Source organism: Brachionichthys hirsutus, chromosome 9, assembly GCF_040956055.1.
Source record: "Brachionichthys hirsutus isolate HB-005 chromosome 9, CSIRO-AGI_Bhir_v1, whole genome shotgun sequence".
NCBI lineage: Eukaryota > Metazoa > Chordata > Actinopteri > Lophiiformes > Brachionichthyidae > Brachionichthys > Brachionichthys hirsutus.
In genome coordinates, this window is record NC_090905.1 from 12,129,425 (window position 1) to 12,241,259 (window position 111,835).

General features: G+C 45.0%; 6 protein-coding genes and 1 pseudogene across 6 annotated transcripts; 5 read left to right on the forward strand and 2 right to left on the reverse strand.

Moving 5' to 3' along the window:
• The first annotated feature begins 2,208 nt into the window (after window positions 1-2,208).
• atp10a (ATPase phospholipid transporting 10A) lies at window positions 2,209-23,768 on the forward strand. Its single transcript, XM_068743590.1, has 21 exons — window positions 2,209-2,633; window positions 5,050-5,254; window positions 5,479-5,564; window positions 6,765-6,871; window positions 6,951-7,082; window positions 7,221-7,351; window positions 8,082-8,334; window positions 8,416-8,633; window positions 8,715-8,909; window positions 10,564-11,122; window positions 14,319-14,422; window positions 14,834-14,960; window positions 15,305-15,489; window positions 16,068-16,419; window positions 18,058-18,134; window positions 19,004-19,129; window positions 19,228-19,428; window positions 21,038-21,118; window positions 21,200-21,304; window positions 22,813-22,997; window positions 23,165-23,768. Exons 1-21 carry the CDS (start codon window positions 2,209-2,211, stop codon window positions 23,766-23,768), a joined length of 4,458 nt encoding a protein of 1,485 aa, XP_068599691.1.
• A 3,484-nt stretch (window positions 23,769-27,252) lies between these two features.
• On the forward strand, window positions 27,253-33,317 carry ube3a (ubiquitin protein ligase E3A). The gene is made up of 11 exons (XM_068743238.1): window positions 27,253-27,471; window positions 28,251-28,335; window positions 28,576-28,877; window positions 28,961-30,147; window positions 30,229-30,373; window positions 30,636-30,841; window positions 31,372-31,536; window positions 31,659-31,814; window positions 31,903-31,976; window positions 32,115-32,258; window positions 32,418-33,317. Coding segments are annotated over exons 2-11 (2,502 nt in total). The 5' UTR covers window positions 27,253-27,471; window positions 28,251-28,333; the 3' UTR covers window positions 32,539-33,317.
• A 755-nt stretch (window positions 33,318-34,072) lies between these two features.
• On the reverse strand, window positions 34,073-38,229 carry cnga3a (cyclic nucleotide gated channel subunit alpha 3a). The gene is given in 6 exon segments (XM_068743235.1): window positions 34,073-35,469; window positions 35,543-35,649; window positions 35,734-35,835; window positions 35,926-36,060; window positions 36,215-36,277; window positions 37,599-38,229. Coding segments are annotated over 6 exon segments (1,959 nt in total). The 5' UTR covers window positions 37,754-38,229.
• Window positions 38,230-44,365: 6,136 nt separating this feature from the next.
• On the forward strand, window positions 44,366-68,455 carry tmem131 (transmembrane protein 131). Its single transcript, XM_068743185.1, has 41 exons — window positions 44,366-44,660; window positions 46,899-46,960; window positions 47,081-47,121; window positions 49,179-49,247; window positions 50,741-50,861; window positions 53,574-53,690; window positions 53,761-53,883; window positions 53,970-54,050; window positions 54,135-54,285; window positions 54,380-54,436; window positions 54,511-54,572; window positions 54,656-54,764; window positions 55,599-55,707; window positions 55,813-55,966; window positions 56,040-56,210; window positions 56,804-56,914; window positions 57,078-57,212; window positions 59,334-59,438; window positions 59,520-59,606; window positions 59,734-59,886; window positions 59,969-60,044; window positions 60,161-60,275; window positions 60,399-60,537; window positions 60,622-60,731; window positions 60,813-60,885; window positions 61,025-61,176; window positions 61,259-61,401; window positions 62,586-62,772; window positions 63,626-63,811; window positions 63,891-64,046; window positions 64,650-65,089; window positions 65,166-65,350; window positions 65,886-66,019; window positions 66,107-66,225; window positions 66,299-66,451; window positions 66,540-66,690; window positions 66,793-66,908; window positions 66,977-67,058; window positions 67,158-67,261; window positions 67,348-67,499; window positions 67,585-68,455. Exons 1-41 carry the CDS (start codon window positions 44,489-44,491, stop codon window positions 67,849-67,851), a joined length of 5,430 nt encoding a protein of 1,809 aa, XP_068599286.1. The 5' UTR covers window positions 44,366-44,488; the 3' UTR covers window positions 67,852-68,455.
• A 664-nt stretch (window positions 68,456-69,119) lies between these two features.
• LOC137899554 (nucleoside diphosphate kinase homolog 7-like) lies at window positions 69,120-79,734 on the forward strand (annotated as a pseudogene).
• Window positions 79,735-80,180: 446 nt separating this feature from the next.
• Window positions 80,181-87,555, reverse strand: atp1b1a (ATPase Na+/K+ transporting subunit beta 1a). The gene is made up of 6 exons (XM_068743041.1): window positions 87,339-87,555; window positions 83,981-84,109; window positions 82,680-82,835; window positions 82,276-82,460; window positions 81,651-81,734; window positions 80,181-81,533 (listed from the first exon to the last, which is right to left on the reverse strand). The coding sequence occupies exons 1-6, from the start codon at window positions 87,430-87,432 to the stop codon at window positions 81,279-81,281; spliced, it is 903 nt and encodes a 300-aa protein (XP_068599142.1). The 5' UTR covers window positions 87,433-87,555; the 3' UTR covers window positions 80,181-81,278.
• A 10,077-nt stretch (window positions 87,556-97,632) lies between these two features.
• dpt (dermatopontin) lies at window positions 97,633-100,955 on the forward strand. The gene is made up of 4 exons (XM_068743804.1): window positions 97,633-97,940; window positions 99,743-99,868; window positions 100,263-100,370; window positions 100,667-100,955. The coding sequence occupies exons 1-4, from the start codon at window positions 97,666-97,668 to the stop codon at window positions 100,731-100,733; spliced, it is 576 nt and encodes a 191-aa protein (XP_068599905.1). The 5' UTR covers window positions 97,633-97,665; the 3' UTR covers window positions 100,734-100,955.
• Window positions 100,956-111,835: the final 10,880 nt, after the last annotated feature.

The following is a 111,835-nucleotide window of genomic DNA, read 5'->3' on the forward strand; positions in this document are numbered from 1 at the left end:
TTAAACTATTTTTATAGCTATAACTATATGATAGTCAGTGACCCAAGACAGATACCATGAAGCGGATAAACGCATTCAAAGCAGGTTCAGCACCAATAAAATGTGGTGGATGGTCTGTTGGATCCAGTCAGAGGAAAATAAAAACTGCATATAGAGTAGAAACTACTCCTAAAACCTTTATATAATTACTTGATTATACTTTTTCCAATTGATATGACCTTTGTGTGAAGAGAATATTTTTGAGTGAAGGATGCTGGACACCTAAAACCATTGCACAAAAAGTACAGGACGCTTTCATTTTAAGAGGCACAACAACCCCGCCGCTCGCTCTCTTTTTTCTTCTTTTTTTTTTTTTAACTGATTGCTCCGTACAATAGCTGACATTCGAAGCCAGTCGGCCTGCTGTGGTCGTTCATCATGGTGAAATTGAATTGTTGTCCATGCCAAGATACCAACAGTGTACAATCAGCCATTAGTATTTTAACTCAACAGTTGGATGCTCCTGGGGCAAAACGCAGCAGGCTGCCCTGGAATAGGCCTTTGATTTATCTCTAGCGGGGAGCCTGCCAGCTAAACGGCCAGTCAGTCTCTGGAGATGCTAATAAATGAGAGCTCGAAGGCACACACTCATTCAATGTAGGGACCAAGATGAACCCACTTGTTCTTTATGAATGGCAGGTTTTTCTATGACTCTAGGACTCAGTGCGTCATTATGTAAATGATAGCATTTAAAATCCATGCAGCGAGCTAAAAGTCCTTCTTCGTAGGGTTGCTCTTGGGATAGAATCGGAATGCAATATTTTACAGTACACATTTGTATTTGATTTACTATTTTTTTATAATTTGATGAAACTATTACATAATCATATTTAAGGCATTTTGTAGTCAGTGTTGTTTTGTTTGACTTGACTCTAATATAGTGACTACAGTCCACTTGTCAACTATGGTATACCTCCGAGATGGTCTTTGTGAATACTGCGTTCACCAGTATTTGGCCCACTAGGTGGCAGGAAAAACACAAACACGTTACAGGTACGGTACACAGCCACTGCTGCAGCAAGGGCACTTCTTTGGCTAACATTAGGGTGAACTTTAGGACTACCATGCTGTAACTGGGTAATAAAGGCAATGCCGAAATTAAATGAGCTGCATTTCATTCATTGTTAGATTGTAACCTATAAACTCGGTTTTAGTGCATGTTTTTGTGTCAAATAGGGCAAAAGTTTATACAATTGTGTGTTGTTCTAATTATTTTGGGACGTCTGGTCATTATCAATTAGTTGGCTGCTTCAGAACCGACTGCACATAGAATTACATGTGCAATATTTTATTTTCAGAGGTCGACCGGTAGATGAGTTCAAGGACAACATTTATTTTGCTTTGTCTATTTATTTGCCTCGTTAGGGAACTGTTCAATAGTTTTCATTTACGGTAGTCCTGCTAAAAAAATCAAAGGAACCGATAGAGGCAGGTGTAAACAAAACCTCCTTGCTGCGCGTAATGAAACTAAAGTCCATCGACAAAATCTGTTTGGAAATGTACACTCAAATAATGTCTTCAATATCTATGAAGAACATATCCTGCCTGTTATAGTATATAACCTAAATTGAATTTTAAACTATCTCTCTTGCACTCAGCTTTACTTGAGCGTCTGCTAAAATAATACATTTTATAATATTCCCACTTGTCATAACTATTTGTCTCGTGAAATTGTTTTACTTGTGGAAAAACTAAATTTGTGTCGATATTTAGTTTCCTGCTGAGACACGAAGACTCCAATAACACCGCGTGGCACGCAAAAAAAAACAAAAAACCACAGGTTGGATGGAGGAGGGGCCTGCGGGTCAAGTTTCCAGAGGAGGGCGACCCCTGACACGCTGAGGAACACCCTCTTTGCGCGCATGCGCTGATCTACATACAGGAGCCGACTGATGGGCCGCTGCGCGCGCCACTCCCTGTGATTTATAGATCACCCGTCGAGCTAAGTTATGCTTCCTGCTATCGCAGCATCCTTCCAGCGGGGAGGGGGGGAGACGCTAAACACGCAAAAGTTTTCCTCTGACGCGCGGAAAGAGGAGCCGACATGGATGAAAAGGAGCCGTTTGTGTGAATGAACGGAAAGGCTAAGGGACACTCGGTAGAGAATGATAACTTAGCTACCGGCTGCGTGTTGTTGTGTCTGTGGGGAGGAAAGTTTGTCGACTGGCCATGGAGCGGGAGCGTGACGACCCCGGGATGGCCAAAGCGTCTCAAGTCAAACGGCAAAGGAAGAAGAAAACGAAGGAGGGCAAAACCAGGACTGTCCACGCAAACATCCTGCACGACCACGCCAAAGGGGAGGACAACCCAAATCGGAACTATGCCAACAACAAGATTAGGACCACCAAATACACGCTGCTGTCTTTCCTGCCAAAGAATCTTTTTGAACAGTTTCACAGATTTGCTAATGTTTACTTTGTCTTCATCGCGCTGCTGAATTTTGTCCCGGTTGTCAACGCGTTTCAGCCGGAACTCGCTCTGGCTCCCGTCGTTTTCATTTTATCCGTCACTGCCATCAAAGACCTCTGGGAGGACTACAGGAGACACCGGTCGGATAAAGAGATCAATCACATGGACTGTCTGGCCTACAGCAGGTACGTTCATCTGCATGGCGGGGGGGTCATCCTCACAAACACACACACATTCTACACACACGAGATGAAGGGCAGGTCCAGACTGGAGTCATCCGTGCTGGGATCCAGCTGTGAGGGGGGAGGGGGGGGGGGCTCCTGGCATCTCAGGAGTTAAATCTGACCATCACGAGGGAGGGGTCCAGAACACCTCCAGCCTGCTACCCCCACCTGTGTCTCAAATATGTGTCCTCTAACAAAGCAGACGTGGCTCTAAAGGTCAACATTTGTTACCTGACAGCCTGTTGCGTGTGTGTGTGTGCGTGCGTGTGCGTGTGTGTGTGTGTACCTGATGAAAAGCAGCACTGTTGTCCACGTACAGCGCATAATTCATGGCCGTCAAAAGGCTCAGTGTTTTAGTGGCTCCACAGTTTGAGTCTCTGCCAAAGTTGCATGTAATTTAATTTTATTCAGTTGGAGCAATATTGTGCAAAAACATGCTTTTCATCAACTTGAAAGATCCTTCCTGTTTGTCTGTCAGTAGAAGACATGCCAGAGGTTGCAGGACATGGTCTTATCATAAATACCACAATTTTGTGATTTAACAGTCCTGCTAAAAAAAATCAAAGGAACTGATAGAGGCAGGCGTAAACAAAACCTCCTCGATATTTAGTTTCCTCCTGCGAGACACCAGGACTCCAATAACAAGGGGACTGGCAGCTTTTCATCGGGTGTAGGTGTGAAATGGTCGCTTGTCTTCCTGCGTTGGCCCCGTGATGACCTGGCGACTTGTCCTGACTGTATCCCGCCTCTCAGCCTGCATCTGCTGGGCTCGGCTCCACCGTGCGGACCCTGTAGGACGAAGCAGACGAGGAAAACGAGGAAAACGATGCATGGATGTTTAGCTATCTGGATCTTATTCCCTGACATAAAAGTCCTTGGGTGGGCGGGGCTAATCAGCCTGTCTAACCATACATCTTTTTAGCCTTCATGCAAACGGTTCTGCTTGGGCCCGTCTACTTTCTGCAGTTACCTGGTGGTAAGCAGGCGCTGGACTGCCAGCGCACGGCAGAAATAACCGATCTTCACCAGGCGCAGTCCACGTTCCATCGTGTGTTGCTTCCATGCAACATTTCTGGTGGATTTCATGTTGTTTTACGAGAACAAAATGAGAAAGTATTTTTAACACGGGACACAAGGACCACAGTGAATTTCCTCTGTTCAGGGCTGCTGCGCTTGTTTTAACATTGAAGTGTTAGCAGTAGCCGCGACCCTCCAGACAAAGATTCCCAGTGAGTACAGAAAGCTCTGCAGGGTATTTACAACAGACGCACTATTCATGAGGGACATCAGGCAGTCGGGGACAAAATCCAAATAGTCTGAGCCATTAGGGTCATGTGCTCCCCCCCCCCCCCCAAAAAAAAATAAATAATTACATGTCATTTCTGGGAATTTTGCTTTGCAAAATAGTGAGCTCAACCCTTTCTGAGGCTGGAGAGAAATGGTTTAAAGCAGGGCTTCATCAGCAGGGAGAACGGTGGTCAAAGGATGCGTCGTCAGCAAAACGCTGAAGCAGTAATCGCCGATTGTAATTTAGTGTAGCAAATTAATAGTTATGATGGCGACGACCTTAAATGAAATCTCAGAGCTGAAATTTCCTCCCGCCCAAATAAGCAGCAGACCGGTTACCAGGAGTAAATATCCTGTTACAGCAACAGCAGGCTCTGTGGCGTTTTACTACAGGTGGAACTGCATTACTTTAGAACTGCAGCCTAGTTATCTGTCACAAAGCTGCCTTTGATGTCTCCAAACGGTCCAGAACCTGAAGATGAAGTTTGTCCTCAAGTGTGAGGAAGGAACTGAGTCCCCCGTCTGCTCTCCTTGATGAAATAATCATTTAGTTCTGAATATAGAGCTGCTCAAAGACTAATATTTGAAGTGTCACTCTGCTCAGAAAGAAAACGGTAAGTTTCTGATTACAGCGTAGGACGAGTTAACAACTGCGGCGTGATCAGCCGGCGGCGGTACCGGTTGGTACATTCCCTCGTTCACAGATCTTTGTTTCATGAGATTTGTTTTTAGGTCCCTTATCTAACAGTTCTGAGCTCCAGCTTCGCTTTGACTCCTCTTCATCCTCTATCGGACAATGCTTTGTTGTTGTTTGAACATTTTCATTTCATTCTTGACTTTAAAGCGTGATGATATGCATCATTCAGCATATTAACGCCCGGGAATATTAGATTTAAATCCTGTGATCAATAATGACATGGATCATCCCCCATCCCCCCCCCATCCATCCAGATCTGTTTGATCCAACAAAGATTCCGACGTCTGTGAGGAACACCTCTGGATGCGTTGCGCCAGCCCAAAAACCGTAACGAATAAGCCGTTTGTCCTACTTGCTGAATTTGAATCGTTTGTCCTCTGACCGTTCTGGCAGACCGGAGAGACGCTATGTGGAGAAGTATTGGAAGGAGGTGCGCGTTGGCGACTTCATCAAGCTGCGATGCAACGAGATCCTCCCTGCCGACGTTCTGCTGCTGAGCTCCAGCGACCCCGACCGCCTGTGCCACATCGAGACCGCCACCCTGGACGGAGAGACCAACCTCAAGCAGCGGCAGGTCGTCCGCAGCTTCTTGGAGCTGGTGAGACGATCACGATCTATTCATAAAGGCTTGGTGGTTTTTGATTAGAACCTTGGGGGGGGGGACAATAGTGATAGAAAGGCTGATGTGGACGCGTTCCGCTGTGGGCTGAACTTACCGACGGCTCTTTTTGCATGAGTTTTACGTGAAGTGGCTACCTGTGTATATATATATATTTTTTGGCCGCCGCCTGGCTAATCCGCTGTTTGTTTGTCTGATTGCAGGATTGCGACTTTGATCCTTTAAAGTACAACAGCGTGGTTGAATGCGAGAAGCCCAACAATGACCTGAACAGGTTCCGAGGGTACATGTGAGTACGCTTTACGAAACTTCAAACCCCCGGATGCTCACGTTTTTTTAAGCTTTCATTTTCATTTCGCCGTAAATCGAATGATAAATCGTCGTCAGTCCTCAAATTAAAAATGAAACGAAACTGGTTGGTTGACAAATCATCAATTTCAACGGCGTGCACTCTCTTCTTAGTTGAGATTCCATTTAGTGTTTTCGAGAAGCGGTTACAGGACGTCTTCATCTTTTAGCAGGGCGCGTGTCGGGATGTATCTGCTTCCTTATTACCAGAATAAAGTGAAATTCCAGTTGCTCTTTGGAGTTTAGCTTCTCGGGCTTGAATGAGAGCCCGTTTAATAGGCTTGCTAGTCTGACTTGTTTCCAGCCTGCAAGCTAAGCTAAGAGGCTGTTGACCGTAGCTTCGTGTTCACCAGACTTCGGAGCGATGTCGAGCTTCATTCTACTCCCTGACGAGAAAGCAAACAAGCAGATATCCCAGAATGTGGCGCGACTCCTTTGTGTTTTGCCGTGGTTATCGGAGGGATGCAGAGTGTTTTTCCACGCTATTGTCGGCGGTTTGAGAGTCTTGGACCTGTGCCCGGCGTGTCTCCTCACGCGGCATGTTGAATAGGGGCAGAAGACGACGCCCGCACAGTCAAGTGTCGGGCTGACCTGCCCTCAGAGGGAGACCGGATGCTGCAGGTATTCAGTTGCCAGGCTACGGTGGAGCACACGGCTCAGCGGGGGGGGGGGGGGGGGGGGGTTGTTTTATTACGGTATAGCCGGTGCACACAGTCAAAGCTCACCTCACTCATCTGTCTCTGAGTGTTATCAGTCGTCCGAGCTCTGAGCGAGGATGAGCTGTGTGAGAGACGCCGCTGCCGCTGCTCGGGGACTATATCTTATTTTTAATCTTTTAACGGCAGCGACGTGTCTGTCGGCCTTCTGCTGGGGGGCCAGAGGATGGATATTCCTGTCGGTAACATACCGACTGTTGAGTGACTGTAATGAAGAGGGTTAAAAGCTGCCACTAGCTAACGGCCGTGGGCCTGCGTGGTTCTTGGGTTGAGCCTGACATTAACAGCGCAGCTTTTCATCTCATTTAATACAAATTGCCATGCATCTCATTAAAAAGCCTGTATTACTTGTACAGCGTTGTACGTTGTTAATATTTTTGAATGAGTAGTGTTTTGCAGTATTTGTGCTTCTCTTAACCTGACAGAATCCATCGCAGCGGTAGAAGAGACGCGCTTTACAAAGAGAACCTGCTGCTGAGGGGCTGCACCGTCCGCAACACGGAGGACGCCGTGGGAATAGTCATTTACGCAGGTCATTCCCCCGAGACGTCCTCGTTCTCCATCTCCACTGACCGGCTGCCGCTAAACGGGCTGTTTGCTTTTCTCCCTAGGTCACGAGACCAAAGCTATGCTAAACAACAACGGGCCGCGCTACAAGCGCAGCAAACTGGAGCGGCAGATGAACGCGGATGTGTTCTGGTGTGTCGTCATCCTGCTGCTCATGTGTCTGTTCGCTGCTGTCGGTGCGTAGTCGACGGCTAACTTCTGGTTTTCTTTAGAATGGTGTAAATTCAAGAGAGTCTCCCTTTAGATTTGTTTTACTGCGCTTGTTATTTATTGCCTCTCCAGTGTGCGTTGACCTTGTGGTGTTGCTGTTCCAGGTCACGGCTTGTGGATGTTTCAGTACGGCGACAGGAGGCCCGTGTTTGACGTTCTTAGTCCGGAGGGGACCGACTTATCACCCATCATGTCCGCTATCTATCTCTTCCTTACTCTGATCATCGTCTTTCAGGTACAGAACAGAAAGAGGCGTATAGAACTAAAGGCAGCAATAAAGATAGAGACAACACACAGTAGTACGGCGTCTGAAATGTTTTCAGCCAGTGTGCACAAACATAGCTGGAGATATTTTACCCCCCCCCAGGTAGGTGTGTGTGTGTGTGGCCTCTAGATTGTAAGCGTTGAGGAAATATCTGCTTCACACTGCAAAATAATCTTTAATACAGGATCAGAATGAGAAAAAAAAACACCAACTCACCCCTGATTTTTTTTTTCTTTCTTTACTTGCATGTAAAAATGTCGATTGACATGTCACGCTGTCCTTTGTGTCACGTTGCAACCTGTTCCCCTGATAGCAGCTGGGTTTGAAATGAATGCCAAGTCAGCAAAGATAACAGTTTGCGCATATTAAACGAGTAGTTTCCCTGTGAGTTTGGAGACCTACCGGTATTTCCAGACATCGCCTCAAACGTTTAAAAACAGGGAGAGGCTGAACCTCCTTCAAAGTTATGACTCATTTCTCTATTCTCTGCTACTGTCAAGGAATTTTTTACTTGGAATGCCGCACTTGGGATCAAACCAGTCAAGAGAGAAGTCACACGATTCTCTTCATTCTCACTGCCATGTCTTTCAACCATTTAAACGGCCTATATGTTTCTTTTATCCATTCATCTCAAGGATCTCCGTCTTTGTCATTGAGCAGAGTTGGCTGCTCGTTTCTAACAGTATCTGTCCTCTCCCAGGTGCTGATTCCCATCTCCCTGTTTGTGTCGATTGAGATTGTCAAGATCTGCCAGGTGTACTTCATCCATCAGGACGCGGAGCTCTACGACGAGGAGACGGACTCTCACCTGCAGTGCCGAGCTCTCAACATTACAGAGGATCTCGGTCAGATGCAGTACATCTTCTCTGACAAGACGGGCACGCTGACTGAGAACAAGATGGTGTTTCGCCGCTGCACTGTAGCAGGGGTGGAGTACTCCCATGATGCCAATGGTGAGACACACACGCATTCCCTTACAAAAAAAAATGGATAGCTAGGATTTACTCTCAATGGTATGTGTGCACGTAATCCAGCCAGAAGACTTGCCATGTACCAAGAGATGGACTCTGAGGAAGACGAGTGTGCATCTCATGGCGGGACCTTGCCCAGGCGAGACAGTGTCGCCAGCCACCAGAGCGCTCGGGTGGTGCTGCGCTCCCAGAGCACAAAGTCCCACCGCAGGACGGGCAGCAGGGCGGAGGCCAAGAGAGCCAGCATCCTGTCTAAGCACACTGCCTTCAGCAGCCCCATGGTCAGTCCGACTCGCCCGCACAAACGCTTCCGACTTCGTTCTGCGAGACGATAAACTGATAAACCCTCGTCTGCCCCGCAGGAGAAAGACATCACCCCTGATCCCCAGCTCCTGGACAAAGTCAATGAATGCTGCAGTCAGATGGACTTCATGCGCTTCCACAGCCAGCCCGTGTCCCAGCTGCCCTCTGACCTCGCTGACATCATCGATTTCTTTGTCGCTCTCACCATCTGCAACACGGTGGTGGTGTCCTCCCCCAACCAGCCCAGGCAGAAGGTATAAGTCAGCGCGGCAAAGTCTTTCCACTCGCACCCTTAAAGTCACCGAGGCGAATCGTAGCGTCTCAACTAAGATGGAAATAGCAAACAGTTGCTGTCAGTGAACGCGTTCAGCTGGAGGCGCTGCCGGGTTGGCGTGGACGTGGCCTTAATAGAGATGATGGTACTTTGTAGGATTGTTTACAGCGACGAACATACAGACAGAAGGAGACATTCTTATCTTGGAAACGTACACGACCCGTATAGTGGCGAATGCTTTCCATCCAAGTAGTTAAATAATGAAAGCATCAATGGAGGCGTTCTCTTCCGTGCCACATTTATTTGTTTTCCTCGTTTTTGTTCTTTGTACAAAAAAAAAAAAAAAGTCCAAATACATTTAAAAAGTCTTCAGAGCCTTCTCTGAATTGCTGCCTTTGTCTTTGTTGTGTGTGTGTGTGTGGTCCTGTCTTGGTTGTGTATCCGTGTTTTGTTTTTGTGGGGGCCTGGGTGTGGCCGTCCTGTTCCAAGGTGATATCCTTTCCTCGCCACAAACTGCCCCCCCCCCCCCGATGGCCTGCCAGGCAGAGGGGCAAACATTTCAGACTAGGCGTCACAAAGTGAAACACTATTTACGTGCGGCGGTTCTGTTTGGAGGTTATCTGTCAAGATAAATGCAAATCTGCACAGGAGGGACCAGCTTTGACACAATCTACATCTCTCTGTTTTTATTATTGGTGTGTCTTTGCCCTGAGGAACAATGTAATTGTTGTGTTTTATTATGCTGCCCTTGCGACCGACTGACTCAAATCTATGCATGAGAACTCCTCGCCACCACGGCTCCTCGGCATGAGTCAGTCTGTCCTATTGTGTTGCACCATCTTAGCGTAAATGATTTGGCATTGAGCTGTTTCCATCAGAGCTGAGGTTGACAACTGGAGCTAAGCCCGGTTTGACAGAAGCATCTCACAGCACAGGTGATGAAAAAAAAACTCAACAAAACTGAAGTACATTAACCCGAACTACAAGCAAATTAACTAAGCAAGTTTTGGTTTTGCGTTGTTTGAACTGTTTCTGCTTCTTCTTGTCAACTTCCAGACTGCAGAAGCTACCATGATGGCTGCTGCAGTCTGATGGAGATCACTTGATTTAAAAAAACAACAACACATTTTTAAAATGCAATGGCCTCTGGCCTCTGCTATTGACATTATATTTACTATTGGCAGAGTTCCATTGAATTGTGTTGATCTGCAAATCACAGAGCAAATAATTCAATCAAGTTAATTCAATGAGCAGGATGCAGCTGTGGGCAGTCGGAGAGCTGCGTTAGTAACAACGAAGACAAATATCGTTTTCTGATTGCTTTATGTCAGCGATAGTAACACAAGCATGCCCACATCTTCACACGCCTGCAGGGCGGTACCACATTATTAGATTTTTTTTTTTCTTATACATAGCACAAATTCTTCAGGGCAGTCTGACCTCACACCCTCTGCTTTTTTTATTGGCTGGGGCCCAATAATAAAACGCAAGCCTGCTATGCAAATGCCAAAAAACAGAAACATCCCCAGCACAGCAAAATGGCCAGACCCGCCCCCCGGTAGCATTTGAAATCATCTGAATACCTTCAGTAATCATGATTCTCATCCGAATGACACCTTATCTCACCTGACTAGGTACGGATGAGATTTGAGCTGAAGTCGCCGGTGAAAACCATCGAGGACTTCATCAAGCGTTTCACCCCCAGCCGGCTGACCTCGGGCTCCAACAGCAGCAGCTCCTCCAGCCTCGTCACTAACCGCTCCTCCAACAAGGGGTGCTCCAGCGTGCTGTCCTCCCCCTCTGCAGAGAGCACCCTCACCAAACTGGATGAGGAGTGCCCTCCCAGAGGCCTGCAGCAAGCGTTCAATCCCATCCCTCCCTCCTACGACGGGAAGGCCTGTAAGCTGGAGGAGGGCGAGCTACGCTACGAGGCGGAGTCGCCCGACGAAGCCGCGCTGGTCTACGCAGCGAGGGCCTACAAATGCTCCCTCGTTGGACGCCTGCCCGACCAGGTGACCGTTGAGCTGCCGCACCTGGGGAAGTTGAGCTTTGAGTTGCTGCACACGCTGGGCTTCGATTCCACCAGGAAGCGCATGTCTGTGGTGGTCAGACACCCCCTGACGGACCAGATCACCGTGTACACTAAAGGAGCCGACTCCGTCGTCATGGACCTCGTCAAGCCCCCCGATCCAGGTAGGAACGCTCCTCTGCTCTTCCACTGCGTGTGTCGTGATGAGCTGTGCTGCTGCCGTTGCTGCGATTGACTTGCATGGCGTGATGTCCTAGCGGCACATTAGCTCAGCCGGTTGAGTGAGCACAAATATTTTTCTTTTGGTCAGCTGCAGATGTTGGATTGTTTTCAGCTTCAGTCGCTGTGTGTGGACTGACATCCACGCACGGGGAGGAGCTCCCGGTCTGGGCAGAGTGCCGATAACCGATACGCTAACGTGCTACATAAGAGCCGGTGTGTTGTATTTCTGCAAAGCTCCACGCTGCTTGATTGGTTCCTGAAAAAAAAAGCACCTGCATGTGTGCTTTTGTCTTGTGATCTTAAAGCCCTGTTCCACACTTCAGGTCTTTAACATCCTAATGGCAAAAGTGCACCAGGTTGTTAGTATTCCAGGCACACAAAGAGCCACACGGGCACTTTTCACTAATGCTTTGTACACAGCTCACCAGACATCTGTCCAGGGGTGCTTAGCAAGAACTGCTTCAGCTCACAGTCTGGGGCTTGGCATGGTTCATCGTGTCGCGCCATAAATAACAATCGCATTTATTATTCAAAGATATTCTGTTTAAAACTGTAGAAAAAAATAGAAATGTAGAAAATCAAGAACAAATATTATTATTATTTTTTAAATTCATCTAAATTTGAAACGAAACTATTTTATATTGACTCTGCATTCTGGTTGAGAATCATTGGTTAAAGTTCCAGCTGTGTTAAAACTCCCAAAACAGAAGAGCTTTAAAAGCAGTGGTTTCATTGGTTTGTTCGTAGTGAACAAATGCATTGTGAAGAAGGAGCCCGTCGTTCTACGCTCGAGCGATCTCTGTGTGCCAAGGACTAATATCAGGCCGTTGGGGAACATCTGTGGCTCGGACTTGTTGGGACAAGTCAGCCTTGCCTGTGGCTTCCAACTTTAATGGGGCTTTTGCCAGGTCATCACTGTAGCCGTGTGGTTCTCAGTTGATTTGAAGGTTAAATTGAAAAAAATTAACGAGCTTGGAGAGGCGCGACAGAATTCGCCAAAGGAAGAAAGCTCATCTCATAGCAAATGAGTGCAGGATGGGGCTCAGCGCCTTATCTAACATCGAACGTTTAGCCTCTAGTTCACGAAATGTTGCTCATGTTGATTAGATCAATTTAATGCGGCAACATTTGTGCGCTTGTGATCTGTCCCTGAGCAGTTCAACTTTCAAGCAAAGTTAGACCGGCACGGTTGATGCCAGCAAAAAAACCTACTAAGCCAGCAGAGAGTTTGTAGCTAAAAAGGACGCCACGTCTTTCATTTGGATGAATTTTGGCTACAGTGAAGATGATGCTGGAAGAGTTTAGGTAACACGACGACTTGGTGCAATCATTACACTGTAATGTGATTATACTGTAATGATTACTGTATAATCACACCCCAGATAGACAGAAACCGAACCTTTTGTTTCTAAACGTCCCCCACAGTAACCATGACGACTCTCGCATGGTCGGCGATGATTCAAGAAGAAATGATCAACGCCATTGCATTTTATATCAAAGTGATTTTAAACATCTCCTAAAAGCGCTGTGCCAATGCAAAAATGCCCCCCCCCCCCTCCTCGCCCCCGTCAGTGGTGCCCAACAAGTGTGAGATGTTGCAGGAAAAAGTAGCTGCTGACGTGAATTATTTCGGATTCATAAAGACAAATTATTTTAGTAGTATCCGGTTTGACTTCCTATTTCTGCCGGCGTCCCGCCATTAGAACTCTGAACTACAATGTGACTTACCGGACTTTCAAGGCGGCTCGAGCCGCCGCCTTTGCATTTATCGCCGGGGCTGTGCTGACTGTTCATCGATGGAATGCCCTCCATGGAGAACGCTCTGGAAAGTCGTGACCGTGGCAGACGTAGTTATAAAATGTCGAGCAGCCCTCACTGGAGGAGAGAGACTCCGTCAGGACAGTTGTCCTCCTCTGTGTGTCTCACTTCAGACGCTTTAATGACCTGCAGGGTGTGTCTTCCCTGAGACAACTCACTACTTTGTTTCACTATTGGGAAAAGCCAGCCAGTTACAGAGCCATGAGTTTGGCTTCCTCATAACACGGCCCTGCATAATGGCTCCATTCAGGCGACCGGGGAGGGGTTCAGTGTCTAATAACAGGACTCGTGGAGGTGGACCAGAGACCATAGGAGCTGTGTTGCTAGGTAACGCCAGTCCTGCTGTAGGATGCTGTCGGATGCTGTCGGATTTCCTCCCAAATCAAAATTTAATTTATTAATCCAGATTTTTTTTTTCCCGTTTTCATTTATGGCAAATATCCTCCAAAGTTTTCTGGACGAAACAAAATTATATAATTAGCAACAAGGAAGAGGCCGCGACTACCGCAGCACCAACAGAAAAACAGCAGCGTGATGAAGGAGGAGAGTGAACAAGAGGAACAAAAACAAGCGCAAGAACAACACTGTAAAAAAAACAAATGCTGCTGCAGTTTAACCGGGCCTCCCGCTGTTCATGTACGAGGCTCGCTGCTGCTCAGCGGTGTTCTTCAGAAGGGAAAACTCCCTGCCGGACTTTTCTCACAACACACAGAGACACAAGGTGTTTCTGTCAACAGAAAAGCTCTCCTATTTTGTCTTTGAATTCTTCATATTATCAATGGCTTTGTGTCAATTTTTCCTTTTCAGTAAAAAATAGTTTTGCGTGGCGGCCTGCCTGCCAAGCTGTCGTGTTATTTGCGAGATTGCATGGCTGCTGATCAAAGTGCAGACTGTCGGGAGACCGCTGAAAGCCAATCTGTTTGTGCACAGTCCCTGTGCCAAAGGGACGGTCGTTACACCGCACCAGAGAGACGCTTTAGCAAGACGTCCTCGTTCCAAACATCGAAAACAACCCGCTATATTTCACCTTGTTAAATGATCACTTTAATCCATTCAAACTGACTGTTTTCATGGAAACATTATTATACTCCAGATCCAGCTTGATGGGGAAATATGAATATGCTCAAATATACTGAGGCATTGGTATGCATGCTAAATTATCCATGTATGCTGATATGTGATTAATTTAGGTGTGAGGACAGATGGCTTTCATGTGGCTCTCAGAGGAAGCTTCTGGAGCCAAATTGCTAAACCATTCGAGTAATCTCCCTGCTTGGTGCTGCACTCCTTGAATTGGCTTGAATTATGTTGTGATTTTAGGAAGCTCCAAGGGGAAACGACAGAAAAAGATTTTCAACCGGACCCAAAACTACCTGAACCTGTACGCTGTCGACGGCCTTCGCACGCTGTGCATCGCAAAAAAGGTATTTGGAGTCGCCTGACGAAGTGCTGAACAAATGTCTCCTGTCCTGTAATTGCTTCAGAGGTTGGCGATGATATGTCTCCGAGGCTTTTTGGCAGGTTGTGCGTGGACCCGGCACAAATCATCGCATGGCCCCGGCTCTTCCAAAGCAATGTTTTTTCCATGACTCAACTTCAATCTGTGCCACTTTCCCAGACTGCTTAATTTATGCTCTACAAGCCGGGCTCTTTATGTCTCTGCTTGTGTCAAGTGATGTGATTAAACACCTCAAGGCCTCGCATGGATCTTCTTGTGCCCTGTAGGCAAAGGAGTGACTCCACACTTAAAGTTGTCTCAGTTTTTAATCTGAAGCAGTCTGTGTGTTCAGGTGTGTATTGTATGCCGACCGCATGTGCTTGTGCGCCTGTGTCAGATTCTAAGCGAGGAGCAGTATGCCTGCTGGCTGCAGCACCACTTGCAGGCGGAGACGGCCATCCAGGGAAGAGAGGAGCTGCTGTTTGACTCGGCCCTGCGACTGGAGACGAACCTCCAGCTTCTGGGTAATCGCTTCATTGATTTACAATGTAATCACACATTTACCTAATTGGGAATAGACCAGTATATTTGGGCAGCACGGTGGTGCAGTGGGTTGCGCTGTGCATGGATCGTGTGGCCCCGCGATGAGCTGGCGTCTCGTCCGGGGTGTGCTGGGATAGGCTCCAACAGACCCGTGTCCCTCCCGCAAGGTGGATAAATGGCTGCAGACATGATGACTGAGGTCATTTCGTCCACAAGATATGGATGGATGGACACCAGTATTTGTTATAACGTATTTGTATACTTAAATTTGCATGCAGTGTTGATGCAGGAGTTGTGTTTCACCTTCACATTTCTTCATCCATAGGAGCAACGGGCATCGAGGACCGGCTACAGGACGGCGTGCCTGAGACGATCGCTTCCCTCCGGAGCGCCGGCCTGCAGGTATGGGTGCTGACGGGCGACAAACAGGAGACTGCCGTCAATATCGCGTATGCCTGCAAGCTGCTGGACCCTGAGGAGGAGATCCTGACTCTAAATGCTGATTCTCAGGTGAGCTGAATCACAAAAAGACAGATCTGCTTCAATGAGGAGGCAAAAATGAAACTGACGACTGCTCCGCATGTTCAGAACTGCTTCAACCTGTAAAGACGGTCAATCCATTTAGTCCACCATTTTAGTCAAGATTAAAATATCTCCCAGAGTCTGGGACAGATCGCCGTGTTCTCATTGGGCCAATGCTTTGGTTTATTATTTAAAGCTGGGTGCTAATTAGCATCTGAAAGCTTTTTATACCGGCGTGGGTGTAAAGTAAAATAAACTCACTTCATTCTGCTATCAAATGATAGTTAATATATAAATATAATAAAAAATATACTTTTATTTAGCATATTCTGATAAATAAATTGGTTTGATTGAGCTTTGGATCTAACACCAATGAAATGTAGGACCTTTAACACGTTTTCTCCGCTGACAGCACCGGGGTTGTTACGAGTAGCGATTGTGCGGTTATTCGAGGACCATCGGGGTTTGATTCTGCACTGATGAAGCAGCTCAGACGGGTTGATATTAAACAACTTTAGTGACCTGATCCTGAATTCCAGCCCATTCTGTGCCTGTCTCTGAACCAGGAGGCGTGTGCATTGTTGCTGGAGGAGAGTTTACACTACATCCAAGCCAAATTCCTCTGCAGCTCTACAGATCCGGCCACCAAGGCTTTCCACAGTAGCTTTGCATCCTTTGAGATCTATCACGCCTCGTCCCCGTCCTCCTCTCACACCTCTTCCTTCATAGTCCACCGGCTGGGCCTGGTAATTGATGGGCGGACTCTGGCCTATGCCCTGGATAAGAGTTTGGAGGATAAATTTCTGTCTGTGGCTCGGAGCTGCCGCTCAGTGCTGTGCTGCCGCTCCACCCCGCTGCAGAAGAGCATGGTGGTGAAGCTGGTGCGGAACAAGCTTAAAGTCATGACTCTCGCTATCGGTAAGTAAACGCTCTGGATTTACACTGTCGCAAGGTCGTGAGCAGTCGTAGCATCTGGAGAGATTAAAATAAACCAGGGCCCATTCTCCTTTCTGGTGATATCAGAAAACCGCCGGGGCCGCTTGGTTGGTTGCTCGGCTGGAAAAGCAAACGGTACCTTTTCATGTTCCCCACCCGGGTTTATCCCGGTCCTGGGATCAGGCCGACCACTTCCTGGTCACAGAGTGTACTCCTTGTACTGGCTGGTCTGGCTGGTGTGGCAGAAACATGCACAAAAAGCAGCTGATGATTTCCTGCGGTATTTCTCTGCCAAAAACCGGTTATTACTCACAGAGACAAACAAATTCCTCAAAGTCTTCAAGCGCGAGGATCATTTGGGTTCAGCGATCAGCTGCTTTCCATCATGTCCTCGCATGACTTCTTCTGCACCCTTGCTGTGACCAGAACAATGTTATTTAAAGGCATAATGACATAATGGTGGGACAAGAGGATGACTTATGAGTCTCTTTTCTCCTTGTTTACCATTTATTTGTTCCTGCTTTTCCCCCGGGGATCCCATTTTAGCCAGCCAAGCGCTTTTCTGTCATTGCAATGTTAGCTGTAATGACGAAAACGCTGCATCTCCTCAAACTCTTTCTATTTTATGTCTCTGTGGGGGCAGCAGATTAGAGGAGATTACTGATCAATGTTTTACCACTTATTCAAGAGTCTTATTATACAAACGGGATCGGCGGCTCCGCGTTCTGTAGTCTGTATGTAAATTACATTTACTAACTTTACCCGAGATTTCACTTTGTCATCGTTTTCTTTCTTTTGCAGCAACAGAAATTACAATCAGCAAAGAAAAGCTGCGTCCATTAGATGTTTTTCTAGGCTGCCTTGTACACTTTGTGTTTAGTTTGAACCAGATAATGATGATGCCCATTAATAATGAACGGATTATTACATTTGTCAATGTTGATTAAAACAAAACCGATCACCAGCTAATCATTAATTGATGATATAACTTGTGATTTTCTCTTTTATTCGAGAGCACGTATCTTTATCTGTCCTACTGTTGTAGAGATAAAGTGATAATTCAGAGATTTGAAGATGCAGTACAACCTTATAATTGTCAGTTTCTTCTATTAATAAAACAAACACTAGTTGGTGAACATAATAATGAGATGCAGACCAATAGCGAACTCCAAAGTGTAGCTGCCCCAATTTATGCAGAAAAGACAAACTTCAAAAAAATATTTAAAACAAATTATTATAATTTAATTTTCCCTGTGAATGTATTTTCCTTAAACTTTTTTCATGTGTAGTTCAGTTGTCAATATCCATAGCCCCCCCCCCACCTCATCTTTCAACGCATGCACCTGCGACAACCCTTTAGCATCCTGCTAACCTTGTTAGCATCCTAGCTATTCAGGTGCTAAACACCTTGGGTTACAAACCTTTTTATTTCTTACACAGTTTTGAACTGACAACACAGAGATCGGCAGCATTGTGGGTCTGAAGATGTGAGACTGATTAATTAAAACACATATAGCGGATATAACAGCAGGTTCCACCCACATGCATAACGGTACAACTCAGAAAAGATACTTTGGATTGCAGGTTGCTCTATATTCTCTCTCGTCACATTTACCTCAGGTGATGGGGCCAATGACGTCAGCATGATCCAGGTTGCGGATGTTGGCGTGGGCATCTCAGGACAGGAGGGCATGCAGGTACGGAGAAATGACAAGTGGAGGGACTGATGAAGGAGAGAGGTGGTCAAGGGGTGAATAAAAAAAGAGGTTGTTAAAAAGGGGTTGGGGGGGGGGGGGGGGGGCTGTGGGATGGAAGATACGGGGAGGAGGGAAGACACTGGCGTTCTTTAGAATAGCTGATGGGTTTTCATCGGTGCATGTTTTAGCCTACATGATGCTGATCAGGAAGCGTTCCCAGAAAGGTGATCTTCACAGCAATGATGGATGTTCCATATTAGCTTCCATAGGAGCCCTCGGAGGCTGCTGCTGTGGAGCACATCTGTCGGAGTCTCGGTATCCTCTGCTTAAATGGGCAGAGATTAATCACCGCTAATCAAATGAACTTCTAATGAGGCAGCGATCACTCCCCGGATTCCTTGCAGTGCTGGTGAACACACTCACGCACTCGGAGCAGCACACGCCGCGCTGTGATTCACGCACCTTTCTCCTACCGGTCGTTACGAGGCACAGCCGAAGCTAAATTGCTGCTCAATGAGGCACCTGCTGTTATTTATCTTCTAGAGAAATGGTGTTGCTGGGTGAGAGTTGTCTAAAAGGATTAGCAGTGGCTCTTTGTTGTTGTTTTTTTAATGCAAGTTATAATCCCAGCTAGTCTGCAGGGAGTGTTCTGTGTTAGATGTTGATGGGTGAGACTGGCGGCTTCCCACTGCTGTAACGAATCCCTAAAGGGGAACAGTTTGTTGCTTTGGAAGGATTATTTCCACTGAAGAGTCATTAAGAAGAGGCAGGCAGGAGTAGCAGGCCCAGACGTCTGTTACACTTACCTCCTGATGGCTGCTCTAGTTGCGTGTTGATGCTGGAGGCTGATTGTTGGTTGCTGTTTGCAGGCGGTGATGGCGAGTGACTTTGCTCTGCCACGTTTCCAGTATCTCCAGAAGCTGTTGCTGGTCCACGGGCACTGGTGCTACTCCCGACTGGCTAACATGATTCTCTATTTCTTCTACAAAAATGCTGTAAGCTGCACCCGTTTTTATCGATCTGCACCGATTCAAATGTTTACTGTAACGTAGCCTTCTCATTGGTTCGTCCCTTCTATCATTTGTTCCCACAGATGTTTGTCGCGCTGATCTTCTGGTATCAGTTCTACTGTGGATTCTCAGGTTCGGCCATGGTTGACCAGTGGTATCTTATCTTCTTTAACCTGATGTTCGCCGCTTTCCCACAACTCATCACTGGCACTCTGGACAAAGACGTGTCAGCAGAGATGCTCCAACAGCTACCTGAGCTCTACGGGAACGGCCAGAACTCTGAGGTCAGCTCTACTTGTCTGTTTATTCCTCTTGTGGTTCAAGAAGGTTGTGGAGAAAAGGAAGCTCTTCCAGTATCATACTTTATTCTAGATGAAAACTGGCATCCAAAACATGCACGTCCTGACAGTGAATAACAGTCGACACCGTTGGGGGAATGTGTTTTGTGTTTAAATAGCTGTCACTATTATAGATGCCCTGAAATGAATTGTATCTATTCATATTTTAAATGTTTGAGGTAAACACAACTGTAGGGCCAAATGATAGCGCTGAGATATCCGTGCTAATGGCTGTAATTCACACTGACGGGCATCGACAGCAGCTTGATGGATGCAATGTGTTTAATTGATGTTCTACAGAGGATTGAGCACCATGCAGCAACATCATGAGGTTAAGCTGTCTGAAATTGGTGCAGATGATTAAGTCGCCCTCTGGATGAGTTGAAGTAACCAAAGATCTCTTAGCTGTCCATGCACCACCATCACGAGGGAACAATTTCAATCGGTCTGGTTTGGTTCATCATTAAATACCCACTAAACCAGTAACATTCACCTCATCCTCGGATGCGTTTTGAGGTTTTGGGCTCATTAGCAACTATTAGCATGCTAAAATATCATACTGCTGCATCTTATTAATGGATTCATTGCCACTGACTCACTTCCTGTCAGCCCCTCGTATGATGTAACGGAACACATCACAGTGGGGGAGTGGGATAAGTGAGTGGAGAAGGAATAGACTGACGAGCTAAAGACGCTTTTTGCACATCTATCTCGTCACATGGTAATCAGTTTATTGCTCTTTGTTTGTTAGCTGCTCCATAGTTTGAACTCGTATAAGCCCTTTCATTATAACTGGGGCTGTGATTTGCCATGATCTTATGATACCTCACAAAATGGTAACGTTTCAATAGTGATTAAAAGGAGGAATAACATCACACATTTTGTGTGATCAATACAACTGAACCAGTAAAGTATTTTTTTTGCATAACTACGTTTCATCTTGGGTAATGGACACCCATTCACCTGCTCCTGCAGCCCCTCCGTGGTCGGGCTCACTGCTCGCTTCAGTTTGTCTTGGAGAAACGGACATGTGTGGACGTAACCATTGGGTTAGCTTTAGCATTTTTAGCATGATTGTTGTTGAATGATCCAAACGCAGTGGTTGGAGATGGATCCATGCAGATCAGTCACATTTCCAGTTAACTGAAATAACTTGGACCAAGCCTTTAAATCTTGATGTGCATACGTTTTATAAAACTGAAACGTAGCTAGACTTTTATGGGTTCAGTATTTTTGTGAGAGTAAATTACGTTGATGAATCCAGTCTTTGATCTTTAACCGAACGGAGAAAGCCTTCCTTAAATTTACTTCCTTTGTTTGTCTCTGATGAATTCTTTGAGGCTTTCATTTAACAAATGGTGACATATTTCTTTCACCAAACTTCACACATATATATATCTTCTGTACAGAGCAGATACTTTGTGAATTTTAAGTTTTATTTATTAGTTTGAAGGTTTTTCTGCATTAACACGTGTCAGTCTCTGGTGCTTTAAGTCCATATTTGTCTCCACAGCCACATTGATGAAGCTCATGACTGTAAATTGGTGTCTTGCAGGAATATAAGCCATATATGTTCTGGATGAACATGATTGATGCCTTCTACCAGAGTCTTATCTGCTTCTTCATTCCATACTTTGTGAGTCTCCTCTTAACTCTCGTCTTCACTCCGCCATTCCGCGTTGCTGCTATTTACTGTCTGTTCTCCTCTTCTCTCCAGGCCTACGCCGACTCTGACGTGGATCTGTTTACATGGGCGACGCCCATCACCACCATCGCCTTATTCACCATACTGGTGCACCTGGGCATCGAGACCAAAACCTGGGTGAGAGAGCCTCTGCACGGGGTCTCGGTTAATGAGATCACTGGTTTAACTATCCATCAGCATCAGAGGCTTTATTCTGTCTGCAGCGGGAGCCAGTAGATATCAGCCCACATCCACCTCAGGCTGCTATGGCACGCCAACATACCTGTTTAACATACCCCCCCCCCCAATGTTCCTTCCCTGTCTTTGCTTCATTCTCAGGTCTCCATGCATGGTTTTGGTAAACAACCCAGCCGTCTTTGTCGAGAACCATTTTAGTTTTATGATCCTGCATTGAATCAAAGTCTTTTTCATTATATTGAGGCCATAAAATTAGCCTGACTCATTTTCTACATGAAGAATGTCCCGTTCACTAACTCCCTTCCAGGACATGTTGGCCCTCCCGTGCAGAGCGTATTCATAGTCAGCAGAATTGACCGAAGGTAAAAATTTTGAAATTCGCAGGAGGCGGAGCTTTCATTCTCCGGCTGCTGAGGATCCTAAATGACGCATGAATGTGAACAGTGGTGGAAGTCAATTAGAGGTATCGGTCCACGACCAAGAGAGCATGTCCCATCCCGTAAATATATTGTGTGTGTTTTATTTGTTTATTAACTTTATATATGTACCTGCTTCAAGGAAAAATCTGTTTCTATAAGATTTAGGTTTTAATGTTAGCTTTGGCCATCAGACTTGAGAATTCAGCAAATCTGAATGCAGTTTGGCCAGAGCAAGTTAAGGCATTAAACATGAGAGGTGCATCAATCAATTAATTTATCTTAACAAGCACAGTCAAATGAATGCGTTATGTGAAGAACCAAAATCAGTCTTGCAGCTTCTTGTTTTTTTTTTGGCCAGCAGCTTTACTGTAATCCCTATCGCATCATTTGCATCATTTGACATCTCTGATAATACTGTTCTCTTCACCGAGCTGCTAGTAAACATAGTTAGCAACTAGCTGTCAAATATTTAGCAGCTAAAGAGCCGTTTATGGTTGATAAGGACCCAAACTCACCATAATAGTCTAGAAACATGGGAAAAGTGAGTCTTCCTAGCTTTACTCGTGCTAATGTTTGTCACTTCCTGGTGCACAGGCGGTGCCTCTACTACCCTGCATTAATTATTCCGTCTTCCTAGCACACTACTGGCCTCCGTCAACACGTTGCCATCTCTATCCTTAACCACTCCAACATGCTAAACATCCTTCCAATCTCTGATCTATACGTTCATTAAAAAGGAGGTTGTGATGATTTCTGTCATCAGTCTGACCTGAATTTAGTATCAGTCTCTAGTTTATTGTATCCATTGTATACAAGATTGTATATTGCTATATATTATTATTGCAGTAGAATTTTCAGTTTTCCACTGTACATTATATACTGTATCGCTAATGTTGCTGACTTTATTAAGGTAAATTTGTGCTGTTTCAATCTTTAAATCTAAAAGTGTGAGACCTTTTTTTTCTGTTTCTTAATAGTCTCACCAACAGAGAAAATAAATAACGTGTCGGTACTTCTCCTTCCTTGCAGACCTGGATGAACTGGCTGTCGATCACCTTCAGTGTCGTCCTATTCTTCTCAGTGGCTCTGTGCTACAACGCTTCCTGTCCCGCCTGCTACACCTCCAACCCCTACTGGACCATGCAAAGACTTCTGCAGGACCCCCTCTTCTACGCGCTCTGCGTCATCACGCCTGTCACTGCCCTGCTGCCGAGGTAAACTGTGTGTGCTTAACAGGATACACAACCCCATTTATCAGACATTTATGGCCCATTCCAGGAATCATATCGGCACCAGATGCCTTTCATGTTCACCCAGTAAGCCCTGGCATTCATCTCTGGGGATAGCGTGTCCTGATGTTTGGTTCTGTTTTACTTCCCAGATATTTCTACAGGGCGTGTCAAGGAACACTTTTTCCCAGCCCAGTCCAGGTTGGAAGACAGTTGGACAAACTCCCCCCTGAAACGCGCAGGAACATCCTCAGCCTCAGCAGGGTCAAGGCGGGGTCACCACTCTGCACCACGCCTCCCTTCCTGTCCCTCACTAAGCCCTCCCCTGAAGCTTGCAAAAATAAAGACGAGGGGAGTTTCCCAAAGACACTGCAGGAGCCTGTTTCACATGCAGATGAAGAGAGACGCGATCCGCGGCCCTCAGGCCCATCGCTCCTCTACTCGTTCGTTTCTACAGATACGGACACGCTTCCGTACACCAAAGATGCGCCCCAGCAATCATGGGAGCTCGGGCTACCTTCCGCCAAAGACTCCGAGTGCATTTACGAGACATTAGAGGTGTCGGACCTGAGCCGGCCCGGCTGGATCACCTCCACGCCTCTGCATTCACAGACAGACAGCGTCCAGCTGAACCTGCCCCCCGACGGAGACCCCCAGTGCGTCAGATACACAAGGACCTCAGAGGAAAGACTCCAGTCTGACCAGCGTGTTCTCCCAGCAGAGAACTCGGCGCAGTCGCTGCACACCATCTTGTGATGTCTGCGCCTCAAGTATATCACACAGACTCCAATTTGCACGATAGTTTCTTTAAATCATAACTTCTTTTGTATTTTTCAAGGAAATTTGTTTTATAAGAGATGCAAATAGGTACTTTATATTTTGGATGTTTAACATTTGTGCATTCTAGGAGATGGAATAACTGGAATAACTTCCAATAATTGTTTTTCCTAATTCTGGGAAGTCGTTGTTTCACCAAGCTCAGTACTTGACGGGGTTACAGAGTCCAGACATTCCACTGGTGTTTTCTTTCTGTTCAGTGTTTCAGCCTCACCTGTGGCGAGTCAGCCATCGGCATTCAACTTCGCAATGCAGTTGACGACGACCAACACATCACGCCCACACACACCGACACTCAACAGCACACACACACCCCGACGCTAAACAACACACACTTTATTTATCCCAAGGGGCGATTCAGTTTAAGCCGAGGGGGGAGCGGGAGCGGAGCCGAGGATTCGGCAGCTCCCCCAGCAGCCCGCCGGCATGTCCGACTCACTGCCGCATCGCAAGCCAATACCACCTATGCAGTTCATCAAGGAAGGGGAGAAACCACCACCACCACCTAGGAAGATCAAGAGGTGCCTCTTGCAGACTGCACCATCATGGGAGATGAGGGTGGACTCGGGGAGGAAGCTGCAGTTTCCCCAGGTTGTCCAAACCCCCCTCAGGCCTGATGTGGTCACATGGTCTGAGGAGGCAAGAGAGATCATCTTGATAGAACTGACGGTCCCGTGGGAGGATGGATGTAGCGAGGCCTCAGAGAGGAAGGCCTCTAAATATCAGGACCTGGTCCAGCAGTGTCGGGACAAAGGCTGGCAGGCCTGGCTATTCCCAGTAGAAGTCGGGTGCAGGGGCTTCCAGGCACAGTCTGTCTGGAAGATGCTCACAGCTCTGGGGATCATAGGAAGGGAGAGGAGGAAGGCTATCCGTAGGTTGGAGGAGGCAGCAGAAAGAACCTCTTGTTGGCTCTGGAGTAGGAGGGAGGAGTTTAGCTGGGGACCAGGAGAGGATGGCTGGTGATTGGCCATCACTGCCGGACCCACTAACTGGAGGGCGTTGTGGTTCAGGGTCGAAACGCCCAATGGTGGTTAGATGCCACCTGATGATATCTTCTCCTGGTTGTCAGCTACAGTCACTGCACAAGTGACTGAGAAAAAAGGGAGCAAGTGGATGTTTTTCAGTAGATAAATAGACATTTGCACTTTGGATGCCTTCTGTTGGAATCGCCATCGGTTATTGTTTGACTGGCGGCGCGTCTCAAGCTCAGCCACAGCGTGAAAAGGGGAGTCATCCCCTCTGTCGGGAAAAGGCCTTACAATGTGCAACCTTTGGATAAGTGCATTGCTGATGAGATATTGTCTCTCGCTGGAGGAGGTAATGTAAGCATCCCTCTTGCACGATCACACAAAGCCTTCCTGTTCTCTTGTGTAACTTCCCCACAAGCTTAAATAAAACCACAGGGCCACCCACTGGATACGCAACACAAAGACATACGTGGTGAGATGGCTGCTGGGTTGTGGGTTCTCTCTCGCTATTGTTTTTATGACATAAAGAATGGCCACTGTATAATCTTGTTTAAGTTTAGGTTTAAGCCCATCACAGTTATTACATGATCCCCTGAAGGACATGAAAGCACAAGGCATAGGTTTACCTGCAGGGCATTGCTGCAGGGTCACCAGCCAGGAGCTCTTACCCTGACACAATGCGATGATGGAGGAAAGTTTGGGGAAAATCCCAAACCGCTGCAGCTGATCCTAGGAAACTTGACATCCCCATGCCTGGATCTGGACCCCCAACTTTTTTTCTCCATTCATCACAGTGACCGCCAGAGGAAAGAATCTGTCCCTGCGTCACGTGTTTTTAGTTGACAGGGCTCTGTAACGCCGACCAGAGGGGAGGAGTTTGAAGAGGTTGTAGGCCAGGATGTGTGAGATCTGCAGATATGCTAGCTGCATGATTCCTGACCCTGGGCCGGTGCTGGAAGGTCAGCATGGATGATCCTCTCTGCATACCTGACACTCAGCTTTGTGTAACTTGTCTGGATCAGCCACGTGTGGTATTGGTGGACGCTCTCTAAGCCGCTCCATCTCTGGTCTGCATCGAAGGTGTCTGCCTGCACTTATTCTGATATGAGATAATAGTTGAATTATCATTTGGAAGCATCGACTGTTTTTCTACCGGCATAAATTATCGGAAAAATCAAATACCTCTGCACCGCTGTGGACATGCTGTGATTATAAGCAAAATGAAAACGAGGAGCCCAAATAGCTTGGAGGAGGCGGGGGCATCAATATCTGAAACGACATTGGGTCTAGTGGTGTGGCTGATCTATCTTGTTTGGTGAAAATGATTATTACATGACAAATGCTCATAATGGTGCAGGAGGGAAATCTCAGATCACCAAAATGACTAGGATGAATCCTCTGAGGAATATGATAGTTGCAGAATTCAGAATTGTTTAAATATCAGGCAATTGATTAGCAGTGTTGTGACCAGAGCCCCCCCCCCCTGAAGGGATGGCTTTAATACTAGAATAAGGAACATCCCAGAGGGCCGTAATACTGTGAAAAATGCATGAGGAACATATCGGGATTGGAAATTCCTTGGTTTTGCCTCATGAATATTTCAGTCCCTTTCAGCTGAAGTGTTATAAATCTCCTGAGTTGATGAGCTCATATTAAGAGCCTGGGGTTAGCGGGCTGAGAGGTATTCATCTATCCGACTGATCACAGGAGACGTGTCTTGATTTCCAGAGTGATCTCTGTCTCGGTTCGTCTGTAAACCCATTCCTGTAAGCGCTGCTATAATAATCCTCCTCTCACTACACGTTTCCTACACGCAACCTTCAGTGTCTTCCGCTCAACTCTGTTCACATTCTTGATGTACCGGCGTTAAAATGGAGGTTATTTGATATGTTCCAGGGATGAGTGTTGTGACAATCTCAATTTTAGACACTCTTAGACCCCGTGAAATTTCTGGAAGGGAGCTGAGTTTTACAAACACAGGATATGGTGTTATTACCCAAAGTGCACTGGACTCTGCACGGCAGGGTCCAGTGCACTTTTACTGTTTCCTCAATCGAATAAAACAAAATAAAATAACTTCTGACAAAAGTGTCCCCAAACTGAATGTTCGATTATTTGTGTCGTTACAGTGACCCCTAGGCTTGGCATGAGGTACTGCAAGCGTGATGACCTTTTGATGACCTTTTAGTTCAGTGCATTACTAAAAAATAATGTTAGTGGTTTCGTAAAACTTGCGAAACAAGATATATTCCATTAAATGATATAACATGACTGAATTACGGACTTTAAATAAACCAAACAGTTAGATTGATAAAACAGCGTTTTTGGGTGGTGTTTGTGATCTGTTTATACATCCGGGTTACTCCGGAGGGCGGGGCGGGTGTTTGACCGCCTCGCGGTGCATGCCGGGATACCTCTGTTGTTGTTTACAGATGGCGGTGGAGGGTCGTTTACTGTGACTTACAAAACAAATGTTTGCCCCTCACTGGGCTTTCTGAACCGCGCCGAGGCTCCGTGTCGTTACCGAAGCGGGAGCTCTTTCGACCGGACGGACTGCTGTCGTTAAAAGCTGCAGCTCTCCGGTTACCGGAGGACGTTTCTATTATTTCGCAGCGTCACTGACAGACTGGATCGAGTCCCTGTTTAAATCACAGGTTAGTGCTTGAAGCTGATCCAGGCGAATCAGTTCATGCTGCGTTCCTCGCCTTAGTTTGTTTGTCTTTTTGATAGTCATCTTGATATAATCTGTTTATTTTTAGTAAAACACCATGAATTGCTTCATAAGCCATGCTGCGTGACGTCACCAGTCAGCTGTCAGGTTGTTGCCAAACCACGGTGGTGAAATGTCTCCGTGCCTGCTTGTTATTGAACCAGGTGGCCATATTGTGTGTCTCGGATGGGAACTGATTAATGTTAATGTGAATGTTTTCTGCAGCGTTTTGAAGCGTCTCCTCCCAATTAAGAGCAGAGTTTCATGTATGATGAGTTTAGAGTCATTTCTACATCACTTGTATTTTACCGGTCGCTGATCAATCATGTTGTTAATTATTTTCACATTTGTAACCATCGCGCAGCTGAAGAACAGCACGAGCGGCTCTCTCTTGTTTACGCACGTTGTTTACGTGACGTCATTGTTTATAAGGGGGAGACACTGGCGTGATTTTAATCTTATATATTATATATAATTTGAGTTACAAATAATTTGAGTGAAATCATCCCTAGTTTAACTTACGTCAACATTTAACGTATTTAGAGATCGTGATGCAGCAGCAATCTTTGAATAAAGACCTAAACCTAAAAAAATAAGCGCAGACGCTTATTTCTATAAAGCAAATAATTGGGTTTAGAGGAATGACATCAGATGATAACGTAACCGGATGGAAGACATTATCAGATACCTGAAGGAGTTAACGGTTTTATTCATGTTTTCCAGCGTTGGGGTCGTAGGTCACTGGTTAACATTTCTTTCAGAGGACTGTAAATCGGGCCTGCAGGAGAGTGCCTGAATCCAGCTGAATGTGAGTCGCCTAAACCATTCGAGTAGCAGCTGAGCTGATATACATGCAGTCATCTATTAATATGTGTAAGCGTTGCATCATCATCATCAGTCTGTGTCTTTCAACACAAGAATCCCAGTACCGGTACATTTTCTGATTCATTGAAATGCTTTCCTTCGGTATCATCCTAAATTTGACATTCATTATAGCTGATCATGTTGGAATTATAAGTCTGACTTCCTGTTCAAATGTCTCACGCAGGAACAAAGCAGCTGCAAAGCATCTCATTGAGCGCTACTTCCGGCAGTTAACCGAAGGCTGTGGAAATGGCGACTGCGCCAATGAGTTCTGCGCATCGCGTCGTGACTTTCAACCTTTGGATAACAATTCAGCAGCCGCCAAAGCACTTGAGCTGTTTAAGATCAATGCCAAACTCTGCAATCTTCACCCCTCCGAGAAAGAGTCTGACAACCCCCCCTCAGAAGCCAGCACCAATGAAAACGCTCGTCTGGACAGCACAATGAGTCATGTGGACCCGTTTCCCCTCAAAGAGGACTTCTCGGGTATTGTAAAACTGACTCTTCGCTGGCTTTGAGATCCGCCTTCTCCGTGTTCACTCACTTTTTCTCTTCCTGTTTTGCTGCAGATGTTCATTACCTCACCGAGAACACCGCATGTATGATCCTGAGTTTCTGTGAGGAGGAAGGGGATTACTCTGCTCTTGTCCGTACCATCGGCAGGATTTTCTCGAATGTCGATGCCTTGATGCAGAGCTTCAGGAAGGATGAACCCGGCTCTACTGAAAACCTTGACTCTTTTAAACCGCCAGATGTGCCCCAGCAGAGTGCGCAGGGCGCTTCCGCTTCGTCTCGCTCATCAAACGAGGGTCTTAATAAAATGCCTGACCCTTGTGAGGTCACAGTTGACGTCTCCGCTGTGAGGAGGGTCTACGACAAAATTCTGTCCATCAGTCAGGTAGAAGCAGCTCTTGTGAATGCGCTCATTTATCTCACTCCAAATATGGAACTGGACCTGGAATACCTTGATGTGTATGAGACGAACCCAAATTACCTGAATATCTTCATCATTGTGATGGAGAACAGAAACCTTCACAGCCCGGAGTACCTGGAAGTCGCATTGCCGCAGTTTTGCAAGGCGATGAGCAAACTGCCGGTGAGTGCTCTCGCCAGGCTGTCAAAGCTGTGGTCCATGTATGATCTCCCACACATCCGCCGCGTGATGGAGACCTTCCAGCAGCTCATCACTTTCACAGTTGTCAGCAATGAATATGACGGTGAAAATCTGGTGAACGACGACGAGACTGTTGTGGCTGCGACCCAGTGTTTGAAAGTTGTCTTCTACGCAAGCATCCAGGGTGGGAATGTGGACGTGGAGCACAACGAGGAGGACGAGGAGGACGTGGAGTCGGACGGGCTCACCCTGCATGAGCTGCTGGGTGAGGAGCGGCTCTATAAGAAGGGTCCCCAGGTCGATGCCCTAGAGAAAGACCTGGGTGTCAGATCGATAGATAGCATAAAGCCCCTCATCCCCTTTGAGGAGTTCATAAACGAGTCTCTGAACGAAGTGTTGGAGATGGACAAGGACTTCACCTTCTTCAAGGTCAATGCTGAAACCAAGTTTTCTTTCCAGAGCTGCCCCTTCATTCTCAGTGCCGTCACTAAGAACCAAGGACTGTATTATGACAACAGGATCAGGATGTACAGTGAGCGACGGCTCACAGCCTTCTACAGCATGGCCCAGGGTCAGGAACCCAACCCTTACCTCAAGGTCAAAGTCCGCAGGGATCACATCATCGACGACGCCCTCGTGCGAGTGGGTTACAGGCGTGTTTGCTGCTCATGGTGTGTTTGGCCCTGTGGTGTTTTGCCTTTGGATTAACCTCCTGTGTTGCAGCTGGAGATGATCTCCATGGAGCACCCGTCCGATCTGAAGAAGCAGCTGTTCGTCGAGTTTGAGGGGGAACAAGGTGTCGACGAGGGAGGCGTTTCAAAGGAATTCTTTCAGTTGGTCTTGGAGGAGATTTTCAATCCAGACATAGGTGAGGCTTGGAATGACGACTCTATCCTGTCCATGTTGGCTTTCCATACGTCCATGTTACAGCGCATATTAAGGGAATACATTTTTGAAATGCACGTTTGCTCTCTTGACAAGGGGTAGATGAGAGAATTGATACTAATCTTGCGTAGCTAAGCCTCTCCAGGGATGTATTGAATGTATGAGGCAGTGATGCTTAACTGTTGCTTGATCTATTCCTCTTTCTTTGTGCATGCTTCTCTCCTTCTGTTTGATTCTCTGAACAGGAATGTTCACCTATGATGACGAGACGAAGCTCTTTTGGTTTAACTCCTCCTCACTAGAGAATGAAGCACAGTACACTCTGGTTGGACTGGTCCTGGGTCTGGCCATTTACAACAACTGCATCCTGGATGTGCATTTCCCCATGGTTGTCTACAGGAAGTTGTTGGGCAAGGAAGGAACCTACTTGGACCTGTCGGACTCGCATCCAGTACAGTAAACTTCTGCAAAGCTAACAGACAGCGAAGGCGATAAATCGGTGCTGGATTTAGATCTTTGTTTTACAGATGCCTTCCTCTGCTGCAGATGTGTCTGTAATAAACCGTACGACATTCTCAAGGATAATTTGCAGCATTGTATAGTTTTCAGCGTTTCTGGAATGAGTTGCTCGACACAGGGAAGCTTGGCTCTAGTCTTCATATGATTTTTCCAGACAACTAGTTAAAGACTCGGTCAGGAAAATGACGAGGGAAAAAGGTTTTTGTTGCTCAACTGAAACTTAATATATCTATTTCTTCAAGTAGATTTAAACAAAATAAACTTTCAGAAAGACTTGTAACTTTTTAAAAGCAGGTGAGTTATATTACTTTTGAACAGAGGCAGGCTAGCTGTTTTGAGCCTGTATGCTAAGCTGACTGCCATCTGGGTTCAGATTTATGGGCTTCAATCTTCTAAATTAAATCTATTTCCCAAATATCCCAAAACATGACTAACAGCAGTTGTTTGCTGTTTTGCCTGCAGGCCCTCTACCAGAGTCTGAAGGGGTTGCTTGAGCATTCTGGCAATGTGGAGGAGGACATGATGCTTACCTTCCAGATATCACACAAAGACCTTTTTGGAAGCCCCGTTTTACACGAATTAAAAGAGCAGGGCGATCAGATCCCTGTTACCAAGGAGAATAGACAGGTGAAATGACAAAGAATTCTTCAATTTCGCGTTTCCTAGAAGTCTGTTGGGTCATTTTTCTGTAATCCTGCAAACTTTGCTGTACATGTAACAGTCGTTTTTACTTTTGTGGTTATTCGCAGGAGTTTGTGTACCTATATACTGAGTACATACTGAACAAGAGTGTGGAGAGGCAGTTCAAAGCCTTCAAAAAAGGCTTCCTCATAGTCACAAATGAGTCCCCACTGAAGTATTTGTTCAGACCTGAGGAAGTGGAGCTGCTTATCTGTGGAAGCAGGGTGAGGAAGTAAACCTTGATTTCCATTTGTGTTGTTTTATTGTCGCCTGTGTTTACGACTTAAAGAGAACTCTGCTTGGCTTTCACAGAAACTCGACTTTGACGCACTCGAAAAGACAACTGAATACGACGGAGGTTATAACAGAGACAGTCAAATCATCAAGTAAGTCTGATTTTTCTCCGAATGGAAAACGCATCAACGAGGCCAATTCCAAAATAGGCTTCAACCAACATTTTACAGCGCAAGAATCGCTTGATTTTTACGAGTGAGATCTTCGCTCTCCTTTATTTCTGCACGCAGGGATTTCTGGGAAACGATTCACTCTTTTGGAGAGGAGCAGAAAAGGCTGTTCCTTCAGTTTACCACAGGCACAGACAGAGCACCGGTCGGCGGGCTCGGCAAATTGAAAATGATCATTGCAAAGAATGGCTCCGACACAGACAGGTACAGAACAGTGCTGAAGGAGCCAGCATACCTGAGATGTAGCTGTACCAGCTATTACGTTTCCTTGCTCGTCAAACAAAATCCCAACAATCTGTTGATGCGTGATGCGCCGGTTTCATCCAGCCCAGCATCCCTCTCATACTTCACCCTGTGTTTCAGGCTGCCAACGTCTCACACCTGCTTTAACGCACTGCTGCTCCCTGAATACTCCTCCAAGGAAAAACTGAGGGAAAGACTCCTCAAGGCCATCACCTATGCCAAAGGATTTGGAATGCTGTGAGAGATCCACAGAGAGAGTTTCTGACTGAATTTTAAGTAAATGAGGGAGTATCACAAAATCTGCTGCAATAACTCGGTGCCTAACACTTCACTCTGAGGCCAGAGCTCCTCTGAGCTGCGGCCATTTACAAATCAGTAGATTTCCCAAAGAATTTAACATTGGACTTGCACTGTTTATGCTTGTGTGTTTAGTTTCTGGACAATCATTTGAAACTGTGAAAGTGCACTTTATTGAAAGCAGCACACGCATTATATTTAAGGACTTGCTTTGGATTTTTTTTGTGTGTGTTTTATTTTTCATGGTGTAACAGTATTCAGTCCTCAGGCTCTCTTCCTACAACTGAGTGGAATAAGATTATGGTGCTCCTTTGTTGTGATTGTATTTGTCGCACACCGAAGCCTTTTGAAATACCGAGCTAGCCTCCCTGACACACTGTTTAAATGTCTTTCTGTCAGAGCGAGAACAAATTTAAGCTTATTTATTCCTGTGTTGTGCCTGTTGCATACATAAAATAAGCCTGAGCAGATGCAGTGTGGTTTGAAACGTACTGGCTGACTAGTCACTATGAAGTGTTACGCTTTCCGTTAGGTTGTTTGCCTTTTTTGTTTTGTTTCTTGGATTGCACATTTCCAAGAGCTCCTGCCACATGTTTGATGCTGATTTAAAGAAAAGGTTTATTTGGCCACATATCTCAGGTATATAGAGAATGCGCAGATAATGTGAAGCAAATGGAAAGTGATTGTTATGCAAAGCAAATAAAAGTACAAAAAAATCCAGAACATTTCTCATTGAAATTAAATGAATTTCCACTTAAAACACATGATCAAGTTTAAAGCCAAACAAATAACATGTTTACTATCAATTCATAACATAGCTAGTGAGTCAGCGATCAAACCAAGAGAGCCCTGAAAGTTTTTTGCTCACTCTCGTCTGATTTAGAGTTCACAGCGTTGCTGCTAGGGTTAGAGTTTGGCCTGCGCATAAAGCATGAAGCTAAAAGTCACAACCAGACAGCAATGAAACTGCAGCTACCTATATATACACAGTTATATATACACTGCATATATAGTATGTATATTTGCAGAAACAGCCCGCAAAATGAAATACTAGCTGTTTAGTTAAACGAACATTTTGATGTTTATTCACTTAACATTGCGGTTCTGATCGTGTGTGCTGATAGTAACTTATGAACAGAACTGCCTTTGGGCTTTTTTCTCTACACTCATACATCAAACGGATTACATTTGCATCATATTTTAAATATAAAGGAATATCAACACTGATTAGGAAAAGAACCATTCCCATTATTCTAAGGCTCGGAGAAGCCATTTATTTGCATGCGCGCGGGCTTCTCATGGAAATACTCAAGTCATTTCATGCAACTGGATGCCAGACACTGCAAACAGTTTGACACATGACAATAATAAAAGTACAAATTGATATAAACATGGGTTTTTAAGAAGCGTCATCTACAACATTAAATAGAAATCCCTTCCCTTCTGTTTCTGTTGGGTCCTTTCGTCATCTACTCTCATCACTGCACTTTTTTGTCTTTGTCAGCCACCACCTCTGACAGGTCCTCCGGCGTTATGGATTTCGCTTTGCTCTCCATCTCGGTGACCCTTTGCTTCATCCTTATCTGGCCGGAGGTTACCTCTGCCATCAACTTTGCGAACTTTGTCTGCATGGCGTCCAAGTTGGTCTGCAGCTTAACGATTTTCTCCTCCAAGTCTTTGGGGTCGGCGCCAGCGTTGGCGATCGCCTCATCGATCAGGTTGTCTTTCATCAAGATGGATTTCCCCTTCTCCTCCAGAGCTTTCTTAGCATCTGGATACTCAGTGAGAGCTTCCACCAAGTCATCCTTGGACAGGGCAAAAAGATCCGAGTAGCCCACGCTTCTGATGTTGGCTGTTCTCCTGTTGCCCGCTTTACTACCCTTGATTCCCAAGATACTGATTTCCCCAAAGTAGGCGCCATCACTGAGCACGACAAACTGGGTGACGCCGTCGTCAGCCACCACAGCTAGCTTCCCTTCCTTGATGATGTACATCTCCCGGCCAATATCCCCCTTCTTACAGATGTAATCGCCAGGACTGAACACTTGTGGCTGCAGCTTCAGCACCAATTCAATCAGCAGACCAGCTTCGCAATCTTGGAAAATACGCACTTTTTTCAGCGTGTCCAAATGTACATTAATGGCGATCTCCGCCCTGAGCTTGTCTGGGAGGTTCTTCAAAACTTCCTTCTCATCGCAGGTCTTCTTCTCAGTCCACAAGTAGTCAAACCACTTGATGACCCGGGCCTCCAGGTCTTTGGTGACCTTTCGAAACTGCATGTACTGCTTTATGGAGTCGATCTTTGCTTGGAACTCTGCGCGAGAGGCGTTCATGTTGGAGATCATGGCACCGACATTGCCGACAATACTGGCAAAGATAAGCACACCGGTGAGGAAGTCGGAAATGACAAAGAGGAATTCAACGTCCCTGACTGGCGGCGGCGTCTCTCCGATGGTGGTGAGGGTCAGCGTGGACCAGTACAAGGAGTAGATGTACATCCTGGCCAGGCGGCCGTACTCCGGGTGGCTGATGTTGGGATAAACCCAGGTGTCACTGCCAAAACCAATGGTCTTTGAAATGGAAAAGAACATGCAAGCGTTCCAGTGGATAATAACAAGGATATAGAGCACGAGGTTGCTGATCCGAAACATGTTCGGGAAGCTGGTTCTGGTTTCAGTTCGCTCAAAGAACTCAAAGAGCCTTGGGATTTTGCAAAGGCGATTGAATCTGAATTCCGGGTTGTTGAATCCGAATTTCAGGAACAGCAGATCAGTGGGTATCATTGCCACCATGTCGTATTTGAACTGGGGTGTCGTTCTGTACTTATCCCTCAGTTTCTTGGAATCCTTCACCAGCAGGCCTTGCTCCAGATAACCTGAAGACAAACATGGAAGTCAAAGGCAAATCCAAAACTAAAAGACAAATAGATTCTGTACTAAAAGTCCAACCTGTCCTTGACCTGACAAAGCTGTCCATGTAGTAGATGGCATCGGCGGTGTAGTCCAGGACTATCCAGAGTTTTGTATATGTGTTCTGGAGTTCATTAAAACAGGCTCTGGAAGAAAAACACAATTGTATTTTTTTAAAATATATATATATTGAACATGCTGTAGAGTGAATTCTGAAGAACAAACAATACCTCGTTACAATCATCATCAGGTTATAAAACACCGGGCCTGAGATGATGGACAGCCACCTGTAGTACTGGTCTGTCGCTGGATCCATGATCCAGATGTCTTTCCTAAAAACAACAACAACAGCATAGCTTGATGCACGAAGCAACGCCGACGACTCCTGTGTTGCTGCTCTCTATGACTCATGATATACTTACGGAGGTTCCCCTTTCTTTTTCTCATCTTTCTTATCATCCTTTTTCTCATCCTTCTTATCATCCTTTTTCTCATCTTTCTTCTCGTCCTTTTTCTCATCCTCCTTTTTCACATCTTTTGTGACCTCCTCTTTTTTGCTATGGACAGTGGGTAGTATTTCATATAGTTTCCAGTGCTTTTATAAAGAACAGAGATGGTCTAGGGGGGGCTCTCAGAGGGCTCCTAGACTACATGAACGGGGTCTCTGGGGGGGGGGGGGTAGCTATGCTACACTGTCCACATGATAGACACTGTTCCACTTACTTGTCTGTGTTGTTGCAGTTATTCATGTTGTAAGCAGCTAGCGGCCACTTACTAACAAGAGTTGAGAAAGAAAGGACAGCAGTTTTGCAAAGTGATCCTGCAGAATGTTTGACAGGAAAGTTCTTCAAAGTGAACATTGTCCAAGTCTCCACCCGCTGTTGTTGCCTCGGCCGAGTAGGACATGTCTTTGACAGCGTTTTCCATTTGTCTGTCTGGAAGCAGTATTACGGAAAAACTGCTGGATGCATCTTGGTCTAATTTAGATCCCATTAAATTTTGCGAGCGATCCGGATAAAAGAAAATCTGGATGTTTACATTTACTTATAATGGAGGCTTTTAAAAAAATCACATCTTGTAATATATGCATTCAATTCACTCACCAAAAATCACAATCATAATGAACTATCATGCAAAATGTCTCCTGGATCTGATCCAGAATGAAGTTTGGAAAAAATATTTAATTGTAACATTGAAAACTGCATTTATGGATTCAAAATTCTGTTACAAATACACATCAACTCTGATTCACTTTTACTTTTCATGGTTGGTGTATAAAGATACCAAGAACAATCTAGAACCTTTTGATGATAATGTAGATCACCATGAGGACGGTGTAAATCTATTTATGAGGGGAATGAGCTGCTTAGCGGAGGCGGCAGAGGAGTGCTTTTGTAATTTATATCTTGTTACATTCTAAATAAACATTTTCTTAACAGTCTTCTCTCGTCCCACAAAATATTTTTGATGACTTCTCTTGAAGTTGGTTGTGGTCCCATAAAAATATCCAGTGAAATATTTTATGGGGTCATGAACTGGAAGACATTTGACTTGGTTAGTAGAGTAATAATCACATCATGTGTTCACACTAAAGCTAGTAAAAAATAATAAGAAAAAAATAGATACCAAATATTGAGTTTTGCTTTTCTTTTTTTGTCATTATTCATCTGCTGTGATCTATCAATGATTCAGTCACACATCAGAGACCTGATTCAAGTCGTTGTCTTAGAGGGTCATGAGCTCAGCGCATCACAGGCCTGCGCCAAGGGAAAGCTAATCACCTTCAAGCTTAAAGCCAGAGCCCTGTAATCGCAAGCTGAGATTACTGGATATGTAATCACCAAACACCAACGTGGCCTGGAGCTGCATCTCAATTTCAAACCACACCGACTTGCACGGCCTTGCGGATACAAATCCCTAAGAAGTAAAGACTTTTCTATCGAGATCCAGGCATTACTGCCTGATAAAATCTAAAAACAACAACACGAGATGGGGAGTTTTTCACCATCTCCATTCATCTTTCAAGGACTCACGCATGGATTCTTTTTTTTTTTTAGTGGCCGTCAGCGTCACTGCTACGAGGGCCAGTCCTTACTTTCTGTCACGGCTTGTGTCATCGTGACCCAGAGGCTGGGCGCCGCTCCCTCGGTGGGCGATATCTTTGAGATCAGGGCCTCTGAAGCGCTCGAGGAAAGAGTCGTTGCTCTGTGTCTCGGGGTTGGCTCGGTGATGCCTCCAGTTCCTCAGCATGTAGAAGAAGTAAGACAGCCTGGGAGGCAAAGAGGAACAAAGTGACCCCGGGCTAGACTATCAGCCATTGATCAGATGACAGAATTAGTAAATACCAAAGGTGGAAAAGGTATTTAAAGTAAAAAAAATAAAAATAAAAAATTGCATTACAGTATTATATTTTAGAATTCTTCAGCGTCTGTGTGTTAGCGCTGATGTCGGATTCGTTATTATATGATGTAAGGTGAAGTCGTTTTAATGCCACTGGTTCTCAACATAATGTGACAGAATTAAAGGGAGAGAAATATTTCAGTATTCTGATTCATTGTTTAGATATTTGACTGAATATTATCTTTTTGTGAAACATTGGAAATTGAATCTCTTTGAACCTCAAGTGGAGTTATTTAAATGAATCAACTTACGACGCTTGACTTACTTTCCACCACTGGTAAATACCCACTTAGAACTTAAAAGTATTACTGCACATGTTTACCTGGCCATAGCCCCGGAACCTGTAAATAGGTCTCTGTGAGACAACGTTCTCTCTGAGAGGGAAGGAGAGCGAGTCCTGCAAGACGGCAGGTGTAAAAATGAGAACGAAGATAAGTAAATGTCACCAGGTCAGTTTAAAGTGACTCGTTTCAGACTGACCAAGGTTCAAAGTTCGGTTCTCAGGTGGTTAAATCGCTGAACACACCCTCAAACGTTCCCAGAACCCCAACATTTTAGTGTAGCATCAATCTGACAAATTGCATGGTGATGTCAAACCTGCTGTCTCCATTTTCAATGACAGCCAGCTCCTCATCGGGTGTGCTGCTGCTGCTGGTGGACAGTCGTGGTCTGGCTGAAACGGAGCTCTCGCTGCACATTGCTGCCATGGCGTTTCTGGCTCTGCTGGCCTGAAGCACAAATGCACAGAGAATAACCTGCCGGGAGGCTCGTGCAGCTCGACGTAACATTTTACAAGGCAGAAATCCAAGCAGCTTCTTTTCGGTGTTTGAGAGTAGCACCTAAAAATACCTCCTTATTATGGCCTTAACACTAAACAGGATCAGTGGCCTCCCTCGCTGAATGAGCCGCTGTTTTGTTTTATATAACTAAGCTATGGCTTACAGGTAGACTGCAGTCGCGCTGTTCAGCGGTGCATTACAACTTAAGTCTATTAGGGCACCTTTTAAAGAACAGGGACGAGCACCCAGGACAGAGACGCTCAGTCAAAACAGCCGGGCAGTTATATTCTCCATAAAAGTTTCTCACCTGCATTTAAAAAATAAAAATGTCAAATTTTGCTGCAGTTTTTGAGAATATTTCTACCCATTTGCAATTCTAAAAATAAACAGTGTAAAATCTTCCTCAAATTGTTTTTGTTTTTTTTAGCCTGTTGGTGATCTATGTGGAACACCTGTGGTTGTAACAAGTGCATCTACACCTGTAGATTAGTGCTAATACCAGGGAGTTAACCAACCCCCCCCACCAAATTAAATCACTCTGTCAATCACCAAGAAGGCGAGTGATGAAGGGTGGATGAGAGGTGCAGCCATCGGCGGGTCTAGACACTATATGAGTCTAAAGGTGCATATTTATCATGGACTACTGCTATATATTCGATTTATTTTTAAGGTTGACCAACACTTTTCTGCTTTCAGACATGGCAACCACAAAAAATAAAAAAGATGATGATCTCTGATTATTGCGGAAAAAAGAAAAAGTAAGCAGAGTTTATTCACAGTATTCATTTCTTATGAGCTATAAACTCATTTTCTAAAGGTCTGTGTTTTAATGATAAAAAGGATCAATCTAATGCGTCCTCTCGTGCTCATCATCGCAGGATTAGTTTCGTTTACTAGCGGGCCGAACAGTCCGAACCGGACCTTACCTGCGGCAGAGGTGACGCACGCAGCTCACCTGGAATGAAGCCGCCTTCACGCCGACTTTTGAAAACCGACCAAACAATCAGTTCGCCGCTGCTCGCTTCGGTTTAATCCCATTTTCCAAAAAGGAAATGTCGGGAATTTAATCCAGAGGAATATTCCCGTCCGAACTCAGCGTCAACAGAAGCATCGACGCGTCTCGGGCTGTCCGTGAAGGCAGCGGCGCTGCAGGATGAGGAGGAGAGGCTGACAGATCCCAGATCAGATGAGGGAGGAGACCTGAGCAGTGTGGTACCAACCATCACTGACACAGAGTGACCCGAGCAGCCTGCTTCAAGTTATTATCATGTTTCACATGTAATAAGAGTGAATGAAAAGAAGTACAACTACTGAAGTACTGTGATATTCTAATGGATTTGTACTGTGCTTTCATACCATACACCACGTACAGGTACTGTAGGCCTCCTTGCAGCATGTAATCTACCAGCAGTCAGTAATATTGATATTATATAACACAAAGTGTTTTCATTACAACATAAAAGATCATTTAAAAAAGCTCAAATTCAGTCAGACACAAGAGGAGATGCTAAATAATAAATTTTGTTTTGATCAGGTGAGGCTTTATTGAGATCTTCTAAAAAACGGTCCGTTAAAAAAAAAAGTTTTGGCGTCACTTTCGATTGTGATTTTAAATTTGGTAAGCAAATTGGTTCTGTGGTCAAAGGTGCATCTTTCAGCTCCGGGTGCGAGCCAGAGTAAAGCTCTATCTGTCGCCCAAAGATCCAGAGAGAGAGAGAGAGGTCTTCAGGTCGGTTGCTGTTGGATCAGGCTCCAAACCAAAAGGAACCGAGCTGCCCCTAAATTATGGAACAGCGTTCCCATAAATATTAGATCTGTCCGGACTCCTAGGATGTTTAAATCGTTACTGAAAACTCAACTCTTCTCACTGTCTTATAAATAAGTTGAGCTGCATATTATTTTTATGTCGACTGTCGTAGGCTTTTTTTTTGTACATTTTTGTTTTGTTTTATGCTTTTATACTGCAATGGTTTATGTACTATGTGCTTTAATATTGTACTTTCTATTTTATAGCTATACTTCTTTGTTTGGGCAATTTTTTAAATTGTACAGCACTTTGCAATAATACGTGCTTTATGAATACATTTGACCTTGACCTTGCCCTTGTTCATGTTGTTTGCAAGTCAGCCATTTCATAAAAAGTCATTTTGCTGTTTTCAGTTGAAAAGTCCTCTGGCATTGCATTATTTCTTCTGTCATCATACGGCCATTGCACCGACCTTTACCTCCACGCCTCCACCACATCAACTAAAGCATAAGGTAAGAAGAGACTCCACGGAGCCTCACCGCTAATCTCAGATTAGCCTTGAGAGCCTCTTTCAGACGCCTAATGCCCCTCATGGATGCCGCCTTCAAGATGTTTAGCAACCATGAGCAGTCAGGCTGCTCTAAATTGACATAGCATGTATATTCACTCACTGATACGTTTAATTTAAATATAAATACTGCTGCTGTTGAGTCTGTGTGTGTGTGTGTGTGGCTTGGCTCTGGATGGGATCCTTATTGTAGGCTTGTCCTCACTTAGAATAGTCTTAAGCCAATCCATTTATAGAGTCTGTGGATACCAGCCACCACCAAATATGACATCCTTCTTGCGTATATTTTAACCATCGTTTCTGAACTGTGACTTTAAGTTCAATATGACAGGACTTGTTTTTTTTTTTGCATCCTTTTAAATAGGAGTGTTTGATCCTTGTTCAAACCAACTGTCACAGACGGCATTAAATGCATTTTCACCTGTTTGTTTTCATATTGTCATTTTTCGATTGGATTTTTTTGCAGTGCGTAGGCAGATTGCAGCGCAGCGGTCGACCAATCAGTCTAAGTGGCCAAAGCGCCGCTGTGAGTCCTCTTGTGCTGATTAGTTGTACCCTCTTCATCAGATGATGAGGATGAGTGTTTGTCCTTTGCCATGGTTTTATATGATTTATCCTCTGCCAAACACACACACGCTTTGTTATTCAAGGGCACTCAAGGGCAGATCCGTGCACAACATGCCAGACGCGGCCCTCATGGCGCGTGGGCGGATGACCCCTCTGTGGAGCGTGCTGACTTCATATTCATTCAGGGGTATCTGTGCAACGCTGACAGTGAGGCGGTGACCTGAGTGACACAAGACAACAACAACACAAACAACAACACAAACAACCACTCACACCTAGCGATCAATGGTCAGGGAGCCTGCACGGATACGCGGAGGCCTCTGCTCCTCAGGTGGATTTGAACCTTGAACCTTTTTGCGATAACACAACGGCGTGCCACGCGGTACACAATCACACAATCACACAATCACACGTCTCTACTGTAGAAAACACGAGGAAATCAGAAGGCTCAAAAAAGTGACAAAGAATAAACCATCTTCATGACGAACCGTCTTCTTCACTGGCTGGTAGGAGAACAGATATTTAAACTTTGGTTTTGTTAGCATAGTGGGAGTGAGAGAGGATCATTGTGAGTCTCACTTGTCCAGTGAAACTGACACGGCTGTTGACTCACGGGATTAGACAAACCACTGTGTGTCTTCAGCAACTCTGTGAGGGTGTGACGTTAAAGGTTCTGTGCTGCACACCAGCCAGACTAGAAGCCTGTTGGATGAGAGGAAGATGAGAATAGATGAGGAAGAATTCCGGCTGCTTCAGATTCAACCTTCAAGGATTACCACGATGTGATGACTGAGAGTCTACATCAATGATATATGAAATGCTTTATACTCCCATCCAGAATCAGAATCAGAATCAGAATCACATTGCTATTATCGGGTGCTGTATATAGAATATTCAGAGAGAGAAAAATGCATTTATTCTATTTTGGAATGAGGCTGTAACAAAACAAAATGCGTATAAAGTGAAGTGCTGTCTACATTCCAGATGCACTGTACAGTATCTGGAATGCACTGCACTGTAAGATAATGACAGGGCGACAATCTGCGTCGCTGACGAACCAGAAGCGCTCCTTGGCAAAGAAGTTGTCAGTTAGCTCTGACCTGAAAGAGTCAGACGACAACACCCAGATCCCTTTCAAAGATATTATGCAATCAGAACACTCTGTCAGCATTCCGTCTGCTCCTGCAGCATTCCGACTGCTCCTTCTGCAGCATCTGTCACAGAGGTGATTAAATTATGATGTATGAACATGTATCTCTTTACTCATGGCAGCCAACAGGATGCTTCCATGAGCGCAAACATTCTTTTACACGCCATAAAATGACCTGCGCCATCTCATTCAGACAAAGTCAACAAATGGTTTGCCCCTGAGTGGAAGCCGTCTGACGGGGCTCCTACTCCTCAGCCCCCTAACATCTGGTGCTTTCCATCCACTAGGCCTTGGAGAAAATAGTATGTGTTTTCCAGCCCATATTAAGTCCCACTCTACATGCCAGCTCCTTCAGAGATATATTTTGTTGTTAGGGTTCAAAACATCAAGGCAGGACCACATGATAGGAGATGAAGGACTGTCATTGATATTGCATTTCAAGGGTGCACAAATCTGATACAGTGGACAAAGTCCTCAGTGAGCCGATTGTAGTTTCCTGCCAAAACTTCCTTGAAAACATAATCATAGTAATGCCGCTGATAAGTATTCAACATCAGCAACTATGTTTAAAGATTGGGGAAGTAAAATTTTGTCATGCCTGAGAAGGGCAGGTCTAAAACTGACTGGAAGTTTAATCGTCCAATCACCAACAGCCAAGTGTAACTTTTTTTTTTTATTGAACCAATGAAAATACAAACTTTCAATGAGGATAACAAATCTAGAAAAAAAATACAGATAACGTGGGGATAACTAAATATAAGGAACAAATAAAAACGTACATTCAAATACTGTACATTATTTAAAGAATTATGTATTTTAAAATGTGCATATAGGAGCAGAGGTGCAGCGAAAGATTATTTAAATTCAAAGAATAAATAATGAGCAAAGTTCTGATTTACTTCTATAGCAGTTTTGTTTTTTTCTTATTTTTCAAGGCAAAATTCTTTGGTAAATCCAGAAAAGGAGGGCTTATTATTTTGCACAATGAATATGATATTTACCCAATAATAATATTATGTTTATGATATCTGAAACAGATGAGGCCCAATTATCCAAAATTTAATTAATAATAATTTATAATATAATAATTAATAGTAAAAAAATAATATGATGCAATTCAAAATATGGAACATCATTAATTCTTAGTGAAATCGATTTTGTTTTATGTCTGACCAAAAAACAGTGCGATGCAGGGCATAAGAAAAATAAATGTTCTAACGTGCCAGAAAGTGGTTTGACTCGGTTTTAGTTAATTGTCTTTGTAGGTGATTATGTTAATTAAAATTCCTTGATGCAGTGAAATGTCACTATCTTCATTTAATAAATTAACTTTCATTTACATAAAGGAATTGGTGGCTCATTAAGTTATATAAAACGATATAATTGGAATGGGTGGACATGCCTAGCATCTAAAACTAGAGGAGGTATGATACATTAGACGAAGTTATTAAATTTAATCCTGCATTAAAATGGAAAATATTCAGATAATAAGCACCTAAAACGTCCTTTTTCAGATTACCCCTTGAGAGATCCCCCTCCGATGCAGCAGAGAGCAGCACACGTCATCACGCTAAACCCCGACGCGACGCTTATGAAGAAGAAGAAGAAGAAGAAGTAGACGAAGGAGAAGAAGAAGAAGGGGGGAAAGAAGAAGAAGAGAGAAAAAAGAAGCGAGGCCGATGTCTTGATCTTTAGTTAGCTTCTGTCAGGTGGCGCTGGAGTTGTTTTTTCTCCAAGGATATGATTGACAGAGTCAGCGGAGGTCTCCACGGGCATGCCCCCCGAGCCGCTCGCTTGTTATCGTAACAGGAAGACCTGCAGCATGGCGAGTCGCGAAAGAGCCCAAAGTTCTCGCCCCTGCCACACAGGAACAAGATCTCCGTGTGTTGGATTGTTGAGGATATTATTTATTGCTTTTATTCACACGACGCGGGCCAATCATCAAGGTTTGTGAACTTTAGCTGTAGCTAGCGCTAACTTCCGTAGATGTTGCCTTTGCGGGCTAACTTTATCACTGCTAATCTGCTATCTTGCTAAAAAATACTTCTAAGTGTTTATTCGTGGTTTCCGTTAGGAAAAGCAGAGTGATAATGAGTTCAAAGATCGAGTCAGTTCAGCATTAAAGTGGTACCTTCGGGTGGCTAACCCATATGTAGCCTTTAAGGTCACGGGGAACAGTGGCCGGTATTTATATTAGCTTAAATCAGTAACTGCATGGGCTTTGCGTACTGGAGGTAAGGGGTGCGTTGGATTACCTTCCTATCCCCGGTACCCCGGATTACCTTCCTATCCCCGGTACCCCAGTGACGTAATTTCCTCATAGAATAAATATTGAAGTCTTTCAGGTGACTGTAAACGTGGCTGCTAGTTTTGCTTTTGGGATCCAGCAGTTCTGGTGTCATTTGCCAAAAGTCCAGCCACATGTTGTTTCTCCCGGTTCGTGTTGGGCCACAGTGTGGCTCATTCGGCCAGTCCAACTCCGGGGAAAGGTGTGCCGAGTCTGGGGCCGTTTCGTTTCTTTCGCTTTCGTTGCTTCCACACACAACCACAGTATTTGTGCTTGTGTGTTAAAGTTGTGTTGCCGCCTTCGCACAGACCCATGCCAGGGGGGGGGAACGTGAAGTCGTATTTAAAAGGAGGACTCTTTAAATCTCTAACATCTTAAACCTAAACAAAGTCTTAAGCAAACTTCAGTTTGGAATTCGCTAAGAAACCAGTTTCTTTGCCCTCAGTTTCTATTTGCTTTGGACAAACTGAGCACAAGTGAGTTTATTTAGTGAGGAAGGAATTATATATATATTTGTTTCTCATTTATTGAAGTTTCACTATAAATGTATTTTATTTAGTCACTGATTGAAAGTTGTTTCTTTCCTCTCTATTCTGGTAAATAATTCACTCTTCTACCAGAACCTCATCACTTTAGCTGTGTGTAGTCTCGGGAGTGAAAACGACCTGGATCTGTGTTGTTTTTTAAATCCCAAACCTACATTGTATTCATCAGAAGATTGACAAATGCTGTTTGTCTATTCGTGCCAGCATAATAACAGGCTCCCATGTCGTATTCGTGGTGGACAGGAGTATCAAATAGTTTTATCATTGATCCTCCTAAATAAGCATCAGTAGTATCAGAATATCTTCATGCAAATATTGCTTCCATTTTATTCTTTTTGAAATGAGAAATTATCAATTTGGTATTGAAAATCTATATTATAGGTTATGATTAACAATTAGTAAAATAATAGACGCTAAGCAGTGATTGAAATTGCTTTCATGTTCTTAAATGTGCGTCAGTTACAGACTCGGTCGGTGGCGCATGCCTTCAAAGTTGTTTCGTGATCTGTCAAAAAAATACAAAGATGGAAAGAGGTGCGGCGCTCATGACCTCAAGCTCCTCCCCCTGGATAGAGCTTGAGGTAGATAGATAGTATTGCAAACTTTTTCTTTTTCTTTCACTATACTTTATATAATGATTCCTGAGAGAAGAGGGAAAATACCAAATTTATTAGCGTGAAAGAATATTAAATTCTTTGTTAACTACATCTTGGCCTTCCTGGGGTGCATAAACTGAAGGCTGAGAACTTCAAATGATGCACCGTGGTGTATCGGTGTCACTAAAAGGTTACTGGTATTATACCTTTGCAGATACTGAGGCCTCGTGGTGAACATGAACTGTGAGGGCAGATCTCGCAGCACCGGCTGTGGGAGTGTGGTGGTGTCGAGTGAAAGCATAATAAATGCTGACTATTCATTTGAATTTCAGACTTTGACTCGCTGCCCTGTTAACAAACAAGGAATAAATGAATAAATTAAGAAGGTATACTGCATTATATAGGTGGCACGGTGGTGCAGTGGTCAGCACTGTTGCCCCACGTTAACAAGGTCCCGGCTTCGATTCCACTTGGGGCCTTTCTGTGCAGAATTTGTATGTTCTCCCCGTGTCCTTGTGGGTTCTCTCCGGGTTCTCTCCGGGTTCTCCAGCTCCAGAAACATGCAATTTAGGTCAATTGGTTGCATTTGAGTGTGTGCATGAGTGTGTGTCTGTTTTTCCCCACTGCGATGGAAGTGGCGACTTGTCCAGGATGTACCCCTCTTCTGGAATTGAGTTGGTTTTTCAAATTTGGAATCAGGTGGCTTTTTAATCGCCGTCAAAGTACTGCTAATTTTTGTTGTTGTCATTTTTACAGCGTTCATTCAGTCAGACACAATTCTAGAAGTTTTACATTTTGACGAGGGAAGACTTTTACAGGTAAGTGCTACAATTATTTTGCTCCTAAACGTTTACATCGGAGGTCCACTGTCATTCGCAAGAGATAACTCGTAAATAAATCCGATAACGTGTAAATGTCAACTTGTGTTTCTTTTCCAGGCGGAATCCGATATCGATTTTAGTTTATACCATCATCAGAGGTAAGCTTCTGTTTTTCGCCTCTGATCGTGAACTGAATTTCCACGCCAGCATAAAAACACGACAGACAAAACAGGATCTACCATTATGTGGTTTTGACGAGGATAACGTGACGCCGTGCATATTTTAATTATTGCCTTTTGGCAGAATAACGGCGTGAAGCCACACTAACCTGTTTTTCCAGATGGACAAAATAAATGTATTTAGTTTTGAGGGAAATTGTCGAACAGGATTCGTAATGAGAGTGGATGTAAATGTGCATTTTAGCGAACGCTTGCGTCTCAAAATTAGTAAATGCAAATGTACGGCGGAGCTGGATTTGCGCTTCACTGACGCCATTATCTCTACTCTAAAGAGTTTTCCGGTTGTATTACTCTCGTCCCAGCCGAATTGTAAGAGCAAGAAGGTGATCACGTCTGTGTGTTTAGTGACGTGCTGAAGCCTGCGTTCTCAAGGTCGTCGGGTCTGAAAGCTCTGCTCGCCGCATCGCACCAGATACCGATGCTGCGTGCCACGCCCCTGTCGGGGCGGTGTTACGTTACTGTTTTGTTGAGCGTAAACGAAGACAGGCGGTGTAGAGGACGGCCTTCGCTGCGCCGCCGTTTCACAATCTGGCTGTCAAAAGGGCTTTTGTCACCTGGAGTTCCACCCGACCCGACCGCAGTGTGCCTCCTCCTGGCCACGGCTACGCGGAATAGTCGCGTCAGGTGTCTGTCGACAAACCGTTTAAGGAGCCCCGTAGAGTGCTTGTGTGACATTCTAGAGGAGGCTATTTAACACGTAGAACTACTCCAGCGAGTAAACGCGGTCTGTCGGGCAGGAAATGTGATGCGTTGTGACTCTGACACTCCTCTTTACCTTTACATTGTTCGTACTGTACGTGTTTGTTGCAGTCTGGGTGCAGTTTACAGCTAAATGCACTCCCATCAGGTTCTGGGGGATATTCTGCCGCTCCGGTTTTCTCTTCTGTGTGTATTTGTAGTTCTTGATCAGCATTTTAAATGCCTCGTTTAACGCACCCTCCTCGCGGATGGCCCAGCTCGGGACACGTGCAGATCTTCGGTCCCAAAATGCACTGCCCTCCCCACGAAAGGCTCTCCCAGCTACTCCAATTACAGACTGACATTCAACACATTAGCTCCGCAGGGCTGAGCGAAAGGCCACGCAGGATTCACGGCCGGGGGCCCATCTGAATCCTTCATCCTCCAAGAATTTTCAGTGGTTGTTAAATGAATGAGAGATGCGAGGACTAGGCTGTAGGTGACGGATTATCGAGGAGGAACACGGATTGTCGGGACTCTGCATGGATTACCGCGTACCTCAGGATGGAAATCTATCCCGTCTCGGGCACCTCGGTTATCGGAGCTCAGCGCTGCAGACGCTGTCTGCTCCTGTTTGTGAAGGCTTAGTGGAAATTAATCTCACAAATACTAAAAAAAAAGTTGTCTGAGTAACAGTGATCACAGAGTGAACGTGGGATCAAGTCCCAAAATGTCACTTCTCCAACGATGGAGGAAGGGAATGAATGGATGAGTGCAGAAATGACATTGGGGCCTTCTGCCATTTCAGTCATTGCATGGCTCAAAAGCGGAGTCATGTGTCCGACAGCCATCTCTTTGTAACGGCGTTATTCAGGCTCTCACCTCCACAGAGGAAGAGCCGTGACTCTTTTTGGGGACGGCCTTGTCTATTGTTAAGATACACCTTTTGTTAAACAGGTTTGGCGAGCTCCGCCGCCGCCGCGACAGGCGCTCCAAATGTCGAGAAGTCGCTTGGTGTGAGAGAGGAGACGGGAAGAGCTAGCGTGCTTTTGCGTTATCTGCTCCACTTCGTATTTAAATCCAATGGCTTTTTACGGAGGTCTTATGGGATGGAAAAAGTGTGCAGCTGATGGGAGTGGTCCCGTGGCCATTTTAATGCAGTATTAGGAAGGCCTGGATGCAGACGTGGAGTCTCTGTTTGTGTGTTAAACTCCTCGTGTGTTTCAAACGCACACAAACATGGATACTCTTTTTCCCGTGCTGCTGCTGCTGCTCTCACATCTTCCTGTCTCTTGTAGCCCGACACCGCAACATGGGAACTGCCGAACAATGCGGTTTGAACCGCCCATGTTGGACTTTCATGAACAGTAAGTGTTGGATTCTGTTTTCATATAATCTGCGTTTTATGTTTAGTTTAGTTTAGTTTTTGCCGTTGTTTGTTTGTCCGTCCGTCTGTTAGCGAGATAACTCAAAATGTTCTGAACAGATCTTGATGAAATTCTCAGGAAATGTTGAGAGTGTTACCAGGAACACATGATTACATTTTTGTGATGATCCAGAAGAGATTCTGGATCACTTTGAAATTGTCGGTAACACTGCAGTCAATGGAGCTTCAAAATTTGTTCCTCAATATCTCAGTTGATTATTGACCAATGTTTATGAAATTTGACACAATCGTGGGGGGGTGGGGGGGGGCCTTATCTCACCACCGAATTTCATCCTGGTCTGATCCAGATTGACGTTGGGAAGAAATATTAGATTTAACATTGAAAAATCCATTTACGGATTCAAAAATCAGTGAAAAACACACCAGCTCTGATTCACTTTTACTTTTCATGGTTGGTGTATAAAGATGCCAAGAACAATTTAGAACCTTTTGATGATGATCCAGATCACTAAGTGGATGATGTAACTCCGATTAGGAGGGGAATGAGCTGCTTGGTGGAGGTCTGTGTTCTTCGAGTGCTTTTCTAGTGAGGTATACGTGCGTTCCTTTTCTACTCTGGAAACCTGTTGGGGAGGTTCTCATCACTATGTCCTCTAGCGCTCTATCTCGTATCGGGTAAAGCCTCGCCGTTCCTCTGTGGCGACCTCAGTCTGTCAAGGAAGAATGCCTCACTACGGCATTCTTAACCTCTCGTTCCACTAGCCGAGCCTCTCTTGGCACGGTTTCTTACTTAACATCACATTCTTCTGTGAGAGTCGGTTCACACCCATGTTGTGAGGCAGATCTTCAAGTGTACCTGTGTGGGTGAGTGAGGAAATAAGGAGGTAGCTCTGAGACGGGGAGGCGTACCACGACAGCAACGGCGAAGTGCGACCCGGTCTGGCTGTCCACCTCGAAGCAATCCATTTATCAGCTGAGAATGCTTCAAGGAGCCTGGATGTAGTTCAACGCAGTGAATATTGAATACATATTACGCTTCTATAATAGCGCATGGAGCTTATTTTGACCCTCCCATCTTTCAAATTTCTCTCTCCAGGTTATTTTCGTATTGTAATAAAATTAGCGACGCCACGGGTTGACTGGGAGATAGGGAAATCAATATGTTTTATGGTATGTTTTGCACGTTACAATGCAGTAATGCAAAGTGCATTATGTGCTGTGACGGGGTTAATAATGCTGTACACATAAAGCCGTTTGGCTCTTTGCAGTGTATTCATATTTCAGTGATGATCCGGAGGCGGGTCATCGATCATCTCGGAGAAGTTAACCGATTAGTGGACCGAAGGCCATCGCTGCTGCTTCTTCATCCATGCTTTTCATGATGCTCTAGTTTTCTCTATTTAAATCTAAATTAAGTTGCAGCCTTGTTTGCTTTCATGTCATTGTTTGCTTGCTCCTTGTCTTCCTCTACAGGCCCGTCGGAATGCCAAAAATGGAGAAAGTTTATTTACACAATCCTAGCTCAGAACAAATTAGTTTGATATCCATATCAGCAACGACGGCACATTTTCACGCATCCTTCTTCCAGAATAGGGTAAGTCCACGTCTCCTTACAAATGTGACGCTTCTGTCGTCACAGCAGGTCTGATACTTGTGTTGTAAGACCAATAAGGACAAGAGACATCTAGTCATTTACATGTTTTTATGTTGTTGATTGTCACGATGATGAGCCATTCTTGAACGTTAATCTGTGAGACAGTGCAGTGATGTAAACATAAACATACTGTAAACAACAAAGTAAGCAGCGATATAGTCACGTTAAGGCTTCCACTGTGTATAAATGGCCTTTACTTTGTTTGCAAATACTGAAAGTGTACCGGTACTCTAATCTCACGGGACTCGGCCGACTAAAATAACTGGGTCCTCGGTTAGAACGACAAACACACCGACGGCAGCGACGGCTCTGTTGATCCCATGTGATCTTCAGTCATGTCTTGTTTCATGCCAGATTTTGCCCCTTTTGCGACACAGTTAGCTGTATGCTGTCCCAAATTAAGGATGTCATGTGATCTGGCACCGCACCTATCAGAGCTGTCCACCCGATCGGCCTCGCGTGGCACATGGACCCAAGGACACAGTCAGAGCCGAAGTTAGTTTAATTTGCACTTGCAAAAAAGACGAGACTTTTGCGGAGGGTTTGGCCGGCCTCTCTCTCTGCAGTCGCCATGTCAAAGTGTCCTGGAGCCTTTTGCTACAGAGTTGGGAGTGTCTTCTTCCAAATCCTTCTCAGGAATGGGGCCGATGCAGTTAAAAGTCTACCCACTATAAAGTATATCTATGCTTATTATGACCTTGAAATGCCTCATACTTTCTTCTTTGTACTGCAGTAATTCTTTCCGCAAACACCAATTGGGTCACGACATGCAAACAGTGTGTTGTTAACCAAATGAGTGTTGCGTGTGTGGGTGTGCCTCTGTGCGCTGAAGGAGAATAACATCACCACATGTTTTGACTTCATCTGTTGTATTAAAGAGCTACTTTTTTTTTTTTTTTTCCAGGAGTAAATTTTTACAAGATGATCCGATCAAGCTTTTAGGGCATCGGCAGTAAAACCTGGAATAGTTCCGACTCCGGAGGTTCTGGCGCACAATGACACTCATTTGGAAAAGCTTTCTGTGGTTTCAGAGTTAACTCTCTGCCATGGGATATGTTTGCGTAGCAGCTTTTTTGCTTTTAGGCTTCTGACACGTCTCCATAGAGATCCAATTCACCTCCATTAAAAGCTGCCAGGAGAATGTTGCGTTTTGTCCGTTGCGTATTTCCTTGTTCTTTGCTTTGTCCTAAGGATTATTCTTTGTTTTAAAGGCTGCATATAGTTAGAGATTGCATTCCCCAGATATTTCTGATGTGGCCACAAGTTCCAACGGCACATGTGTTTTTCATCAGAGCTGAAGTGCATTTTTTTTTTTTTTTGTCTTGCTGCTTTGTAGCGGTGTTGTTGTTGTAGCTCCGTTTTCAGTCTGCTGATTTTTGAAAACCCAGTAGTGGCACCTTTTAGAGCTGTGATGCTGTGATTCCTTAGATGGTTTAATAATATACGGTAATCTAAATGATGATCATTTTAATCCTTGGAATAAAACATAAATGGTTCATCGTTTGTTCACGCAAAGCGAGTTTGTTGCTGGGTGGCATCTTTTCAAACAAAGGATAGAAATAGAATTATGAAATAATTTTTTGCAAAAGTTTCTTTTGCCTAATATGGTTGAAGGCAAGTTTAAGATCCAGCTGCATGAAATGCTGGGACAGAGCCTTAGGGGAAGTGGCACGTCTGAGACCTGCTGCACTGTGAGCAAGTAAGCGGCCATAAAGCTGCTAAAGCTAAAGCTACTCTTGAATATTTACAATGTTGCTTTGAGGTCAAATTCTTGGATTGAATTTAAATCTGCGTTTAAAAATCATTTCGTTTCCCAACTCAAATATTTCTGATCGTTGTTCTCTGTCCAGCGAGGAGTTCATAAAAAAAAGAAGCTCAGCTTAAGTTAACTTGCCAAGGCAGTAAATCATAGAGCGCTTTGTTGTAAACGTGCCAAACCACATTTTCTGACATCTCTATCATTAAAAAAAGAATAGGGCTAGCTCTAACACAAAAGAGGTTTGCGTGGTATTGTATAAGAATTTAATGTCATTCATACGGTTGAAAGTCATGTCATATTTTTTAAATCTTATTTTTACTGATAGCAGGTGAATATAAATTTGTATTATAGACATCAGAAGCCAAATATCCTGAAACTATTGAAGTTTATTGTTCATTGCTGGAAATAATTTCCCGAATGAATACTGAGTATTCTCAGTACGCTTCGTCTTCTCTGAATCTTCCTCCAAACCTTTATCTGGACAGTAATGACCTTTTCCCACTGAAGTGTTTCTAAATTCCTCTGCCCTTCTACTCCCTGCGGTCAGCAGACATTGAACATTCTGTAGCGACGGAGACGATGCAAGAGAATCCTGTACATTCTCTAACAATAGGGCACGTTCTGGCCTTTCTCCGTCTGTACTGGATACTTTAACCTGATTTAGTAGAATCTGGAAACAAAAGATTCAACATTTATTGAAAACCAAGGTCACCACTGGAAGAAAAAAGCAACAGTTAGCGTGTAGCTGTAGCAACAAACCCTGAAGGCCAGGAGTTCTGGGGAGTGAGTTAATAGTCCGTGTGTTTGGAGCGCAGTATTAAAATGCACTGCGTCATCATCATCATCATCATCATCATCATGACGATGTTTCTCTTCATCTGTTCTCCCAACAGATAATCCCACCAGGAGGGAACACGTCGTTTGACGCCGTGTTTCTTGCTCGGGTCGTTGGAAATGTAGAAAACACTTTATTTATTAATACATCGCATCATGGAGTGTTCACATACCAGGTAGAGACGGAGAGCAACTAGCCGTCGGCGCAGGAAGACGCGTGGCTAATTGTGCGTCTCTGTCCCGAAGGTGTTTGGCGTTGGTATCCCCAACCCTTACAGACTGCGGCCCTTCATCGGGGCTCGAGTCCCAGTGAACAGCAGCTTCTCGCCGCTAATACACATCCACAACCCGTACAGCGAACCCCTGCAGGTGATGGAGTGGAACATCTACTGGTTCTATTTTCATTTGGGGTTTTTATGGATGCGGGGCGTGTACGTCTTCTGTTCTTACTCCAGGTTGTTGAGATGTACTCGAGTGGCGGCGATCTCCATCTAGAGCTTCCCACGGGTCAACAAGGAGCTACCGGAAAATTATGGGTTAGTTAGTTGGTCTCGTTTTTTTTGTTACCGCGTTGAGTCTGACCTCCAGGCGGGGTCGCTCCCGCTGCCGTCTTCCTGCAGGAGATTCCTCCGTTTGAGACCAAGGGGGTGATGAGAGCCAGCTTCTCCTCGAGAGACGTGGACAACCACACGGCCTTCATCAGAATAAAAACCAACGCGCCCAATGAGGACAAGTTCATCATCCTCCCTGTAGAGGTGGAGGTCACGTCAGGTGCACCACGTAACCCGGGGAATACATTGATGCTGATGGCGTGTCCTTTTTGCCCTGTCAGGTCAATATTTTTCTGCTTCCCCCCCCCCCTCAGCTCCTGGTATATACTCCTCCACAGAGATGCTTGACTTTGGTACACTGCGGTCACAAGGTATGAAACCCCACTGAAGAAGCACCGTCTTCCTCTCACTTTCCCTCTTTGCTCACTCTGCCGCCGCCTTCCAGATCGTCCCAAACTGCTGAATCTGCACCTTTTAAATTCAGGATCAAAAGACGTCCCAATCACAGTGGGTGCCCTCGACAGTCATTTAAAATCCTCCCATGCCTGTCTGAATGCATTTTGTGAGATAAGCCGTCATTTGCTTTGCAGAGCGTGCGTACAACACCGTCCAATGAAGCGGTGACGGTAGACTTCAAAGCCGTGACGCTCAAGGCTGGAGAGAACAGATATACCAGAGTAGCAAGTATAAGTTTTGATGGCAAGTAATGTTTTTTTTATATATATATGTGACACTTGTTCTGTTGACGTTTACTCTCAAAGTAGATGAAAGTAAAGGAAACCTATTTAGCAGCGATCGTGCGTTGAAGGCTTTTTCCGCCGACGTTCATTGCGTCCTCTCTGCTGGTAGTCGTAGTGGCGTCTGCGTAGAGTGACTTCTTGCATAACATGTCAGTCTGTGCTTTGTTTACGATGAAAAAACACGCCAGCGTCAATCATTTACCTTTTTAGATGGCTGTTCATCCCGAGCGTAAGGAGCTCCGAGCTCTTGCCTTTCTCCTCAATTTGAAGATATTTATGATTGTTGTTTTAGCTCCTTTTATTTAGCTGCTAACTGCTACGAGCTACGATAATCTCTCAGCTGTGGGTGAAAACATCGTGGCCTGACTTCTGACCTCACAGGCTCACTGTTAGAATAGAAACCTTGTTTCAGCGCTGGTATATTTCATCTGCTACCTTTGTCATTTTTAAACACAACCAAGGTGCATCACCTTGTGTACATTTATAATATACATATCTTGTTTTTATTAGTAATGGTCTGAAAATTTTTCATGCAGGTTCTCAGTTATCCAAGTCGAGGTAAATCTCAAAGAGCAAACATGAAGAATCGCCTGGAATTATTTGAGTTTGCTCTCTGTGGTCTGAAAGTTGTTAAACTTTAGGCGATTTCAATCCAAATCCTTCCTCTATAAAAAATCTGTGAATAATTTCAGACTCAGCATTTTCATTTTATCATGGCACACTTTCCTCTTGCGGAGCGTTGCATCCTTTTACGCTCTTCCTTATCTGTTTCAATGTTGTTTCTCCAATGCAGCCTCAAAAGCAAGAAGACCATTTCAGTTCACGGGTAAAATTACTGTTAAAGCAAAAGAAAAGAGTTACTCCAAGCTGGAAATCCCGTACCAGGCGGAGGTTTTAGAAGGGTGAGTTGTCGTTGGAATGTGCATGGAGAATGGATGGCTTTGAGTACTGCATACAAGAAGGAGTTTTATTTCAACGGTTCTCTGCTTCGCCGTCTCTCCTGGCAGCTACCTGGGCTTTGACCACACCGCTACACTGTTCCACATTCGGGACAGCCCTGTCGACCCAGTGGACCGGCCAATCTTCCTCACAAATGCGTTCGGTTTTGCCATCCGGATACACAACGTGTCCCTTCCTGAAGAGGCCAAAACCATGTTTAATGTGAGTGTCACCGGGCTAACTGTGAGCTGGGGGGGCGTATGGATGGAGCGGTGACGGCTTCGTCTCATTTCAGGTGCAGAACATCAGCGCACCCATCGTCATCCTCCCCCACGAGTCCCGTTACATCTTCTCTCTCCTGTTCCGGCCGGTCCGACCCTCCATTCACATAGACAGCAATATCCTGCTCATCACGAACGCATCCAAGTTTCACCTGCCGGTCCGAGCCTACACCGGCTTTTTGGAGGTACTGACTGGACTTCCAGTTTATTTTGGGTTTTCTGTTCTTAAGAGGAGCCTCACCAAATCAAAAACTGAGACGTCGGCCACGGACTTCTGCTCGAGGAGTTGAGCTGTTCCTGTTGTACTGACTGAGGTTTACAAAAGGCTGCTGCTTTTACTGGCTTGGTTTGTAGCACTGTTTTTCAGTGAGTTTTACTCACTACATTTTATGAACATTTTCAGCTCCAGAAACCTTTTTTTGTACAGTATACCCCATACCTCCAAAGCTTGTGAGTTGTTTCCATTTTGAGGCTCATCCTGATTTGTAACAGGGATTTATGCACTTTTGTGAACTTCTGAAGACGTTAAACAAAGATTTCGATAAAGGAAGAAATTAACGGTGGGTGACTAAGGAGGTAGCAGTACTGCTACTTCTGCTACTTCTCAGATTAATATTTATTGTAAGCGTTTCTGGTGGTGATCAGGAAACCGTTTCTTCACCGCATGCGTTTTAAAAACCGTTCTGCCGGAGGAGGACGTGCTCTTGATCCTTTGGGTTGACTCGGTGTCTCTCGGTCTGTGACCTGATGGTGCTTGTTTCTTGTCCGGTGTGAACAGCCTCTGGTCCTGCCTCCCAGTCTGAAGGAAAACCTCCTGGACTTTGGTGTTCGCAGCGCATCGCACACCAGCAGCATCATATTTGTGGTGCTGAACAGTAATCCCATAGAGGTAAGTAGGGGCTGCATGTACAGACCATAATAGACAATTATCAGTAGATTATTGTGGGATGAGTGTCGGGCTATAAAGGAGAGTGAAATTGTCCGTTAAAATACATCTATTGGTAGATATCATTCCTATTGTGTGGAGTTCAAAACCACGTTCTGTTCTCCAGCTGGAGATCAAGTCCTGGTTGATCACTGGAGAAAGTCTGTCCATGGAGCTGCTGAAGACGGAGCAGGGAAACACAACAGCGGCCCAAGGTCGCCTGCAAGAGCTGCAGAACACTTCAGCCTCGCATCACAAAACAGTGAGGCCTCCGCCGTCATTCCAGAGCGGCTTTCTCCTGGTTTAATCGTGTTACATGTGCAGCGTGTTCCCCTTTAGTTGTACGGGCCAGGTCAATGAGAGCCACCGCCAGGGCCCTCAAAAAGATGTATATGCCAAAAATAGGCTATTTATCGTCCTTTCCTCGCGACTTTATACAGTACAGCATGTCGCCTTTGTTCCCTAGCCTCTAGTGCATCTATATGACCAATGGGATCATGCTTTACAACACCATCCATCAATCAAAAGACAAGCTCGAGCTTTTGATCTTCCCTCCCTGCAGGCCATTTGAAGAGCAGCTGTGGAGGAAGAGTTGTCACCGCAGCGGCATAGTTCAGTGTCATTTAAAGTATGGCCCTAAAGTTTAACGTTAAACGACTATATCAAGTCTGATCTAAAAGGCAGTCATTGTAGGTTGTCGGTTCTATGCTTTAGCTCTAGTAATTTAACTTGTTTTCATTCTTTAGAGCTCAATCCTGGTGGGTAACCGCTAGCTGATGTTAGCCAGCTAATAAACGCCATCTGTTTGTATAGTGATTAGATGGCTAACGGTTGACGCTGACGTCTTTGGTGTTGTCAACCTCGACTCACTGCTCGTAGGTGAAGTCAGTCTGTGGAGGAGAAACGGATTTAATTCAGAAACTACAGGCGTTTTACAACGCTGAGTGATCTCAGTATTCCATTTAGCCTATTAAAGCTATTTATCTTTTTTCCCCCCAAGAATCACTGTAAGTTGACAACGATGAGTCCTGAATGTCCCTCAATAATCAGAATTTGAATTAGTTACCCTGCAATGATCCTTAAATGTTTCTTTAATAAACACACGTCTGCACTCTTGGTAGGAGAAAACAGGCTGCAGGGAAGTGCCTGCATGATGGTTTCTATAAATGTCCTCCTGTGGCAAAGTTTCCCCACCAGGATGCCTTGGAGAAATCTTTCTCAAAGCCAAGAACGATGAAGTACAGCAGTGAACCGTGATAGTGAGATAGCAGATATTCATAGGTCACACGACTACCTAGTGAACAAAACATTTTAATGCAGATATAAACTGCGGACTTTCTGCCCAAATCCCTCGTGCCTCTTCTTTTTGCGGGGTTTTCTGTGGTTATGACGAGGCCCGAAACAAATTCTAGGGGAAACACTGATGTGAATGAAAGCTACATCGCTAACAGTCGGTGTAGAATGGTATCACCAGCCTAATGTAATCCAGTGTAAAGGCCCGGGATTTAATCCCACTTTATGAAACTTCTCATGCTCGTTTTTTGTTAAAACTGTCACATTGAGCATCTCTTCAACGTCACGGCCGCTGTTGTAGAAATGAAATAAACACTGATGTTGAAAAGGCTTTTATAACAGAGATCCTTTCATCGTCTGCTCCTTAAAATCCAAACCTCACAACAAGGTCTTATCGCTCCTCCGACCTTTCTTATTTATGCGTGAGAGCAAGAAGATAAGGTGTTCTCACAGGAAAGGGGGGGGGGATGCTCCGATTCAAGGTCTCTGCACACTGTCGGTCAACCTGACCGGAGAGCTGACCTGCACACTGTGGAGATGAGATACGCAGGGTTAGTGTGTGAAGTAGTAAACATGGGGGGGGGCATGAATAGCAGTGAATGTCTGGTGTCGTCATTTTGGTAGGTGGTGTTTGTGTACAGTATTTCATAACACTGTAAACACACCTTTAGCATACAGGCAGTCTGTGGCAACAAATCCAACCCCTTAGAATCCCATGACCTGTCAGGAGTTCTTCGTGACGTGTCACCGTTCTTTTAGAACTCACTGTTTTGTATGCTATTTTTTTTTTTACTGTAGTTATTGGTTTGTCTGTAAACGCAGTCGGCATGCTCAGTTTGGTTCTGCTTTTTTTTCTCGCTCTCCTGCTCTGTGGTGACATCATCATGCCTCACCAGACAGAACCTTGTTATTTGATCATAATGGGCTCCCCTGCACCTGCTTCAAAAAGAGGCATTTACGTTTTTGATTATTATTTTTTTATATAATATATTCAAAATACCACCAAGAGTGCATTTTATTTTGACCAGTGACAAAAGAATAAGGAAGAGCAGAAGATTTCAAACTCTCTCACTTTTCTGTCTCCGCCAAGGTGATATTAGCATCTGGCTATTATGCAGCGTTCAGAGTGACACTTGTGGCCAAGGCACTGGAGGGCCTGTACGATGGCGCCGTGCACATCACTACAGATTACGAGGTAGGTCACCGGTCCGCTCGGCTGCTTGTGCTGCCCATCCGCTGTCTCGTCGTGTAATGGTTCTGTTCCCTTCTCCCTCAGATATTAACCATCCCGGTGAAAGCCGTCATCGCCGTGGGTACGCTAAACAGCTCTCCCACCCACATCGTCTTACCGCCTTCGTTTCCAGTACGTAAATATTAAGATGTGCTGATGGGCATCGTGTCGGATGAGGTAATCCGCAGTGCCGGACTGTCCCGTTCGAGGCCAGAGGCGCTAATGGCGCCGCACGCCTGCTTTTGTGTTTTCCCTCCAGGGAAAGGTTGTTCATCAGAGCTACAGCATACAAAACTCCTTTACGCAGAAAGTGCGGCTGCAGCAGATCCGATCGCTGACGGAAGACATACGCTTCTATTACAAACGGCTTCGCAACAACAAAGACGAGCTGGAGCCCAGGCGCAAAACTAAGGTAGCCCCTCCCTCAGCCGGGAGTATGAGTGAGCGGCACGTCTTTCTGAACACAAACTTATTTACTTTCTTTCCATTTTCAGGTAGCAAATATTTATTTTGATGCCAGCTTGCAGTGTGGCGATCACTGTTATGTGGGCCTGCCGTTTGTGCTTAAATGTAAGGGTGCGTTTTCCTCCGTGTGTAATATTTTAAATTGTATGTACATTAATCGGAATTGGAGGGCGGAAAAAAATATATCCGTGTATTATTATTTTCTTTTTCTTCTCTCACAGCCGAGTCAAAGCCTCATGGGCTGGCTTTACAGGAAGATATCTGGGACGCTGATGTCGACCTTCACCAAAAACTCCTCAGACGGTGGAAAGAGCTGAAAGACCGCTCAGGCCTCAAGTAAGCACGTCAGCATTCAGGGCTTCATCCTGGGCCTCTGTTAGCAAATGCTGCTGTTGAATGAGCTGTTCTACCCTGGGAGGCTGTTTGCAGGACGTCACAAGATGTCTCTTGTGCCTAAAGGATCGAAGCTGTTTTTGAAGTCAACACAGACCTTCAGAAAAACGTTCAAGCTAAAGTAACGGCGCACTTGACGTGGCCCTCGGTGGTCAATTCCTCCCAGCGCGTTACTTTCCCTCTGACCAACACCAATAGCTCCTCTGTGAGTAGAAACAATCCGCCTCTTGTTCTACATGTGCAGAAACACACATGGACTGAGGTGGGACACGCTTCTGTATCTCTGCAGGATCAGGAAGTGATTCTGCACAATCCTGCCGACGTCCTCGTCTATGTCCAAGTGCTCCCCTTGGCCCTCTTACCCAGCCCCTCCGTGTTCTCTGGAAAACTGGCTGACCGGTGGGGAATCTCCACGACTGGACACGCTCTTATCTTTATCCACTCGTGTTCCTAACATACATCTCTGATCCATTCTCACAGGTTGCCGTTAGGAAATTTGTCCAACATCAACATTGACACAAACACCTTAGAGTTTCAGGTCCACAGAAACCAAGTGAGTGCGAGCAGAGTGATTTTGAGACATTCGGAGAATCCGCCTCGTGCCGCATATCAACGCCGAGTCGTCCTGCCTGTGACGGAGGCAGCATGTGGAAGCTGTTAGTCTTCAACAGGTCCTCTGTGTGTTTCTGTAGACATCCCTAACAAGGAGCAGCACAGGGTTTGTGGAGGGATCGACGAGACCCTTCGTGTACAACCTCCTCCTGCTGCCCGGAGAGGTCAGGTCATTCAATGTGAGGTTCACTCCCATCAGCAACCACAGCGTCTCCTCCCTCCTCATAGTCAGGTAATATCAGTGGAAAATATTCCCTCGGGTGAATATGTGTTTCTCATTTGAATTCGGAAAGTCATTGGGAATCTGTATTTAGGAATAATCTGACGGTGATCGACACAATCTTACTTCACGGCCGAGGCACGACGGAGAGCCTGAAAGTGGGAGGGAAGCTTCCGGGGCAAGGCAGCTTGCTGCGGTTCAAGATGACGGAGGCCCTCCTGAAGGACTGCACAGACAGTGAGTCTGCAGGGTTGCTGTGAAAATGGTTCACTGTGTGAGGATGACGATTAAAGCCTTTGTCAATGCCCCAGGAAGAAACAACCGATGTGTGTGGCTGAAATTAAGAGATTTACCTTGGACTAGTGCAGGGTCTTCAAATAGGTCGAGTTAAGTCACACACACACACACTGATGACCAAAGTAGATGATAGAGTGGGCGGGGACTCTTTGACAGGCTGGAGAAATTGGCTTAGTTTGCATTTTTATTAAAGTTCCCATATTATAAACTTACTTTCCCCATGTTTCTACACCATTATGGTGGTTTTGGGTCTTTTTCTACACAAAAACAGCGAAAGGGTGGCTGGGCTCTCCCTTAGAGATCGGGTGAGAAGCTCCGTCATCCAGGAGGAGCTCGGAGCAGAGCCGCTGCTCCTCCGCGTTGAGAGGAGCCAGAGGAGGTGGCTCCTGGACGCCTCCCTGGTTCAGGGCACGTCCCACCGGGAGGAGACCACGGGGAACACCCAGGACATGTTGAAGAGACGATGTCTCTCGGCTGGCCTGGGAACGCCTCGGGATCCCCCCCCCCCCCCCGGAAGAACTGGAAGAAGTGGCCGGGGAGCGGGACGTCTGGTCAAGCACAAACGTACAAATTATACCCACCGGCCACATCGAGCTCATTAAGATGGCGGCGCCTCACTTCTCTGAATAAGCACAAGAGATAAGATGAGATATTCCCTTTATTAACTCCGAGTTGCAGCAGCAACAGGCGAGCAGGTAAAGTTTTGGGACAAACACACAAGAGTCTGTACAGATTACATACGTGAAGCTCTAAGCTCTGATGAAAGTTAAAAATAGAATGACGCCTCTAGCGGCCACGATCTGGACTGTGTGCTGCCAATCGATGTCTCATGACCTCGAGACTAGCTATCTCACACGCACGCACGCACACACACACACACACACGAGTCTGATCAGCCTGCGATGGGCCTGCCTGGGAGTGTCTCGTGATAAGAAGACAAACATCTAGTGATGTGGTGAACAACTGGAAACACATCAAAATTATAGAGTGGGTCTGGGAGTAGTGTTTGAGATCTGCTCCATGACTTTCTGTCCATTCTGTTTACATCCCACTAAAAATTCCTGATGTAAAAAAAACATATTTGTGATCACTTCAATGTCTGTTCCTTATTGCCTGTCGCTCAGGGACTAGAGTCAAGGAGCCAAACTTCACTCTCAAGCGGACCTTCCGAGTGGAGAACACGGGCTTGCTCCCGATCACCATCCGATCGGCAGAAATCAACGGACAAGTCTGTGAAGGATACGGATTCAAAGTTCTCAACTGTCAAGAATTTGCACTCGAGCCAAACACTTCAAAAGACCTCGTCATACTGTGAGTGAAGACGCGCGTCCTCTCTCTTTGTCCAGCTGCTGGGTCTGACTCAGACCTGGAGGTTGGTGTGTGTGCGTGCGTGCGTGCGTGCGTGTGTTCCCTCCCCATCATCCACAACCTATTCATACTTCTCTCCAGCCTCTTTGGCTGAGTGAGCCCTCAGTTAGAGGATGAATCGACGCTCTGTCTCTGCAGCCTCTGCTCGGGACATTTCTAGCTTCTAATCGAATGCTGTACCTTCAGATCTCTGTGTTCTTTCATGTTTGCTGTCGGCGGTTAACATTGTTAATAATTTATAGGTAAGTAAATGTTTATCACAAATTACTGGGGCTTTTTTTTTTTTTTTTTAATCTAATACGGCCTGGAGGAAGCGGAAACAGCTACAGAGAGGTCTTGGATAAGGAGCCGCAGCACCTCCTTATTTAAAGACGCATCCAGCCACCGATCACCTGTCAGAGATGTCTCAATGTGACATTTTGAATTTGTCATGTCAGGAGAAGCAGCTGGTGCTGATGACGACATGTTCTGTTCCCGAGAACCGGTTCACCCGAACAGAACTTGGCCTCTTTATGGGATGCTAGTGATGTTCCTAACTACACCTCCTCCCTGCCATTAAATGACTTATTCAATACTTATTCAACGACTGCAGATGGAGTTGGCTCGTGGCCGCTCTGTGGAGATTGATCCCCGTGTTCAGCAGAGGACGCTCTGTGATAGACATTCACTCCTCCCTCGGGTTCTGGCTCTGGTTTATCAGTCGGTCAGTGAAGGACAGGAAAGGAGAGGATGTGCTGTAAAACCCTGACTGGTTGGCCTTTTCATTTGTGCGTTTGATATACACCTTTCCTGACAGGTTTACGCCGGATTTCACGTCATCTCGAGTGATCCGGGAGCTGAAGCTGGTGACATGTGGAGGCTCGGAGTTCGTGTTCGTCCTGAACGCCTCTTTGCCCTACCACATCTTAGCCGCGTGTGCAGAGAGCCTTCCCAGACCGAGCTGGGAGCTGGAGCTCTACGTCATCGTGTCTCTCATCATGAGGTGAGTGCTGCTTCATAGTGGGAGGTGGAACACGACGCGGCGAGGGGGACTAACGGTCGCTGTGTTCGCGTGTCCTCAGTCTGATGTTTCTATTGGTGATTGCCACGGCCTACCTGGAGGCTCAGAGCATATGGGAGCCCTTCAAAAGGCGCGTGTCGGTGGAATCCAACTCTACCTTGGAGACTGGGAGGCCGTTTAATCTCAGGGAAATCGTGCAAATTCACAGCGAGTCAAAGTAAGTGCTGACTCGGCAAAGGCAGCGAGCTAACCTGATGTCATCTGTGCGTGGAATGATGTGTAAGATGCAGTGAAGAGGAAGAACGATCTGCTGAAGGAGCGCCGTGTCACCTCTGAACCGGTCGCCTGTTGCTGAAACGGCTCCGGCGATCTTTGACGAGCGTTCCGAGACGAGGCGGGTGATTGGTTCCTTCGAGCTCAGCACCGCTACGGGTTCTGCAGTGTCGGCTGACTCGTCGCTCGTCTTTCTCATTCGCCGTGGTTTGTACGTTAGATCTGAGGCAGTCGATGAGTAAGAGCGATCTGATTGGCTGTTCAGCCGGGTCAATAAGTGATTTCACCCAATCGCCTTTGTTCATTTCTCATTTTTCAAAAACTTTAAAGAGTTTAAGGACCAGTTTAATGTTTTTTTTTAACAACTAATGAATAGTTGTTTGCATTTATGACTATTTATTTTTAAATAGCTTACTGTAAAGATGTTGAGTGATTTTCTTCTTCTTGCTTCTTGGCGTCTTCCCTGAAGCCAAAATGAGCCCAAACGGCAGACGAGAGAATCAGGAAGCAGCATTTAGAGCATCACGAACCTTCTGTCACCGTTCAGGTTGAATGATTATGGAGACTCACCACAGAGTTCCAGAGGAGTTTATGCGTCCAGCAACGGAGCCGCTCCAGGTGGAGGCCGACAAGGCAGCAGCCGCTCCGTAGCCGACGCCGACGGCCAGGACAAGAGGTCCAGGATCGGCCTCGGCCGGCCATCTATGCAAGCTACTTCCTCCCAGCTGACCAAAGGAAGTGCAACCTCAAGCCAAGACGGCCCTCCTCCCTTCTGTCAGCCAACCAATCGGAAGGCCCGGAGTAGCAGACAGCTGGATCTCCAGAGTCAAAGTTTAGCCGGGTTATCTTCGCCTCTCAAAGCCCTCTGTTCAGAGGAAACGGATTACATGAACCTAATAGGAGCGATGGATAACGACCTCGACCGTCCAGAGCCCATTATTGACAAGGCTCTACAGGAACAGAGCGCTCAGTCGGCGCAAAACAAAGGTACCCACGTTCGCTTTTAACCAGAAGGCTTCCGTGGTCGTTGGCAGGTGTTTGAGGCGCGTGTTAATACTTGCAGTGTTGGAATCCAAAGGGAAGCTGAGGGGGAAAGCGAAAGCTCAGAGGAAGAAAGACGAGAGAGACAAGAAATCAGCAATAAAGAGTCGAGGGGACGAGCTCAAGGATAGCCCGGCTGACAATGACGACAGCTCCTCCACAACGACGGAGACCTCCAATCCAGATGTGGAGGCTAACGCCAAAGAGGTACGCTGCAATGCCATGCATATTATGGTCTGGCTCACTCCCCTTCTGTCGGATGTGCTCATGCGTTGCTCTTACCTGAGCTGCAGACTCAAGATTTGGATTCTCCTGCTGCGAGAGTGGACTCGGTGACCCGTAAACATTAAAGAACACACAGCAGTTTCCCCAGGGCCAGCTGCCAACGTGGAATTAGAAGTTCATAACATTAGTGTGTGCACCAGATCACATTTCAAGTCTCAGCTCCCGGCACCCGAAGGAAAAGCTGGAAACTTTAGCTCAGGAGGTTCATTTCCTGTTAGCGGCCATCACTAATTGTCTTCTCCGCGCGTGTGCAATTTATTCTGCATGAGAGATGTAGAACTGTGCACTGAGTCGTTTTGATTGGTTAAATGCTGTTTTCATTCAAATATATGTGGAGTAGTTTTGGGCATTATGTTACTTAAAAGTCTCTAGTTTAAATCCGCATAGCGGTAATCATCCACAACTACTGAAATAGCGTCGTACGAGTTGTGACCAGTGATGCGTGTTTGTTATCCAGGAGCCAGCGAAAAAGAAAGGAAGGACAATAACCGCAGCAGCAAAAGTGAAAGAAGAGCCTTCAAACATCCTGATCAAACCCAAAACAAAGAAGCAAGGACCTGCAAAGAAAGAGACCCCGGCTGAAAAAGCCAGGTGTGTTTACGTCAGCCCAGGTGTGATGATCCTTTCAGCTCTTCAACGAGAGCAGTCAGTTTGATGATAAGTCTTTAATATGCTCAGTTCCCTGGAGTTGCCGTACGTAACGCCCCTGGAGAACAAGCACCGCAAGAGCTACACATCCAAAGCTCTCTATCCTCTCGCCAACATCCCGAAGACGAGAGCCGTGCAGAAACAGAGAGGTCAGTGTGTCAAACAGTCACTTTATCTTTTGCTTCAGTCCCAGGCGTGATTCTGACGCATTTTCTTTGACAGCAGAGTCAAAGCTGGAAGAAGGGCGCCCGTCTTTGTTGGCCAAACTGTTATCCAGCAGTTCGGTGCCAGAACTCGGCCACAGCAGCAGTTCTGAGGGGGAGAAGGAGTTTGCACCTCCAGAGTGGGACGTGCCACTTTCCAAAAACGGTATCCGTAAGTCGGGATCGGAAGCCGACCTGTCGCGTTCCGGAACGACGACGGTCAGGCTCACGGACTGAGATGTTTCTCCTGGTGTCCTCAGAAGCCGATAGTCTTCAGCAGATCTCCCTCCAGACATTAAACGCAGACCCGTTCCTGAAGAGATCCGTCACCACCGGGACCTGCTCCCCACCACCCACCTCCCCCAGTTTACTGCCCCGAGGCACCTACAGTAGTGTGCTCAACAGTAACAGGTAGCCGCAGGATGCGATGCGTGAAATCAGTCGGTGCCTTCTGCGTAGTCAGGGAAACGCTCATCCCAGATTCTCCGTGAATTTCCTTTTCTTTTTTTGCAGCGAGGGAAACCAAAAGAAGGCCCCGGGAAATAAATTATCTGCAGCCACACCCCTCCCAGGCAAAAATGGGAACCCCACCTTTGCTGCTGTCGCTGCTGGTTATGATAAAAGCCCAGGTATGAGCTTTGATCAGTGTGTGGCGCTTACACGAGACCTCTAACGTGTGTGTGTGTGTGATCACCAGGTGGCTCTGGTCCAGGTAAAAGTGACCACCATGCGAAGAGTCTGGCCCAGATGACTTCAGTGGAAAGCGACAGCTCTGACAGGTGACGTGAGAAAATGTCTTTTATTGAGCCGGACATGATGAGATGAGATGAGATGAAATGTGACTTTCTTTCTGACTTTCTGTGTTGTTTGTCCCGCAGCTCCGGGCTGTGGAGTCCCATCGACTCAGCCAGTAGTCCAAACTTCCATTCTGCCAACTCATTCTCTGCTTTCGGACCCAACAATACCTTCAACCTCACCGGAGGTAACCCGATCTAAGGATCTCAGCAAGCGGAATGGCGTTGAGCGCCGCGGTGCTTTCGGGCTTCATGAAGTGTGTGTTGCTTTTAGTTTTCAGCGGAATGAATCTCCCAAAGTCCTTGGAGCCTCAGCAGAGCTGGCCCGAGTTTTCCCCGGTCCCCTCGTCCATCTGGGACATACCGAGCGGCGACTCTCTGCACTCCTGGGCCAGCAGCTCCAGCTCACCGACTGCCCCAACTGCAGTAAGACGCCCCCCCCCCCGCAGCCTACGGAGGGTTGGTCCTCCATAAAGTTCCACCCTGAAGCTTCTCTTCTTTCTTTTTACAGTCACTCCTGGGAAACACGCGCAACCCCTGGTCTGCAACCACACCCTTCGGGAGTTCCATTTGGTCAGCGAGCGCTGACTCGGCGTTAAACCCCTTTCCCCCGACCACCAACTCAACAACTCTGACCGATCTGGTCAGCAGTCCCGCCCCATCGCCTCCAGCTTCCACCGAGATGAGTCGCACCTACAATCCTTGGAACATGTGGCGTCCGACCCTGAGCAGGCGGAGCTCCGAGCCCTGGCCCAGTTCATCTGACAACGGCAATTAAACACGCCTAACATCAAGATTTGATGTGCTATGTATGCTAAATTCCAAAATGTTATAATCAGAATCCCAACAGGAAGTTGTGTCGCCTGAAGTGTGCGACCTTTGGTAGCCCGGCGCTTTATGCAGATTAGCGCTCTGCAGCTTTTTATTCACGAGGGCCACAAAGGCTAAGTTCTTATTTGGATTTCTTTCAAAGGCTACCCCTAAATTTAAACTATTGATAGCATGATATGCTAATGTCTGTGCAGACAATTAGCAGTTCTAGAAAGTTCTGCAGTCCTGAATCTCTAAAGCAGTATTACCGTCGGAAACAGGCGTCTTATTTTAAGCCATTTGTCTTCATTTAGGTTCTTATAAAAGTTGGTTTTAAAAGTCTGTTCTGCAAAAGTTAGCTTTTATTTGGCAGCAGGGAGTGTTGATGGAATGGAGAATGATTTATTTAGAACACCAATGCCCCCCCCCCAAAAACGTTGATACCGGTATGTTCTCATGTTAAAATGGCTCTGAGCTAAAATAAAATAAAAACTGGTCGGCACTGAAGTTTTAGGTTTGTGTTGTACATCAGCGCTATCTGTCAGCGAATTTAAATAAAGGGCAACAGCAAAACACGTGAGCTTTCATGTCATTTTATTCAATTCACCAACTTTTCTCTTCAGAAATATTTTTACATTCCTCGTTTGACATCAGTTCTCGCTTGAAGCAGAGAACTGAATACATTTTGTGAATGACGGCGTTCCAGCTCTACAGCGCGCAGAAAATATAATCCAAAAAGAAAATATAGAACAGATACATAAGGATGCCTTCTACTTTATACACGCGGAGCAGGATCGAACCTCAGCGCTGATATCTGAACCAACCTGTATTGATCTGCATATTATATAAATATCTTAATCATGACCCAAATCCTCTTTATTGACCACGCACCCACACGGAGAACAAGAACACACAGTTCAGGATTTCCCTTCACACAAACTGGACACAACAACAAATCCTATCTCAGCAAAAGCTGGAGTTTGGCCCCTCCTGTCTGAGAGTCAGTCAAACTGCAAGACTGTAATGGGAGAAAGTTACTGCATTTAAGGTGATGTGATTTAAAATATCAAGTGCATCTAAACTCTTACCTCTAAAGACTTATAAAAGTAAGTCATTTCAAATCAATCTGGGATCATGGGATTGCATGATGGCACTTGAGGAAAAATGTATTTAGAAATGTTGTTTCTTTCATCTCTTAACGCTGGTGCAGGCTAATAATATTTTGCTAGCTGACACATGGAGTCTTGGAGCACAGGCTGTAATCAATTATTCCTTACACATCTCACCAAACCGTCATCCTTAGGGCTGAAGTTTATGTTCTCCTCTCAGTGGGTGTAATGCTCATTTCTAACACTGTGTTCCTTGACCTTTAATCCTTATCTGTAATCTTATCAATTTTAAATGAAAAAAAAAGACAGCTGACAAAAGACGCAGGACATTTCTACTGTACTGTATTTATAAATGTTAACAGTGCTACCAATTTGGCACCTGGATATTTTTTTTTCAGCTCCCCTCGAAAGACGTTCTAACAAATCATCATTTAACATTTTGGGATGCTGTTATTTTCCATACCAATCTTGTATTTGGTGCCAGCAACATTGGCAGTGATGTCGCCGTTCTTCTTTTGAGTCTTCCTCTTTGTGTCTAATAATCACGGGGACTGTAATTCCTCACGTGGTTCGTATCTGTTTTTCCTCACAGATCATTTTCTGCTTAGTTCACGGGTGCATGTTCGACTTTGAGCTGCGGTTTCTTTCGGCAGCGCCTCTGTAGAATGTTGTGATTGAGTGATTTCTGCATTTCTTGTCATAATTAAGAGCAAGGCCCTTTTTACAGTTAGTGATTTGACTCTGTTACGCCGGTTTCATTCAGAGTTTTATCTCAGCAGGGAGTTCTTGTTAACTTTGGTTGTGTGTGTCTAATTCGATGAATCGCATTCCGTTTGTAATTTATTGGCTTTGGGAAGAGATGCCAATGCAGCCCTCTATGTATTTGTTTTAATCCCAGTCCTTGTCAACACAACAATGTGCAAACACCTTTTTTTGTTTGGGCATTGATCTGATTCAGACAATATTTGCTATTAATTAGCTCGCTTATTATTTGCAGTATTGAGATACAGAACCCACCCTTAATCTTTTAAACCCACCTGAAAACATTTATTCATTTATATTGTGAACTACTACTGTACTTCCGGCTTGTCCCCTGAGGGGTCGCCACAGCAACTCAACCTTCTCCACTTCACCCTGTCCTTTGCATCGTCCTCTCCAGCTCCAGCCACTCTCATGTCCTCCCTCACTACGTCCATGTATCTTCTCCTGGGTCGACCTCTAGCCCTGTTCCCTGGGAGTTCCATCCTCAGCATCCTTCTACCGACATAGTCCCTGTCCCTCCTCTGGACATGTCCAAACCATCAAAATCTGGTCTCTCTGACCTTGTCTAACCTTCACTGTCCCTCTTATTGTCTCATTTCTAATCCAACCTGGTCACTCCCAAGGAGAACCTCAGCATCTTCATCTCCTCCACTTCTAGCTCCGCCTCCTGTCTTTTCCTCAGAGACACTGTCTCTAAGCCGTCCATCATGGCTGTCCTCACCACTGTCTTGTAGACCTGTCCCTTCATCCTCGCTGACACTAGAACACACCTGATACTTTCCTCCACCCGTTCCAGCCTGCCTGCACACGATTCTAGTGACTTTCCTGACGTGATCCTCTTTTTCAATGTTTCTCTAATTATCCAGAACTCTTGCTGATAAAACCTGATGTCATCAACGAGATTGGAGACGCCATCGAATTGATATACGCCTCCAACCTGATTGTGACGAAAGCTAAAATGACAAGGCTGACATGGCAAGGTCAAATCGTGCTACATCATCCCTCATACTCTGGTAATGTGACTTCTTAGGTAGACGGGGGGCTGTTGGTGCCAGTCTCCTCACTTTAAGAGATGGATGGCACTGCTCTCCTCACACATGCAAAGCATACAGCATGCAAGTGGCAGATGAGGTTGGTGTTTCATTAACACCTTTATCAGGTGCTTGATTTATGGTGCAATCATCTGATTAAAAGCATCACAGACTCACAGCAGAACCTTTGATAAGCACTTTATACCTGAATGCCAGACTGAAAGCTCATAACTCAGGAGTCAGTTTAATTTGTATAGTCCAAAAGCAGATCACAGCGCTTCATTAGTCTTGAAACATCTGCGTCGAATGAGGAATAACATCCCTTAAAATCAGGTTTTAACGGGGGGAAATGGAATAAACCATCGAGAGAACCACAGATGACTGAACTTGGATCCAGGAGGACATTGGAGAAGCTTGAGGTTTAACTAAGAGACTCCTGTACGACCTCCTCTCCATGGTAACCTGGAAGAGGACCTATCACAAAGAAAAAGAAACAGAAAACCCCAATCAGAACAGGTGCAAATTCTGTTGACAAAGGATCCAAACATACAGCGCCAGTCAGAAATATGGATCGTTTCCCATGCATGTGACTAAAAAGAAAAATGATCCCAGAGTATATAATGAGGGAGGATTCATCAAACCCTGAGGTGAATTTTAGGGTTTTGGTGGGAAACTTTAATTCTTTTTACTGTCATTCCATTAATTCTTCCTTTCTTATCACAGCTCACTGAATCCTCGTCGTTCTGCCATCACTCACTTTTCAGAATATTTTCCAACTTCCAACACTGCAAAGAATAAAAATAATAGAATCTGCCTATATGCCTGTTCTGAACTCCCGTAGCATTCTGATCGTATGTAGGTGTTGGTAGGAGAACCATCTGTCTTCCTCACAATTTGGAAGCTAACAGTTCACACACTGAAAAGGATTCATTCAGAACGTCAGTATGAATTAATGTCAGTAGTTTTGTCTCCACAGTGTATACCTGAGGCACTGTGATTAACGCCAGGGCTTTTGGATTTCTTACATTACAGGAGCCAAGCGGCAGACTTTTTTGTGGAGCATCACTCAAAACGCTTCTTCAAGTGAGTGCCTGTAAATGATTGTCCAGTTCTGACCAGCAGAGAGCAGTCCTTGTCAGCCGCTGCCATTAACTGAGCCTGTGGCAATAACATTCATCGCTCCTTTTCTGTAGTGGCCTGGTGCACTTTGTGTCCTCGGGCCCTGTGGTTGCCATGGAGCTGATGGGTGATGAAGCCATGTCTATCTGGAGGAGGCTGCTGGGACCTGGGGACCCCGCTGTGGCGCGGAAGGAGGCGGCGCAGAGTGTTCGCGGCCGGTTTGGAACAGATGGCATCAAACATGTCGGCCACGGCTCCGACTCACTGGCGGCGGCGGCGAGAGTAAAGATGCTAGAGTCATGCTCCCATGTGCCCTCTCACCCCGTGTGCCACATCCCCAGAGGTGATGATGCCCCCTAAATGCCGCGTCTTCCCATCTACAATTGGCCACGGTCCCTCTAACACAGCCTCCTATGCTGACTGCACATGCTGCATTATCAAACCTCATGCCATATCAGAAGGTAGGGAGCCTCAGCAAATACTTACGTTATCAGCCTGTTTGCGTATCTGATTCGCCTGCTGAGTCCTCGGACTTGTGTTAGTTAGTGTGTCACACAGAGGCACCGCATTGTTACCAAATTTGTCTTTGGATTTTTCCAAATGCCTGCCCTGATCCCCGTTCCCGGAGCATGCCACCCGAGCTCTGACCTGTGAAATGTGATTCTTCTTTTTTTTTCCAGACAGGGCTTAATAATGCACACAGAGGGGTCAGCATAGACCTGGAATGGTTGTTCAGAACAAAAGTTCATGCACAATCCATTCAAATAAACAAGCTCAGCATGGCCGCATGTAAATATATTGAATGTGTATTTCTGATCATTGATACATTGATACATTTAGCGTGCATGAATTTGTCTGTTCCTTCCTTTGTTTCGTATTCTGTATGTATGATAACCTGGTGAACTACATGATCATGTGAAATCTAATACTTAGGTAGCAGAACAAACCGAGGCCCATTTTGGTCTGACAGGACCTTTGCCTTTAAACGTACATTCAAGCAATGCTAGAAAGGCATTCTTGTCTTGTCTCCCACAGCAGCGTTTGAAAGGTGCTTAATTCTCTTTCTGATGGAACCACAGTAACGTTCCTAACGCCAGTGCCGTGTTACTGTGCGTGTTTCTGCACGGGTTCGATTTTCTGCCACACCTTAGCTGGAATGACGCCACTGAAAATGTTATTACTGCTCTTACACCTGTCCAGGATTTCCTGCTCTGACATGTTGAAATGTTTGGTGTGAGAAAGGAGTCTGAGAGAGAACCTCCTCCAAAAACAATATGGGCATGCTGGGTTCTGCTGCAGGGCACAATTTGCTTTCGGCTGTTTGCCGTTTGACATAATTGCACTGGTGCTGCTGCTATAGCTTTTCTTAATGATGGGAAACACTAGCGGTGCTGCTGTGTTCGTTGCGGCCTGTTTCCCGCCCCTGTGTGAAGCAGGTTTTGCTGTCTATAGTGTGACTGCCAGTTCTTTTAGTCACAATCTTGGCAGCTTCTTAGACACACCTACTGGACTGCCAGGACTGCTGTTGAAGTGGCAAAAGGACGACTCGTGATCTGCAAATGTTGTCAAAGTGAACAATGAGCAAATCTGAGGCTTGAGTCCTGCTGCGTTTCCCTCCGTGCTGCACATCTGGCTTGAACCACTGCACATTTTAGAGGCAACCTTGTGGTCCCATCAGAATCTGCCGGACCCATTTAATTTGATCTGGATCGAGTTGCAGAGCGTAGGCGGGTATTGTGGTATAAAGAATCACTCCAGCTCACTGGGAAAATCCAGAACGTACATATTCAGTTATTTTGTCCTGATTAAACTAGACTGGTCTTGCATAATTATCACTTTAGAGAACTGTCTGCGTCTTAAGGGGGGCAACGCAACGATGCTTTTCAGATGTCAGCCGTTACGTTTCATTAGCGACCCGCTGTGATCCCAACCCAGGATTGTTGCCATGGAGCTGATGGGTGATTTAAAAACAAACAGCATCAAAAAAAAAATCTTGCCTTGATTCCACTGGAAGAGAAGGAGCGCAGCCAAATGACGCTGCAGCTCCGTCTATGCAGGGCGTAGGACACGGTGCCTGAAAGCGCTCTCAGCAGACATGACTGGAATAGAGAAGCTTCTGTTGCCAAGCACCAGGAATAGGATCTCCTAGCAACAGCACCAGCTGTTTTGGAGTGTGTGTCTTGATCCACAGAGGACTCAGGAGGTGGTTACTTAACCTAACACACACACACACACACACACACACCATCCTGCCCGCCGACGACATGGGCCGTGTTTGATCAGGACATTAGTGTGAAATTGCTATTTAATTATGTGTCTGCAGGACTCTGACCTTGAATGTCACTGCTGCACCGCCGTCAGTGCGCTGCTGCCGTTTGTGTGATAACCTCGAGCCACAGCGACAAGATGATTAAAAGCACCGACTGGAAGAGAAAAAATAATGTCGCCTCCCTGTTAGCAGGCAGGACATGTGGAGGACAGCCTCATGCTTCAGGAGGGGGGACGGCTCTGCAGCGCGTTCAGCAATATAGCTTCAGATGTCTTGTATTATATAATAATCCTTATGGTGTGACCTAAGCTGTTTCATTGAATCGAACTGGCTGCAGCTTCACACACAGTTCGGTTATTGTAGCAGTAAACACCTCACTTATGTATTTCACGTATTCACAGGTCTCACCGGGAAGATCCTCAACTCCATATCTGCTGCCGGATTTGAAATCTCAGCGCCTCAGATGGTAAGAGTTGAACTCGTGACCGGAATATGCTCCAACATGTGCACTTTGCGGCAGACATGGACCTCTGTCGTTTTTTACTACATCACATTCTGAGCTGCAGGCCGGAAATGAATCAATCGGGGTTTCATCGTGGTGAGCATTACTGGGAATAAATGCATATTAGCATGTTCGTGCAGCATCACAGTTCAAAGCGGAGCCTGTAATCTACACTCCAGGTCAAACATTCCACGGATGCTCTTGTTTCTCCTGAGTCATGCTTCTGTCTCACAGTTCAGCATGGACCGGGCAAATGCCGAGGACTTCTAAGAGGTTTATAAAGGAGTTGTAACAGAATACACCGTGAGTATGAACACTACTTTGCAGTGCCATCATGGGAAGCGCCCGCATCGTGGTTCTGTTACAGTGCGTTATGATGATAAACACTAAAAGCTGCTTTACTTTCTGTCTAGAAGAGTGACGGATCACAGACGCTGTTCACAGGCGAATGTTTAGTGGAGGGCCGTTAGGACTGAAATCCAAGTCAACTGGTTTCCTCTTCTGGCTGACTGACCACTCTCTCCCTGCAGAGCATGGTGACGGAGCTGTGCTCTGGACCTTGCATGGTGTTGGAGATCCACGGAACAGATGCACCGCGATCATTCCGGGAATTCTGTGGGCCTGCCGATCCAGTGAGTCCAATTATTATTATTATTTTATCTTGCCGTATTGTCTAGCAGAATCTTGTCTGACCAATGCATAATGGACTTCAATCTGTGCATGGTCTGTGGAAGATTACCCGCCGTCAGTGTCCTCTCAAGGTTCTCAGATGGTCTGAATGTATTTTAAACTGATGTACTGTAACACATCAGGCCATTAATTATTCCCACATTCAGCCTCCAGGGAGGACAGTTGTGTGTCTGTCTCTGTCTTGTGTCCCGAGTACGGTTGACTTAAATCATCGTACCTTTTGATGTCCGTTTGAGACACTTTGGCTGACAAAGTTATTGCGTCTGGCAGCAGGAAGCCATTTTACTTTTATTAACTCAGTATTTGAAGGTCTTACTGATTCACAGTAAAGAAAAACACTCCAGTTGATTCCCACAGAACCCGAATCTGACCCAGTAAATGTGTGGTGAATTGCATCATGTTGTTTTAGCCCTTACTTTGTGTAAAATGTGGACCGAACGTTCTGTTGCTTGTGTGATTAGCTAGAAGGGTGGACCTGTTAAATGCAGCGCTGCACTGGGGAAGCTTTGCCCCCCCTCCCCCCCCCCCCCCCCTCCCCGAGTGATTTTATAATAATAAGACGTTGCTTTGGTGTTGTGCTTTCTCACCTTAACCATCAGGCTGTTGTTAGAGTGCTGCTGACTGCGGCCACAGACCAGGACGGGCTAGTTAATTGGCTAATGATTTCCAGGTCATGTGACACGCGACAACCACTGCTCATTGATGCCAAAATAATTCAACCCTTTCCACCGACCTCTGTTATCGTATTAAGTACTTCCCCAGATTTTAGTCCACTTGGATTCAATCCGAGCACACCGGATACTTTCATACTAATACTTCACAGAGAAGGGCAGAAGTAGCTAAATATCTGCCAGAGACACATGTGATGCCTTTAACTCGGCGCCACACATGACACTCCACTGCCCTGCATCCCACTCTCTGTTCTGATATCGTATTTTGTGTTCTGTTCTGATATCAGAGGACAGACGCAGTCGTCCTATCCTAACTCCGGCCCGTTCTGCACTGTCTTCCACAGTTTGTGATCTTCTTATGTTTTCCCCAATTGTTCCCCTTCCCCTTTAAACCAGTAGCCTAATAAATCAGAGGTGCATGGTGGTCAGCTCGCTGTGCTGTCTCACTCTGTCTTAGATCAGGAAGGCTTCGTGTTACACGAGGCTCAGACTGTTAAAAATATGATTTTCCTATTGATTGTAGACCCGTCTGCGTAATGCATTTGTGGAGCTAAATATCAGCCGTCTCCGGTGGCCGGAGTTCTAAGTTTAGCGAAGTTCGAGGAGATAACATCAGTCGGGACGTGACTAGAACAAACAAGTAGCTGCTTTTACCCTGATTAAACAATTTGTAAACCAACAACGCTAAATAAACTTAAACTGGTCAGATATGGGTGTTGCTGCAGAGAAAGTGGGAGGTTCCACAGCATTCCAAAACGTTTAAATTCACCTTTTTTGGACATTCTTCTTCTTCTTTGGTAATCGGCTCAGGTTGTTCTTTCATTATCTTTAAATCTTTAAGGGCAATAAAATTAAGTAGAAAGGTGCCAGCAGGGAGCACTAGAAGTTGCAGTAGTGCTGGTAATAAAATAATAAAAGGCAGTATAAAGTCGTAAAAATCACAACAAGTTGTATTCTTACAAAGTCGTCCATTTGTGATCGGATAGAATCCGATCAGGTCTCGAGCTTGAGGCCGGACTCACGATCAATAATCAGGCTCTTTTAAAACTTGTGTCCTTTCGTTTGTTGGTCTGAAGAATTAAACAAATGTCCACAAATGTCGAGGGATTGGGCCAGCCCCCCCCATTATATTTTGGTGTGGATCAGGACACAGGGGCAGACCGAGGTGTTTTCACACTTTCTCACTATTGTGATGAAATGTTAGTTCTATTATTTTCCCTAATTACACAAAATCTGCTGAACCCGTTTCCAGACAAGAACCTGTTAATTATATGGCAGGTCTAGAAGTTCAGTATAACTTTATAAACAATGTGATGTGATTTGGAAAAAAAAGTCAGAAACCTCCCAAGAAAGTTGGCTATAGATCTCATCACCTCCACCGTTTCACCGTTTTCCAGGACTTGATTTTTTTTTTACACTTCATGGAATTTCTCAGGGTACGGTAAATATGGGACTCTTGCAGAAAACAAACACGGACTACTTAGAGGGTTGGCACGTGTCATGTGTCTGTTACAAATCAAATGTAATGGGCCTGCTGGGCTTTGGTGGAGGCGTGCGCTCTAATGAGAGGCGTCCCGCTTCCGTCGGCTGTAACGACGGCCAGCAGTGAGTCCCCGTGAGCTTCAGTGAAGTTTAAGGATTATAAAGATGCTGTGGGGTTCGGATCAAATCATCCGGACGTCTCCGTCACCACCTATGGAACACTTGTGCATTGTCAAAAGTTAGCGGCTAGTATTTGAGCTGGGTCCCGTAGCTCACCTTCACTGGCGTGCTTGCTTAGAGCAAGGTTAGCAGGTCATTCTACAAACAAGCTCTTGCCTTCTCCACATCAGCCGGATGCAGAGTCGGCCGTGCATGAAGGATCAGATTTAGGCGTTTTGGTTGCCTGATGGTCCTGCAACCAGCAGGTCGCCGTGCCCCTGCTTCCTGTAAACAGAGCCCAGCAGTCGTTAGGAGCATGAATCAAATGAAGCTCTTGACTGCAGGTCACTCTTGAGTCACTAATGCAATTACAGACAGAAGTGCTTGACAAAGAAATTCTGATATCATTGAGTAAATCTTCCCTTTGCCGTGTTTGGACTCCTGGAGAGCAGGCCCAGGAACCCCCACGGAAAACCCCCACGGAGCAGCCAGAGGAGGAGTCCAGCTGTTGCTCCTGACTAGCTTCACCTGCTCTGATATGATCTGTGCTGTAAACTGAGAAATTAATTAACCTTGTTTGGCATATATATATATATATATGTGTTTAGGATCCTAAATTAAGAGGGATATATATCCCTCTTAATTTAGGATCCTAAACACGAGTGTGAATCCACAGGCGATCCAGTTTCCCCTGAACCCTTGCACCCTTTTTTCTTTCCGAGTCAGTGCAGTGTCATGTGGGCCGATCATTTGAAGCAGGAGATCAGTTCTCTGCAGGTCTTTGGTTTTTAGAGAGGGGTGGTTTGGAAAAGGCGGGGCTGCTCGATGACCTTGAAGCTTGCTCCCATCTTTTGTGTGCAATCCCATAAACCGCGAGAGGATGAAGAGCTTATCATGGGAAACGTCTCCCTGACATCAAGCAACCCGGACTAAACTTAGCTCACAAAGAAGACACTATTCAACTCCAATTCATTTTGATCCCTTTTAAGTATCCCCCCCCCGATACTACCGAGCTGATAAAAACAAGCATACCTTTATAAAATCGCCCAATCTATCAAATTATTACATTACCTTATATAACATTGGCCTTCCTCTGGAGCTGACAGCCATCTTGGTGAACAAACTACTCACGGTGTCCCCCCCCCCCCCCCCTTCATGGCTGTCCCTGTGGGAGGGTTCAAATTCCTGGAGGCACTGAGTAGCAAAGGGCAAAAAAACCCACCTCCAACCTTGAGAATGATTTTCACAGCAAATGAGCACACACTGGAGACAAATCTATCACCTGGAGAAACACAATGAGCAGGAGAACGTGCACCCCAAACCCAAACGTGCATGCGCTGTAACTTGTGTGCAGCGATTGAGCACTGATTAAAGGTACGGAAACTGGACTGATTAGATTTAGAAGCGCACTGACAGAGTGTAATGGAAACGTATGGGAACTGTGCGTAGTTCCTCAGTGATGAATTATTCCAGCTTCTTAGGTTCGTATGAAATTATTGAACGCCTAAGGTTTGAATCGATTTGATCAGACTACATTATTCACACTGACTCAGCAGGATTGAAAACCTTAACTTGAACTCATGTATGATAAATGACGATGTGTGCCATCGAAACGGCTTCTTGTTGTGAGTGCAGCTTTGCAGCAGGCAGTAGAACGCACCAGCCTGCTTGTAGGACAGCCCAATGAGCATTTGGTCACTTCCTGGAACGGGTCACATGTCCACTTGCTGAGTAATCTCTTTGTCGTGGTAACATACAGCAGCGCAGGATGTGGAACTCCCCGCTATCATCCACGCAGACGTGATGTTTCGGACAGAAAGTGTGTCCCGTTGTTGCACCGGCACCCGGCTGAATGCTCATGAGTTCCATCTGCGAGATTCAGTCGTTTGTCTTTGACAGGAAATCTCACGCCACCTTCGTCCCAACGCGCTGCGGGCTCTTTATGGCAAAGACAAAGTCAAAAATGCCGTCCTGGAGGCGGGCGCTGCAGCACCATCACGCACGGTGGAATGTCCGTGTGCGTGCTGCTCTGTGTCTTTCAGTTCATGTACAAATAATCACCTTGTATTTATTCAGGCCCTTTGAAGCCCTGTCTTTATGCTAGTCTCGTGACTCTGCTCTGTGGGCTGGGGGGGGGGGGGGGGCAACCTTGGCTCATGCTGGTTTTCAGAACAAGAATGGCAGAGGAATTAGAAACGAAGCCATTGTTTTGTTGGGAGTGGGTCCGACCCATCAAGCGTCATTGCTCAGGAAAACTCCTGATCTGTGGCTTGGACAAATACTTCCTTGTTAAACATTAGCCCGGGACCCACTGAGCTGCACCCCCTCCCGATTGGGCTCACAGTAGCCGAGAGAGGGCTTGTGCAGAGGAGACTTATTCTGGTCACAGTAAGGAAGGACTGGCTGGTACTTAAATGTTGCTCATTTACCATTTCTTTTGCAGGTGCAGTATTTTTTACGGGACAGCAGGACACGTGGAACTACATATGCAAAGAATTCACAGTTGTCTTTTTTCCTGTTTTATTGTTTCAGCCTTATGCAGATTAAATAAAGTGACAAGAGCAGACTCCTGACAAGTGTTTGATCTTCAACATTGAATTAAGTATTTTCACACCGACTAGACAACTTAGTACACGGGATACTGCATTGCTTCTGATATTTTAAAGTAACGTTTTGACCAGCGACTTTGGTATTGGATTCATACATTAAACTCTGAAGAACAAAAAAAAAAAAAAAATGTACAACTGCATAAATATAAAATTATTCCACCATGAAAATGGCTAAAACATTCAACAGTTAGAAGCATCACGTCACGCGATGTCTCCAGCAAAACAGGTTTCAGAACGTCGCGCCTGTTTCAGCGACGGCGACAGTCTCCTAGGCTGGACCCAAAAAAAGCTCTACGCTAACAATTAGGAAAGAACAAGGAGTATAAAACAGAAATGTCATCAAACCATATCCTACAGCTAACGGTGAACCACAAAGAAAAGTGTCTCCTTCCACAGCCAACTCTGAACAACTTGGATGAAGAAACACAAAAAACCAGATTCCATGGAGTGCAGTCATTTACTCATACATGGGCCTTAAGGGTTCAGAGTACCACACTAGTTATTCAGTTAGTCAGAGCACATTAGCGCACACTCAAGCACACGCACATTAACTAGCACGCCTGCACACGCACACACCTTGGACCACGAAAGCTGACACGAGACAGAAGATACTACAACAGGACTGGGCTACAGCACTGGACACGCCAAAAGTATTTAAAACCACATTAGGATTGAAGCGCGTGGGGACAGGAACACAGCTCGCTACACGTCAGTAGTGGAATTGCAGTTTTACAGTAATAGATGAACACATCCCATGGCTCAAGGAATATTTTCATGTACAGTAGAATAAATATTTGCTATTGCTACTCTGGTATTTTTACATTCTAACCCTCGACAAACACAGAAAAGCGGGTGTAAAGCACACAGATTAAGTGAAGGTCCTGTATATTATGACTGTTCAAAGACTAGTGGCGTTTATCTGAACTCTTTTTTTTTAAATTCTCTACATTTGACGTGTTTCAAAATGAGAGTGCTCGTCGTCATGGCTGAGGTCACGAGGTGATTGTCAACTTAACATCAAAGCGTCCTTGGTAGCGGTCTTTATCGCTGTAATTGATGTTTTCTCCGTACACTTTGCACTCGATGCGGACCTCCTGATCCAGAGTGACGTTAAACTGAATGGCCACCAGAGGCTGCAGGTACTGGGGATGCAGCACTTTGCCATAGTAGGGGTAGTACTGGAGAGGAAAGCCTTCGCCCATGCCAAAGTACTTGATCTCTCCAACCTTGTCCCTGTCCTCTACTTTCTGCAAGCACAACCGGAGAGCACGGCGTCAAATGTAACCAATTCTTGCACCAGTGCTTCAGACAAAACATTTTACTAGGGTACCTGCTACACGAATGCGTTTTCGGATCCAACATACCTTACTGGAGCAGTAAATGGGGATAATGTTGGGCTGCAGCCTGCTTAGCATGGGCCCCGGGAGTGACTCGTTGCTGATTGGAGCCTAGAAGAAGAGACGGGTTGATGAGCAGAACCGGGCCACCGGCAGTGTTTTCAGAAGAGTGTCGGCCTAATCTGGTGTGCAGCACAGCCCCCCCCCCCCCCCAGCAGCGCTGCAATGATTTAGCGCTCGCGTAGCATCATCGTGCTCACGATGAATAGCGTTGCGTAGTCAGACTCAAGCGCCGTCGCTTGCCATTCATCAGATGGCTTCCTTCACGCTACAATGCTCACAATCTATGTCATATATAATATATAATATATAATATATAAAACCTTCAGGTCCCATCGCTCGGTGTTTCCTGCAGTAACAAACTGATGGATCCGTCTCATCCAACATGCAGCTGAATGCACGACGGTGATGTACAGTATGTACAGATCATATTGCTAGTAACATCTATTAGCTATTAGCGATCCTTCCAGAACATCGTCATGGCTTTAAAGTGTCTTCATTTTATGACGTCCGGCGTGATTTCTGCTCTCGTTATTGTGCCTTTATCGGCGTCAGTGCACCTGTAATCGTCGTAGCGGTGCGGTAAACCCACCCTCGGTCTGAAGTTGACGATCCTGTTGAGCTTGACGATGATGCAGGGCTTTCCTTCCTTGAAGCCGTACGAGGGGTCGCCCTTTCCAGAGCAGCTACCAAGCAAAGCTCTGCTGAAGCGGCAAGCCTTCCTCTGCCCTGCCTTGTTGTCCAGACTTCCACGTTCCCTGTACGCCTGAGGAGTCCCTGCAGAGGATCGGACCAACCAGTCACACGAAGCAGCTTCTCAACTACACGCGCACCCGTTCAGCATTAAGTTCAGAGGATATTGAATGGTTGTTATGAATTCAATGTTTCTTAAAATGGAATTTAAGCAACTAAATACCCAAATGACACGTTTTAACGGACTCGGGTCACTTGGATCGGGAATCAGGGACCAGCCAGTCGGGACCGGATTGTACTTGCCTCCACAGTCTTCGAACTTCATCTGATCTAGCTGAAGCTCATCATCATACTTCAACAGTAAAGCATCCATGCTGCTGACGTAAGTCTTAAATGATCCCTCATCAGACATAGTGAAGGCGATTTCGGATTTTTCTGAGCGTGGAGTGTGTGATAGACCTGAAAAACACAAAGTTGATTTAATAATGATAATGAAAAAAAGAGGCCCAGTAAAACCCCAGTCTGAAAGTGAGAGGGGGTCACGCTGCACCTGAGCTGTCCTTCCTAGCCTCAGGAGTCTCTTATCTTCAGACGACACACCATTTTGGGTCTCGAGGATTTCCTCAGATGCTCCCTGTCAGCTCTTTACCGGAGTAATTTTCCACAGGCCTGGCGCACGAGGGGCGGGGCACGAGGTGACGTGTAAAAGAACGTAATGTTCAGGAGCCACTACGTTCATTCATTTATTGCTGCGGTTACGAGCAAGCTCAGAGTGAGAGACAGAACCAACACCGAGTCATTTGAATTTCAGTGGTGGCTTGGGAAAGTTCACCAACCCCCCCCCTGCCCCCACCCGTCCACCCTCACGTGGGTTCCTCTCACAATGGAAACTTTTAGCCCCGGAGTGAGAGGCAGGCTCGGGCTCTGAAAACGACTCCCCGCTTCCTTTATCTTTGCCGCTACCGGTGATACTTCTTTCTTTCCTTGCCTTGCCAGGCCACTCGGCTGACAGTAAAAACAGCAGGAAAACGACCTCGTGTTCGTGGAGCCGGTCGTTTACGGCGACTGCTAAGAATACCGCCGGGGCACGGAGTGTGCGCTGCGCAAACAAGCGCTGGCACATCAAGACGAGGCGGAGGGCTTTAAAATCGACACCATCAAAGCTCGCAGGAGATTCTAAAACACTTTCAGGCTGAGAGCGGCAGCGTTTGGTGTTTTTTTTCAGTACGGCTTCTGCAGAGACGCCTCTTGGCTGTGACAAGACGACTGCATTTGTCCGAGTCTGAGCATTAAGCATGCAGGCTGTGACACATTCATAGCACACATGAATCGCTTTAGTCACAAACCGTTCCCCCGTAGCCAGAGGGGGGGGGGGGGGGGGGGGGCATCGACTGGCTGAGAGGAGTGAAGGACAAAATGGCTGAACTATCTGAGGTCAGAAAGACTTTTGATGGAGTAGCTGCCTCAAGGTGCGCCCCGGCCGTCTTTGTTATCGCCATAACGCCACGCACAGCCACAATATGGCCGTCACCAGAGCCCAAAATAAAACGCCTCCTGTTACAGCGTCAGAGTCCAGGAGCAAATAGAAAGGAGATTGGATTTACCTGGGGGGGCCACCCTGTCCTGATAGGTGGGTTTGTAGTTACTTAATGTCAGCAGCAGTGCTTGGATGGTCCCGACAAAAATCCCAGCCAAGCACAGGTAGAATATCACGTAGAACAAGATGATTTTAACTGTGGGGGGAAAGAGCAGTTCATTAATACCTCGACAGGGATGACATCATTCTGTGTCTGCTGCTTATTGGCTTGTTCTTTTCATTTTCAATCCTGTGTTAGATTTCGACCTGTTGGTCGGACCCTGCGTGATCACAGAGTATCGCGTTGTACGTCACACCACGGATAGATCGGGGGAAAGCAGACTTGCTTGTACTGTGTGTACTGTACTGCTTGTACTTTGTACTGACAGACTGAATGCATGTATATGGCTCATATAGGGCTTCCCTTGGGATTACTAAAGTACTCATCTATCTGGTTTGAGCGCAGCATACTTCTGAGAACGGCGTGTTCTTTTCATCGGCCGCCGTGAGGTCACTTCCTTCGGACTCAGAGCAGCTTCTGGAAGCTTCGGCTCGCGTTCCACCTCTCAACTGTTAGCCGAGCTAGATTTAAACCAAGCAAACAATCGGGGGGGGGGAGTCGATACGTCCTCCACTAACGATACCTGATTTAAACCTCAGAGCCATTACGCAACAGCGGGAGGGTTTCGGTTCAGGACGAGTCAGTCGGCAGCCCCCCCTCCCCCCTCCCCCCAGCCACTTCAACAGGTTTGGTGCAAATACTGTGTCCTCATTTAACACAACACAGATGCTTCGCTTTCACCCCCTGACTTGTGTTTACTTGCTCCTCCTTACTTCTCTCTTTCCTGACAGAATACACCAATTGTTTTTTTTATTTGAAGTACGCGGCAATACTAATGTGTTTTTTTTTAAATCACTCAGTATTGGAAAAGGATTGTGAACCCAACGCATCAAGCACACTTGTACTAAAGTTGATATCTGTGCAGAATGTGAGTGTAAATGTTTAGCAGATACCATCAACTGTACATATATTTGCTCAAAGTGAAAAACTAATAGGAAAACACCACTTCAGCAGTATTTAAACACCTTCATCTTGTTATAACCTTTAAATGGTGTATGTCTAGAACAACTCTGCAGTAGAACACCGTTTCTTGTGGCAGCATCGGCGACCTGAGAATGTTCCGACGCAGCATGTTTCACATGAAGATATTACTTCCTTTTATATTTGTACTTTACAACCAAACCTAAAGGAGGTAACATTTCCAGATCATGATTGATCCTACTCACATATATACAGAACAATTGATCCATTCTCTTGCTGTAATGAGATTACTCAGCTTCCCTGCATTTTAATGTATACTATATTATTTTGACCTGATGTGTGTGTTTCTTTTAAAAAGGCACAGAGCTTTGAAATCCATTTAACAAATCTTCAATCAATCCAAATCTCATTCGGTATTGGCACCCAACATGTTTTATGGCCGCGCGACGGTCATTCTAGCATCATCCTGTCTCTCGTTGGGTTTTTCCTGCACAGAGAGACGACAAACACGGCAGCCCTGATCTGCCTGTTATTGCAACACCTTCTCAAAATGTCCTCTTTTGCCAGGCTGCTGTTCGGATCACTCGCTGCACAACCAGTTTCGCGGGTTGATAACAGGTTCAGGGCCGCAGCCTCAACGCCTCCAACAGACACAAGGAGACGTTTACAGAGCGCGGCTCGTCTGCTCGCGACCTGAAATGAAAAACACCGAGAAGCCACGACCAGTGTTCCCAGTACGCACAAACCAAGACCAACACGCCAACACTGTATTTGTGCACAACGCACAAGTTAAAGCTTCGGAACTTGGGTTTTAAATGGATACATAATGTGACGACATATGTAAAGCGTTGCCATGACTACCTGTTGTAAGGCAAGTGGCTTTCTACGACTAATGAAACGTTTCCTCGTGGAAAGCAGGCACATTTCAGACAGACACGTCAGAGAGCCCTTTAACTCTCGGTTGGAGTTTCAAGTCACATTTCTTAGCTCATTAGCAGAACAACAGCCCCCCCCTGGGGGGGGGGGGCATGAGTGTATTCATAGCACATTCCTTGAGGTCCACGGAAGGCAGCAGCAGCAGCAGCACTAGCGTGGGTGATCGAGGTGCACCCATTTTGTTGCTCGAATGACAGAAGTGGTGGTGAAGAGCAGAGTTTGAATGGAGAGCACCTCCCCCCACCAGACTGCTGCTGCAGCATGATGGGGGGGGGGGGGGCGTCACCACGTTCACACCTCACTGGTGTCTCCGCACACGCACACGCACACGCACACACACTGGCTCTGTTGTAGTATCCCAGCCAAAGGCTTCACCGACCTCTAAGTACGTTTTGTGACAGGGTCAACCGTGAGAACACAAAAAGCACTGGTAGTTGGGGGGGGGGGGGCTGACGTGTCGCTTCCTGTTCCTACTGCAGGTCCAAACGCCGCCTCGCGCCATCCCGACCGTTACGGTTTGCTCAAGGGCGCAGGCAGACCTGTTGCTTTTGGCCGGTGCGACACCGAGCCAGTAATAGATCCGCCCCGCGTGTAGCTACGCGATAAAAACACGAACCTGCGCGGCGGAACTACGAAACGCCTCAAAACGCAGATCGTGTATGTTCGTCACAAACCGACAACCACGTGACTTCCCGCCTGTCGTTAATACGAACCATTCGTTCATCCTCTTTTATTTATTTGTTGCACTTTTAACTGTTTCGCCACAGAGTTCTGTCTTGGGGGGGGGGGGGGGGGGGGGGTAAGGGGGCGGCCCTGGAGACATGCGAGTCGTGATCTGCTTCCCACGGAGAAAAATGTCGTTTTAACGGGCGACTTGAGCTTCATTGGTGGCCCATCAAACCAAAACGACTACAGCTCCGAGTCCGGTGAAGGGCAGCCGGGCACCAGGCCATTAGTTATTACAGCGTTATTACGTTATTTAAACGAGACGTTAGAGAATCGAACCCAAGTTCCACAGCTTGGTTTGAGTACACAGTCCGGGCTCGCCGAACACTGTCCTTTGAGGGTGACCTTTTCATAAAGGACTTATGAATGAATGGCCCAAAATGGGCTCCGGGCTGAACACAATGGTCTCCTTTCTGCCATTCAATCCGACCTGCAGCGTGTCTCGTGGGTTCGCTCTGAGACACGACCCCCCCCCCCCCCCCCTCACCACCTTCAAACAGCCTCCATTAAAAAAAAAAAGAAACCCCAAACCCGGAGTCACGACGCAGCGAGGCTCCAACAGGTGCTGCCTGCGCCGCCAGGAAACGTCCACTTTCCACTCCCACGCACAAAGACATCACCGTTTACGTGACGTCTCCTAGCAGCAGCTAGCTCCATATCACACAGCAAGACGAGGACTTACACCAGCTGCATCCTGTTCGTCCGAGGAACTCCTTCTTCTCCGAATTCCACACAAACGTCCTCCATCCGCCGTCGCTGTCTTTGTTCCCCGACATGTTAGCTCCCGGTAATGCCCCCCCCGTCTTCTCTCGGCTCGTCGTGATTTGACGGAGTGCGTCGCCCTGTTGTCTCCTTCAGGAAAAAGAGAAAGGACACAGCACCGTAACCGGACCCGCCAATTGTACCGCACGCGCTTCACCTCTCAGGAAGCCCCGCCCCGCCCGCGAGCTCGCAATAAGTTCCCCCACCCGCGGAGGGAGGGCCACGTCTGACCAATCACAGCCCTCCGTGGGCCGGCGCGTAAGAGAGAAACCAAGAAGGGGCTTCAGAGACGCAGCGACAGTTGCAGGGGACATGTCTCCTCCAGCTGGGCACGTCCCACCTGGAGCTGAGGTGGGCCGTGTCCTGGACGTCCCCGGAGTCTCTCCGTGGAAATTCAACTGAAAACATGCTGCCAGAAATGCACACGTATCTGTTATACTTCCTGAAATACCACGAGGAGTACTCACCAACATGCAGAGGAAATCACGTGTGAAGGCGTGATGACGAGTTCTCATAATATCTACACTTTAAGGCTTGTAGAAGAAGAAGTGGGCTGGGGGGGGGGGGGGGGGTGATGAAGATGAAGATGCTGAGGTTCTCCTTGGGAGTGGAGCAGGATTACAAATGAGACAATAAGAGGGACAGTGAAGATTAGACGTTTTGGAGATGAGGTCAGGGAGACCAGACTTTGATGTGTTGGACGTGTCCAGAGGAGAGACGGGGGCAATATCGGTAGAAGGATGCTGAGGATGGAGCAGCCAGGGTACAGCTGAAAGTACTGTAGTACTGTAGTACTGCAGTAGTAAGGCTTCTACAAGCAGAGCTGGCCCCAGCCTTTACTGGGCTCAAGCTGATTTAGGTTTGGGGGCCCCTCAGCCCTCACCCACCAACAATCCTGCTGAATATTGTCAGTGCTTGCATTCACACAATGCAGTTCTATCACACCCAGTATCATGTTTATTAGATATATCCCTGTTGTTTACGCCACAACAATGTCAGCCTCGCATATTTTTAATCTTACAGTGGTCTGATGTTCATTTGCACTTTGATTATGCAGCACCGTGTGGCATTTTGAAAACAGAGTACTGTCAAAATAAAATAAAAATAGATCAGTATGCAAGTTATTTACTGTAGCAAATGCACCACTTTGACTGTGTTTTAATTTCCTGGTTGAATAGGATGTCCTGAGTGTATTTATTTTGGTCTTCTTCAGCCAAAAGTACACATAAAAAAAGTTTGCTTGCAGAAAGGCAGGTCAGCTTTGTAGTTAGGAATCAGGGCTATAGGGCTCGTAAAGTTTAAGTGAAGGTAGTTGGACGTTGTTTCGAGGCCACATAGCAGCAGTCATAGTGCTATTGCTAACTGTAATAATGCATTACTACCCCAAAACTGTAATGTGCAATTGTGCAGAAGAAAAAGAACATTCAGTAAAAATAAAATAAACAGCACCCCTTTACATAGAGAATTAACACAACCGGAAAAACCAGCATAAAACTAATGGCAATGGTTGCCATAGGGGCCCTTCGCAAACCACTTGTGAGTCAGGATGGTATCATCTACAGAGGATTATATTTTTAGTCTATATGTTGGTTAGTGTTATTTTTAGGAATAAAATGGGGCAGAAATGTTAGATTTTTAAGTTTAGAGAAGCAAACATGTTTACAGCAAAGCCAATGGATGGATGGATGGATGGATGGATGTTTTCCCAGTAACTGAAGTCTGCCAAACACTAGCTCCAGCCACCTCAAGACATTGTTCTAACCATAGGGGCCACCTCTGGATTATAGTTTTAGGTTACTCTTCATAATTAAGTTGGAGACAGTAGAACTGAAAATAATCATTTTGTTAGCACTCATAAGCTACTACTGTAACACTGTAAACTACGACCGAGGCCGTGTTTGCTAAATGCTAATGAAATAATATCTTAATATCTGGAATACAATTAGAAGCTGTTTAATAATAATTCCCGCTCAGCCAGCCTTCTAGCTTCTTAGGAATGTTGAAGAAACATATTCCCGTGTGATGTAGCAGAGAACTGAAAACTGGTTTGGGCAAGAATTCAATGAGGTTGGCAAATGCAGTGGTGTTGACTTTGATTGCTGTAACAAGTACTGCATATTTTAATCCAATATTTAATGAGTACACTCTGATACTGTTGCTCAGTGTCATTCGGTCATGAGTCACTGAATGATGACACTCACTGCGTGCTGAGGAGTCAGAAGGTGAATGTACAATTTCCTCGTGAACAACACCTTTTATTAATTAATGAATACTTATTACTACGTTAGACAACTTGCAAAAAGGAGAATTTCACATTGGAGCAAATCGACCTGAATATTGACTTATTTCCGTTCAAACTATTCCATTCATATATTCTTAAACCAACCTGTGAGTCATGTTAAAGACAATGGAAGTACAAGCATGTACTGTAACTTTTTCCAAGCCAGGAGCTTGAAGGGAAGCTTTCTGTGTTTCAAAAGTAGGACAAAAAACAAATATGCTGCTGCGCTGATAGTGTTTCTCTGAAAACTGTGTTGATTTAATGCCATGTTTGTTTACAATTAAAGTTTAAGTCATAAACTCAGAAATGTACATTGTGCAAAATACCAAAAGCGATTACCATCAAACTACATTTGAATTACAATAGGCGTAAAGATTCAATACAATATATTGAGGAGGTGCAGCCTCAAATTAGTCAAACACCTCTAGTCTAATCTATATTCCTGTTCTTTTCTCATATCGGATCACGTGCTTCAATCCAACTGCACCTTTTCCCCTTTATCTGTGTGATCAGTATTTTTGATCCTTCCAGAGTGCTGGTTGGTTCTGAAACCATCATAAAGCAACAACGTCACACATCTCTTTGTAAGACTATTGATTGTGCTGTAATAACGTAGCCGCCAATATTTACATAGACGAGAAAGAGAGGTAGAATTTTGTATTTTTTTGGACTCTTCTTGACACATTTTATTAATAGTGATGATTGTTTTGGTGCAAAAAAAAAGTCCTCTTATAGTGTAAAATACTAGTTGTAGAAATAAAACACAGCCATATCTAAATTGCTCATCTGCTCATACTGTGCAGAATCTGTGGGTTTAAAAAATGAAACTACACGTCACATTAAATCCTTTTACGCTATACCATACATCATTTTGTCATTTTAGTCTGTAGTATTATTTATAGCCTTGTAACAAGTGATAAAAACGTAACAAAAGTTTTTCTCTGCCCGTTTTGTTCCATGTTTCGACGGCGCATCGTAGGAAATAGAACTTAACAAAACACGATAGGCCAGTCTGGCAAGACGGCAGGTGACGCTCACGGTCACTGCAGGTAAGAGGAAACCCAAGTATAGAAAGTCAGAACTGATCTAAAATGTGCACTGAGCTTAAGATTACTTCTGTACAGAAACGTATTCAGCCGTTTACAAGCAGATTCACATTCTTTTCTGCTCTGCACTCCGCCACACTTTTACAACTTTGCAGCATCAATTTAGAGGAAAAGAGACAGACAGGAAATGTTTTCCAGGATTTGTGGGAACTGGACATAAATCTTGAACTGAGCTGCAATTTTAGGATGGAATATGAGTACATTTAAAGTGAGGGGTGTAATTCTCAAAGTGTTCTGCAATCATACAGCATAGCTTTCTGCTACAAACAGTGTTCACACGAGATCGGTGCGCAAGATAACAGCCATTGAAAAGGGAGCGGCGTGCACGAGCCTCCGCTTCGCACTGCTTCCACATTCCCGTTCGGGGTTGACAGATAACAGAAGACGTTGCCATATCACACATCCTTTCTCATGTCAACCGCAAGTGGCCACATGCTGATTTAATATTACAATGAATGAAACCACAATAAAGCTGAGGTGTGCTTTAAATGTGAAATTGAACGTACTCTAAGTAGAAGAACTCTCATTTTGCACTGACTGGCCTTGCTTGAATGTCGACTTCTTATGTGCTGCATTCACACGCAAGCGTGTCCTTGTTGCTAGCCCTCAAATGAAACAGTGTGTGGTTTCAGTATCAACCAAGGTCGCCAAGGTTACCGGCAACCAATTGTTAGGATTCTTTTTTTCAACAACATTTAGACCCGTCGAGGCCACATGGTTCAACATCTACCTTAGTGGGCCGGCCCTCTCCTCCTGTGCAAGCCCTCCCCATTGCATTGTGTCACAGGTGAACAAGCCGGAGTTCCAACATTGTGCGCAAATGATCAACAAGGCACGGGAGATTTCCATGCTGGCAGGACCAAAGCTAGGAATGGTGGATTATTATTCTTATTCCGTCATCGGGTCGCGGGCCAAGCTGGAGCAATGGGCGAGAGGCGGGGTACACCCTGGACAAGCCGCCAGTCCATCGCAGGGCAACACAGAGACAGACAATCAGCCACACACACTCTCACACCTACGGGCAATTTAGTGGAAGACATGAAATCATGATAACTGATACGAGTAAACCTTAGTAGAACTAACATGAGGAAAATCTATGTTTTGTAATAAGGTTGGAGCCTAGTGTGATGGACTAAATGTATGTATTTTATTTCATTTGTGTCTTTTGCAGGACTAACAGGTAAACATATTTTTTATACTAAGTGAATATATAAAAATAGTAAAGACTATTATCATCCCATTGGGAACCAAACCATGTATGTGGCATTAGTTATAACCATAAATGCCAGACCACTGGTCATGGATCACTGCCCCAACCCCCGGAAGTTGTCACTGGGCTGTTATTAACAAGGACTGTTGTGTTATAACATCCCTGAAAGTACTCTTTAAATGAGTTTTTGTATTTCGTTTTTTTACACTGGAGGATCACTAAAAGTGGATATGCTCCCCCCCCCACATGTTGTCCCATGATGCTTCTCTCACTGTGTAGATTAGGATGTTATATAAAGAAGAAAACATCTGGCTGTTTGAAAGCTGCAAACCTTTATGCATTCTACTTCCCAGGAATACTGTTTAATGGCATAACCTGTCACTGGATGACAGGCGAGGCTGAAAGACAACGCAGCGGTAGCAGAATCAGCAGCATTTACAGCATTTACACCATCCATTCCGCTGTGTGATTTATGATAGCTGCCACTCACCTCTCTCTGCCAAGGATTGGATTATTTCTGTTTCCTGAACAACTGAACAAGATGTTTTATGTCAAATATACAAACATTTTTTGATCACTTTGTTTTCTCAAGGTTTCCGGAGACTTGGATTATGTCGTATGAAATCTATGGAGTTGATTCATGGCGTCTGTTCCCTCTGTCATTGGAGAATTCTTCAACTCTGATTTACTGTGGAGCTTTAGCAATGTTATGTGAACTAAAGCACTTATTTCTTCAGCCAGGGAGTGTGTATAGATAAGGGCGGAATGGTCATTTTGGGTGCTCTGTTCCTTTATAGTGGAAAGACCCCCCCCCCCCATATGCCCCAGCATCTCTAAGTGCAATTGCTGTTGGCGCCACTGTCACAGATGCAACCAGATTGATTGCCGTTCACCTCAGAGCATCAATTGCAAATAACAAAAAAGAAAGTGTAATTTTTTTTATTTTTAAATGTTCATTTAATCAATAACGTAGACGTGGAGCTGGTGCCAGGCTGCAGATTGGATGCATGGCATCATTATTCTGAAACTATGAGTGCTTCTTTAAGAATGAACTGCTCTTGTTCTCCAAGCAGAGCAACGCTGCCCTTTTGTGAGCTCCGGTGTCAGAGTATTGAGCTTGCAGACATGAGCAGCTGCACGTCACATAGACATGACGATGACCTTGGTGGAGTCAACGATCACTCAAACGTCTTGACCCCTGTATATCATCCCTTGCTCAGATAGCCTTGAAGCCTGAAAGAGATGCTACGGCCCTGACACAGCCAAATAAATGAGAACATGGTATCATGAGCCTGAAATACTTTGGGTGTGATTATTTTTCCAGCAATCATTCCCGCTCTCCCATTATCACCACTGTCAGCGGGGCTTATCTCTGCCCGCCTACCCCGCATGCCTGCCTCGCCAGCCGGGGCTCAGGCGCAGCCTCCAAGCGGCCACGCCGCATTCTTCTAATGAGGTTAGCGCCTGCAGCAAAGCGATTTGTTTTTTGTAGATGTTATTATGGTGGCCTTTTTCGCTGGCCCCTTAATTTCATCAGTGAAGCGCCATTACACAGCAAAAGGCCCGTTGGGAAAATGGACCATGCTTTTGACATGCTCACAGTGGCAGTTGTGTAACTGTGCACACCAGTGATAGTTGTGTTTTTAAGAGTGATGTATCACTCTATTCAGTCATGATTGCAGCCTCAGATGGCAAGAATGGATTTGTTTTGATCAAAAAAACATTCTTTGTTCATATTCACAAAGATACATGTGTGATAGGATTTCCATAAATAGAATAATGCAATGGACATAAAGTGCTTTCCAAGTTTAGCAGACTCAGAAATGTTCAGATCATGAGTCACAAATACAAATACACACAACACAATACAACAGATGCAGTACATTTATAGTACAAAAACACTCTGCAAGCTGCAGAGGGCAAACAACAGCTCCATTAATATAACCCCAAGCAAGTACATTGTAATCAGTTTTAATTGGATTGAAAAAAAGGAAATAATCCCAAAACTGACCAACTTAAAAATGAATTATGATGATACATATCACATTTGTTTTTAAAAGCAGGCTCAATTCATGCTTAGTGTTAAATATGTGTCGATGTATACGTCCCTAAATTATTATGCTAATAGTAAGTCATGAGATTCCAGTGACACAAGACCTTCTGTTGTGTTTCACCTTCTGAAAGAACAGCAGAGGTCAATTTCTAATATGAATTTCCATTAAAAAAAAAAATCTTTCAAAAGAAGTGTTTGCTTTGCCTGAAAATACCGGGGAAAATAAAAATATACCTGGAATATTTATTTGAGCACAAGTTAGCTCTCTCTGTCTATATACATTATATATCTTCCAAATCTCCTGCAAATCACTATGAGAAAAATAATGACTTGTATATTTCTGTTTGACGTTGTGGGTGCCAGGTTTTACTAGATGTTGACGGTCAGGAATGATTGTTGACATGGTTAAAAACAGTCATCATTGACTGTCAGTGGGAAACGGGGGCAAAACAACTTCTTCCCAGTAAGAATGAGCACCAGAGAGTATTTTATTGAACTCAAGTGTCATTTGCTGCAGTTATTTATATTCATTTATATTCCAAACACACTGAACACAGCAGGGAGAAGGACAGGTTGTCCTGCTTTGACAGTCTCATCTGCGTAGGGACATTTCTGAATAGGATACTATCCACAGATGGCCTGATTTGAATATTGCCTCGGGCCACTGGGACAATTAAATGACAATGACAATGAAAGGCTGTCCCAGTGCAGTTCTGACCAGCTCTGCAGGAGCAGCTGCATCATTATCAGAGTGTCACCTGATGTATGATGATTTGGATCACATGACCCCGTGTCGACACTGGACGGTGAACAGTATTTAGCCAATTGCAGCCTGCTCCATGTTTCCATTATGCCACATGGTGCTGCAAACGGCACTGTGCGTGTCGTGGATGGAGAGCTGATGCTACCAAAGCCAGGAGCCAGAAGCCTGCTCCAACCAGACAGAACCTTCCCAATAGTGAACAGCAATGGTAAAGGTGGTATTAGTGTTGTCCTATGAGGATCACTGTCGGGGCAGGACTGTTGAAGCAGATTCATTGTTGCACATGGGACTAAGAGAGTTGACTTGGGATTTGTAGTACGTGAACGCGTCTGATGTAAAAGCTCTTCAGACCTATGTGGGTTGATCTGAACACAGATATCCTGTGACCTTACTTCAATCCGAGGCCTGGAGCCCTCCCCTCAGTGATCTTTGGCACGGTCCAGTCTCCGTGTCACAGTTGGATCAAAGTACTGTGAATGAGGCCCTACATTCTGTAAGTGCCAGCGGCGCTGCTCTAAATAGAGCTTTTTAAAATAGATGCCAGCCTCTATTAATACCTCCCAGTTCTGCTCCGCTTTGACTTTAGTGGAAATCCTCGCACAGTGAGTCACACGCTGTTCTGGGGCCTTTGCGGTCATTTGTATTTTTAGACGCTGTGACGATGATCATTATGATCAATCACATGGTATCAGAGTCTCAGGCACGCAGTGAATGAATTTCTCTCTTCAACAAAGCCAGTAAAAGCATCTGTTTGGACAAAAAATAATAATGACAAGGTGTATAATGCATATGTAGAGCAGCTATGATATTATATATTAATATATTGTCTGTGTCCACACTGTGTGCTTTCATCACAGTGCAGTTTAAGATGAAACGGTAAGGTAATTACATGAATATAAATATAGTAAATGATTATTATACCTATAATTTGTAGCTTTTATTGTGATTATTCTTATTTATTACAGTCTTTTAACATATGCTCAATTCTGGCCTGTATTTCACTGCATCGTGAATCTCTGGTTAGGTTTGAATGATACATCTTACATTCGGGCGTCATCTTCGGGCTTGAAGTTCATCGCTTTGTTTGCCATTGATTACAAGAATTCAAGAGATAGTCATGCAAAATAACCGCTGATAATGTACTTCCATAATGATTATCCAAACCCCCTGCTGACCTGTGATGAAAATTAAATAATTTATCGGGACATCAAATATGTAAGTAGACTACAAAGCCAACTTTTACAACGCTCTGTTTATAATGAGAAAGTTGCTTTCTAATGTCAGTTGAAGCGTCGACACCAACAGGAGAAGCTGTGGAGACGACAGATCAGGTTATGCACTCGTTTGTGACTAAGCCCTCCTGTGTTCAGGGGGCGTGTTTGCACTCAGTGGTGCGATCCAGAAGCCGTGTGAGCTACTATTTGTGATGAATCCTCAGATCGGTGTTTGAATATATGGATGATGGCCATTCTGTGTCTCAGCACTTGAGTTTAGGGATCCTATCCTTCAGTTCAGGAGTCGACCACACATTATGAAATCTGAAAAGAACACATGTATATAATTACATGCCTTAAATAATGCTCACTTCTTCCCTTATAAATCTTTACACTGTAGGTTTTAGCAAACATTAAACAAACTATTTGACTTCAGTTTTTTGTTTTTCCCGCATACAGATGTTTCTCTCTTGTGAATATTTACATATTTGGGGTATTTGCAGCACAGAGTGCTGCATGTAAGATTGACATGAACTCAGCTGCGTGCATTTATGGCGATAAAGAAATGTGCATTTCACTCAGCGCAATGGCTGAACTTCCTGTCAAGTGTTTCAGTTTCAGACAAACCTTTAACACTTGCAGAAAGCGTTGGGTTTTCAGCATTAAAACAATAATAATCACATAAACATCTTGACAAATTATATTTGGCAGAACTCTGTTTTGTTGAAATTTGGATTAGGGCTTAAATTCATTTAACTTTAATTGAATGTCGGAAAAGAATTTGATTGGGGTTGCTGGACCGTAAATGTTCCCAAATCCAAAACAGTGGGATCAAATCAAAATCCTGGAGCAGCTACTACACAACAGAAAACCTGTACAGTGGATGTTCATGACTGGGCCTTCATTATAGACAACCTTTAACCCTAAAATATTACTTGTACTGCCACGGCCCCCACAGACAAGCTCAAGGAACCGACTCAGTACTTTAGCTGAAGTGTTTTCACCCATTATAGCGTCCAGTCAAAAAAAAAAAAATACTGCAGCCACCAATTGATTATACCCTAGCTCTTTTCTATACCCTGGTTTGGTTTGTATAGTCCATATTGTGCATGCGCCTCTTTGCTCGTAGCCATAGCATAGTATTAATTATGACTGTCTTCATTGTAATGTTTTTATTAAATTGACTGACTAACCGAAAACTCCTCCTTCCCATATTATACTTGTGTTCAGGCATTGCTCAATAAAATCATTCAGAATCCCAGTTGATTTCATACAAATATAGGAGTTTTGTTTTGTTTGGTGCAATAAAACGCAATGATCATAATAAAAGACAAGTCCAAAACTCCCAAACAAACAAAGACAAATGAGATGGGAACGCTTCGACACATTTTCCAGGGTCCAGTGTAATGAAATGCTCCTAATTTGAGGGTCCAGTCTTTTAAGGTGTACCCTCATCCATGGTGGGACTTTGCTAATGCGCCGTCTCAGAGTCTACCTTAAAGTGACATCCTCGTTTGGATTTGTCCCAAGAAGTGCAACTCACACGTCACAGAAAACATCTGGACACAAACAGCGCTTCGGCTGAAAGTGAGGCAGCTGTGGAGCGGAGCAGCAGACAGCATGAATCCAACGCTGGTTGTGTTGTCATTGTCTGTGCTGGCAGCGGTAGCAGCCCAGTCGCCTGACCATCAGGACATGTCCTGGGTCAATGGCTACCGCCAGGGCTTCAACTTCCAGTGTCCCCATGGGGAGGCTCTGGTAGCCATCAGGAGCTACTACAGCGAGCAGGACGGCTCGGACCGCTTGTGGACGTTTGAGTGCCAACCCACGCCCGAGGGTCTAGGAGAGCCCACCGACTGCTGGTGGGACGACATCAACCGTGCCGGGATGGAGTGGTGGGTCCTCGTATATCAGACATGCTGTTCATTGATCATATGAATTCTCATTTCTTGTGCACCTGTGAGCTCAGGAGATTTTAAGCTTGCACTCAAACTGTTAGACTTGTTGGATGTATTTATTTGAGTGTAACTCATATAAATGTTTCACATCTTCGTGATTTCGCATCAAGCAGCATTACATTAACCGTGTTTGACCAGCAGGGCTATGAATCCCACGCACAGTACGGGCAAGTGAATCAGTCATCTGAACATCTGTCACAGATTACGTGTGTGGAGGAAATGTTGACTAATTTTCCAACAGTGTCCTCAAGCATCTCCTTTTTCTCTGTGCAGCACATGCGAATATGTTTGGATTTGTTCAGTTTGGTTCATCAAGGTTGTTTATTTCATGCAACTCCGTCAGAAAGCCACGTAAGAGCCACATCTTTGATCCAGTTGTTCCTTATTGTTCCAATCGACAGGACGGCAGAAGCATAGATCAAAGATGAACCGCCTCACTGAGATACAGAGCCATGTCCCCTCATCCGGGGACAGGATTTGACTGGTGACACCTCTCATTCAAATCATTTTAAGCAGACAGCAGAGGCCTGAGAGGAGTTTGCTGCTGAACTACTGTATGCTTAACCCTCCTGTCTTCGTGGTGGTAAATATGAGCTCAGACATTACAAATCAAAGTCAAGGTCAACTAGAGGTTACTACCTACTCACAGCATCACCTCTGACTGAAGGTGAAACAGACCTGGCATCCTGGTTTCTAATTGTTTTCCAGGTTTAATACGAGCTAGCCGTTTGCCACAGATCCGTGACCCATAAGGCGGACAAGACGAATGAGATTCTCTTCGTCTACGAGAAAATGGATGGACGTCTGACATAGTTTCCATTTAGAGAAGACGGAAAAGAGAATTTGACACAAAACCTGGTGATGAACAAATATTTGGTGCGATGCAAACTTTATAGCATCAAGACTCACGCAAGGCTGCAGCAGACAGACTTTATCTCAGAGCTTCCACATGGCTGTTTGGGTTTCATTTCTCAGTCCAGATCAGCCATATGTGCCTTCAGTTCTCGGGAACTGGACTGTCTCCAGTCTATTTGAACAAGATTTATTCAGCAGGCTGTGCCAGTGGCCCTTCTGTGACACCATATTGTATTTTGCACTCTACGTGTCAGAGCATTTCCCTCCACATCTGCCGCGTGCCATTCACAAAAACTATCACTGCTGCTCCGGCCTGCTTTAACGTGCTGTCTGTTTGGATAACACTGGCTGGGCCCCTGCAGGAAAACACCCCCATTGACTGAATGGCCGTGTTGGCCTTGCCCATGTTGCCATGGCAAACGTTCTACTCATTGCCCAGCTCCAACTGCGTGGCCCAGGCCAGCTATATTTGAAAGTGTTGTGGTGACAGAGAAGTGTTTGGGCCACAAACTGCCACATCAACAAACCAGCGTTTGCCCTTCAGGAAGAAGTGTCCCACCCCAACCTCATTTTAACTTGCTTGGTTATTTCGGGCGACTGAGCAGTTGATTCGGGATAGCTTAGTCGTGCTGCTCGCCAGTAATTCCTATTATACCTGATGCATAAAAGAGATTGACTTAAAAGTCTTAGAAAAACAGCAGAAATTCTAAAAGAACCACGTCTTTATTCCAACTCATCTGTTCCCCGACCCTCGTCCACTTTGAAATGTTTCTCACTGTTTCGAGGCCAACAATGACTTTCAAGGCATTTTAGAGGTTTTTCTTTCTTTAGTTTGGATCGGTTGAATTGAATAGAAATGACTGAATGCCTCCGTGTCTTTGCAGGACTTCGACATGCACCCGCAACGGCCTGGTGGCGGGCGTGCAGAGCAAGTACTTTGAATCCGTTCTGGACCGTGAATGGCAGTTCTACTGCTGCTATTACAAACGCCGCTGCCCCTACTCCTGCATGTACGTCAACGCAAGGCTGCAGACGTGCTGCTTGAACCTTTTAGATCAGAACTCGCTGAATATAGCCAAAGGTTGTTTTTTTTTGTTGTGAGAAACTGTCCTACACACACACCTGAACACAAAACGCGCTGCTACAGCTTTAACATGGATGTTCAAGGTAATTAGTGAGCTGGGGAGCTGCTTTTGGATTGAACCAGACTGTTCAGTGTGTGTGTGCCCAGATAAGCTAACTTTTTCCTGGCCGTATATTTAGCACAAGCTGTATTAAGCTGTACCTCGGCAAGACAGCAAATCAGCATATTTCCCTAGAATGTCAAAGTATCCTTTTAGCTTCTATCTTACTGCCCTACTCATCTCAGCATCGTACAATCAGTGCTTCTGTCGGCTTCCACAGGAAGACCAATAACATTCCTGAATACTACAGAGAGGAGGGAGAGCTGGTCGTGCCCGGTTATGGTTATTTCATCCGAGGAGCTCAGACCACCTTCACAGGAGTGGAAAGGTTTGTTCCCAACATTTCTTTTTTTTTCCCCCCATAACCCCTGATTCCATGAAGCTGCAGCATGGATCTACTATCCATCCCAAAAACATGTTGGCCTTCTCCCATGACTGAATTGGAAGTAGAGATCTCGACAGGCTTCTGGGAGCATCGTGTATGTCAGAAACAGAGGAAGCAGAATCGCAATACTTTTGTTGACCACAGAGGGAAATTCTATTTGCAGCAGAGCTGCAATGTTCAGGCAAAGCTTTATAATTGTTGGACTGAGGATTTCTTCTTCTTCTGTTATTTCATTTCAGAGACCGACAGTGGAAGTACATCCTGTGCAGAATGACAGACTTCGACTGTGAATTTCAGAATTTATAGATTTTTGTTTGCAGTTATTTTCACATCTGTGCACCAAAAAAGTACATATTTACTCTGGCATGTAAACCAAAACATTGTAGGAACTTATATATATATATATAAGTGATGATTCATGTGTTCATTCGTGTACTTTTATGAATGGATCAGGCTTGTCACACATGCCTGCATGATCAGTGTTTAGTCGAGCATGGAAATGTTAAATGAATAATAAAGTTGTGGCAAACATGAGCACAGAGGGTCTCGTGGGGGTTTTGGTTCAGCTGGACATTTTTGCACAGCTCAGTCATTTTCATTTAGCAACTGGATGAACCGTAAGTCCTTTGGCAGCGTGTGAATGCGGGTTCATTTATTTGATGCCGTTGGTGGTCGTGGCGATGGAATCCACGAGCATCGCACTGATCCAACTTGCCTTATGTGAGGTCAGCGACGGCCAATCAAAATGATTATTCCGACTAGAAGGTCACAAATGAGCTTCAGGATACGGCTGATCGGGAGGAAGCTCTTTGAGCTTCGCGTGCAATGAAAGGTGGCCCGCCTGCTTTCAATAGACCTCAGATCCCTCCTTTATTAAAGCATCCTTTTAGCGATTACTGTACAGTGAAACAATACTGCACTAGAACGTACCATGTGAAAATGATAATAATGTCATACCTTCATTAGTCATTGTTTAACATGATGTCATAAAACATGTTGGAAAAATCCCCCATCAAATAACCTTATTGACGGTGTTTACAATACAGTATGAATCAAAGTCTCATGTCGAGGAAGCTCAATAAGAGGGTGCACACCTTTGATCAGCACAGGATGACTGCACTGTATGGAATTGAACACACACTCGTGCTTTTCTCTTCACTCAAGATAAATGAGGAGCTCTTCCATGTTTGAGCAGGAAACAAAATGGCTACATTTGATGAAAGGCCAGCCAATCTGTCTTCTTGAAGGCGGAACAAAGTCCATTGACTAACGATTGTGTAATTGAGGTCGAGGGTTCCCTGCAAAGCTAAATGACTCACATAAAACGTTTATCCTGTGTAGCTCAGCAGGAAAATCTTTCTTCCAACTTAACGTTCCAGTAATCCTTCCCAGTACAGAAAGTTTTCTTCGAGTGCATCTTTTCATGGAAATCCTAAACAAATATGGAACGCTAAACTGTCTTGGAATGGCTTTGGATTGGTTAAACTGCTTTTATATACCAGCTCAATTCTCTAAGGCGCTCTTAATTCCATTGAAACCTAATGGAGTGAGCTGGATGAAGGTTCGCGGGCTCCTTTAAGGGAGCCGGGGACAAGGCCAGGGCTTGTTTATGGTAACTGCTGTCTGCAGGCAGAGGGCCAAACACGCTGTGTGTCACAGCTGTCCCCTGAGACTGTGAACGGTGGCAGCCGCATGCCTGGAGGGGACCCCCTGCCCTCAGGGGCACGCTGTCCCCGTGACAGAAGGCCCCTTCCTGGGCTGGGGAATACAGGGGAATTTATAGTCCCACTCTGTCCTCGAATCCTTCAGCATGCTTTATCACAGCTGGATGAAAAACAATCCTCTCAAAATAATATTCAGACCGGCTGTGATCAGTGTTAAGGAGGACGCGTGGAGTCATTGCAGACTCCGTCCTGTGATCACTTTAGGAAACCATAGATAACCGCCATAAAATCACGAGCTAAATTTGTATAAATGCCAACAAAGTCCCAGCAAAGAACAACATTTCATTTCAACTGAAAACGAGAACTGCCTGGAATATTGTGCATTTCAATCGACTCAAATGCATTTTCATTTAATGGATGACCTGCATTATAGAAGGATTTAGTATATAGGCCACCACATTTAAAAATTCAAACAGCATATTTGTTGAAAGGGAACTTAACTGCAAACTCCTTTCTAACTTTTATATGCTCTATTTGTTTGTTTGTTTGTTTGTATCTGAAGACATTTTCTGCAAACTGTTACCAGCACGCCTCACATTCTATATCAACTCATCCTTCTCCTATCCCACCTTTTTAACCTCAAGTTTACAAAGATCTCTGATTTGGTACAGATCCTGCGTCTGCTTTCCCTCATAGAGGTGCAAGAAGCAGGCAACGCTGAGTTTATACAGACGGGCTGGGTGGAATAAAGGGGCGGCTCGAAAAGGCTGCGTGAAAGGGGCTTTTGTAAAAGAGATTCCTATAAAAAAAAACAAAAAAAACAAATTCAAGATATTTTTTTAGGGAGTGGCCATCGTGACAAATCATCCAAATATGGGTACTTCGTGTGCCAAGTACAATTTAATTCACCCTCGGCTTTTCCAGCGTACAACAGACGAGCAAGTGTAAGCGACGAGATGACGAAAACCCCTTGAAAAGGATTAACGGGAACAGAAACTAGGACACCTTCTCAAACATACGCAGACTTGAAATAAAAAAAAGAAAGCACGTGGTGTTGCTGTTAATTGCTGACCATGCATTTCTGTCCACTCTACGGAAGAAGCTGGAGCAGGCGGCGTCCCGTAGTCGTGAGCCAACAAGGCCTCCGTGCTGCCAGAGCTGAGAAGTCACTTCTGACAACAACTACGGCAAATCCTCTGCTCCAAATCTTTTGTGGAATCAACTTTATTTCTTTGAAACAAGTTTTGTTTGCTGCTCCGAGGACAGATTTTATGTATCTACTTAAATCCCGGCTCTCAGGCCCAACCGGCGCCACTTCCAGCGCCTCGGTCCCAATACCTTGAAATATTTGAAAATCAGCAAATGCGTATTTACACTGGAATGTATTGGCAATGCAGTTTGTTTGCATTTACTTGTGTCCTTTGTGTTGATGCTCAGATGATAAACATGATAAACATTCTGCCTGTAGCTCATTAGCTTTGTCTGACACGCTGATGTGACATTTAGCTCAGTGCTGCTGTGCCTTCCTACAGCATGACTCATGTTTAAAAGTTTGTTTAACCCCCTACGGATATAAAAATGTCAGGATTGAATATATATTTACATTAAAACCAGAGTTTAGGTTCAATATTGAAAAGTAGTAAATAAGATATTTTTATTTCTTACCTCACATATTATGATGTTTCATAATATTGCATTATATTGTACATAATATACTCCATGTTTTCTAATCCTAATATCCATTTCATTGTTTAAATTTTTCCTGTTGGTTGGTTTGCTAGATGGATTATTCATCAACTGTCTGATGGATTGCTACAACTTTTGGTGGAGGGATGGAGAATTGACTAGCAAACAATGCTTAAAATGTTTTTTTGGGGGGAGTCAATCCAGATAAAAGCAGCATTCTTACACAATATTCCGGGTGATGGGGGGGTCCGTAGCTCGTGTGCACTCTGCAGCGTGAGGCTTCACGATAATATGAAACAATCCGGGATTGAGGGTTAAGGCACAGAAACACCGTTTCGGCCCCGGTGGTGTCGCTAACATGAGGTGTGTCGCTAAAAAGCTCTGTTCTCTAGCAGAGAGTGAGGCACCGTGTTTGGATACGGGCAGGCCAAGCGAGTGAGCCCCATGGAGCGAGACCCTGACCCAGTCCCAGAGCTAAACAGATCGCTTGTTTAATTTAGGGAGCCTCTGATCGCCCTCTCTGCTCTCCAGAGGACACAAACAGCTGCCTCGTTTCATGTCAGACAACACGGGGTGCGGCCCAGGGAAGACCCTCCACTACTCTGACCTGATCTTTACAACATAACTGAGCCGCTATTCTGGGAAGAGCTAAGCTGTGGTAAGTCACACTGCATGCAACCTGCAGAGTGCATGGGACCGGTTGAACTGGGGGCATAGCCAATCTCCCCAGTACAACTGGGCTGAAGGGGATCTTGCATGTGATATAGAAGTGAAAACAATGCCATTTGTGCAAGGTCTTTTTTTTTTTAGAACCTCCACGGTCTTTCTGAGGAATTTTAATTAGCACCTTTTCTTCAGACAATCAAATGAATGCTTTTGTGTATAAGTGCCATGTTTGTCACGACTCGTTATACCATTATGGTTCAATGAGGACCAGAATACTTTTACATTTCTCGGTTCTCCACACCTTGAATGACGGGATTCTGGCTTCTCTGAAGATTTTGTTTTGTTCACTTTAAATCACTGCTAAGACAATCCTGTGACCACACACGATGGCGTTTCCTGCATTTAGAGCAATCGTCTTGAGTCAAGTCACCATTTGGGCACCGCGACTTTATACTTCCATTCACACGCACCATACGTTTCGCCATTTCTCATTCTCATTCTCATTCCTCAGCACAACTGCTGCTGTGACAAGTAGCTCATTTGTAGCTCATGCTTTTACATTTAATGATGAGCAAGCCTGAAAAGCTGGGAGTTACAATGGGACAAAAATCACTGTTTGCATGGAAGCAATATTCTTTCAAAACGTTGCTTTCAAGTTTCAACTTGCATAACTTTCACATCTTTGGTCTCACAATGGCTTAGCTGCAAAGAAACAAGAAAACAGTAACAAGTAAACCCAAAAAGGCCGTCTCCCCACTGGATTAGTTGAGGAAGAAGCATAAATGGTGGATAAGGAAACAGAATCTGAAACAGAATCTGATCCAAGTGTGGAGGAGTCACATAATCAAATCCCTTTATCTCCATCTAAGTGACTGGAGTGCTGAAGCTATTTGGAGGGTAAGTGGAAGACCCGTCTAATTTCATAACCAATAAGTATATTTGGCCTCAAATACTGAAGAGTACTTCAATAGGAATGCTTCATCCTGTTCCCGCTTGTGTCTTAGAAGTCAGACGAGACAAAATCAGGCTGTATAGCAGCATAATTCAGCTCGATGAGTTGAGGAGGGGTCCATTATTGCTCATGATCTAATGCTTTTAATTTTTCAGAGCACACCGGAGTCATATCCTTCCTCCTTGGAAGTTACGTAATCTCACTTTATTGTTCTCTTTTAATTTAAAACTTCCTTATTCTTTACTTATCAAGTCGTTTCTTATCCTATTTAACTGTAGATATTATATATATATATATATATATTTTTTGCAACGACACATTTCCTATTATGATGGGCTTTCAGAAATGTAAAAGTATGTGTTTAGCAACAAGGAATCGCTGGAATGCACTGACTGGAATTGTGAGTCAGAACAACTCCATGAAATAGCACTGACACCTCATCGTGTCCAATTGAAAGGACAGATCATTCTAATAGCAATACTAACGTTACCAAATGTTATTCACCTGCAATTAAAGTACTTTGACTTTTAGACGTTTATGTTTTTGTGTTATTACAACTACAGCATAAAGACTCATGCATATATATGAAAATGGCTTTTGGCTGGCTCTACACTGTACTGGCCGCTGTCCCTTAAAGAGTTCTAATAGTACGGGGTACCTCTTCTGTAAGCATCGAACCTCTGCTCCCTCATTGACACAGAATATTTTTGGGTGTTCTTCCCAGGTCCATGAGGCAGCGCTCACGAGTAACAGATTGATTATTCCACCAAAGAGGATTCCTTTGATGGATCTGTGCACAATAAACACGAGCAATAAGACGACGCACATTGATTGTTCCCCCAGAGCGCCACGTCCCAGTCGCCGGCTGTTTGCATTGAGGACTCGGGAGGGAGCTCTGCTCTCGTGTTTACACAGTCGACTTGTGTTCGTCGTGTGATCATGAAATGTTGGTGTCAGATAATAGAAGCCGGTTGAGATTTAAGGTGAAGAAAAACAGCTTACTTACCCTTTTCCCCCCTCTGGGTCTGTGGAGCAAAAAGTTTGGGTTTGATTTGGGAGGGCAGCCAAAGCATTGTGGGAAGGGAACAAGCGGTGTAAGGTGAGCCCAGTGGCCTACTGGTTCCCAGCTTTCCCTCTGGTTTTCTCATTTCTCTGCTCACGGCCACCCCCGCCCAAATAAAAGCATCATCATTGGACTCTTCACTGGTGACTTCTTGGTTTTAAACTGCACAGAATAATTTGGGTGGTTTATGGCCTGAATGGATTAATGATGGATGAAGCCGCATCGGGTCATTCACAACTCCTAGTGGGAAATGTTACACCGCAGGATTTCCTACAGCTGTTTTGTCTCCCTGATTAGCAGCGATTAGCTTGGGGCTGCATTTCCTAGAAGCCTAGTAATAAATCCAAAGTTGGCACAGTGTGCAAGGTCTTTGTTTTAAAAAGGTGTCTGACTCTATTCTGTGATTTTTACTGAACTCCCTGCAGGTGAAAGGCCAAAGCTTTGAGTCTAAAAGATGTACTGTGTCTTTTTTTTTTTTGTGGTAATCGGTCCGTTGGCCACATGCCCAGGAAGAGAGAAGAGCAGGACTTACAGTATTGTGTTACACAAAACAGGCTCTTCACATACCATCAAGCATGTTCCTGTGTCTTAGTTGTGTGGAACCCAACACTGACTCAGATAAGCTCCTGGAGTTCTTGGGGCACAGAAAATACAGAGCAGGGGCTCACATTATGGCTTTCTATTAATTGTAAACATTTATATAGTCTGCAATCTGAAGCTAAGAGTCTGACATGCACATGAAAATGAGAATAGTTTAAGGACTTGATGAATTTTGGAGAGAGAAAAAGGAATGGAGCACTCTGCCAATTTCAAGCTAATAATAAAATAAAATGTTTTTTTTTTTATTGCATCAGATCACATGTGATGATGCTAGAAAATAGTTGGAAAGTTCATGTTATCGCTAAACTCTTCAAGGAGATTGTGATTTGCCCAGCGCAGCAGGATTGAAAAATAAAATGTCATGGCATGACATGACAATTAAGCCTTGATTGATGAATTCATTCATTCATTAAAGACCTGAGTGCTGCAAATCTCTCTTTCTTTGACAAACAGTGCTGAACACTAGTGTCCTCCTTATTGTAGTTTTCATTGACATGTGAATCGCTCCACTTTTAAACACTGATTTATGGCACAAAGATTTCCTTAATTCTAGCCGGGGTGTTTTGTTGTTATTGATAAACTGAGGTTTTCACCTCACAGGTGCCTTTTCATCTTTCATTTCTGACTCTGGCATATTTACAGCTGGCACCGTGGCTCTCATGCAGTGAGTAATGGAAAAGTACTCTGAGGCCAGAAGAGCCGTACAAGCTTTCTATTACTGTCTGGCCTTGGACACAGCAACAGCGAGACAATGAACGATAAGGCTGTCTCCACTGGCTGGTTCCCCAGCTGGGTTTGTCCTTACAAACACAGGCACCTTTATCTTAGGAGTGTGAGTTTCTGACTGCCTTTAAACTCCAGTTCTGAATCATTAGTGTAACAGGATAGATAAGAGATTAGCACTATAGAACCTCAAAGACTTCAAATAAAGATTAAAAACAGACCTCGGACTCAGATCCTCACGTCTCCTCTGTATGATGCAGATGTGGTTAATTACTTTCACAGTCCTTCAGAACATAGTTTATTTAAAGTAATGGTAAATATGCATGTGCCTTTTATAAATGAGAGGCTGTTGAGAAGGTTGATTCCACTCACGTAAATGTCTAGGATATTTAATGCCAGATAGTTTAGCTTGGCATGAAAAACGGAAATGGGAAAACAGCAAAGTAAACGATTCGAAAATTGTAAGAAACAAAAAAAATAAACAAAAAAATGCATATATTTTGCTCAAATTTAATTTGGAGTTTGGTTTTACATTGTGATTGTTATGCCAGATAGTTTAGCTTGGCATATCGGCCAAGTGTTCTTTGTACATCTTTTGTCAGATCTGCTTCAAGGCCAGTGAATTTGGGCTGCAGTGTAAAAATCATAGACAAATGATGCATTTTTAATTACTGGAAATATAACAGGGGGTTTAATAGAGTAACAGTAAAATCACAGCACCTTGAGGATCTGGATATGTGTGTTACATGAACCATAGTTTATAATTCACTGACTAAGCCAATAGAAGAATAGATCATATGTATTGCTTTTATTGGAAGCTTCTTTATGAGAATAGTTTTTTTTCCCTTTCTAATTCACTATGACAGTAATAAAAGCAGTTATGGGGGTGGGTAATGAATTAAGAATGAAGGCAGCCTATAAAGCCATATACAGGTTATATGGCAGATATAAATACACCAATAAAAAAAATTAAACGTGTAAATCAGGAAGCATTTATCTTGTCAAGGGGAGGCTGTCAGAATAAATAATGACAGAAAATGAATTCCAGCTGCATCACTTGAAGAAGATTGCATCATGTCAGTGTGTTTGCATACAGGGAGAAAATCTGAATGATCGACACTTTATCTGTTTTAACTCAACAACAAAGTGAGCATGCGTATTTGCAAATGTGGTAGATTGTTTCTGCTGATCCAGAATGTTTAAATTGATCAATTTAATTTTAATTGAAAATAAAAAATTAGGTATAATTTTATTGTGTACTGTATACTCATAATTAATATCCTGAGTTACAAACTATCGTTGGACTCTTGCTTTTAGGTGCAACAATGGAGTGTATAAAATGAACTACCATGGTGGAGAGTGTGCCGTATAGTTTTTATTGCATCCTACCATGATTCAGACGTTTCACCATTTTTCCCAGGCATAACGTGATGTCTGTCAGGCATCCAAGCGGGCACCACTGCCCTGTGGTTCGGTTCAGGCATGGCATTCTTGGCTCACCGCAGCAGCTTTCACTGCTAAAGGTGCTGTTTCGTTCCTATCGGAATCATGCGCCAGCTTCTCTTGCTTTTGAGTCATGAATGTATTTTTTTGCACAGCAGATGGCCTGCAAACAAAAAAGAAAGGGAAATGAACCAGAGGACAGTGATAAGCTGCAATATCAAATTAAATGATGACAGTAGATTAAACTGAGGGACTGCGTTATTGGAAAGAGCAATGCGAACGATTTGCAAATTAAACTTTCAAATGAGCCTCTGATATGATATTAAACCAGCTGTCCTCTGACACCGAAACACAGTGACAGGATGTAAATAAACTCTTTCCCAGCATTCATATAATATATATATATATAGCCAGCGACACGTGTACAGTGCCTGCCAACTGCAGCTGAAAATAGACATATACATTTTCTGCTTCACAGGAGGGATAACCAAATATGTCGAACCAGCTCAGTATGGGAAGTCAAACCAGACAAGAATGACAAAAATAGGTGAAATCCTCAAACAGTCCAGCGCCATCGTTTTGCTTCATGTCTTTGCAACGACGAAGCTTCGTTTTTTTGCCAGCCGAGCATGAAACGTGAGTCAACAGGTTGGTGGCTCTGCAGCCACCAGTCTACCCAGTGAGCTGGGGATTTGTGGACAGAAGCTATACTGAAGAGAGCAGTAAGGGTTGCGGGAAATGTGTGCGACACTGAGACTCACAGCTCACCTCTGAGGGCACGCAGCTTCATTATCAGCTAGCAGCATTAACTTCATCATTTATTCTTGAGCTGAAACCGGGTCCAGTTACTGTAACTCTATAATGATTCAGCGGTGAGCCACATTCCTGGCTAGTGGCTGATGTCAGGTTTGGTGTGTGACAGATGGATGAACAACAAATGCTTGTGCCGCACTTTCCCTGTGGGTCACGGAAGTTCAGGAAAACACCGAACGGCGCAATTTAGACAGACCGTTACCCAGGAGCCGCAGTGCCACACTTAGGCTATTCTGAGGAACGAATGATAGAAGTATCATTTTTTTCTTTTAATCAATTTGTGGTCAAGATTGATTAATAGACTGATCTGCTGGTGATGGAAGGCCTGCAGATCAGTCACACCTCCTTCCTTGGAGAAAAAATAAAATAAATCGGACACTGACAATAAAGGCATATCTGCAGCCTGTGCTTCAGGTCACTTGTCATCTTGACCTGAACGCAATCCTGTTACTGTAACAAGCAAATGGATGAGGTCACCTCGGGTTCTGAAACTATTGGTGATCTGTGAGAGGCTTTGTATTTGAGCTGCAACATTTGCGTTACAACCAGGCCTGCAGGGGAAAAGCCTTGGGCAGCATGAAATATGTGAGACTTCCCAGATGGCTTCCCAGCTCCACAAAATATTTTTTAAAGTCTTCTTCATAAGTAAATGAGAAAATCCAGATCACTCTCAAAATGTAAGTTAGAAAAAATGTCATCAAGCTAAATGCAAATGTCTCCCATTTTTCAAACAATCTCAGCAGTATCCGCAATCCGGCTCTGATCTGGATCAAATTTGGTGGTGAGTTAGACGTCCTCTCCCTACACGACTGTGTCAAATTCCATAACATTGGACCATGGTCAACCAAAGTCTGAATCTCCAATGAATGCAATGTTATGGCATTTCTTTGTCCAGGTGAATAACAAAACAACTTGTTGATGTTGGACAGCTGTTGGGGTTAATTCACAGAACAATCAAATTTCAAATCAACCTTCTCCACTTCACCCTGTCCTTTGCATCGTCCTCCCTCACTATGTCCAAATTAATATTTTAAAAGATGCTTTTAAAGAAAATCCCTAGCACTTACACGGTTATCCTCCTCTTTGTGTCCCTGTCTCACACATCACAGACTGTATGCGTGAAATTAGGATTTGTTTCTGCAATCCTAACATTCCTCATCACATTTCTGCCAAATCTGACCTGCCCTGTTGAGAGGAATAACCAAATAGATGCTGATAGAAATTGATCAGCAAAAGTAATGATGTTTGTTCCATGCCTGAAGCTAGAGAGTAAGATGAGAGTAGTGGAAAGTAAAGCAAACTCAATGTTTGAGTAGGCTAAAAAAATACTTTTGAGACAGGCATTTGACATGCTGAAAGTGAGAGAAAACCTGCCAGTGAAAAGTAAACTCCTCCACAGCTGGGGAAACAACACAAAACGTTCGGTCATCTTTGAATTTGAACATGCAGGACACTGGAAAGGAGAGTCTGAGTAAAGGGTTTTAGGACCCAAGTGGTGAAGTGAGGAATGAGAAGGTCCAAAATATACAGTAAATTGCTCTTACATTCTTCTTTAGCTAAGCATGGGATATTAACTCATAAATGAGCGTGTATGCAGGCTGTAAAATGTGGTCTAACTTAGAGAACAAGCCCAAAATATTTTTTAAAAAGGTTATAAAATTACAATAAAAAATTTCACCTGACTAATATGACCTAAAACTGCAGCTCTGATTCTTATATTATGAAAACTAATATATGTGTGTTGAAGTTCTGTGAGTTGGCACATTGCTCCCTCAAGTGGTTGACAATGTTTACGACC

Excerpts from the sequence above, each read along its gene's own strand:
- atp10a (XM_068743590.1), top strand. The coding sequence starts at position 2,209 with ATGGAGCGGGAGCGTGACGACCCCGGGATGGCCAAAGCGTCTCAAGTC. Across the intron at positions 21,305-22,812 it reads GCATCGAGACCAAAACCTGG|ACCTGGATGAACTGGCTGTC; the intron begins GTGAGAGAGCCT and ends CCTTCCTTGCAG. Across the intron at positions 22,998-23,164 it reads GTCACTGCCCTGCTGCCGAG|ATATTTCTACAGGGCGTGTC; the intron begins GTAAACTGTGTG and ends TTTACTTCCCAG.
- ube3a (XM_068743238.1), top strand. Across the intron at positions 28,878-28,960 it reads CCTCAAAGAGGACTTCTCGG|ATGTTCATTACCTCACCGAG; the intron begins GTATTGTAAAAC and ends GTTTTGCTGCAG. Across the intron at positions 32,259-32,417 it reads AATGGCTCCGACACAGACAG|GCTGCCAACGTCTCACACCT; the intron begins GTACAGAACAGT and ends CCTGTGTTTCAG.
- tmem131 (XM_068743185.1), top strand. The coding sequence starts at position 44,489 with ATGCCCCCCGAGCCGCTCGCTTGTTATCGTAACAGGAAGACCTGCAGC. Across the intron at positions 55,967-56,039 it reads AGGCCAAAACCATGTTTAAT|GTGCAGAACATCAGCGCACC; the intron begins GTGAGTGTCACC and ends GTCTCATTTCAG. Across the intron at positions 67,500-67,584 it reads CACCGACTGCCCCAACTGCA|TCACTCCTGGGAAACACGCG; the intron begins GTAAGACGCCCC and ends TTCTTTTTACAG.
- atp1b1a (XM_068743041.1), bottom strand. The coding sequence starts at position 87,432 with ATGTCGGGGAACAAAGACAGCGACGGCGGATGGAGGACGTTTGTGTGG. Across the intron at positions 82,836-83,980 it reads GGACAGGGTGGCCCCCCCAG|GTCTATCACACACTCCACGC; the intron begins GTAAATCCAATC and ends TGTGTTTTTCAG. Across the intron at positions 81,735-82,275 it reads TCGTCAACTTCAGACCGAGG|GCTCCAATCAGCAACGAGTC; the intron begins GTGGGTTTACCG and ends CTCTTCTTCTAG.
- dpt (XM_068743804.1), top strand. The coding sequence starts at position 97,666 with ATGAATCCAACGCTGGTTGTGTTGTCATTGTCTGTGCTGGCAGCGGTA. Across the intron at positions 97,941-99,742 it reads AACCGTGCCGGGATGGAGTG|GACTTCGACATGCACCCGCA; the intron begins GTGGGTCCTCGT and ends GTGTCTTTGCAG. Across the intron at positions 99,869-100,262 it reads CGCTGCCCCTACTCCTGCAT|GAAGACCAATAACATTCCTG; the intron begins GTACGTCAACGC and ends CGGCTTCCACAG.